At 40.4% G+C, this 127,100-nt stretch overlaps 4 protein-coding genes and 1 long non-coding RNA gene across 6 annotated transcripts; all 5 read right to left on the bottom strand.

The window, feature by feature from the left end:
• Positions 1-13,234: 13,234 nt before the first annotated feature.
• Positions 13,235-30,211, bottom strand: KNG1 (kininogen 1). Its single transcript, XM_071566664.1, has 11 exons — positions 29,884-30,211; positions 26,903-27,013; positions 25,886-25,970; positions 23,359-23,531; positions 21,562-21,669; positions 19,378-19,459; positions 18,656-18,822; positions 17,172-17,279; positions 16,168-16,257; positions 14,575-14,704; positions 13,235-14,237 (listed from the first exon to the last, which is right to left on the bottom strand). Exons 1-11 carry the CDS (start codon positions 30,076-30,078, stop codon positions 14,065-14,067), a joined length of 1,422 nt encoding a protein of 473 aa, XP_071422765.1. The 5' UTR covers positions 30,079-30,211; the 3' UTR covers positions 13,235-14,064.
• A 2,392-nt stretch (positions 30,212-32,603) lies between these two features.
• On the bottom strand, positions 32,604-42,962 carry HRG (histidine rich glycoprotein). 2 transcript variants are annotated; one of them, XM_071566853.1, is made up of 7 exons: positions 42,656-42,962; positions 39,408-39,515; positions 38,369-38,456; positions 37,682-37,848; positions 35,909-36,025; positions 34,545-34,631; positions 32,604-33,954 (listed from the first exon to the last, which is right to left on the bottom strand). In XM_071566853.1, exons 1-7 carry the CDS (start codon positions 42,851-42,853, stop codon positions 33,070-33,072), a joined length of 1,650 nt encoding a protein of 549 aa, XP_071422954.1. In that variant the 5' UTR covers positions 42,854-42,962; the 3' UTR covers positions 32,604-33,069. The 2 variants fall into 2 exon arrangements, with proteins under 2 accessions (XP_071422954.1, XP_071422953.1); XM_071566852.1 differs by having other exon boundaries at positions 32,604-33,957; positions 42,656-42,961.
• Positions 42,963-49,347: 6,385 nt separating this feature from the next.
• Positions 49,348-59,561, bottom strand: FETUB (fetuin B). The gene is made up of 7 exons (XM_071566318.1): positions 59,219-59,561; positions 54,813-54,923; positions 53,022-53,109; positions 52,333-52,499; positions 51,335-51,448; positions 50,349-50,432; positions 49,348-49,875 (listed from the first exon to the last, which is right to left on the bottom strand). Exons 1-7 carry the CDS (start codon positions 59,438-59,440, stop codon positions 49,459-49,461), a joined length of 1,203 nt encoding a protein of 400 aa, XP_071422419.1. The 5' UTR covers positions 59,441-59,561; the 3' UTR covers positions 49,348-49,458.
• A 3,588-nt stretch (positions 59,562-63,149) lies between these two features.
• Positions 63,150-70,156, bottom strand: AHSG (alpha 2-HS glycoprotein). The gene is made up of 7 exons (XM_071566677.1): positions 69,868-70,156; positions 68,422-68,532; positions 67,127-67,211; positions 66,115-66,278; positions 65,718-65,831; positions 64,635-64,715; positions 63,150-63,774 (listed from the first exon to the last, which is right to left on the bottom strand). The coding sequence occupies exons 1-7, from the start codon at positions 70,069-70,071 to the stop codon at positions 63,499-63,501; spliced, it is 1,035 nt and encodes a 344-aa protein (XP_071422778.1). The 5' UTR covers positions 70,072-70,156; the 3' UTR covers positions 63,150-63,498.
• Positions 70,157-76,258: 6,102 nt separating this feature from the next.
• Positions 76,259-96,895, bottom strand: LOC139677113 (uncharacterized). The gene is made up of 4 exons (XR_011698776.1): positions 96,504-96,895; positions 78,742-78,829; positions 77,125-77,251; positions 76,259-76,374 (listed from the first exon to the last, which is right to left on the bottom strand). It is a non-coding gene; the product is annotated as an uncharacterized lncRNA (long non-coding RNA).
• Between the last annotated feature and the right edge of the window lie 30,205 nt (positions 96,896-127,100).

Raw genomic sequence — 127,100 nt, 5'->3', positions numbered from 1 at the left:
ACAGTGTTTGAGAAATATCTCTTTGGTTACAGCAAGACAAACAGCCAGTTCATGTGATTTCATATCTGATTTGTGTATTTTTAGGCCGGTGTCCATACTCTGCCTGGAATTATTTTTTGTCTTCTGAACATGAAGCATCACAGGGAGAAGGTACCGAAAGGTCAGATTTTGTCACTAACAAAAATCTTGAAATGACACTGGGATTTCTCATGGTCCCCTGGCTTTAAATCTGATGAACCTTTCTAGAGCAGCCTCGACTGAAAACCTACTCCTCAAGGATTCATGTTATCATCAGGCAGAGGAGATACCAAGAAGACACTAAATAATGTCTGTGCTGCTAAAGATGGGATCCATGGCCATATATATATATATATATGTACCTAATATACTTCTGTAGATGTTTCCCAAAAAGACAATCCCAGTGAATCATGAGCTCTTTAGTGACAGTGAACATAATTATACATTTATTAACAGGGGTAACAGATGGACTATCTGGTTTAGCAGCTCGGTTTCCAGCCATTACTCATGCAGACTGAAGTAAGGAGTGATGTATCTAAAGAAAGCAGTAGGAGCTGACACCTCCTAACTGAGCTCTAGTTGAGTAATCCTTGTTCACCAATATCCTGGGAAAGGCTGTGGCACAGTTTGCATTAGGAAGTCTCAGAAATCTTTTAGAAATCTCACAGCATGATTTGAATTTGCTATGAAACTGTCACACAGTTCACCGGAAACCTGGAAGATCCCCGAGTTCCTCTCCTGCATTGGCAAGTCTGCAGCGAGAGTAGGGATTGTGGATTATTAGACTACCACAACTAGCAGGGCAAAGAAAGTGATGGTAAACAGAGTTTGCTCACAGTAGGTCAGGTCAAGGAACAAGATGATTTGTTAGGGTGTTGTTAGCAAGAACTGATGTTTTGCAGTTCATCAGTCCCAAAGGATCCTGCCTAAACAAAAGCACACTTCCTCAGAGGTAGGAGTGGATAGGAAAGATTCTGGAAAACCTCCAGAGGTGAAAGAAAGTCTAAATTCCAGGAGTCCCATGCTTGCTATTTAAATGCAGTCAGGGTTTCATTAATGCAAACTTATGCATTTTTGGTCATTCCACTGAAGTTACAATTTAAACAAGTGAAGCAATAAAACTTATAAGGTGCAGTGTTTTCAATGGACTGGCAAAGCTGGCTTTGTGTTCCGTGGTCTCTCAGTGTAATCTGAAATCCACATTATGATGACTTTAATACATTGGGCTGCTAAGCTTGTTTTGTCATCCTTTTTTAAAATTGTTTTATGGCTTTGTTACACTTTGAAAGATATTTCTGCTCTTTTTAACTGCAGTCAAACTTGTGATTTGAAATCTCAACGATGTCCTTGTAGAGAGAATTGAAAGCACATCCAGACACATGATTTCCTCTCCCAGCTGATGTTCTGTCTCACTGAATAGTTGTGCAGTAGGTCAATAAGGAACATTTTCAAGGATGCTTCAATTACTTAATTGCCAAGCCCTGTAGAAAGGCAGTGGTATTTAAGCTGCTTTAGTTGATTTGTCTCACATGCTCAGTCTATTCTTGATGTTCAGGCTTGTGCAGAGGATGTGGGGTGGACCAGACCTTTTGCTGCCCAGCTGACTCACTTGTCTGACATGTGTGCACGGTGGTTTGTGGCTGTTCTTCCTGGTTGCTTGGAGTCTCCAAGGAGTATTCCTGCTTCAGTTTTGCATAGTTTTGTTTCTTAACCTAAGTTCTCTCATTCCCAGTTAGATTTCTTTTCTTGATGATACTAATTTGTTAAACTGTTAAAGACTAATTTACTTATTGTTTTGTTTGGGGTTTTTTTGAGAAATAACAAAGTTGTATGAATTTAATATTTCTGGTTATTAGTCCATTAATTCATCTTCTCTTAGAGTTTGGAGATTAAATTCAGACTTCCAGTGACCTTCCCACGTTCAGAAATTTGAAATTATCTGTTACATATTTCTTATTCTGAAATAATAAAGTTCTCCCTGAATTTTTAAGATATTTCTGTTTTGTACAGTGAGAAAGTTTCAGTAAATTGCTGTGGCAGAAGTGTTGTGGGCCCTCAGAGGAGCCCTGGATTCTCAGCACTATCTCAGAGGGTCAAAAAATCCAGAGAAGTGAAGTGCTACTTATTTTTATAGTAGGTATGTATAATTTCATTCAGTGGCCTTTGAATTTGTGAAAAACCTCCCTTTTACTCAGTTAGCATTACACTGGGCTTCTACTAAAAAAACTAGGGTTAATTTTAGAAAATCAGTATTTCACTTCTTAGAGGAAGTATATAAATTACTGTTAATTCTTTAAAGGAGTATAAAGTAAAAAACGTATCATATGGGATCACTTATGGAGGTCTTGTAATTTTAGTAACAATTCTGGTAATAAGAATGTTGGCTCAATAAAATCTTAACCCAAATACTTGAAACAGAAATACACTTTCCTTTCTATGATTTTTCTAGTCATTCAGTCCTCTGCATGCTATAAAACTCAATGATTACAGTTTTATGTCTTGAATATTCTCCTTGATTGAGCAATTAGATCTTTTGTTGCAGTTTTCAAGGCTTGTAGTCAGGCCCAGAACATGCAGGCGACTTAGGTCTGTTCTTTGTTGTGTTAAGGACTCACAGTGTGACCACAGACATGTAATTTTAACACTAAAATTGAACAGATTATATTTATTAGAGACTTGCCATTGACTTTTATTTTAAGGAGAGCTCTTTTTGCTGTTCACTTTTCTCCTCTGTAAAGGGGGTGATGGTATTTGCCTCAGGGGCTGCTCGTGGGCAAATGATTGAAAAATGTGAGGGTCAGTAATGGTAGAAGACCTAGAAATCTTTTATAGAAGTTACATGTACCTTCAGGGTAGAGTTTGTTCTTTCTGTTACAAAAGTAAAGAAAGCTGAGAGATGAACCAGGTGGCAGCTGCTGATAACATTCTTACACAGTAGTGGTTACATTTATTTTTAAGTTGTTTGGAAGTCTTCTGCCCTACCATGAAATAGTGCAAGTCATATATTTCTGTGAGACATCTGCAAAGAATATTTCTTTCCAGTTCTGAGAGAAAGATGTTTTATTTTGAAGAAAACATTTTTCCTTCTACTATTGGTTAACCATCTGTGCACATTATTCATTCCCATGATTATTCAAATTTGGAATCCACTGGCATTCTGTGAGGTTTTAAATTGCTGATTTCAGTTGTTTAGTTTTTGGAACAGCCGCTACAGCCAGCCCTATACTCTTTTTAATTTGAGTACCTTTCCTCATTGATAAAAAAGTTAGTTATGTTCTTAGGAAGAAGAAGTGATGCACATGCAAGATGAAAACACTAAAAAGGCCAAGTAGGTCTTTGATTTTTACAAGAGTAAATTCACAGCACCAGTTTGTGGTAAAAAAGTAATAATCTCTAACACGTGCTGTGATATGCAAACCCTGATCATTGCTCTATGCCCTGACTGATGAGAGCAAGGCTGGGCTCTGTCCTTCCCCATCCAATCCACATTTCTAGACATCAAAGCAAACAGACTGTGCTTTTCAGAGTGTGTGTACAGTGCTGTGAGTTATTAGGGCCCACCTCAGATTAGTGACAACAGATGGCAAGGTTTATCAACTGATGGAGCACTGCACAGAGAACTGTGCCATGAGTGTCTTACAGGCCTTTATTGTCAGGATATATAAAATGTGTAGGTCCCTAAGGAGCTGAGTGAGATATCACAGAAATTACTTCATTGTTCTTTCACAGAAGCCCTTTCTGGTCTGAATTCTCTTGCTCCTTCTCTAGCAGAGCATTTTAACCCTCAAAACAGTATTTTGCAGTTTATAGTTTGTTACAGCATGTAAAAATTAGCAATAAATACTTTGTCATTAATAAAACTAGCTGTGTGTCAGAAGTATTGCCTCAGGATGAATCTTAATTTCTACAAACTGAAAATTCCTACTGAGCTTTATTTTTCATAAGAAAATTGAGACTATTCATTTCTGAATGTAACTATAGCTCAGAATCCTGATGTTTTATTTCTATTATTGATACTGGCTTAATGGGAAACTATTGATAGGTAGTTTCAGCTTTGTGCCCATCTTTCATCTATTTTTACAATGGAAATTGTCATCTGTCTTTGAAGAATCTCTTAGATTGTAAACTGTTTGAGGTTGGGACTTATTGTTTTGTGTGCTGTGCTTCAGCCTGTAAAGCAGTCAGCTCTGGGCAGGGAAAGTTTAGAAAATAATCAAGATAAACATTGTGACTTTTTAAATCACTTTGTTTTCTTAATTATTCTGAGACTGTTTTTTGGATGAAAAATGTAATTATTCCAAGGCTTTTCTCTTTAACAGTGTTATAGATTCATGCTCTTGTCATGGCTGGGTTTGCAATGCGTGCCAATGAAGCCGAAGTGCCAACTGAGCTGTTAATTGTGACTGTCGTGCTCTGTTCTTTGGGGCCCCTGTTTAGTGCCATGAATCTCTGTAGGCCAGTCTTTAGCCCCAGTTGTTTGTGCCTTAACCCATCCCAGAATGCTGTTACATATTGTTTTATGTGCTAACTGAATACCACTGAGACACAGAGGAACAGTGTGCCCAGGTGGTCAAGAAGGCCAGTGGGATCCTGTCCTGTATCAAAAACAGCGTGGCCAGCAGGCCCAGGGCAGTGACCCTTCCCCTGCACTCAGTGCTGGTGAGGCCACACCTTGAGTGTTGTGTTCAGTTCTGGGCCCCTCAGTTCAGGAAAGAGATTGAGGGGCTGGAGCGGGGCCAGAGAAGAGCAAGGAGGCTGGAGAAGGGACTGGAGCACAAGTGCTGTGGGGAGAGGCTGAGGGAGCTGGGGGTGTTTAGGCTGGAGAACAGGAGGCTCAGAGGTGACCTTAGCGCTGTCTAGAACTCCCTGAAGGGAAGTTCTGGCCAGGTGGGGGTTGGTCTCTTCTCCCAGGCACTCAGCAATAGGACAAGGGGGCACGGGCTCAAGCTCTGCCAGGGCAAATTTCAGTTGGATATCAGAAAAAAATTCTTTCCAGAGAGAGTGCTCAGGCATTGGAATGGGCTGCCCAGAGAGGGGGTGGATTCCCCATCCCTGGAGGTTTTTAAATTGAGATTGGCCATGGCACTGAGTGCCATGATCTGGTAAATGGACTGGAGCTGGACCACAGGTTGGACTTGATGATCTCAGAGGTCTTTTCCAACCCAATCGATTCTATCATTCTATGATATGAAGTGCTGGGTAGTATGGAAAGTCATTCTTTTCTTCTCAGGTTGCATCAAGGAAGAGCTGCCTGTGTTTTCCTGGGATCCACCAACACAAGCAAGCCTGGACAAGGCCTAATGCATGGACAGGACAGAATGCAGGTGATCCCGTTACTTTAGATAAGAGTAATTGTGACGTTGCTGGTGCTAATCCAGGACATGCACTTTAACACAGTCATGTCACAGCAATTGGCAATTGGCCAGAAACCTTTGTTCTTTACACAGACTGAAATGCGAGTTCATGCTGAATTGCAGGAATATATCAATTCATTTATTTCATGCATGTAATGAAAATTATAAGACTAGAATTTATTGACAGATTTTTCAATAAATAAATAAAATGTATGTGCCTCTGTTCAAAGTACTTTTATCTTGTGGTAGGTAGTTTAGTTCAGTTAAAGAGCTTCTGATAATACTTGTTTCTGGGTCTTAAGGAGCTGTTTATTTGCTGTCATATTCAACATTTATTTGTAGCTCATTCTTTGAATTGATTTAAAAGTAGAGAAGTCATGAAAATCCTAATTTCTCAATAGGGAGATATTTTAGTACTCAGTAACCACTCGATTACAGGTAGTATTTTCTTTGCTTGCTTTTTTCCCTTTGGAGCTTGTGTCACCATTTCTAAATGTATTCTGATATATACTTTTCCATGGATTACAAGACTGTGAATTCGTGTATGCCATTACTGCTTTGATTTTAGCAGGAGTTAAACAAACAAACCACTGATTTAATTTGTGTGTTAATAACAAATAAAGAAAGACTCGGTCAAACAATAACAAATACTTTTAGTTTCAAGACTTCATTTGGGTGTGATATTTTGTGTGTCTTAAGCTGAGAGTTCTCTTTCTTCACATTTGTGTCCGAGAAAGCTGAGCTATCACAAAGATGATTTTACAGTTAATTGCCCCCAAGGAGTTCTCTGATTTCCTTTACTATTATTCATTTGCATTGCTAACATTCAGTTCTTCTGGGAAAACAACTTTGTATCCTCAGGAGGACACTTCTTTTGTGAAATAATTTTGGAATTGTGTTTGTTAATTTCCATCACATCAGAATTGTCTTTGCTAATTTCCTGACCAAACAAATGGTGAATCGTTATGCAGAAGGAAAGAGAGAGAAGTGAGAACTGTAAAGGACTGGTGCCTCAGAGCTGCTGTTGCCATAGAGCTGCTAAAGAGGAAAAAAAACTGCAGCATGGATTTCTTGTGCTGTTGAAGGTAAGATGAGGGCACAGCAAAGACTGTAGGAGGGGGAGGGGAGGCGAGGCAGAGACAGGAGAAGAGGAAGAAAGTCTTCGTCCTTGCTGTCTAAAAAAGGAAATTCAGTGTCAGTGTACATGAGCAGAACTGCTGGTGCAGAAGGACAAAGCTATCTCAGTTGTTTAGGGTAGTAGGAGTGATGAGCAAGCAAGCACACTCCTGTGCTTTCAGGGGGAAATACTGCAAAGAAAGGAGGGAGAAGAAGAGTGACTTTTTCCTTTAGACAATACTACTGCTTCAAGGTAGCTGCTTTTTGATACTACTTTAGTATTAACATTATTACCCCAGGGAAAGACATCTGTGAAAAAATTCAGTAGAGAGATGAGAAGAAAAAGTGGTGGTAAAAAATTCAGCATAACATTGAGCCGAATGAATTCTGTTTGTATGTATTAAAATACGTCAGTCGTTGCATTCAGCTGTGCAGTGCTGTGAAACCTTTCAAAATGCAAGTGAAATTATGTTTTTGTGGTAAGATTGCTGTGATATATTGATGTGTTATCAACCTTTTATCAATGATCTTTCATCTTCTTTCTAAGCAGGTGTCTTTTGAGTGGAAATGTATAATTAATAAATTAAAAATAAATGTTAGGTACTCAAGAACACTGAGTGCAAAACTAACATCAGACATGCTTTCTGTGGGATCTCTTTAATGGGGTGAACTTTGTAGTCTAAGACTCTTCAAGATCGTTGCAGAATTATCTGCAAAACACATGTAAAAGCTGCAGCTGCTGTTTCTACATCTGTATAACATGTTACGTATTTTTGCTATCCTTCACCTGCTCCTTGTCTCAGTCTTTTGGCTCTTTCTGAGGCAACTGAACCCATGTGCCCTGCACTGCAAACCCGGCACGCCTGCCATGTTTGAATAGTGGGGCCTTGAAGAGAATAAAACAAACTGTGGAGGCAGCGATAGCTCTGTCTTAGCTGTGTTGATAGTGTTTAACCATCTGTTTGCTGTGTTATCGAGTGGGCTTGGATAGAACAGCCCTTTCTCACAATTTTTTGTTTTGCACTTTATCATCATTTATCGGATGGTGTTTGACTATTCTCCTGGAGGTTGAAATTTGGGGCAGACTGAATTTTTTTGCCTATAGCTGTCTGATAGTTTGATTGAGATTGAGAAATTCAGGCTGTAAATAGGGATTCATATATTAAGTATTACCGTCTCTCACTGTGAAGTTCTTTGAGATTATAGAGCTCAACTCATACACGCCATTTCCCAGTCATGAATGGCACTGGGCAAGGTGCACCAATCATGAATGTATCAATTGCCCTTTCCAAGGAATGTCTTCGGCAATTTGATGTTTAAGTGTATTTTTACTAGTCAGACTAATTTTGTGATCCAGACTAGTTTTCTCAGACTCTTTAGCAGCAGACAGTTCTTCTGCAGTCTTCAGAACCATGATTTTTATTTACTATGGTCCTGAGTGCACTCGGGGTTGATAACATCCTGTTTAAGGTTTGCATGGGTCCTTTGAGACAGAGATCAAGTCTTAATGTGTGACTGAGGCACCCGCTGGCAACACAAGTGATTGTGATTTAGTTCAGTGTCAGCAAAAGGGGTTTAGTCACCTTCTGCTCCGAGCAGTTGTTAGAGCCTTGCTGAGTGAGTAATAGTGTTAAGACTGAGTTCCACAGAGAATTAGGTGCTAAACTTCAGAAGAGGTCACTGAACTTCTAGGTCAGACTAGTTTGAGTTCTTCAGAGATTTGAGATGTTTATTGGGACAAGTGTCACTGTATAATAAACACCTCTTTGTACAGTAACTCTTAAACAAGGAATGAACGGGCTCTATGCAGACTAAAATTCAGTTGCCTTAAATAACTATTTAGTGGAAGGTTAGTGTTGCAGTCTAAGATCAATTTAATAGTTCTTCATTGACAAAACAGATGGCCATAAGCACTGTGTTGCTAAATGACAGGTTATTCTCATAAATTTGCACATAGTATGAATATTTATTTGTTCCAGTTGATGGGTTGATGGTGGCTAATACGTATTTACAGTGAAAAAGAGCAGAGCTACAGCAGTGCTGATGTGGAAATGGTTTGAGTGGAGTGCACTCGCCTTACAACCTTCATATTGACACTGTTCCTGTGCCAAACTGTTGGCTACAACCAACAGATCTGTCAATTGCAGTCAAAGTTTCAGAGGCATCTCAGTTCTCTGATGATAGAAAAGTAACTTAATCGGAAGCTAAATAATGCAGAGGAGTTGTTTGTAAATCTACTCTCTGTCCATACATTTGGACTGAACTCTGAAGAAGGAGGTGATCTTGCAGTTTATGCTTGGTTTGCTTTCTTCTTCCACCTTATTTATATTGTGGGAGTGACCAAGAGAATAAGGAAGTATGACAAAACATTACCCAGAACATTCTGGTCTCTGTATTTGGGCCATGAAAAAAAGCTGCTAAGCCACTCGTGCTGTTGTGGGTAATGCCAGGACCTGCACCAATTCCCAAAGCACTGTAAAGTGTAAGAGCTCCTTTGAAGGTTAATTCTGCCCATAATTACCTTCTTGAGGTGTTGCACTGCTCAGCGTCCATCTCAGCCACTTCCAGGTGATATCAGTTTTCTACACCACAGACCTTGGCTGAGTGCTCTGGAACCTGATTTTTGAAATGCTGAGTGCCTGTAATGGTATTTAAGGTTAATGGGAGCACAGACTTCTCAGCACAATTTAAAATCAGGCCTCTGCACTCAAACAGGAGATTTTAGTTTAGCAGTCACAAGACTGCTTAAATGATCAGTCTGAATTCTAGATTCCTTTTGGAATTGATTTTTTTGTTTTGCAAAGCCTGAATGTCCTATTATCCTCCTTTGTTTTAATTAACTTGTGAGCATTACTACTCTTTTCATTAATATACAGCTACTAGAATAGATGGCACATATAAATGAAGAGAATTCAGCTACATTTACTTTTTCATTATGTTTTATGACATTAATCTTTTTTATTTTGGACTGCATGTCAAGGAATTAACTTCTGCTGACATCCTTAAGGGTTAGAATAAGGAATAAAACAATGTTCCTTCACATATATATATCTGGTGGATTTTTCAAGGTACTAAACTATAGTGTTTTGGGCAGGTAAGTCAAAGACTTTCTTTAAACATGCTATAATTCCTGTTGATGTTCTGTTGATAAGCATCATGTTCCCCAACTTGAAATCAATGATCATCAATTTTTGTCTACCCCAACTGTTCGAGTTTTGTTATAGTAATCTAAATTTCAGTTAATAATATGTCCTATGTGAATGACAGGTACTTTCATGTTCATTCTCTGGTCTAGTCAAATTTGTTCCCTTGGTTTTTGCTCATATTATTATTTTTTGTTTCAAGCCAGCTGTTATGACTCCGGTGATAAGTGCATCCAGTGGAAGGTGGAGAGGCAATCACTGAATTCAGACAGTGCTTCTCATAAATATATTTAGGCTTTTTAGTTTTAAAGCAAATATAATTATTTGGATTCTGGAAGGAATTCTGATTCTCTGTGACTCAATTTGAACTGAAACAGTAAGGTAAGTAATTTAATGCCTGATCTTCAACCCACAGATCAGTGCTATCAGTATTCATGGCAGAAGAGAAAAGAGTCACTATCAGGTTTCTAATCCCTGTTGCTCCATATTGTAGAAGTTTCTCCTTTGTAGCTTATGGTTGAATTTTCCCTGAGCAGCGGATTGAAACCAGTGCAGGAACAACAGTACTACCAGTATTCCTTATAGAAAGATGTCTCACACAATTAGGAAAACCTTCCCTCTCTCCCCCTTGAAGCAGCCTTCCTCTTATTTTAGAATGCAGTAGAAACATTGTGTTATTAATTACCTTTTACCAAATGAACTTCACTTAAAGCTTAATCAAAACTGTGGAAGTTGAATTGTACTAATGTAGTCTTGTAAACACAGCAGCTTTGGGAGTTGTGTGTGAGTAGCTGGTTACAGTATTGAAAATATCTGTTGTCATTGTTATTTTTTAAGAATATTTGAGGAATTTGTACTTTGGATTTGGTACAGCTCTGTCTACATGAAAATGGCCATGTAGTAATGTCATTTCTAATTCTGTAGCCTCTGATTTTATTCTCAGAGCTGATATTCCTAGATTGGGAGCAATTATCTTGGTGACTGGGAGACCTGAGAGAACAAGGAAGGAAATGGGTTCTTACATCTTATCAAGCGCAAGTGTTCATCGTTAATGCTCCCCATATTCTGCTGTCAGGTGTTTGCAGAGTTCGCTTCCCATGGCTTACACTGTGTCAACACAGCACGAGAGGATAATTGGAACTGCTGAGTGTGATTTAAAGGTCATGTCTGAATTATGGCAAAAATCCAATAGGCCATCCATAGTAAAGCTGAGGAATTTTTCACATGGTCAGTTAAAATATATATTTTTTTCCCACAGTCACAGGTGGAATGAACAAGAGAGAGAGAACATTAAATTCAGACAACAGCAGAATGGCTATCATGTAGCTCTGGATGTCAGCAGTATCATGAATAGAGGTTTAATTCAGACATGTTTTCATACTCCAGACTCCTATTGCTGATTATCTGCATCAGTAAGAATGCGATTTTTCTGGTGCAAGAGTAGCCCTTATATTTTATGTTCATGAAATTACACTTAGAGCATTATTTATACACCTTGCTCACAGTAAGTAACTGGCAAACTTCGGAGCTCTGTTGCTAGAGCTTAATATTTAAAACAGATTGCACAGATGGAGTGTTCTTATCTACAGGGTTACTCACCCAGACGAAACGCTGAGTGTTAAGCCTTCTAAACCTTTCCTGTCAATCACAAAACTGACAGAATTTGGAGATAATAAACCCTGTGGCAAAAAATGGGCCATCTCCTGGCCGAGGAGGAAAGTACTCATTCGGCGCTGTGGTCCCTGCATGGCACACACCAGCGCGATTCCAGAAGCAGGAGAAGCTGGGAGTTTTGCAGAGCTCTCAGCAGCAGAGCTGAAACAGCGTTGGTCAGTAGTTTTCTGACAGCAGATTCTTCCATCCGAAAGTGCTGTTTTGTTATAATTGAGAACACGTCAATGAGAAATTGAAATGTTCCATTCCAAAAATATCTGAACATTCTGTTTCAAAATTTTTAGACTGGAACACTGATTTTTATTCCAGAATGATTTTTTTAAGAAGTAATTATTTTTGTAAATTATAAAAGCAAATTGAAATTGTCATCTTTTTATTAAACATTAATGAAACCTCACATCATCACTATAGCACTTGGTAAATGACTGCTCAGCCTGTGTCTCACTGCTCGTGATTGAGTACGTGTGACTCTGTGGGGAGAGTATGTCAAGGGTGTGACTGTCTTTTCGTTCAGATCAGGGACATTGGAAATGAGAAGAAAACTTTGTTTTTCTCATCTTTGCATTTTTATTTCTTTTACTCTAATTTTGCACTAATTACTTAAATTGCTATAGCGATTTAAAGAAAAACTGGCTTGAGCTTGTGCTCTTTTTCATAATTTGGCAGCATTATTGAAAGAGTTTCCAGATACAACCAAAATCATACCAGACAAAATGCAGAAAAAAAGAAAAGAAGCAGAGAACTAAAGTCTCAAGGTTTAACTTTGTCTGGCTTTGTAAGTTTAGTACTTGTTATGTGGTAAAATGAGAAGATAGACTTTGCATTTTATGCTACAAGGAAAGGAATTTAAAAAACCTCAGGATCTGACTAGTGATTGATCCAAGACTTATGTATCTTTCTTTAAAATAGGCTCCAGCTAAGTTGTCTGACTTCTGAAAGACTGGTAATTTAGTTTTCAGGAAGAAAAGAAGTAGGGTGGTTCTGACTGTTGTATCACCAGTCATGACAGATATGTCTAGGGCAGCCAATTACACTGTGTAAACAAAAAAAGTTTACATGCACATGACCAGGCTGAATTTATAGTCACAGGGACCATTTCTGATTTAGGACTTAATGACTTTTTCAGTAAATTTTAATGAAGCTTTTAATGCCATTAGAAAAAAGGAACCAGACACCAGGGAGGGCAGGTGTGCTTACGCTGCCAGGGAATGTTTAGATTCAGGCAGTAGGAGTTCAGTTCTCTGATGTGTTGGGGTCTGTCCCACCCCAGAGAGATCTTCCTGGTTAGGGTCTCTTGCTTTTTACTTTTGCTCCTCCCTCCCCTCTTCAGTTCCTGTCCTTTATAGTGGCTTGGCCATTGTGCCTTCACTCCTCCATCCCCTTCTCTCTGTTTAAATTTTTGCCACTAATTTGCTATTTTCTCTTGTTCTTTTCACCCTGTCCATATCATTCCACCCTGCCTCTGTCATTTCCACTTCTGTGCCTCCTGACCTTCCTTGTAGCTTTCTTCTCTTTCGAGGCATCCTGGACCTGCTGTGCCAAGACCTTTTGATCCTGTTCATCTATTCCTTTTGCATTCTCTGAGTGGACTTCACCTGTCTAGTTCTTCCTCACCAGGGCAGTGATGGCAATAGAAGGGCAGCACAAAACATTCCCAGCTGTTGAATATATAGTCTTGATGCTACAGGATCCCAGCAGCTGGGATGAGCAGCTTCAGGAAATTGCAGTTGTCTTGGAGGATACTTACACTGTGCTTTCAAGCAATGTTGTCATTTATAGCAATGTTACCACCTGTAGGACCTTACCCTGTCAATAACCTTTTACAGGACCAAGTAGTAGTTCAAACTGGTAAGCTGATCTGACATTAAAGTATTTATTTATTTCTCTGCATGATATTTTTTTTTAGCTGAATGAGTTTTTGGATCCACACAGAGGTAAAACATATTTTAATTTGCAAAAAATATTTTATGCTTTTTAGCTCATGTATCCCACCAAAAACTCCACCTTTAGAAGATACCCAGAATAGAAAATTCAGTCCAGTCTCAAAATTATGCACAACCTAATAATGGAAGAAGGAAAATAAATTTTAGGTGTCTCAACAGTTTTTAATTTTGGTATCTGATCTGTAATATTTCTGCACCTTTGCCACGTGAAAATCTGCCAATCAAAGTGCTTCTACTGTGTAGTTAATATGTATAGGGAATAATAAACCTGCTTTATTTAGGTTTCTCTCAGCTGTCCCTGTTATCCAACTGAACAAACTGCTAGTGATAGACTGGTGGCAATACTAATTTGTTTAAAGAAATTGACAGGTAAAACAGATTCCTTTGTTTTATTTTGTTCTTTATTTCACTCCAGTAAATCAGAGAAATACTATTTCGTATGTCTAAGAGGGGCTCCCTTGCTGTCTATTGTCTTGCTTTTGTCTTACCCATATTTGGTTGAGATTCCTCAAATAATCAGCAAAATTCTTTCTGCCATTGTTTTAAATATAATGCAATAAGATTTGATGCAATGATTCACTTTGTTCTAGAACATCTTGAGGCAGATGAGTTGCCCTGATTTACATATTTGCAAATATATGCAAATACACAGTATTGCCATATGGTCTTAGGTCCCCAGAAGTGTTGGTGACCTACTTGAGTATTTCAGTTAACAGAATAGGAGCTTTTGCCTCTTCACATTTTATACATTTCAAAAGGCACTGTTTTTCTTATTTTCTCTGTATCATTTCTGAAAAGACTCTTACAGTGTTTGAGTTATTGTAAAGCATCTGCAAGTTCAAAGCCTTCCACTGGATCAATGTTTTCTGCTGCAGAAGACAAAAGATCCTCATTTCTGAATTCTCTGGGAGAACTAGGAGGGGCTGGAAGGTCCAAAATTTGTTTCCATGGTTTTCCAGGACATCTGGGGTGAGGAGATTCTGGACGATCTGGCAACCCATTAAATAAAGAAGTATAAGGAAGAATTAGTGGCTCTGCAGGTGTACTGGTTTCCTTTCCTGCAACCCCTGGATTAACTAGCTCTTAGTGCTGTTTCAGCACTGGATGATTGGAAGGTTTTGATTTGATTAAAATCCCTTTCACTAGATTCCTCAGAAGTTTTGGGGTTTGGATGTTCATGTTTACCACTTTTACTGTGTTTTTTATGCCCACACCCATGGCCAGTTCTGCACCTGCAACCAATTTCATGTCTATGCCTTTTTTGAGACTCATTATCCTTTTTATATCCGTGCCTGTGCTTATGCCCATCTTTACACTCGGGTTCACCTTTGCCTTCCAGTTCCTGTCCACCATCTTTCCTCATTTCCTTGCCAGGGCTATGACTGTTTTCTGCAGCAGATGAAGCTAAAGCACTCCGGAAAGGTGTGAATCCAGGAGGTCTTCTTTGAAAGAATACCTGAAACACACAGCCATAATAGCCACATCTGTTACATGAAGAAGAGCAGTTGTTTCAGATCTGGGACATTCAGAAGCTGGCTCATTGCAGCACATGAATCATTTAGCAGATTTTTCAAGTAAATGAAATAATTCTCTCCTCTATCTGTGAAAAACATACAAAGAGAAACATCCTTCCAAATAAGTCTGGAGTATTTTAGCAACTATATGTGTAAAAGAAGAATGTCTATATTACTGAAATTCTGCCAGTTAGGGAGAGGAATGATACTACAGAAAGCAAAACACATGTACTTGTTTTAATTTATGAACAATACAGTTGATTTTTAGGACTAAATGTCCTCACAGTTGTTAGAATATTACACTTTGACGTATAAAACCTATTTATGCTAAAGGCTAACACATCTCTCAATAGTATCAATAGCAGAATACACAAATGCTCTGTGTTATTTTGTTATATAAAATGTAACTGTTCAATTTTTTCCTTCTGAATTTGACATATGCATTTCAGAATACTGCCTAGAAATAACACACATAGGTTAAAGCTGATAATATCAAACATTCAGTTGTTATTGAGTAATTTCTACTCTCACTGTTGGGCTGGAAGAAAAAGATTGAATACATGGTGTACAGTCACTGTGTCCAACATGATTTTAGTTTCTCTCAACAAAATGATCATTATCTAGCTGCAAATCAGAGTTATTTGGGACGGAGTTGAATCTGAAAGTTGAAGTGGATACAATATTGTGATGAAAGTAGAGAGAAGAGACATTAGTTGATACATAATGAATGAGTATGTAGTTATGAAAGTGCTGAGCACAGTGAAGTTATTAATTATGAGAGCAGGTTAATCTGTCCTTATTCAGTATACCATGGGAGTCAGCATTTGTTAAAAAACCTGCAATCATCAGTAGAAAATATCTATATTTCATTCCGAGACTGTCAAACTGACCCATGTTCAGGGCTAGTTAATTGTGGAACTGAGTAGGAAGGAATTGAAAGATCCTCCTCCAGAGATTGACAACTGTGGCAGGCGAGCTGCCTCTTGACTGATATGAAAGGGTTCACAGATGCTTTGGAAATCTGTGGGGTGTAATCATTGTGTTGCCAAATACATTTTTGTTTCAGTTTTTAAAACTAGTAGGAATAATAATTTAAAGGAGCTGATGGGGCTTGATACTTCAGAGCTTAGATCAACAGGCAGGACGTTCTCCCTGTGCTGTTACCTTTGTTGCTGCAATCACCTTGTTGGCCACTGTCTCACCTTGTGGTGAAGCTGACTTTGATGTCAGGTTGCTCAGGTTAAGGGGTGAGAGGGAAAAGTAGAATTACTGAGGCTGTTAAAAGAACTATGTGTTCCTTTATTTTTGGTACTAAATATGGCATAATTTGGAATAGATAAAGAATTTAATGACTGCCTTTTTTCTAAGCTCTACTTAAGTTGTGGGTAATGACAAGAAATCATACCAAAGATTGTTCTTCAGAGCAGTTAACCTTTGGAAGAATCTCATCCCCCCGTGGCTTCACATAAATTTTTGCTTCACATGACAATGTTGCCTGTTGACAAAACAAAACCAACACATTAAGGCAACAAAACATCAGACACATAGAAAGACAGTTGTGCCTGAAAAAAAAAAAGTTTTTTCTGATAATATTTAAAAATCCTTGGAACTTTACACAGATACTTATGAAATCTATCTTGAGGGTGGATATTTCTGTATTTTGTGGTCATAGTATGCCTGTGTGAACACTTTAATTCAACTTTGGATTTGAGACTGTGGTTTGAAAATTGGATTTTTCATCTCCAGCGCTTTTGGAGCACCATTTCACCTCATTATATTCCTAAGAAATATTGTTTGTTGATAGTAGTTCTCCTACTAAAAACTGGGAAATTGAAGTAGAGAGAAAGACCTTTTTTATTTTTGTACTGCTTGTTGCACCAACAAATTTTAAAATCTGACAGGTAAGCACTGTTCATATGGTGGGAAAAGAAAGGGGAGATAAAGCCCCCCTTCCCAAACTCCCTTGCCAGTGGCTTCTGGTCCCATCAGCATTACTTTCCAGTGTCTAGAACACATTTCCCTGGTATCAGCAGCTTGCACTCCAGGGACATCATTCCTTTGCACACAACTAACACTCCAATCTCATGTTTCCCTTAGCTGCAAGTCCCCAGAGTCAGGAGTATTGCAGCTATTTCATTTCCCTGCAGCCTGCTTCTTTCCTTTCTTGGGTTAATTATTATCAAAAGAAAGTTTCTTTGGCTTTGCAGTGAGCACTGATCCTGCAACGGGAGTTCAGGGTTTCCTAATATGTCACTGACTTGGGTTACAGAGAAAGGTGCTCTCCTTGAAACGTTTACTGAAAGAGGTAACAGAACTCAGGATGTGATTTTACTTAAGTGTTTACAATTGCTGGTGCAGATGAATTTGTCCATTAGGAACATTACAGTTGGCAATATCATCATTACTTACACTGTTTGATGTGGCTTCACAGTCTTCATTAAGTTCTTCAAACTCTTTCTTTGAACAGTTTGTCTTCCAGGCTTTAAATTCTACTTGATAATTTAGTCCTGCAACCACCTGGAAATGTAACAAGAAAGCTATACTAAAAGCATTTTATTGGAAAGGGTTCACAGGAAAGCTGGTTTCCTACGAGCTTATACTACTTATATTCTACAAGTCCTATCTGCTGGGGCAACATATGTTAAGAAGAACAATATTAAAATATTCGTCAGTAAACCTATCTGTTTCTAATCAACTAACTTATTTACTCCCATTCCCATTCTCAAAAATTCCAGCATTGAAGATGAAGGAAACAGAAAGTTCAGAATAATATTGGGCCCACAATTTTGAGTCTGTTTTTTTTTTATGCCTGTAGTAATTTCATTAGTAACAGATGAAATCATTGGCACTGCAGAGAGCCAAATATGATGTAAGAAAAGGGGAATGTGAGTAAAATGAAGTGCATGATGAACAGGCTCAGCTGAAAATGAACCTATTTGCCAAATGCAATAAAGAGAGAATCTGCAATGGTTCAAGAATGTGCTTTCAATGAGTTCTCTTAGTACTTTTCACAGAGTTTGAGATAATATATCTTGCTTCAGAGACAGCAGGCAAAACATGAAATTTTGTCTTTCTGAAGGCTATTTTAAAAATTTATGCATGCTAATATCAGTCATGATATGGAAAGTCAAAAAGAAAAAAAAACAGTTTGAAAGAAGAAAACCCACAGATGTTATTAGTAAGATAACATGAGCTATTCAGGTGTGAGCAAATATTTTCTGTACTTCTCTGTTTTATATTCAGTTCTGTCCTTAACTTCTCTTTTGATGTGTTGGAACAGTAAACAAGGCAGGTGCAAGTGCTGACCAATATTATCCTCCTGATTCCTTGTTCTTCTTTATCCAGCTCTATTTATCTGTTTATCTTATGTTACACACAGACATAATTTCTGAATCTAGCTGGAGTTTTATTAGCAATACAATCAGTATATAAAATAACAGATTTCTAAGGGAAATTGAGAAGCCTCATTTCTTGGACCATTCAGCTGCTGTAGGGTAGACACTGCATAAAAGAAGATAGAGTATCGATGGGGTGGATCAAGGGAGTAGTTCTGTCTAATAAATCTTTTGTACTTTAAAAGTCTCAGATATGTTACAAAGGCTGGTAAAAAGTGGGGTAGATACAAAGAAACCAAATCCTCTGAGTCAACTTTCTTCCCATGCTTTTAAAATCATTTTGTTCTAAGAAAAAATTAAAATTTCAAGATACGGGAGATCTTTAAATAATTTTTGAATGCAAGACAAGATGGATATAAATTGCTTGGATATTTCAGTTACCACATGTATCAACACTTAGAGAAAAACATTATTTCAAATCTAAATACAAACTTTAGCTAACATTCAGCTCAGACCAATGATAACATCCTGTCTGTTCCTCATGTTTTTGATCCCAACCTGAACTGTCGCTGATTGTATTTGGCCAGCTTTATAGTAGAAATCATCATTGCTCTCTGCATTATACTTCTCCATAGAAACCTTCAGTAGTTTCTTCAGTTCTGGGCTGGTGTTTGGGATAGCCTTTGGACAGCCTGGGCAAATGGCAGGAACTACTGGTTCTTCAGCTGAAAGAGACCAGCAGATTTAAGATCTAAGAAACAAAAGAGTCAGTGTAGGTAAAGGCTGGGGAAAACAGTTCGTTATGAACCCCTGCCATTTGGAATGCTTCGTATTTGGGTCTGTGAAGTGAACCCAAAATATCTTTGAGTTTTACATCATCAGCAATATCACATGTTGGTTATCTAAAAGAACACTGCATCAGCATCTACTGTCACACTGGACACTTAACAGCAGTTTTCTCATAGAAACAAGAATTGCCTGTGCCCGTTGTGAGTAGCCAACATACAGGGAGAGGGAACAGCTGTACGTGTGGGAAGACCTGATTTAGGTGAAGCAGGAGGTGCATGTAATCAGCAATGGATTCGTGTGTTGAAGAAAACCAAGGCTGAATGGGTGAGAATGCGGCACTTACTACATGGAGGAATACTGTACTCCCTGTTATAAAGCTCTGAAGCTGTGATAATCTGTCCAGATAGATGACTGGAGGAAAAAGTAAAAATAATAATAAAAAAACATTGAAAATTGCAGGACTTTTAAAACTGATAGTGCCTATGACATACCTGAAAAGCTGCATTCGCTTTGGATGTCTCCGATCTGTGCCTGAAGATTCAGATATGCTTTGGCCTCACATTTGCCTACACGCTGGAGTAAAAAATGCAAAACAGTTCCTTCTTATATGGAAATAATGAACAAACTGACATCCTAATATCTTCCTGCTAATAGAATAAGTCAAGCATGCTACTAATAATTCCTTCCTTCAATATACTGGGAGCCAGAAGCCTGACAGACAATCTGCAGAGCCAATAAATGATCAGGATTCAAAAGGACCACTTGGAGAAAATAAAATCATAAGAAAGAAGCCAAATGAATGTAGTCATTACAGCGCAAAAATGAGGAGGTTTACAAGCCAGAATCCTATTATATGGAGAACTCTGTGAAATTTCTGTCTTAAACTGCACAGCTCAAAAACAAAAATTACACAATTATTGAATTAAACATTACTGAATTTCTTGTATTTACTCAGGCCTACTAAAGGAATTGTGCTAAGTTACTTGCTTAAAATTTTCTTGATATCTTAGGGCTGAAAAAAAACTCCAGATATTCACCCTCTTTTTTTTTAAAGGTTATAGAGCCATTAAATTGATTTCACCATTCCAGTGATTAGAAATGATAATAAGGGTAGAACTAGAGGGAATTAATCCATCAAGGAGAGATTAGGGGGTTTGTGGTAAACAGAAGTCATATTTTGCAGATTTGTCAAAGTTTTTCAAAAGCACCAACAAAGATGGGTAAAGAGACCTGTTAATAAAATATACAGAGATTTTCCAAAAGGTTTTGGTGAATTCCTTTACCAAATTAACTGTAGAGTAAGAAAGAAGACTTAAAATTCAGGATCAAGATTTTAGGTCAATAACAGATACTTGAAAATGTAATCCATAAAAAAAATCTACTTAGTAGTGGTTTAGAAAAAAAAAATAATGTCAAGGCTTGTTATCCAGGTTAAAGAGATTTGCATTACATCCCACTATGGCTCACTGGTTCTCATGTGTGTTGAATACAGGGTGCAGTTCTGGTCCTCCCAGTTAAAAATGAACAGTACTAAGCTAAATAAAGGTACAAAACAACTTCTATTGAATTTGGTCATTACAAGACATGGAATATTCATGGAATATGGTAGTCTAATAATATCTGTCAATGATCTATTAGCAAGGCTCCTTAACAGTTCAGGGGATAAGTGCTAATGATCTAATCCCACCAGCCCTGGGTGACCAAGGCAGTACAGGAGTGAGGGAGCACTCCTGCAGTAGGTGAGGTGACTGAAGTCATCACCTTTAGGTGACAGCTGGGGAAACTCGGACTCAAGCAGATTAAGTAACTTGCTTAAGGTTTAAGGGCAAACACGGCTAACGCAGGGATTTGCTTCAGCTAGTCTTGTTCTCACGCTTCTGTTATTTACTACAGTGTTGTCATTCTTTCCTTTTTTGATCAATACTTCTGAAACACTCTTGAGATGTACAAGGAGTGATTGTCAAACAGGAGAAGCTCTTGAATGTGATGCTCTATAGTGCACTTCCACAACAGCTGAAACAGGTGCCAGTTCAGTCCCCTCCCATTCACCACCACTGCTCATGGTGACTCTGCATTCCTGCCTTGTGTTGGCAGAATTGTTCATCTGATGCCCTCATGAGCTGGTTCAGGGAGGTCAGTTGAGAGAGGAAGCCTCTATTTTTGGTACAGCTACTTCAGTTCCAGGTCAGAGAAGCTGAGAGAGGACTTGATTTTGCAACACTTTAGCTAGATTATGTATATTTGTTAATAAATTTGTTTTGAAATTCTCTTATTTGGACTGTGGTAGAGGATAAGTAATAATGGAGCTACTTATTTTCTTAGAAAATATGTCTTAAGCCAGAGAAATGATGCTAATTTTAATTATTGCTTATTGGGTTGTATATGAGTAACTCCATGGATATCTGGATAGGAACTTCTCAAAGTATTTATTATTTGGGTGAGACTGTTTAGATTCTGTACATTAATCTGTAAACATCTCAGCCGTCTCTTAGTCACTGACTCAGGAGAAAACATGGATATTCTAATTGCATAAATAGACAGTTATGTGTAAGACTGGATTTAAACTTCATTCACAAAGTGAAGTAAAACTTATAGCAAAATATTTTCTAGTCAGATACCAGTGATTTTTTTTAATATGATATTTTCTTGATAAATAGATTTTGAAGATGACTTACACCTCTAGAAGTAATTCTGCACTCTGGAGTTAAATCTGGAAATTGTTCTTTGGAGCAATTAGTCTCCTCAATTTCATATATAATTTTGTAAATCCATCCAGCTACCACCTGAAAGAGATATTTAGGTTACACATTATGTAAACCAATACAAAATTGCAAGTAAAACTACTAAATGTGATTAGCAAAAAAAGCAAAACTAATCTAGTGCTTTCCCATCAAATCACTTTGCAGTTGTTAACCAGAGTGTCCATGGATAGCAAAATAACTTTTTGTCCTTGCAATACGAAAAGTAAACCAAGTCCTGCATATGTTAGAAGTGCACGTTGTATTTGGTTCTATTTCTCCTGGCAAGCCTCATGCTCCTGACTTTCTTGTCCTCTCCTCCAAAGTACCTGTTACTTATTACTGACAATGACAGAAAACTGGTGGGGATGGATGACCATGCTAATACAGCCTAGCAAATCCTGCATTCCTGAGCGTGGGACACACTAAGACAGTATCTGAACAATGTAACTTTGGACTGCTGGCATCATTTGTTGCTGGGTGTCCTACATTTATCAGCTTCCTGTAACTGTGTCTATCCTAGGCTTTACCTTCTCCCACACACTTTGTCCAGATTTGTGACCCCTTTTTAAAAAAATTTTTCTCTAGGAAGTTGTTCCTTTTTCCTCACTGTGGCTACTGCTTCTCACTCATGAAATCTCTCTATATGATGGTGTTGAGCCAAGTAACACTGAATTAAGAAAGGAGAAATCATCAAATGTAGAAACTTTCCACCCCAGATGAGTTGAAGTAGAGGGCTCTGACCAGTCTGTGTTGGCCAGGGGTTGCATGATGGGTCTCTTTCCAGCTGCTGGATTGCAGCCTGTCTCTGACATTTTGTCATGTGGCTTAAATGTTGGGCAACTTCGTCTTTCAGCAAACAGGCTCAGTGCCATCAGTAAATATAAAGAGGACAGTCTGAATTAAATTATGGGTCAAACTGACATGAGACCAGAAGATGCTTTTTGACTAATACATACATATTCAAACAAAAGGGTCTGTATTTTGTGTCAGGTTATATACTATTTCAAAACCAAATATGAATCTTTACTTTGTAGTGACATCACACCAGAGCCTTTCACAGAGAAGGAGTTGTTGCATGGAATACCAGATGACACAGGATTTCTACAGTCTAAGCAGTCATTTCTTGCAAAACAGATATTTCTATATGAAGAAATCTTACAGTGAGTGGCATTCTGACTTTTTGTTTTTCTTACCCATCTTTCCTATGCAGGGTTTACCCGTGCTATATTGTATAACAGCTGCTGACATATGGGCCCTATTGCTTAGCAAAAACATAGATGCCTGCTGCTGTTTGAGAGGCTGTAGAGTATGTGAGACATCTGTGCAGGCTGGCAGCTTTGGCACAGACCCTAAGAGAGATCTGGTCCTCCTGGAGCCTCAGGGAGAGACCAAGTGAGGTACCCAGGAGAATCTGAGATGACACAAGGTGCATGTGTCAGCTCTGAGTGAAAATAATCTGGTGCTAAACACTGGTTAGATGCAACTGCAGATAAAGAAAAAAATCTGGGTATCAGCTATCAGTTGACAACTCTGAAAATCCAGTATGTAACTGTTAATGGTTCCTTATAAATGAAGATAATTATTCATAGAATCTACACTTTATATGCATTTTGTAGGCATTATGAACTATATGCCACCTTAATATCAGAAAAGTACACAAAACCAACAAGGTGCCTGCTTTGGTTGGGTTTTTTTTTTTTGGCAAAATTTAGAGAAAAGTAATGCACAAACCTGTCTTCTAGCTTCTTTTATTTCCACAAGCTTAAAAAGGATGGGCTCAGAACTGTGTTCGTTAAACTTTTGAATGGCTCTTTTCAGAATTTCTGACACTTGTGAACTGTCAGTTGATATAGGATGAAAGCATCCAAGACATGGAGCCTGAGTAACTCTTATCTTTGACACATCTGAAAAAGAAACGAATAAAAAAACATAGGGCTTCAAGTAAAACAGCCTTAGGATTTAATTTTTCCTACCTGGGAATGAGCAAGAACCCTTTCTGCTTCTAACTGGTGTGATGAGCAAACCCCACATTCCAGTTTCAAGGCTTGCAAAGACATTCGTTGTATTCAGAAACGTGCTCTGGTTTGTGGTGGCCAAGGCCATCCATTGCATTAGGATCCAGACACAGTTCCAGCAGTAAACTCCAAGTAATTACTGAATCTTTGACAAAACCTGGCATGTAGTTTTGACACCATTAAGGAAGGGTCATTTCCCATTCAGTCAGGGAAGAGCCAGTGGAGGCTACAACTTGAAGGGGATGTTCTTCAGATCCTTCAAAGCTCACCCATATGAGTGCAGTGGCAGCTGCTTGTTGTCCTCACAGTGTTGGAGATGGAGACTTCAGCAGGAGTTTTTTGGCTTACCCATATGAACTGTTCTGACTCCAGGTGCCCTCAGGACTGCAGTTGGACTGTTCTACTGCCCCTGCTAGTCACTGTGGCTGCCAGGTACTTCTTGGTGTTACCTTTGGGTTTAACCAGCTGGATTGGCTGTGGATACACAAGCTTGACAGGGATGCTCAAACTCCTGTTTCCTACTACTAATCCTATTAACTCTCTTTCCTTTCTAGTAATCATGGATTGGATTTTCATAAATTAATTTTATAGTTCAGTACATAAATTAATTTCACGATTCAGTGAGCTTGAGAATGAAAGTGGGACAATATGTGGTCTCTGTGGAATTGAAGTAAAATTTGTGTGCCTGATCTTCAGCTGACATAAACTGGCTGTGATGGAGTTATGCCAGCTTGCACCAGCCAGGAAACCAGTCCAGGGTCAGTTAGATCAAACTGCTCCACCAAAAAGGCTGAGCAGTGTGGTACGTAATATGGTGGAGAAATTCTCACCCATCAGGGTCTGTTGTTTTACTCTTTTTGTTTGAATTCTTTGGATCTGGTTTGGCTCCTCTGTACATCTGGACTATCTCAGTGCAAGTAGTAGTATTTAGCCTAACTCTGCAAGGAGTATGGTAACAAACTCTGGCTCTTAGTATTTCCAGCATCACTTAATTTTGACTCAATAATGACAAATATATACATGTTACAGAAAAGTGTGACCGTGTTTTAAGTAAGTAGCAACAAAGTAGAGAATAAACCAACAGCACACCCAGTTCTAGAGCAATGGTGGTCTCGGCACTTCCGTAAGTACGATGCTGAATAAATGTGTTCTCTTTTCAGAGTTGTTTTAGCTTGGTGAGAAGAAATGAGCTTCTTAGGCTGAATACATGACTCATTTAATTTGTGTATGGGATTTTTTGCTTTCTAAGCAAAGATTCAGATGCAAGTTTCCCATTCATTCTTTAAATGGCAACTAGATGTCACCATTGCCCTACGAATCCAGCAGAATGTGGCGTTTGTGTGCTGCAGTTCCTAGAAGGACACTGGCTGTAGGCAAGATAACTGGCTTTAAACAAGATAACTGGGAACAAAATACAAATATTGATTGCCAAACATCTCAAAAATCATGGTAAATATTTCTGTAGTTAATAGCTAGATGGGTGTTTTAATGCTAGCTTGAGTATGTCGTTCAAAACATTAGGCATACAGATCTCAGTTGCAAAGTTGTAAAAGTGTGATTTCTTTTTAATAAAGGAAATTACTAGGTGAATATAATCGTCATATATGAATGTCCTATGGGCGAGAAATACAGTACTTATTTTAAAGGTCTGAAAGATATCACAGTCTCATATAATTACATTGCTGCTAGATTTTTATTTTGTAAATGAATTTTTTTCTTAGTTGGGGTAAATACTTGTTTTGGTAACCTTTAACAGAAATAATTTACTCATTTTTAGTTTGGAGAAAGTTAAGCTGCAATTTTTTCATATAAAGTTGTTTTTTCTAATAATTCCTAGGCACAATTTTATATGTAAACAAGTAAGGGCAGAAAGTTGAAGTGTGACAAGTTGTATCTAGTCTCTTAAGTTACTGATGTGCTTTTTGTCTTAAGCAAAAGAAAATTCATTCATTTTAACTTGGTATAATTTCAGTGCTTGAAGAAATCTACTACACACACGTGCTCATTTTAATTACCCTGGGCAGAAACTGCTTGTACTTTACTGACTTAGTCTCTATGTGTGTAACAGTGAAGTGGAATTTTTTCCTTAATACATAGTTGCTTATGGAAGATTATTTATAAATGTCTAAATAGAATGATAAGGAGCTTCTACCTTTAAAATGACCTGAAAGTCTCAGCATTATATTTATTCCATTCTTATTTGTCAATGTATTTGTTGAATCCTGTCCCAAAGATTTACATACCTGAGGAAATTTTGCATTCTTGTGAAACGTTACTTGTTTTGTCAGCATCATTCATGTGGACTCGAGCTACGCATTCTCCTGTTTTCTGCAAAAACATATGGAAACAATTATCTTAAATTAGCTGAGGAAAAAGACAGTGCTATATATTCCTCTAGTTGTTGAACACAGCTGTCAGTTGCAACTGAGTTTGGGGAAGGGGTTCATATGTATATTTGCAGTAATGTCTAATTTGCTGTTTTCTTACTGGAAAAGGAGCAGTTTTGTTGATTATGAGGAAAGTAGGGGATGAGCCGAGCAGATAACTTGAAAGATTAGTTGATCAATACACATCATACAAATACAAAACAAAGAATTTACAGTCAGAATAATGGAAATGAACACATCCTCTTAAGTAAAGACTGGATAAACTGTCTATTTACCCAATTTCCTCTCTGCTAGTACAACGTGTGCAGCAATGACCGTGACATTTCATATAGGTTCAAAGTATATTATCATTCTGTGTACTGTGAGAAGTACCAGTGCCTTTCACTGGGAACATGCAGTGTTCCTGCAGTGTGTGTGCCCCCTCTGTACCTCCTCTGGGTGCTCTCTGGTAGCACAAGCCAGACCTGCTTTGCATGGCTGGGAGCCCTCTGCCAAATTTCCTGCCATAGTGGCCTCCATGTCAGCATTTGGTTGTGCAAGTTTCCATTATACTTAATTTACAGAAAGTTTTACAGCCTGTGCACTCTCACGTGTGCACGTACCTTATGTTGGGTTTATTGTCAACCTTCATATTGAAGGGCTGAAATGTTCCTTTCCGCATATATTCAGGATTGTAAAGGAAAAATCATGATTATAATGGTTAACTTTAGAATTGTAAACATTTCTGTACTGTACTTTAGTCATATAAGCTCTCAGAAGCACCACAGCTAAAAACGTTAATATTTCTACTGTATTTTTCTCCAGGCAATTACAGTCCTGGTCATTATGCTGGTGTTTCTGAACAGAGAACTTGTAAAAAGGACAGATACTTACAGCCTCTGCAGATGGTTTGTAGTGACAGTGTTGCCAGGGTATGTTCTCCTCAATGGCACAAGAGGTTTCAAATATTTGATATTTCACATAGAATTGTGCATCAGGACCTGCCTGGATTAAAACCATATACATGTCATCATTTGCATAGTAATAAATCAAGTGAAAAGATAAGAAGTCCAAAAAGCAAATACTATTTGTTGGTTACCTTGTATTTTATAGATGATTTCATATTGGCTGCTCGTCTACCAGATCATGGTAGTTCAAATATTAACTTACCGAATTATATTACTTAGCCCTTATCCACAATGACAATATGTTGATATAATAGATACAATATGCTCAACTTCATTTTAACTTGTAGTACCAAGGGTTTTAGAGCCAGGAAGAAGTGGTTAGGTTTTACACTCTCATTCAAATGTACTCAAAAAAAAGCCAATTTGTGTGGCTGTTTGGATAGTTAGCATAATCACCAGCTTGGACTGTGCTCCTGTCTGACTCCCTTGCTCTCACTCTTGGCCTCGTCCCAGATCTGTCTGCTTTCCTTCTGTGCAGCTCCACTGGCAGCCTGGGCACAGCAGCCAGCAGCCCTCAGGCAGCCTGGCAGTGCCCAGACAGCCTTTCCTCGGCGGTGCCAGGGAACTTCAGCTGCCCTGCCTGTGGGGAGGGGTGGGGAGGGCATGTGCTCTGGAGACAGCCCTTGGCAGTGCCTGCAGTTTTCTGTAGGCATTGAAGGCTGAGCTGCACTGGAGGGCAGCCTCAGGAATCCCATCAGATGAAATAAAAAGTATTGAGCAAAGTTTGGCCTGGCCAGTGGAAGTATTTCAGAAATTGGTAAATCAGTAGTGGACATTTTCTCCTTGCCATAAACCAAGTAGTGATACTATGCCTACGGGTAATAGTGACACACTCTGAGGTTTGTGGTTCATTCTTTAAAGAAGACATGAAGTCAAAAGTAACTAATCTCTTACAGCCACTAAAAATGCTCTGCCAATGTGATTTTTCAAATAAAAGCAAGCACTGGCTGTACTTTAGCACTGGTTATTCTCAAATAACCAGTTATTATTCTCTGTCTCTGCTGGGAGAATTAAATGGTAATTCTTGCCTTAGTGGCACCAAGAAAGTGAAGCTGAGCTGGCGTGGGTGGCATATACTGGATTTACACTGATATAGACACAGAATTATATTCTGCTTTCTCTCAGTTCCTGTTATGTATTGCTACAGCTACGAAGAAATGTACAAGTACCTGATATAATGGTTGCAGGTTGTAAGAAAGGATAAAAAGGGCTCTAAAAATATAATAGACTTAATCCTCAGCAGGAAGAAATTGACATTTATGGAGCTGCATCAGATTATGTTATCTGGGACTTAAAAAGAGCCAAATTCTGTTCTCTCTTACGGTGTTCTAAATCTGCAATAAATCAGCTCAGTGAGTAAACAAAATACATAAGAAAAGACATTGCTTCTGTATGTGATTTGCTTTTGGTTTATTTCATTATTATTATGAACAGCTATGCCTTTAACTGGGGCAGGTTTAGTCTTTCACTAGTCAGCTTTTATGTTTTATTACCCTATCAATAATGAATGTACATGAATATGTAATAACCAGCTATTTAATTAATGCATTCAACATTGTGAGACTAGCAAGGGGTAAAATTTATACTCTTTTTAGAAAAAGAATCTCAAATATGAAGAAATTTCAATTGCAGATTCCTTTTCTCTGTTTTTTACTTAACATCATAATCAGATCAATGATTCAAAGTAATAGTTGATTTCCACTTCAGATCTTTTAAGAAAAGGAAAGATATATATCTCGAGAAGGAAAGATGAATAATAATTGCAATAAATGGGTATTCTTAAAAACAGAACTGTTCAAGATAAAATACCACAACTCTATCTGTCCTTTGGGAACATCAGCAAAAGGAAGGTGATATTAAAGCTCTGATACAGAGATGTTTGCATTTGGCTATTGTTAAGGATGTGTGTAGTTCAATGAAAACAGTGAGGCTATTAATTTATTTAATATTAATTGTATAAAGGGTTTTCAGATTTTAGTTTTTGTCTCCACATGCTAAACTCTCCCCAGTGTGCAAACAGGAACACCAGAGGGCAGGTGTGGGACATGTGGGTAGTTTGCTGTAAGGCATTTCGTAACACGACCCTTTTCTGAGGTCAATTTCTATCTGGTTAAGAGCGTCTCGTGATTTTGGGCTGCACAGTATTCTCTCTGACACTGAATTTCTCGTGGTTTACATCTGAAAATCCAATCCAGTAGAAAAAAAATGCTAATGTTATTTTCAAGTAAAGTAGTGCTTGTCATTATTATGGTAATACCATCTTTGTATGCCTCTCAGAGGTAAATACTCCTTTTGTTAGATTAAGGCTATACAGAAGGACTACAGGCAAAGGATCATGTTGCATTCTTTCTTTCATCTGTAATTTTAGCTGTCACCCTCTTTGACTAAAATACCACCTAGTGCTGTTAGTTAGATCTTGGACTTTGGACAAGTGTCAATGAAATAATATTTGCAAACAATTCAGAGTATTGCAAAATTTATCAGGTCATTCTTTTTTGTGACAGAAGCTCTTGCTAAGTCAAGATTATAATAATGTTTTTAGTAAACGGGTTTTTGCCATTGATCTGAAAACCTTAGTGGTGATGAAAAGGGGTAGAATTCCCAGCAAAGAAAGGAGAAAACAGAGTGGATTAGTAAGATAAATTGTATTAGTGATAGAAATTTTGTATTCTTTAGTCCTTGTATTAGTAAGCAATTCACCAGCCCACATAGTTCTGTTGATAAGAACATAATTACGTCCTTGCTTGTCATGGGAATGAGTATCTTACTGTGCAAGTCACTTTGATTTTTTGAAATGTTTTTGCAAGAGACTGTGCTGTCATTCATGCCCCCTTATGAACAAGGTGGAGATAAGCTGATTCACACTGCATAAACAATTCCAGCCCTTTCTTTGCAAAGTCTACTTACAGTTCTCTGTGCTTCCGTCACCACGTATAGAGCAAATTGATTACCAGTTGCTCTTTCTCCATTGTATTTCTTCAGTGCAGCGTCAACAGCTTTAAAGACATCAGGGTCATCGCAGTCCGAAAATTCAGATGGAAGAGGGGTGGCTCTGCTACAGAAAAAACTACAGCAGAGTGCTAGTACAATAAAAGGTTTCATAATTGGATAAAAATGCCCCCTGAATTAGAAGGCTTTTTAAAAACCAAATGGAAAAGGAATGCCTGGTAAGGCTTTAGTCACTTCGTCTGTTTTTCAGGAGCAATAGCTGAGTAAACAAAATGAGTGGGTTGTTGGGGTTGGTTGGTTCTCATCACAGCCTGTTTATACTGCAAATAAACTTCTGAGTTTATCTAAATAAACTTTGTGTGGTCACCAGAATGACACTAAGGTTATCCACCTGCCATCAAGATAACAGGATGAATGGTTACAGCTGGGGTCAGGTTTAGACCAAGCAGGACAGCTCTTGAGCAAAAGAGAATGTTTGTAGCTTTCTGACTTTTTAACACCTAAACTGCTACTGAGAATAAATTTTATAAGGCTTAAATAAAACACCCAAGAAGGTCACAGTGGCAAGGATGTTCTGGACAACAACATCATAAATTTTATAGATATGTTTAGTGTTCAGACTGCAATAGTTCTGAGAACTATAGCTCTCAGTATGTGTTTGAAAAGTCTTTGGACAGATGCATGTGGTGGAATGTCACGTTAACTCTTCAATAACACTTGATAAACCTTGTCCTTCACAGTACTACTGGAAATGTCCATCTCTGCTGCCATGTGGATAATGCCTTTGGGCCATGGATTAGTCATTCTTCTTTGTTACCATTACAGATATGTGATGCCCAAGAACCAAGGATTAAACAATGTTTCCTGTGTCTGGCAGAGCCAGGATTAGAGTTGGCTGAGAACATCTGGTGTTTGCTTCAGGGTATGGCACTAAGTAGCTTTCCTTTGGATCTTCCTGTATTTGGTTTGTGTGGCAAGGTTTTGGTAGCAGGGGACTACCAGGGTGGCTTCTGTGAGAAGCTGCTGGAAACTTCTCTTACGTCTGACAGAGTCAATGCCAGCTGGCTCCAAGATGAATCCAGCTCTGGCCAAGACTGGGCCCATCAGCAGTGTTGGTGGTGCCTCTGGGATAACATAGTGGAGAAAGGGAAAAAAAAGAACTGGGGAAGAACAATAGCAGAGAAAGGAGTGAAAATATATGAGAAACAACTATGCAAACACCTTCAGTGAAGCTGGAGTGGGAGGAGGTGCTGCAGGTGCTGGAGCAGAGATTTCCCTGCAGCCTGTGGTGCAGACCATGGTAGGACAGGCTATCCCCATGCAGCTCATGGAGTAGTGGTGGAGCAGGACCCCACACCAGAGCAGGTGGATTCCCTGTGGAGGTCATGACCCCATGGGAAGCTTGTGCTGCAGCAGGTTTGCTGGCAGGACTTGTGACCCCACAGGGGACCCACACTGGAGCAGTTAATGGACAGCTGTCTCCAATGGGAGGGATTCCAGGATGGAGCAAGGGAAGAGTGTAAGGGGATCTCCTCCTGAGGAAGAAGGAGTGGCAAAAGTAACACATGGTGAGCTGATTGCAACTCCCATTCCCATCACACTGCACTGCTTGAGGAGAGAAGATAGAGAAAATTGTGAGTAAAGTTAAGCCTGGGAAAAAGGCAGAGGTGGGGGAAAGGTGTTTTAAAGATTTGACTTTATTTCTCATTATCTTACTCTGGTTTGATGGGTAATAAATTAAACCAATTTTCCCAAGTTCAGACTGTTTTCGCCCATGATAGTATTTGGTGAGTGATCTCGCTCTGTTGTTACCTTGACCCATAAGCCTTCTGTTATATTTTCTGTCCTGTGTCTGGCTGAGGAGACCAGTGATAGAGCAGGTTTGGTGTGCACCTGGCACCTAGCTAGGGTCAATCCACCACACTTGCTACAAGATTTGATTAAAGAAAATTAACTTTAGAGACTGTGGATAAACTATGCCAGAAATAAGGTTGTTTATTCATGTTAATGGACTTCTAAAAGTTAGTCAACGTTCACTCAGTTACACTGAGTCCCCATTTTGTTTCTTTTTCTTCAACGGAGTCCTCACACTGTATTTCACTTTACACCATTAAAACTATTTTGAGGATGAAATTACTCATTTTTCGAGATTAATCCCATGTTCTTGCTTATGAGATAGCTGTTCTGAACCAGCTCACTGAGGTCCCAGGGCTGTCTGAATAGACTCGACCTTGATGGGAGCTGGAGTAAAAAGAGGCACCACTATTCTTGCTTCCTGCTCCTCCCCACTCTGTTTCCATTGAGGAAGGTTTAGCGATAAAGAAAACATTTACATGAAAGAGTTATTACATGCATCTGCTTTTCTCTTCCCCGGAGAGCAATTATGAACTATTTGAAAAGGGCTGTCCTTGACTGCAGTATTTCTGGGTATCACCACCAGCAGCTGTAGCAATGGAAGCACCTGTGTGGGCCACCCTGTAGTGTGAGACTGCAAGTCATTAACTGTTCTCAGACCTTTTCTAAGTAAAGGTGGTAATCCAAACACCATTAGTCAATTTATGCTGGAGTTTTCCTCTTGGATGTTTAAATAGCTTAAGAGTTTAAAATAATTTATTAGTTTAATATTAATAGCTAAATATCCATAGTAACAAAAAAAAGACAAAACTTAGGCAACTGTGTAAAGAAAAAAAATGCTTGCATATTTTTATTTTCTTTGAATCTGTATAAAGCATAAATGTAGTGCCATGGAACATTTTTTTATGGAAGGCAGTCAAATTTCCTCTAGGTCAGGTTCCTCTTAGAAGTGCATTATAATTATAAATGATGGGAAAATAAAATTTTAGATGGTAGTTTTCACTATTAGGGAATTTTCCTTTTTTTTAGAACTGAAGGAGCATTGTTTGCTGGGGATTTTTACCCATTCACAATATCTGAGGGACTCAGAATTTTGAGCCTTTCAACCACAGTGGAGCCTGAGACAGCCAGGATGAAGAAACAGGTTGGAATACTTAATGATTATTTTTCAGCGCTTTTCCTCTCTAGAAACTGAATGCTGTTCCCCCCTTTTCCATGTACTGTTTTCATTCACTGAAGAGCTGTCACTGGCTCTGCAACTCTCAAGCCTTGAAATATCTTTCTCTGAGATCATATAGGAGAATTTTCTGCCATGGAGCTTTGCGGAAATAAAGGCAAAATTTTTGGAAGAACAAGTTTGGGTTTTCCTGGGCATGATTTTGATTGTGTAGGGTGATCTGGAAAACCTGGATCTTCTGGTATCTCTTTTGGACTTGAGCCAGTGAAGGAAATACCTTCACCAGTGCTGGAAGAGTGAGGGATGAATTGGGATAGCTCATAAAAGTTTGCACTGGGAGGTGTGAGAGTATCCTGCCGATTTAGAACTGGAATGTGATAGACAGTTCCTGTGATATGACATGGAAAATACTTTCCTGACATGCTTGTCTTGTTGCAGTGATGTCTGTAATGGTGATGACAGTGATGAGGATGGTGTCCAGGAGGGGGAGGGTGATGTGGTCCATGATGGTGAGGAGGGTGGTGGTGATCTGGTCCATGAGGAGGGGGAGGAGGAGGACAGTGTGGTCCATGACGGTGAGGAGTATGATGGTGATCTGGTCCATGAGGAGGGGGAGGAGGAGGAGGAGGAAAAGGAGGAGGACAGTGTGGTCCATGATGGTGAGGAGGATGGTGGTGATCTGGTCCATGAGGAGGAGGAGGACAGTGTGGTCCATGATGGTGAGGAGGAGGACAGTGTGGTCCATGGTGGTGAGGAGGATGGTGGTGATCTGGTTCATCATGGGATGGAGGGGGAATAGAAAGAGCAGGTACTTCATGGCTGTCTTGGTCTTCCTTGCTGAAGTTGTGGTTATGTTCAGGGTCTTCAGGTCTGGGTTGAGAAGAAGGTGGACATTCATGTCTGTGATGATGTCTATGATGATGTCTGTGACCAAAGTGATGATGAAAATGGGGATGTCTGTGTGGTTTTCCACATTTGCCTCTTCGCCCATAGCCATGCTGCTGTTTATAGAAAACACCAGGGAAGGAAGAAAGTGGTGAGAAAGAGAGAGGTGGGAGTTAGTAGGTCTGCATTTATAACTCCGAGATCTTTAAGGAAAAAAATCCTACAATTATTTCAAAATAGAAGTAGATAAAAAAAGCCAAATTACTGGAAATCTTCTGGAAATACTACACCATATCAAAATGATATAACCAGCTGAGAAACATTTGTGATGAGTCAAAACAAAATAAAACCCACATTAAAGTAGGTATTGTAATATAAACTGGAATACCAAATATGATAAAGATCATCTCCCCTCCTCTTGCATTGTAAAATTACTTAGAACTTGTTTGCCAGTCTTTACTTGCTTAGACTAAGTCAAGTGATTGAACTGAGAGAAGAGATGAAGAGAGTAGTAGTGACAGCTCAATTCTAATTCATCTTCTGATTGACCTCGGAGGTCAGTCTGTCCTGCTGCATCACACCCAGCCAATAATAAATTGACATAAACAACTCTGTTACAATCATCTGCCAGTCTGAACTAAGTGAGGTTGCTGTAACCTGTATGAGGATACAGCCAGAGACGTGTCCATAAGGGAGTACTCACCCAAGGGTGGTAGATTTCACAGCTTATATCTGTTCCATCAGCTTCATCTGCATCACTGATAATTCTTGCCTTGCAAAATCCCATGTGCTAAATAAAAGAAAAGGAAAAAGAACTACAATGCACATCTGGGTTGAAAGTTCCATGTTTTACAAGTGAGGCTGGTTCCTTCAAAACCTGAGTGTGTTCACATATCTTAGCTAGGTCCTAAGCTTTCTGACCAATGCTCACCAGCAATTAATAATGGTTAAAATATGTGCCACTTTTAAGGGTTGTTGACTGTGAAAACCATTGCACTGTTTGCATCTTGTCAAACATATGTTCATATTGGGCTATCCTGAAAATTTGCTCAAAGTTCTCAGAACGTGGCACTGTGTAGCTATGCTGTTTCAGACAAAGCTCAAGGCAGAACTTTCTTCCTTTTCTTAAAAAATCATTAGTTGTAATTTTCTGGCATTACTTCCCTTAACATCCTGTTTGCTGTGACTTTCTTCTGCTTCCAGTCGTTGTGGGTGGAATTGCTCATGTGAAAGAGCACAAAACTGGTGTGAGGGGTTCTGTGTGTGCTGGTGGATGCTTCATCTTGATGTATGTTTGGGCCATTAGTAGCTCATTATGATCAATGATTGCAAATATTACTGGCATTTTACACACACAGCAGCGGTGGCAGCACTGAGAATTCAAACCTTCTATAGCCATCTCATTGTGAACTTGTGACTCACAACCTTTTTCAGTCGTCCGGGTATAAAAAGCCAGAGAAGAAGATGGATATAAATAAAACAAAAGTTTCAAATGTTTTATTTTTTCCATGTTTTTATTTCATTCCTTCAATTTATTTTCTGGGAAATAATTTATTCTGAAATTATGAGACCTTTCCCAGCTGTTTCTTTGTGTAGACTATTATGGTATTGGGAAAGTGGAGTGAGGAGAATGCTTTGATAGTAACCTGCAGATAAGCTTAAATTTTTCCACTCTCCATTCCTCTGCAGCAGAACCCTGAGCTCACTGGGATGACATAAGACGTGTTTTTTTCAGGATCTTGACTCATATTAGTGTAAAAGTTTTTATGAACATTGCATGAATGATTTACTAGGATTGGCCACAATTTGAATGCAAAAGCCAGGTAAAACTTGAAAAGCCCTAGGCCTCTAATATGCCAGACTCAGGGTACATTTTGATTTGAGAGTTCAAACTGTCTCCTTATAAAATAAAAAGGAGCAGCTGTAAAATCAGGATCTGGGCTTGGACATGCTGGATTTTTAATTTTGAGTTTGGTTGTATTCTTAGAAGAAACACTTGGAAATATATTGCTAAAATCTTCCTGGTGCCATTCATTGTATCAGTTCTTATTCTAAGACCTTACTTACAGTGTGCCAGTCATGGAGGAAATCACATTCCAATGCCTGATCTTCTTGCTGCATGGATTTGGAACAGTTGGTCTCTTTGATAGAGAATCCTAAGATGTGACCTTCTCGGGAGGCAGTCTGAAAGCAAGAAGTCAAACAAGTGGTAACGAGGTGTATTTAAAGTCCTGTGATTTTCAAAGCAACCATATTTCATCTTGTCAAAATTCTGTCTGCCTCATGCCTTCCTTACCTGTCCTGTTCAAATGTTCATACATATGCATATATTCACTGAGGAAAACAGGTGAGATAATTTATACCTTACTTGCCTCATACCCTTACAAGTTCCAGGAATGCTTGCTTTAATTCTTTGTCTGTTATGTGTGTATTGTAAAACCTGTTACTTTTACAGCCTGTGTTTGTAGGCAGTAATGTCCATAGAGTCCTCCCAAAACTGAGCTGCTGCTCCTGTGAAGATAGACAGATCTTCTGGATGGCAACCACCCTTTCCAGTGATGGGAGTGCAGAATATTACAGTGCTGATGTTAATTTGGGGTGAAATTCTGCCAGTTACCTGTGGGATTGTTGCTTTCTCTCGTGGCAGGGTCATTGTTCATAGAGAAGGCATTACTCCCTATGAATATGGGAGAAGGCCTTTGTGATCCTATTAAAATCCATAAAGAGGTGTTTCATTTTAATTTCCAACTGTAGTAGTATTTTATTTCAAGTCTGTGTCGAAGGTGTCTGCAGCATGTGTGTGCACACAAGTTTCACCAGTTTAACTAAACTGGTTAAAAGTGGATGCACATCCTTTATGGTATTAGTTTTTAATTGTAATTAGTAGTTTCTGAGTGTTATGCAGTCTGTCAAAATCCAGGGGTACAATCTAAAGTGTCAGTGTAGCTGAAGACAAAGTTTTTGGAGAGAAATACATGAATCCAGGCAATCTGGAAACAGCCTCTTGCTAAATGGGAGTAGGGATATATCCTGCATGAGGGTACAGTGTGGAACACTGTCAGGTTTCTGAGCAATATTAGAAGCTGCAGGGAGGTGGGGTTGGCACGCCGTAATTCAGGCAGTTTCCAAGATCAACATGTGTTATGGTAGGGGCTGTGGGGCCTCATTACAGAGGTGTCCTGAGCTGACACATGTTGGCAGAATGACCCTGTGCTGTCTCCAGTGTCTACCAACCAAAAACTCACCCAAAGGATAAGTCTTCATGTCAACATCACTCAGATAAGGAGTTTTTTACCAGAGCCAGAAGTTCTTCAAGAGGTACAGTGCAGATATAAATTTACCTCCCATCCTTCAGAGCTCTGAGAATGCTGCTTTGTTCTGCAGCAGAGAGTCAAAATTACTTTTGACTTTCCACTGTTGTACCCATGTGCTAAATATTTGAAGAGTAAAAATTTTTCTGTCTTCATTTGACAAAATGTGTGACTATGATAATACACAGTTGTCCATCCAGAACTCTGGTCAGTAGTAAATAAACTTGTGTGTGTTAGGATGAGATAGGTAAATAGGCATTCAAAATTAAACTATGCACATAAAGAAAGCCTTGAATTTTGAATGCCATCACACTGCTATAGTTTTTAGCTAATGAGAAACCCTTTTGCTTTCACATGCCTAAATTGAAGTTGATAACAAGTCTTTGCAGAAGTAGGACCTTCAATTTTAAGCAGATGATTTATGCTGGTAGGTCTGTTGCCAGGAGGATTGAGTTCTGGTCCCATGGTTTTGGAATTGCTCACAAAATTTTGTCATTTATAAGTAATTCTAGGACAAAATGCCACTTACCATCTTTAAAACCCTTTCAACTTTGACCACAGCAAAGTAGTTTGTGTGGTTACCCTCACTGTTGAATTTCTTCAGGGCCTTTGTAGCAATATCTTTATGTTGCTCAGTGACTTCTAGGACTTCAATTTTCACAGGACAATCTTTGCACTCTAATAAATCAGGTGGAACTGTAAAAACAGAGAATTCACTAATATTGTAGTGGATATTAATATTCTTGGGAGTGTGCCTGTGCCTTTAATGTGAACTCATATAACAAGAAACTGAAATGCAGCATTTCTTTGGCAGTGAAATACCTGTCCCTCACTTCACAAATATGGGTTTGTCATGTAACAGGAAAAAAACCCAAACCCATGAAAATGAATATTCTTATAAATCTTTTAGCTCTGCCTTAGAATCTTACCACCCCAGATGGGGATTCTTTCCAGGTTTACATTTGTTCTGATATTCATTATCATGTTTTGATGGACTGGAATAGTGATATCATCTGACATCAATAATGTCTGGTTTAGAAGAGTAGGGTAACCTTAATTCTATTACTCATTCTTAACATTCCATTTGAATTATCTAAAATATGAATTGCAAGCAGATGAATGAATCTGTTACGGTTACCAAACACTGGCAGTGCACAGGCTTTGGTGCTAGGGGCTGTTTGAGGTATGCATTGGCTTACATCAGTGGTTATTTTACCTGGGCTTAATGTACAATTAAATCCATATAGTTGAGGTTTCTTCAGCAGATGGTTTGTATATGTGATAATCTTACATTGCCCAAAGTCCTGAGAGGAAAAAGAATACATGATTATGATGTTATATTCACTGGATTTAATTGTATGTAGGCGATCATAGAAATGATACCTCCTTTTAATGTGCAGTACCTCCAAGAATAACAGATGTGGTCATTAGTGGAATGTTTGATCTGGTACCACTCAAAATTTGTCTTCAGATAAAATGGGATCTCCCTTTACAAGAGCCTTTATTTTAATTCTCAGAGTGCACAATTGAGTAGACAATGGAAAACTGAACCAGCCTTCTCAGGCATCCTAACACTGACTTACAGTAAGATACTACTGGCTAGCAGGGCAAATTAGGATGCTGTGTTCACAAATCTTCATCAAAAAGTGGATGGACCTTTTCTTTCATTCCTTTTCCCCGTCTTAAGAAAAAGTAAATGCCTTCTCTTGTCTCCTCATGCCCTTCCTGCTTTGTCCTTTGTTGCAGTATAACTCTCATATTTAAATAAAGTTTTGGACTGGGAGTTCTCATCCCAGACTGCATCATTGGACTGCAAAAGGAAAGGGCAAATATTGCTCTATATCATTTGTGTACTGACACTACCAGTATTTCACACTGTCATACCACAAATGCTGTGACAGAAAACTGACAAAATACACCACTGGTATTTCTGGCTCATATACTAGGAACATGCTTAAAAAATAATTTCTAGTGCCCTTTAGTTGTCAGCAAATTACCCTTAAAGCATAAGTTATGCTACAAGCAGTGGAATGTGGAGAATAGTTCCTTTGAGACTACTGGTTAAATAAAGCTATACTTATTTGAAGAGTCAACCCTTTTCCAAGCCTTTAGTTTATGCTTAACAACTCTAGAATTAAATAGGTTTTATTTTAGAATAAACCGTATTAAGGCCTAGTCTTCACTCAGAGATTTTGTGACACAAGTTTGTGGGCAGTTAATGCATTATTGGTGCATTACTTGGTGTGGGTACTTGCCATGGGATAGGTGTCACTGTATTCACAGGACTCCCAGTGTTTTCTGGACAAGACGGGGCATTCAGTTTCCAGCACATCCAAAGTTAAGTAGAGGACTGATGAATTTCCCTGGAAAAGAAGTACAAGTAAAAGAGAATTTATAGAGAAGAAGTTGGATCTGAAAGAAACTTTTTTAAAGGTTGATATGTTTAAACTTTAATGATGCTTCTCCACTTCTCTATTAAGTTTTTCTGAGCTAACAAGCGTAGAAAGGATTCAGGCTGGGAGGGAGCTTTGGAGGTCATCTTGCCCAGCCACTTGCTCTGGGCAAAGCTAAAACTTCAAAGTTTCAGCTGCATTCTGTATATCACCAAGACAGACATTCCACAACCTCTCTGAGCCATTCCAATACTTAATCACTTTCTTCATGATTTTTTTTAAGTCTTATATCTATTCAGAATTTCCCTTCCTGCAACTACAGCTGTTGCCTCTCGTCCTTTTGTTGAGAACCTCTGAGAAGGCTCTGTTTTAACCTGGCATTCATCAAGTAGGGAAAATGCCAGTGTTGAAAAGTTGCCATTTCCTCTTTCTGATTTTCACATAGAACATACTGATCTATTAGGACATCAGTTGTCTAGGCAGCCAGTTATGTAGCTACATCCATTTCAAATTACTTTGTGATCAGATACTCTTTCAGAACTTTGCTTCCTGCTCAGTGTATTCAGGGAGTGATGCCACAAAGTTGTAATAATCCTACAAAGTCAGAAGCCTTAGCTCTGAAATTCTTCTAGTATATTCTATCTCCTGGGCAAATAGGAAGGAGAATTAAAACTTGAGTTTAGCTGCCAGTGTAATGGGATGTGGATTTTCTGCGGCCCGCAGAAACAATTTTTTATTTTTCTGCAGGGGAATAAATCTCAATTCACATTTGGAATTAATCATTTAAACTTCATTCAGCCCTTTTATGGACATTCCGAACAAACACATACATGTTTTATTTTGTCATTTTGATAAAATCATGCAAAGCCCTTCACTGTGAATAAATGTCCTCAGGTTTTATGAAGTTTCAGCCGTGAAGTTTCACCCATTCAGATTCCTTTTTCAGAGTTTTGGGGTTTTTTGGTTTTTTGTGTAGACAAGACCTTGAGAAAGAATTGCTGCAGTCTAGTGTAATATTTTTATTAGTGAGAGTCCACCAGTCTCATGTTAAATACTAGTTTTGCAGTATGTGCATATCTTAGCATTGTCTCTAATTTTAAAATAGGGATTAGGTGGCTTTCACAGAGACACAGGTTGTTCAGTGGCAGAATTGGAAAAAAAATGTAATTGTCCTGGACACATGTCCTGCCCACTAGCCACATGCTTATTCTCTACTAAGGAGTAATTAGTATTTCTATTCTATTTTATACATCACAATAATTTCAAGCTGCTTGTCAACATATTATTAAAATTGCAACAGAGAACAGAGACAGTGAGACTATTTTCTGATTTGTATTTATGGAACTGCACTGAATGGAAAGGTAGGATAGGTAAGACAGTGCTTTGTAAAATTCAGTAGGAACCCTCTAAAACTGAAATGACTAATTATGTGATGCACTTTGTCATCGAAACTTGGGAAATACTGAAAAAGCCAATTCATCCCTGGCAAATACTTATTTTCTTCAGCAGAATGCATTTGGATTCATTAAAGTCTAAAGCAGATCTTGGGTTACATTAAGTGTCTACATCCAAATATGCAGTAGAAAATTCCTCTGTTATCTGCTGGGTAGCTCTTGGGGGAAAAAAATGGCCTTACATGGTGCCTTCTTGGTTGTTTTAAAATGATCTCGAGCACTACAGTTTTGCACCATACAAGCCCAGAACTGTTCTGTTGTGGATACTTGGGTATCTCGGGCTTCTAGAACACCCATGTAAACCCAGCAGAGATCTCTGCTTAGGTTCCTGATCTGATAGAGCTGATGCACACTATTGCATAGAGATAAGAAAAATAATGTTTTGGCCTTCTATCTATCTATCTATCTATCTATCTATCTATCTATCTATCTATCTATCTATCTATCTATTTATTATCTATCTATCTATCTATCTATCTATCTATCTATCTATCTATCTATCTATCGTCACTGGTGGTCCCTATTCCTAGTTATGGTTCTATACTTCCTATAGTCAGTAATTGCTTAAAACGTATACATGATGAGGTTTTTCTTTTTAGAAGAAACTATGTTTTTTGTCCAGTAGCTCCAATTCACAGCAGTGACACACAGTGCTGTGTGGCAGCAGCATTCTTCAAGGACAGGAGACTTGAGGGTTTAAATCTCTTAATGCACAAGACCACTGATTCCTTCCTAGATGAGCTCTTTAACTGCTTGGCTACTGCAAAAAACTCAATGGTACCACTTGCCACATCCTTGTCTTTGAAAAGCAAAATAGTCCATGAGGTTTTTTTGAAAGTATACCTGAAGACCTGTGGTAACCTGAGCTTTGGGTCACTTTCTGAGCTTCTACTTGTCCTAACAGGCAGTATTGAGCAGTTTCATCACAAACCAGCCTCTTTTTCCATTTGCCATTCTGAGATGTGTAATACATTTCTGAGACAGTGCATGCGTGTCTGGGTACAACTTTCACAGCCAAGCAGCTAAAGGGTACCAGGTGCATTAGTAAATCTGCAGGTCCTTGGTCTCTGTTACCTACTTGTTAAAGAAATTTTGTATTCTATTGCTTTTTCCACTATCGATTTGTTTTGGCATTTAGGCAATCACTGAGGAAAGCTTATGTATCCTCTCTAGGAAACAGAAATAGAAGTAAGAAGAAAAAAGGAAACAACTGCAATGAGTTCTCTATCCAGCCCCTCCCATTTTGCAGAGTGGCAACTCCTTTGGCTTTCTCTGCCTTTTTCCCTTCCTGCCAGTTAACCCATTATCTCCAAAATTACAATAGTAACAAAATGCCAGCCTTGCAGGATACAGTGGTCTAATTAATTTTAGATATTCACAGACAACAGACAGGACAGGTTAATTTTTGGTGTTGTATAAAGCTGTTCAGAGCATCTCTTACCCCAGCATTCTGCAGGCCAAGAGAATAGAGGGCAATCAGGAGCATTTGAAATCAAGGTTATGTGCAATAAATCATGCACAAATGAGTACTTAGGTAGTGTAAATCACATCTGATTCATTGAATTACATCAACATTAAAAGCAATAAACATAATGACCTGGCTCATTATTTAAAAATCACAAGGTTGTGTAAACCAGCCTTTAAATGGATACTTACTGTATGTAGTTCATGTGCATCAGCAACACGGAATAAACCAAAAACATAACCATCTCTGCGATGTTTGTTGACCAAATCCAGGGCCACTCCTGCATCTGTTTCAATGGTGTTACAGTCTGCAGGTGTAATGCTTGCTTTGTTTTGGGCATTAGAGCACTGCAGTAGTGTTAGAAAAAAAGCTGAAACTAGAAGTAGCATTTTGTTTGCAGTGTTAGGTCACTTCTGCCCATGCCCTGATAAAGCCAACAGTCTGCTTTTAAATCAGAACAGCCCACCAAAGTTATAGATGAATGCTAAGAGGGCATGGTTTTATATAAATTTAAGTGTCATGTCAGACAGTCATTGCCTTGACCCTGGATTAACTTTTGCAAACAGCAAGTAAATGATTATATAGTGATTTAGCAGATTTTGAGGAAAGTGAGCCTTATAATACTCTCTGAACTACCCATCAAAGGGCCTGTTTGTGATTCTTTATGCAGGCATTGTGCAAGAGTGCTTTACTAAGAACAGGACTTACTTCTAACAGCGTGCTGCTGAGCCTGGCAGTAGGAAGGTCCAATTTATGTGTGCAGGTATTACATAATCTTGGTCTTGTGTTTACTATTAAAACAGTTGAACTGAAAATATGCTGAAATATTTGTGGTCAAATTGTGGTTATATCCATATTCCTGTTTTTACACATCCTTACCTAGGAGGGAACTAGTGAAAGGCAAACAAGGAAATCACCCAGAGCTGGAAAAGGGATATAGCTCGAGGTGGTCTGTAGCTTCTGTGTGAGTACCTGCTGCTCTTCCAGCTCAAGAAAATTTAGAGCAGAGTTCTATCAGATTTAGGTGATTTCAGATTGGTGCACAGAAAGGGACTGACTGGCTTAATACCCATGTAATTGAGGCATGGCATGATGTGACATAAAGCTGCCTTTGCATTCTCAGTCAGAGCAGTTTTGTGTGCTCTTTGGCTGTAGTACCTTCATAGATTTCTTTAGAGAATCGCTGGTATTTTTTTTTGTATTTATTAAAGTAATGCAGTATAATATTAAGATTCATACCTTTCACAGGATACACCAATATCCTCTACCATGCAGAAAGCAGGAGATGCTGTCTCATTGTATTCAAAATCTTTTATTCAGGATAGTTTAAGGCAACAGTAATTGCTTGTCAGGGAGTGGCTGAAGATGGAATACAAAATTCAAACACTGAATAAGAAAACACAAAAATTCAATGTGAGTCAAAAATTACAAGGTCAGACTCAGAAGAGGAATTTTCCAAATCCTGGTTGATGTGAAGCTTGGATTAGCTTCTCACATTAAAAAGTGCTAGCTGTATAATTGACTCAGGAGCTGGATGATGGATGATCCTTAAGGTTCCTTCCAAGTCAAACCATTCTATGATTCTATGACTTGGGTTTATATGTTTGACCTTAAAGGGGGTTTTTTTACTTACTTTTTGAGAAATATTCAGAAATATAATGGATAATCATCTTTAACCATTACCTCATTTTATTAATCCTTATTTTTTAAAAAATCTACCTTTTAGCATGTCTGGTGTGTAAGAAATCATACCTTAAAATGCATTGAGCTGAAGCAATGGGTTTCTTTTATGGTTAGTTCAGGACACACTTAACAGTTCTCTGTTAGTAGATAAGCTAAATGAAGCATCTTAAAATATTAGAACCAGAGACACTCAAAACTTGCTTGAGTCAGCTTAAAATGAATAAAAATAGTCCCCCCACAACGGGTAGTGAACTTGTGGAACTTGTTGTCGCAGAAGGATATGGAGGCAGACACTATCAGCAGAGGCAGAAATTGCTTAGAAAAGTCCATGGACAGCCAGTCATTCCATGGATATTAGAAGGACTAAGCAGAAGAGTACTCTTTAAAGTTCCTGGCACAATGATTCAGGGTACTGGAAAAGTACAAGTGGAATGACTTACAAAAAGGGGCAGGTTGTGTGTTTCCTAACTACAATTGTCTTTTGCCACTGTGAGAGATGAATACTGGGGTGAATGTTACACTGTTCTGATGAAATAGGGCTTGTCTTTTGGTTTTGTTTTTATGATGTTTCATTATAACAACTCAGAATCTCTTCTGGAAGATGGCAGAAAAGCAGTGAAATAAATGTTGCCTAAATAATCAAAGCCATTTGAAATACATCTCAGCAGTTAAAATAATATTCACATCACTGCTGTGTTCCAAATTACACCCCAATTAATTTATTACAATACTGGTTAATTTTTTCAAATGGGCAGTCATACTGAAGAAAGGCATCGAATTAGGTAGTTTATAACATAATTCCCTTAACTGTCTGTTGTTTACAGATTGTTTGTTCTTTTTTTCTCTTCTATTCTGAGCTGCTCATTGTGACACTGATCATTTTATTGGCAGTAGCTTATGAATGTTTTAAGTATGAAATAGAAACCATCTGAATAAACAGTGGAAAATACACAATTCCTGCAAAATTGACTGTAGAAGTAAAGTAAGATTCTATTCCTGCTCTAGATGGTTTTGTCCTTGATTTCCTTTGAAAAGAAAGACTGGACTCTATTGTTAAAGTCCAACATGGACAAGCACTCTAGGCACAGTAAGAGCAGTTAATTAAATATTGGTTGTATTTAAGTTAGTATAATGTATTTTTATCGATTCTCATCCAATTTGGTATCTTTTTAAAAACTTATTTTATTTTTATATATATTACTTGTAAGTTTTGTGTGTTGCTTTAATGATGCCATCTCTGTAAACAGATTGCTGGAAGGAAGTTTTATTCAAATATGGCATTTCTCTTGAGTAGCTTATCAAAACCTTGTTTATGATTTTTACCAAGGCTTGACTTCCAACAGTAAGAGGTGATCCACATTCAAACCTTAAGGGTATGGTAGTAAACATCCATCCTAAACATCTCCGGAGATCTGTGAGAATACATCAAAAAGAGGCTTATCTTCCCCACTTGAAAAACAGCATATGAAATGTTTAATAAATAGAACTTTATTCTAGAGGCATAGAAAAGGAGAGCTGACACATAAAGGAGATAATATGCAATAACTAATTACTCTTTACCTAAAGTACAGCCATAACTATTTACAGGTATCCCTGACTTCTTGGGAGGACAGCTGCCTGCCATGAGCAGACTGTTCTCTGCTTTCTGTAGGAACGCTGCTTTTTTGTTGGCCAAGGATGACTAGACAAGGCATCTAAACAAGTGCATAAATAAGCCAGCCATTCTTCTGTACCCTTTATATCACTGCCTTTTTTTTCTTTGCATTCATAATGCCTCACCTGTATTCTAAGATAAAGGTTTGAAAAAATCTGATAAAAATATCAGCAGCCCTGGAGGTCACTGACCATTGGTTATCTGTGCCTCAATAAAAAGCACTGTCCATGTGAAACTGGAATGTTTGCTCAAAGAAACATCAGACCAGATTTTAGCTGGACATTGCCCAAATAGCAAGATATTAATGCATGATATAATATTGTAAGATCACTAAGTGTTGAAAAACTGTGAAACAGAATTGAAAAGTGAATACAGAATTGTCTGCAAAATCCACCCACTTCTCATCTCCAGTGGCTTGATGGAGGGCTTCCTGGTGTTGCCTGCCTGTTCTCTGCTCGACAGGGAGAAACAGTTCAGTCCTGGGAGAGGAAGAGAGCACTTGGAGTGGGGCTGGATGGACACAGGTGTTATTGCCACCTGCTTTGCTCAGATTGGATTGAAGCTGAGACCAGACCAGAAGATGAAGAGGTTTGGCACTACCTGGACATGTTTTTGAGAGGACTTGCTGTAGTCCTGTCTCATGAAGTCAATGTGTGGAGACACTGTGCCCTTATCTGCCCATGTGGGTGTGCTGGAGGGAGGACACTGCATTGCTGCCCTGCTCACAGACTGGCATAAATCTGCTGAATCACCAGCAGGATTTGAAGTCACAATGACTAAACATTACCAGCTGTTAATAATATCAGTGCCATATGGGAGTGCCGCAGTATCCAGGTGTATGTCCTGAGGACAAAGGAAACACAGAAACTATAAAACTTCAGTCTTCTACTTCATGAATTTAATCTTGGACATCAGTACTAGGACACAATTATGGTAAACATTGGCAGTGGCCTCAGTGACACTGAAACTTGGTAGGGGACTCTGTGGTGGACAGGCCACAGCAAATAAAGGCCGAATAAAGCTCATGTCTCTGCACTGACTGATGCTTTGCTGATCTGTGCTGATCAGATAAACACCCCTTCTGGTGTTTGTTTTTAAATCAGAGAAGTCTTTGAACACAAATCCTAGATCTAAGCTAGAGAAAATATTGATTCAAATGTCATTTCTCAGCCTGTCTGCAGAACAGGCTGCACAGTATCCAAATGAAATGCTGAAAACTGTGGATCCAGATTTTCCAACATTCCCTGTAGCTTCCCTTACTTATGTTTACACCAACTCTACTCCATTTATCTTTACTCACTGTGGCTGTTCAATTTACTATTGTAAGGAGCTGTAGTCAAGAAAAAGAATGAAGTGAAATGGGATAGTCTTGGCTGTGACTAGCAGTTAATGAAGCTGATTTCTTCCCCAGTGCTCCAGTTGTGTATGTTGATAGAAATCTCAGTAGTGTCATTAAACTGATGGAGCCTCAGTGAGATTAGAATCAACATGTAAACAGTTAATAGAAAGGACTGTGTTCTAAAACAGCAGAAATGGGAAGTGTAGTGATTAACTGAAAAGAGGGGCAAACCCAGATTTTTGAAAATCCCTGAAGTGAGACAGGGAGTTGCCCCAGTGCTGCCCTCTGGCACAGTAAAGCCACCAGTGGGTGCTCTGTGTGAGGACATGGAGCAATGCTTGGTGCCCCCAATTCTGGCATGTGGCAAATCAGTGGGTCCTGTGCAGGAAGGTAGAACAACTCTGGTCATGTTAAAAAAACTTGAGCTGGAAAAGGTGAAACTTCCCAAGGGAAAAACAAGGTGCTGTAATCTGACAACTTCATAAAAAGTGGAATGTTTTTCCCCTAGAGCTCCTATTGCAATAAGAATTGGATAGAATTTGGATTTTTTGAGAACTACCTGATTTTGAATGGTTTTTTTATTCCAAAAAGAATGAAATAAAAATGTATTGAAATTTCTCATGATGTGGGATTGAAATGGAATCATTTTTGGCTCAGTTGATGTGTTCCACACATCGCTTTTTTGCTTATTTTAATCCTTGAAGCAATAAGATTACTCCTTTATATGAAATTTATAAGAGTTTTGCAAACTGAAAACCAAATATAATTGCTGTGAATATAACTCCATACAATATTTCAATATTTTTTCCTCATTCAAGGTAATACTTTTCTTTATATCTTATTTATAGTAATAAAATAATACATTTTAATCAAATTCCATAATGCCAGGCTACTTTGACAAAACCATAATTTTTTTGTTGAAAGGCTCTTTAAATGGAGAAATTATACAGGATCTCTAGGGATGATACAGTATCATAAAAGCTTCAGAAACAATAATATTTTATTGATTTTGTTTTGAAAAAAATGGTTTTACATATCTGGTGGCAACTAGAGAAAGGCTCTATGATCTCATACAAGCCCCATAATTATTGCCAATATCAGTGTACTCGTGGCCACAAATGACATTTCTTTCCTTTGTTCATTCTTTTGCTTCTCCTTGTCTTCTCATTTATTTATATTTGTTGTTGTCAGTACAGTTATTATGTCTGACTTTAGTGAAATTGATTTTTCCTAGCTACAGGCTGTGGAGTGTCCTTGTGGTTTTTATTATGAAGCTGTTAATATGACCTATCTCGAGTAAGAATTAGGCTGATTTTGTAAATCATCTTTTTTGCTGCACAACAGGGTCAGTAAAGCATAAGAATCTGAGTAGCCTGGGCTTGATTCTCCAACAGCCAGAATTATGTGCAGAGCTTTCCCATGTGAGTAGCCTTCTCCTTGTGCTTTAAGTGAGGGCATAAAGCATTAGGAGTAAAGTAATCTTTCCTGAGATCTTCCACAGGAAATAAAAAAACAGGCTAAGCTCATCACATTATAGCTAAGAAGTTAACCCACAGCATAACAAAACCTCACTAGCTTTTGATGCTGACCAGAGTTGAAATCCTGTTTATCTCCACCACACTGGTGTGACTCTCTAAGGGCCCTGAGAGCATCCCAGCTCTGGCAGGGTTGGCTGCTGGGGCTCAGCACAGGCTGTTCCCCTGGGGACCCTGGGGACAGGTGCTGCAGGAGGCCACGGCCAGGGCTGACCCCACCCTACTTCCCTCAGAAGCTGCTTGGAGCTGAGGCTGCAGCATTTGGGCCCATCCCTGAGCTCCAGCTCCCATGGTATTGCTGCTGTGCCTGTGCCTGGCCATGGACCCTGTTGGTCCAGACCTGCTGCTGGTCTTCCTCAGACCTGTCCTGCTACTGTGGACTTGCCTGGAGGTTGGTGGGCTGTGCCTGACTCCGGCTACGGTAATCAGAGCAGCCCCTGATCATGCCTTGCTATCTCATGTTCCTGACTTAAATTCAGACCTGTCTCATCACCTGAATTTATATAGTGATTTGCCTTCTGTCCATAACCTGAATTCGATCCCTGGGTATGCCCAGCTCACCTCACTCAGGCACCACAGGACAGGTCCCTGCCCTGCCAGCCTGGTTGTCACCAGCTAAATTCCTTCTTCTAATCTATTCTTATGCTTTCTTAAAACTGAGAACTCTGAAGATCAAGACTGTGATAGCAATTTATTTACTTGACAATGTTACACAAATTGAAAGACTTGGTTGCCATCATGGCTGTTATTTTGTTGCAGATCATCGAGATGGTTGGATGCTGGCTAGACTGTGGTAGGCTTCCTAGTTATCAAAGGATGAAGGATGGCATCCATCTGCTTTGCCTCTCCTGGGCATGAGTCTGATAGAGAAGGTTCTTCAGGAAAAGGGAGAATAACTGGTTCAGTGACTGGTTTGGTCAAGTCTGGTTTGTTTACTTGAGTCATTTTTCCATCAACACTGGGTGTAGATCCTACAGCCTTAGGTGGAACTGGCTTTCCATCCTTGTGTTCATTTTGACTTTCTCGTAGGCTGTGGAAACTGATGTCCTCATTTGAAGGGGGTAGAATTCTGACCCAGCCCACTGTTTTTTCTAGGTGTGGGGAGAAAGAATTGGCTTCTGAAGGAGAAGCTTGTTGATTCTGGCTGGATTCTCCAGGTGTCTGGTTAGCTTCCTGTTTCTCCTCTTCAGTGGTAGAATCCTAAATAACAAGGAATAAGCATTATCTATGTTGAAGCTATTCCAAATTCTTTCAGATACAATCACCCTTCACACTAAAGATCTGCTGCAATTCCAGTCTGCCAAGACCAGCTGCAGAATAGAAGCTCAAAGGATAGACACATGTTACTACTTCTTGTGCCAGGGAAGATGGGTGCATGAAACTTGGGTAACTACATTTATTGCCCCTTGCATTCCCTTTGTGATTTACAATTTCTTTGTGGAGCATTCTGAACACAGTCTGTATGATTGTCTCTATACTTACTCTATTGCCTTTTTATCCACTAACAGCAGTTCATTATCACAAGATTCCTTCCTGATCTGGACTTTTAACTTTCTTAAAGCACATCTCTTTGTGAATAAGCAGGCTTTAAAATGGCTGGGCTTTCTCAAGTTCAGTACATGTTTTGTAAAGGAGTATTACTCTTGCAATATTAAGATTACATTAAGAAATACCTGCCGGCTGTAGATTTCACAGGATATTGTGACAAACTTTTCCTTGTGACTGTTTACTACAGAGCCTTTGCAGAATCCGATTTGCTGGAAGAAGAAAATAGAAGCATTTTTTCACATTGTAGCATTGATACTAAGCTCCTATCTTGTAAAGTAAGTGATTATGAAAGGCTGAATAGCTATAGCTTCTAAGTGTATTTGTAGGGATAAACAGCTTGGGCAAACTTTTATTTTGGAATTGGCACACTTTCAAAGGCAGGCAGCGTTTTGGAAAGGGCTTTGTGTTTGCAAAGGAGGGTTAGGTAACACAATAAAAATAAGCTGGCCATTTAAGGCCAAACTACAACAGCTTGCTTAAGTTCTGCTGCAGCAGAATATCCCTATGCAGGCAAGTTGTGTATGGAACATAATATAATTTTCCACACAAAACCAATTTCACACCATACTAGTGAAAGAAACCATGAAAAAAATGTTGTTTCTAGTACTTGTGTTTGTGCTGGGCTGTACATGGCTTGGATCTCAGTTAAGATGGAGGTTGAAATGTTATCTCTTGACAACATGCCCATTTAGTCTTCCAGATTATCTTACAATTTTTCCCTTAGTTCCTAAATGCTTTCCGTAGCTGACCTAATTGCAGTATAAATGTACTCCTTATAAATTGTTTGTGATTTATTGTCTGTTTCCTTGGAAAAAATCCTTAAGAGTCATTCAGTTTTGTAAGGTGATGGGTGCCTCACCTTTCTCTGGGTGGTATTTTTGCTTTTCTTTGTTCATGGATTTCTTGGTAAGAATTCAGAACTTTTACTGAAATGTTTGCTCTATTCTAAAGCCATCTGTAAGCTGCAAGGCAGTATAGAGCAAAAATCTATAATAAGATGCCTGTAGGTTTTGGTTCTTCTCTGCAAAGAGCCAAGGAGATATATACTAAGTATTCACTGAGGAATCATAGGATCTGAAAAACAGGTGTTTATACAAGGAAAGGTACTTACAGCTACTTCTGATGGAAGTGGCTCACACATGGAAATGTCAGCAACTGTGTCATTTTTGGAGCAGGATGTCTCTTGAATTAAAAACTCTACAAAATATGCAGGACCAATCACCCACTGTAAATGAGAGACCAGTGGCGATTAGACCTTGTGCATGTGTCAGGAAGAATGAAGAATTCTACTGACCTTGAAATAGATGTGGAACTCCTGCTAAGTCTGGAAGGAGCAAGTTATAAGTGAGGCATTACTGTTAGTTGTGTGACAGGAGAATATTTATTTTGCCAGTGCTGCTTTATTGCCTGGTCATTTTTGACTTCTTATATATGCACAATCTTAGTAACTCATGGATTAGCTACAGTTGAAATGAGTTTGGTTGTTTTTGTAAGTTTAGCATCCATATAGTACTACATATCCACATACTCTCTTCAGTGCCTTGTTGATAATTTCTGGTTGTTTTAACGAACAGGATCAATTTACTATTTCTGAAATCAGGGTTGGAAAATGGAAGCAATTAACAAATATATTTAATATCTGACAGTTTGAGACAAAGAAGAAAACCCACTTTGTTATCTATACGTAATGAATTTTAGAGAGACCAGATAATACTGTGGTAAACCAACAGGACTTAGCCATGAGATCATTAGTCTGTTAGTCTAAAATTAGTTTTAAACCATGTTTAAACTCATTCAGTGAATGTGCTTGGAAGGGATGACTGTGCTTCCTTGAATAATTTCTCTTAGGGAGTTTAATTTATGGTGGTGGAAGAAGGGCTCACAATGAAGCTTTCCTGAACTTTGGAAACAAATTCTGTGTGTTGAGTTTTGCATAAAGCCTTTTTTTCTGCAATAAACGGAATAAAATCCTTGGATCAAGAAGATCAGGAGAATTGTCTGTATTATACAGATACAAAATCAAAACTCTCTGTGAGACATAACAAATCATAGAAGAGGAGGATACATACTTTGTGAGTGCTAAAACAAGTCAGATGGGCCTGGGCTTACCTGCATTGAAGCTCTTGTGACATTGAGGACAGAGAAATAATGAGTTTGTTCACTCTCTTCATTGAACTTGGCAAGACTTTGAAGTGCAGTGTCCAAATATTCAGGCCTAGTTGGATCACCATCAACTGGGCAGTCAGGACATATTGACCCAATATATCTGGGTGGAACTTTTTATTCATACAAAAAGATGTCATTAGAGAAGGCAGAACCATAAAAGCATGTTGATAGTGTAGGTCACTGTAAATGCATCTACGCCCCCAGCCCTACCCAATCCCCTGGACTAAGAATATGTAGTTTGAGTCCCTCAACAATTTTGAATCTTTATGTATTTGCAGACCCATAAAAATGTTGCAGTGGAGGCAGAGACACTGAAGGAATAAGTTCAACCCACTGGCATTGGGCTTGCTGGTTTTACTTGCCTTTCATAAACCCATAAATATGTTGTATGGTTTAGAGCATAAAAGCCCATATAAAGGCTCTGCTGGGTGTCCCAGAGGTTAAAATAGTTATTATTGAACTGCTTTTTGCTGCAGGACCCCACTGGCTTTATGATCACTGACTTGAGAAAATCAGGGCAGCTGAAGTTAATGGAGATAGTGCGGGGTTATAATTACAATTAAAATTTAAAGTAATGCTATTTGGCAGAGTGTTTTTCCAGTCCTTTTATAAAATGTATGTTAAAGACATACCTGGTTGTAAAGTGCATTCATAACTAGTCAGATGAGCAATATTTCTTGCCTGATTAATGTAGATAATTGCTTTGCATTGACCATAAACCTAAAACAATATAAACATTTAAAAACAGTTAATATTGCACCCTTTGCTCTGATCATGTAGCACCTAGACAGTGAGTGGTTCATTTTCTTCTTGCAATCATGAAATTCTTTTTTTGTTAATATTCAAATGGCAATAAAGCCCATTTCTAAGCATCTCCTTTAGAAATTAAAGGACAGATCATTCCCTGGTGTAATTCTGAGCTGTTCAGGTGCAGTGCTTGTCTGCAGGGTGGCCTACACATAAAGTAAATAATTGTGGAGGACCAAAGGACATCACACGACCAACCATTGTGGTTTAGGTAGAATGCCATTTATTAATACACTGCAAGCGGCTTATATAGGGTCAAAGCTACGTGCTAATTGGCTATTTTAATTGTCACACCATGAAGCAACATTTTTTATTGGTTATACTCCATAGCCCACGAGTGCAATGTTTGTCAAACCCCCCTTCAGAAGTTGTTTATTTTAACACTGTACTTTCCTATCGCAAATTGCAGGTGTCCTGCTTCAGTTTATCTCTCCACCAGCTTCAGAGAATGCAAACAGTCAGGATTGCTCACATTTCCATTCTCTGTAAGAAATTCTTCCCTACATACACAGGCCCCTCTTCTGGCAGCTGGGAAGTGCCCAAGTGTCCCAGAGTGCTTTTCCTGGCCAGGCCCCGCCCCGGGAGCTGAACCCAAAGAGCTTAAAGCTGGAGATCAGCCCAAGGTGTCCAGATCCAGTCACCTGTCTTCCACCTTCCCCCTTTTCCATATAACCATAAGAAAGTGGAAGGACCCAAAATCAGTTTTGTGGCACAATAGCGTTACCCTTAAAACGTCTAATTTTATGGCACAAAAAGATACTGACCTATTAATGTCCATTGTGCCTTTACATTTAAGAGTTGAAAGTATATTCTCTGAGAGCTTCTTAAATATTGCTCCATGTGTGATCAAGGGCCCTGGACAAACATTTCTTGGCTTCACTGAAGCCATATCGACCACATTTTTTTGCTGAAAATGCTGTAATGAGAAGTGAGCAGAATTCTCCCCCCTTCCCTCCCCCCTCCCCCCCAGTTTTTCATTTAAAAGTTAAAACTGATTGACCTTAGAAGCAGTCTGGGATAATTTAATCATAACTTGGGTTTTTTTTCACATGAAACTTCTTTCTTGTCATTCTTCATTTGATAATTTTTTTTCAGTTGTTCAGGATCATTTTGGTCACCTGTAGCAACGGTCTTAGACCACTTTCTGTCTTTGCAGCTTATCTTGCTGAGCTTTCCTTTTTTTCCTTTTTCAGTGCAATTTTTGCAAAGATGTCAGAATAAAAGTGGCATTAAACTAAACCAAAAATCACATGTTATATAAAAGTGAGTTTCTTTTATTCCCTTCTTGACAGGCTGTCTTTAAAATCAACTCTTACAGAGTTGCTATAAAAAGTAAACCATTATTCTAAATAGTGTCCTAGCATGGCTATTTAGTTCAGTCTGCTTATTAGCTCTGGTTGAAAACTTTCTTTTAATTTTAATTTTTAAAAATAAATCTTACCAGTTCATAAACTGATTAAAGGTACAGAGTAAAACTGTGGACCTTAAAAAACAGGGTTTGCTTTCTTCTAAGCTCTGTTGCCCACTAAAAATACGTGTGTAGGGATTTTGCTGTCATCAGTTGTACCTGAGTAACGTACCACATCTGAGATTAAATAGAAAAATAAAATTCTTACAGTTGAATGAGAAGGTCTGTTTTTACAGTTCTTCCACAACTTTTTGCTGAGTACATGGCATTCAGTATCTACTACATCCAAGATGAGATAGAAGACAGAACCAGTGATCTCCTGAAAACAAGAAACAAAAAAGTCACATCCCAGTTTTGTATCAAGCAAAGCAGGGGCACATAAAAGGGAGAGATGGAGAAACAGAAAGCACAGAAATTGAGTGCATAGATATCCTAGAAACTGAACATCCTGTGGGACAAAAGTGGCGATTTGGGTGAGATTGAGGCCCTGTTAGGACAGGTTTGGTCATGCATCTACCAACTTTAATTGAAGAACAGCCATTTAGAGTCAGTTTTATCCTTCTGATTCTGGTACCAACCAGGACACAAGAATAAGGACTAAACATGGTGATGTTTTCATTGTCAACTGCATTTTCTTATCAGATTTGAAAGGTGGGTTATTTTGCCTGCAATAAGAATGAGATGATAAATACCACAACTAATAAAAAACTGCTAACCCTGAACATTTCCACTAGGCATTAGAAAGAAAAATACTTGCTCTTAAAGCAGTGTCATTTTCAAGTATGGATGCTCTGCACTTGCTGTAAAGAGGTGATGGACTGTGTTATGCCAACAGCTTCAATACTCTCCCAGCTCTCAGAGAGTGCTCTGAGAGACTTTGCCTATCCACATGGATGCCTCTGACTCACTTAAAGCTTCAGTCCTGCGCTTGAGTTCTGAGCCTGTACTAAAGTTTAGAAACCTTTTTTCAGTTCACTGCAGCACAGGGTGCACAAAGCAGCTCAGGCTCAACTTTTGGGTAAACATCTTTCCATGCAAGAGGAAGGAAGGACTAAAAGTACAGCTTTATATCCAGTGATGACATCATGTGGTGCAAAAGGATGAAATGTTACATGGTGCAGCTCCTTGTTCTGCTTCCACTGTAGATATGAGTAAGCACCTTCCCAGCATATTTATCAGGGATACAGCTTAGTAGGATCATGTTTTATTTATATCTCCAGTGGAAAGCTGGAAAAGAGGGCAGCTGTCATTTACACATCCTAAAGAACTTAGAAGTGAGTGTTAGCTGCGTGTTTAGACTGAGATGGTGTCTTTGCTGAAAGGGAAGAAAAACCAAAACTGAATGAGAACAATATTCATTCATCCCTGGCTGATTTCACTGGTTTATGGAGAAAAATTCAAGGGGGCAAGAGTCTTGTAGAAGTCTGGGCCAGTATCTGCAGGATATTGGCTTTAGTTTTGGTTTCTGTTTAACAGGGACTAAAGGCAAGACAATAGGGCATCTAAATGCTGGAGTACTGATGGCTTTTTTGTTTTTATACTGCTTAGGAAACTGCTAACTTCTCTTCTGAAGTTCTAAGGAGATTGAGGAATACAAACTATTCTGATCACACACTGTAGAAATCTATGGGATGGTGATTTTAGGTGCACTCTACCAGGTATACTAGTAATACTAAGCCTTTAAATATAGGAGAGCAAAACATAGAAAATAAATATAAAGAATGATTAAATTTTTTCATTAGCTTTATATTCAACTTCTCATGTTTTCTATGATTTTTTTGAATTTTCATATCCTCTTTTTTTTCCTCTACATGTTCTATGAAGTAATCTGGTAATGTCTTGCACTGAGCTCTCAGGGTTTGCCTACATTAATCCTGAGGTTTAATTGTGTCATTTTGAAGGCTGTGAAAAGATCAAAAGCTGTTTTGACAGAGAGTGATGCTGAGGTTCAGCAGCGCTGTGCACAGTGGCATGGCAGTATCCCCACACCTGGCTGCACAGACCCTTTCTGTGAAGGAACTAATCATAATTCTCTGTTTACATACAAGGTATCTAAATACCATGATGATATGTCTCCTTAACAGAATAGCTAATGTAGCTTAAATCAGTAAACAGAAAGTAAGACCTGTCAAAGAGTAATTCCTGTTTGCTGAAAATGTGTTTTTGAGTAATGCAGCATTTGGTATAAGCTTGTAACTTTAAATATATCCTCTAGGAGAAAAAAAAACATCGCTAAGACTATCCTGCATGAAGCCAAGAAAAATACGTATCTTTAAGGAGTCCAACAGTTGGAACTGGTGGCTTGAGCTTTAAAGATGATTGTTAAGGTATGTGGAGGCAAAAGGACACACATACCTCATTAAAGAAATGTTATCATCATATGTGTTTGGTGTTGGATGAGTTTCCTGAATCACGAATACTTATTGTAAAGCTTGGTGATCTTGGAAACACAAAGTGCAATCAGGGCAGACCAAACTATTTCTTATTGCCTGTAGCTCTCTTTATAATATCAGCTCTATATAAGCAGATGAGGTTATTAAAAAATCTACACATCTTTTGGTCTACCTGCTTCTGTATGTATGACACTCCACTGGGGAAAGGATAATTTGGGGCTTATTTAGAGCTCAGCACATCACTGAAGGTTTAATCATCCTTATTTTAATTTTCATTAGAAGACCATTATGCAAAGGACTTTTGATATCTGCTTAGTATTTAATAAAATCTTCTATATCTTTTCTGCATTGCCAAAAAGATCCCTTCCTCAGCAGTGCTGGTGCCAGGCTGCAGTGTGTGCTGGGCAGCCTTGGGAGCCAGAGGAGATGTGGCAGCAGGGTGACCTAGTGCAAGGGAAAGAAATGAAATATTTTGGCATGTTTTGTAATTTTGGTTAAGCGCCTGTCAGTGGAGTTAATCATTAGTATCTTGTATGAAAGCAAGCTCTGTCCTACTTGCATATAAGTTAATAGCAGATGGCTCATTAGTTTCAATTAGAGCAAAACTGAACCACAGGTTGCTTAAGGGCAGATTTGAATTTGAAGTAACTTTGGAAATGTTTTTATCCTCGGTACTAGTTAAGAAGTGTGAGGAAGGACCACTAACTGGTGAAAATCCCAAGGATTTCTTTAATTTTTTGAGAGAAGTAGGAGGTGGCATAAGGCCGTTACTGTCCATGAACCCCCTGACATGGGTGGCTGCTCCTTATGCACTCAGTCACAGCAGCAGCAAAAATGGGACAAAGTGCTGAGATTGTTTGGTTTGTTATTGCAATGCCTTGAAACACCTTATTTACAGAATAAGCATATTAGATGGGAAAAAAAAGGAAGAATAAAAGTAAATTAAGCCTTCAAATGAACAAAGTGTGCTTGCTCTAAAACAGTAAGTTAAGTCTCTAGGGAATTAAGTGATAGACTAAATCACAAGAAAGGATCAAAATTCCCCTGTGCTGAGAAATGCTTGGCATAAGTGAAGGAAGAAGCAGGAAGATGAAGGGTTAACAACACATCTGCATCCACCATGCTGCACCCTGGGGTGGTCATGGCAGGGGCTCTAATTATTATTGGCAGGCCCCAGGAGAGGGGTCTGAGTACCCAAACCCCATGACTGGTGATGTGGGTTCTGGGCCAGCTCAGAGGCAGCACGTGTGGAAATATTCCGAAGAGATGCAATCCAGTTGCTTACTGGGCAAATCTGTCACCTGAGCAAAGCAATATGGAGAACACAGTGCAAAGCACAGCAGAGTGGGCATCTTTAGCTGTGAGGTCTCAGGTTGCTGGAGGCCACACAGTGTCTGCAGAAACCATGTCCTTGTGGGAGCAGCGGGAAGGAGTGTCATATCCTTGCCAGTACAGACCTTTCAACATCTGGCAACGAGACTGATTTTCATTAAGAGTTCAGAACTCAGCCTTTCTGGTGAGCTTATGGGAAGTGGGTAGGCACTGCAGGGAATGTTAGCAGCACTGCTTCCACAGTGCTTTATCTGCTGTGGGCCTTGTGAACTCCTTTCAGGCTGTCCCTAGTTAAGAGCCAGTAGATTCAGATATTTTAACACAAACTAGTGATGAATTGAGCATGCAAAAAGAAATAAGGTACTTGAGGAAATGTGAGTGATATTCCATAGTATTTGCAGTGTATTTTTTGCACTTGAACTAGTTTCAGGTTTCTTCTGGAGAATGAGTCATCTTTTAGAGGTCTGTAAAGGAATTCCCTGGTCCCAGGCGGGATGTGTTTACACCTGTTAGTGCTTACATCTTTTGTGCAAAACACACTATGACTTAACAGCCTTTGCACTCCAACTGCTCAAGGCAGTGGGAGGAAGGTGTAAAATCAAATTAAGTTGGAGTAGTGGTGTTTCATATCAAATTTGAACTGATGCCTGGAGGTGTTCCAGGGGCAGGCTGCAGAGAGTTGTGACTGAGATTTGCTCGCTAATTGCCCACAGTGGTGATGAAACTGTTTCTAGTCATATGTGCATAAAGTTGACATGGCCTCTGGAGTCCTGTGAATGAAACTTTACATTTGCCTTTTGAAATAGTTCTAATAGATATTTCTAAGGAATAGGGATAGACACGGGGCTCTTCATGGGAGAAACAGATACAGAACAAGAGGGTAGCTTACCTGGGGTTGTTCTCGGACACTGGAAATTCGGTAGAGACTGAGTATGTAGCCCTCTTCTCGGTCAGCATTGATCTGGCGAAGAGCCAGGTCTGCAGCCTCCTCTACCGCGGGGTCATCGCAGCGCGGGGAGAGCAGCGCGGCCGCTGCGCCGCCGGCAGGAGGGGCGGCAGTGCAGGAGCAAAGCGCCTGCATGCCAAAGAGCATCGCAACGAGCCAAACCATTCTGCTTAGAGAATGTGCAGCAGATCAGAATGGTGAGTGAGGATGGAGGGGCTGAGACCTGAGGGAAATCACAGACTTCTGTGGTGGAGCTGTGTCTTTTTGTGAACTCGTGCCCCCTTTTGATTACACAGTGACCATCACCTTTAAACCTACAGCTGCAACAGCAAACACTAAGTCAATGATTACAAGGTTTTGCTCTATCTGAGACCAAGACAGCACTTTCTCCTTCTGGCTTTTCATCTCCAACTCAGACTTCAGTGAGCAGATTGTGCAACTTTGACCTTGTGTTGAGGAGCAAGGATACACACACACAAAGCTGCTTCCTTAAGAAAACAGATTTGCTTAAATAAGTCTGTATGCAGGACAGGTCTGGCTCCACCTCTGTTCTGTCAGTGATCCAGTTCTTCTCCCAAATAAAACAATGACAAAGGTCTCAGTAATTTGAATGGGAAATGGATAAGCCTCCCAATGTTGACTGATTCTGCACCTTGTGTTTGTTAAATGTCAGTTGTAAACAAATATATTGACTCTATTTTATGCAGTCAATTTGTGTGATATAAAGCTTGGATTTATTCTTTGAACATTTCTACTCAGCTGGATGCCTACAGTTGAATGGTACCCCTTAGAGGTATTCGGACCCCTCAAGGGTCATGAAAAAGTCTGTCTGGGGAAACTGTGGTTTGGAATGACACCAGTGCACCTTGTGAGTATCCTGTCAGGAACTCCATGCTGGACACTAGAGAGAATAACTTTACAAGTTGCTGCTGTCTTGCAGATCTGGAGAAGTGACAACAACCATTACTCAGGGAGGATCCCAGTGAATGCCACTGGTTTTCTACTAAGGGGCAATTCTGCAGTATTTCACGTTGAAGGATACCAGAAGCTGGGTTACCATTTCCCTGGCCCTCATTTTCTGTCATATGACTCTGTGATCACAGCCATCTGCTACCTTTAAGTTTGTTGGTTGTGTTGAGTGAGGAAAGAAAAGTGCAAGTAAAGGGCATAACTGTCTCTAATCCTACTGTAAAGTTTGGGGTGGTAAAAATGTGTATAGCATCACTTTTTTTTTACTAGTCCCACAGTGTTCAAATCATGCCCCCTGGCAGACAGCAGAACCTGTTCCAGAGAATGTCCATAGAAACCTGGGAAGGATTACATATATCAGAAGACCTACAAAAGCACTGGGACTGGAACTCTACTTAGAAGGCTTTGTTTGGTGGCAAAGGTGCAAAGCACAGATAGCAGGACAGAAGGGGCCCATGGCAGCCAGAAGGAGCCCCCTCCTATGTTGCCAGTTGCTTTGCAAACTCAGGATGAGGGATAATGTCTGAACTGTGTCGTGGAGGGAAGGGATACAAGGGGTGAATATTGAGAAACGCTGCTGTAGCCATAGTACAGGAACAGCAGAAGCAGCAATGCAGACTTGCTCACATTGTTCCTTGTGCCTGGGGATGCTTCCCCTGCGGCTAAAGGATAATGACTCATTTTCTTTATCCTTACAGTGCGTGGCATTTCTATGGAGATGGGTGCCAGTTAGCACTGGCTGTGTCGATGCTTCTTATAATAGGGAATTGTTATATCCCTGACTCTGTTCTTTGTATTCTTCCTCTGACTGGAAAGGAAAAAATTTCTCTGTTGAAGTAGCTGACCTCAAAACATGGACACAGCTGGGAAATCTGAGCATGTCAAGCCAAAGCAGCACATGAAGTACATAGGCTTTTGCGAAACAGGGTTTGAAAAAGCTGAAAAACATTGTCAGCTGGCAGTGCAGACCTGGCAAAACTGTTCATGCTGCATTTCAAGGGAGGAGGCATTTGTATTTTATGTATCACCATTTCATAGTTCTCATTGCCTAGAGAATCTATGATTAAATGTGAATCTGTTGCTAAGGCCCAGGTGCATGAATATGGGGCCATACTGGGGGAAAACAAAGTGGTTGCTTCAAAGCAGTCATGGAAAACAGATCTGTAAGAGGGCACAGTGTGTCCTTATGAGAGCAAGTGTTAAGGAGAAAGAAGATGAAGTGTAGCTACCAACTGGAACACACAGAGAAATTCAACTTCTTTTTCCTTCCTGTTTTAGGAAACAATGGAGTAGTTACACCAGGTGTAGGAGAACATCTGTGAAGTATGGAGGCCACAGATGTTTCTGCTACATTTCTTTGCTTTGTGTCAGTGGCAAACAAGAAAATGCAGCATTTCTGGAGTTCAGAGATCCCCATGGGAAGGGTTCCCTTTTAGAAACATACTGTTTTTCCTGTCAGATAATTTTCCAAGCCTGGAAAACACTGCCTTCTCTATAACTTAGTGCTTACTTCATTATATACATGACAATTTTTATGATTTAGCTAAGGTGATGCCTAGTTTTGAAAGGTCTCATGCATCTGGTGTTACAGTAATGCAGATCATAATAGTTGCTGTTTCATTAAATCCTGTACTATATCTCATGCAGTGAGATGGGAGGACAACCTATCTTACCTAGATTAAAAAATTTCTACAGCTTAGTACTAGCACTTGTTGAGGGAATGGCAGAATATACTGGAGTCACTGCTTTATAGAGAAGCAAAAAATCCCTAAGCCATTGACTGGCAATGACTGGTGCAATTGCCTGCCACATGCTTCCTGCAAAACTCAGCGTTTGCTCTGCTGCCTTCATGGGCAGAGCTTGTCCTCAGCTTGCTGTCATCACATTAGACTATGGTTTATAGAGTCTGGGCTGATATCCCTTTTTCTTCCCTCTCCACACACCCAGCTGTAGTGCTGGTGCGAGTGCCTGTGGCTTTTCCTTTCCCCAGTGACACAGCAGAGCAGAACCTTTCTGTGTCATGACCTGTTGCACTATCACCAAGAGCTAATGTTAGTTGTGTTGCTTACTAATACTGGAAAGGAGTAACTAGGAGAACAGGAGAGGTTATTTGAAACAGTTCAGAAATGACATGTGTTCTGCGATTTTTGCTGCCTGCATGATAATTATCTTGTAGCAAGTGCTGTTCCTGGTTAAAGATTCATGACTGTCTTTGAGACTGCTCCCCAGGGCCTGCAGAATTCTAGTCTGGTTGGCAGTAAAGATCCTTCTGGCCCCAGCCTCTTATTAATTCTCTACCTAGAATAGATTTTGCCTCAAACATTTGCCAGAAATTCAGGGAAGATTTTACTGCTAGGACAACGGTAAATTGCCATCACTGTCTGGGTCCTGTTATATGAGATGTGTATCTTTAGAATACTTTTTATTTCCTTGAATTGGTATTTCCTCATATGCACACAGCCCATACAGGACCCCATGATCATACTGCACCTGCCTGTCTGCTGGAAGACAGACAATGCACATGTAATTGGCTGCAAGGATTGATGCTTTCAGCCTGCCAGCAATGAATGTGTCCTGATTCTCTGTTTTTTCACAGACATGGATGCTCTTATACCATGTCCAAAAGTTTTGAGGTACTTCTGGTGGGTATTAAAAGTAGGTACATGCTAGGAAACATTACAGGTGGAAGGGAAAAGTACATTTTCTCCCTGCCACTTCTTTAGTGCTATTGGTGTGTGATCAAAAGAAAGGACTGACCTGATTTTCCACAGTGCTCAGCACCCACACATCCCAGTGAAGCTGATGAGAAGTGCAGGAGCTTACTGTTTTTGAAATCAAGCCCAGAATATGACTCATAATGCTGTGAAGGAGACACTTCACAACTAAATGAAAATATATACAGATAGAAGGTACCAAAGCATTGAACATTTTATTGTGAAGCACTAACCTTTTGGGGTAGTGTTTCTATCACAAAGCTACAACTGTTGTATAGTTCTTCCAACAGTTTCATTGAATAATATTTTCTGTATTTTAACTAGAGAATCCCTGTATGTAGAGAAAACTACTGCTATATATTGAAATCACCTATATTTTGGAGCAGTTCTTTGCAAGATCCTGGCCAGGCTCTGCTTTCTGGAGGGTAAAGCTCACTTGGGCTGAGTCAAGTGTTCTCACCTATTGTTGTAGTCTGTGTGTTGATGTTGCTGCTGCTCAGCAATCCTTCAATAAGCTGTATTTCATGTCTGTAGCACAGCCTAGATATCAAAATGGCGAATCTTCCCAGGGCATGGAGGAGGAGGAGGCACAAAGCCAACTGGGCGAGCTACTTTGTCATGCTGAGCAGCCTCTGCAACTGCTCTCTTTGCTACAGGTTTTGCTGATAGCTTGGAACGAAGAATTTCTGAAGAGCTGGATTCAGATGCAAGAGGGTTATGGTGGGAAAACCCGAGATTATGGTTTGTGAAGCCTACAGCACTGGGTGGCAGTCCTGCTGATGTATCTTGACCTGGGTGAGCATAGGTGACTCCAGGCTGGAAAAGAAAAGCAGTTTGTGTTTCTTTTCAGTGACTTGGGGTTTATGACATACAGGTCATTGATATCTTACTAAGTAACCTGTTCCTAACTAGCTGTAGGCTTCCAACCCAGGTACAAATGTTCCTGATCACCACAGAGGTCTGATTTGCATTTGAACATATACACAGAAGCCCATGAACACATTTTTTATAACCAGTGGATCATTAGCACCAAATTCTGTGCTATATGAACTTTCAGGGCCACCTGCACAGCTGGAGAAACTTCAAGACCAGCTGTCTCATTCTTTCTTTCATTTACCTCCTAGATAGCTAATTACTATTGAGTTACCCAGAGCTCTGGTTTGTAGGAAGCATTCAACCACCACCTAGTCGTTCTCAGACCAAATGTAGGCTAAAATACCTGCAGAGCAGTCAGGCCAAGTGCAAATGTTTCCTTCCCCTTGCCATAGCAGTGCAGGTCAGTGTCCCTGAATTCAGTCATGTCTGAGGACTACTAAGAGCCCCCAGTTGATTTCATCTACCACAATACTCATTTCTGTTTCACATTTATCTGCCCCATCCCTCTAGCTGAGCGGAGTTTGGTTCCCTTTACCCTACTAGACATGTGAATCTCCCAGATGGTCAGAAGGACAAACTGTCAAACATGGATGGCAGAGGGAACATTATTCTCAGCACAGAAATCCACAGGACAGTCAGGAGTTACCTTACCTTGGTTTTTAGGATACAAAGTTAAACTCAAATTATCATAGATAGCTAATGCAGTCTCCAGTGAAAGAAGTAAACTGAGGGTGATGGGTAGTAACAGTACTAGTAGGCTGGAATACTCTGGAAAGCAAGAAAGTATCTGGAGTTGGTACCTGATGTCCGTACAACTGGCAGTCCACATTAAGGTCCTGTTTGGGAAGTTTTACCATTGTTCCTGTGCAGAAACCAAAATTCTGGCAAAGCAGAACATAGTCAAGAGAAAATAGTTAGAAAATAGACAGGGCCTGCATTGAAATTTTTAATTTCAGTGCATTTAGAAATGGCTCCATGTTCCCACATCTTATCTGAGTAGTAAAGTGCTTGCTTTTTAGCCTATTGGGCTCAAAAGTCAAGCTCTTTAAATGCATAAATAAGCAGCAAATAAGTGAAACTCCTGTATTCTTCTAGAGTATGCTCCTTTGTATCTCTGGATATGTGTGTGTGTGTGTGTGTGGCTCAGCTTTGCGAACGAAGATTTGGGAAGGGCTGTCCCCACGTGGGTGTGCCCTTCCAGCCTGCCTGGCATTTCCCAGGAGGTCTCCCATCCAAATACTAATCCGAGTCTGACCCTGCTTAGCTTCCGAGATCTGACAGGATCAGATGTCAGGGAGGCATTTAACTGCCCTCTGGATATGAGGGAGGGAAAGAGTATGTAATAATCTAGATAAAAATCTCCCACCCACTAAAACTGCCTAGGACTCAATTACATCAGAAACACAAGAATTTTAACATTATAAATATACACTAGATTTCTCAAGAGTCTATATATCTGAACAAAGCCCATTGACAGCACTGGAACTGTAGGCAGGGCAAACAGTCTGCCTTTTTTTTTTATGTGTTTGTGTGCTGTTCAGTATGAACAGCCTAATTTTCTCAGGTGCTCATGTGAAGAAGAGGAAACAAAAATATATATTCTGTTGATTAAAATCATTCTGTCTTAAGGACACTTTGGTCCTCAAGCCTTTTTCAAATATATCCAAATCCATCAGGATTCAGTCCAGGTACCTCAGAAAAGAGAAAGTTGGGATACAGCTTTAGGATTGATATATTGAAAAGCATATCATGATGGTATGCATCTCTAGCACTTTGATCCCCACAGGGGTCTATTCCTGCTGAAGTGCAAGCTCATCCCAGCGTGATGCTGCTTTTCTGCCTCTGAGCTGTGGAGAGGGGGCCTGATGTGCTGGCATACTCACAGACTGATCCTCAGGCAGCAGCTGACAAGCCCCCACATCGACTTTCGCTTCTTCTGCAGAGCAGTTCGTGGCACCGACAGCAAACTCAACAGCAACAATATGCGCAGGGTGATACTGATAAAACAGGAAAATTGTTTAACTGGCTTTGCACTGTGAAACTGCAGAGCTGCCAAGGAAAGATAAAAGGCAAATACTGTGTCTTCATCTCCCGCTGGAGCAAAAGGGAATCCTGTGGCTAAAATGACACAAAATACTTGGAAAATTAAAAGCAAATCAGTAGGAAAATTAGAGCAAGCAAACTGAATCTGTTTGCAAACCTAACTAGTTATCAGTGCATAGTTGCTACAGATGAAATATTCTGTTTACATGGCAGGCCAGACATAGTTCTAGCAATTACCTGTATTCTCCCTCTTCCGATCTCAAGGAGTCTGAGGTAAGGACCAGTGGTTTTGCTGTTGAAGTCATTGAGTGCAGCTGACACTGTTTCTAACACCTCAGTGTTGTTCAAACTTGCCAGCAGTGGACAGTCAGGGCAGATTCGGTGAATGTCTTCACTTGAGTCTGCAGGAGGAACCCAACAGATTATGTTTTGATCAGATTGTAAATTGTTTTGAAAGGCATTATAGACCTATTCAGTCACATGAAACACTGTTTCATGGTCTGTCCCAAATTACAGTGGCAGGAATTTTTGCAGTGCAGGCTGTAGATGGCAGTGTGTCACACGACTTGACTGTTCAAATCTTTCTGCAAGGAAAAGTGATATGGACTTCAATAGCACATTTTGGATGTTTTTAGTAAATTCTCTTTCTGGAAAGCTGCCTATGACACCAATGAAAAGGTGCTTCAGCTCACACTAGGAATGGTGGAAAAAGTTTAGTATATTGGAGTTGTGTTTGTATGAGTGTGTTATTTCTTTCAGTCACCAGTTTCGAAAGTAGTACACAAGATATTTCAGACAGAGCAAAGAGATCTCATACTGAGCATGCAGAATAGACGTTCTGCTTTCCCATGGCAGTATTGAAAATGCTGGGTTTAGTAAATAAGCTGCACCTGCCAGAGGGGTTCCAATGATCAACAAGCTCAAATAAACTCAGACCAACAAGGAATCATATTCTTAAGGTTAAACTTCTGAGTGAAAAGACTCAGGACAAGCAATCTCTAGGTCAACTCCAGGACCCACTGCACAGTTAGTCTTACAGTATCTTAATTGTTATAGTAAAGAGAAGCAAAGACAGTGGGTTTGTAGCTGAATGAAATCAGAAAAGAGGGGGAAATTATGTTCAAAACATCTGCATTTAAAAAAAACCATTAACTGTCATCCTTTGTGCCATTTTTGTGCCATATTTATAACCAGCCTCTGGATTTATACTCCAGCCTCTGGATTTAAACCTACAGAGCAAAGCCTTTACCTGCATGTGAGTGACATTTGCTAGCAAGTACAGATATTGTCCCATCCAGCTTCTGCAATTTGACATCACAATCACCCTCAACTGCCTAGAGAGAGACAAAAATCAAAGGGTTACATCGTTCAAATAAATCAGATTTTCTGAAAAGAGCAACTGAATTCAAAAGAACAGATCCTGGCCGAGCATTCCTGGCAACATTGGTCTGATTGCAAAGGCACTGCTAGGCATGTCCTTATGTCTGTGATTTTGTAAAAGGCAGATCAGATCTACAAAATTCAGATCTAAATTTGGGTCTCAAAAGTATCAGAAGTGCCAGGGTAGGCAGTTTATGGGCCTTTAGTACAGGCTCCTTTCTCATAAAGAGCAAAGAATATGAATAGTTATGAATTAAGACCTTCTGCAGAGCTGTTTGATAACATTCTCACTAATCTCTGCTGGTCAGTGGCCATGGTAACAGCAGAGTGTGCTGCCTTGTGCGAGCTGGCTCACACGCTACATGATCCAGCAGGGAGGAGATGTCAAAGGCAAAGCTGGAGTCACTGGGAAAAGGGAACAGTTAGAGTTACCTCCCCCCAGATGGAAAATAGGATCCAAACCCTGATGAATACAGGGGTGGATCATGATTCATATTTAGTGAGCTCTGTGAATTGGGCCCCTTTCTAGAAACAGCAGGCTTAAATTGTCACTTGCTTGGAAATCAGAGCTGCCTGTGCTCAGACAACACTTCCGCTGCTGTGGTCAGGGAAAGCTTCTCAAAGCTGTGTCACACTCACATAAGAACAAAGTATTTGAGGCCAGTAAATTCCACCTAAGCATTACTTTGAAGGCAGAGCCCTATCTGAAGGGAATAGCTCTTCTGCAGTCTCAGCTAGGACTAGATGGCCAGAATTGGTGGAGTTTCACTAGGTAACACCCCCCATGTAGGCAAGAGAAGGTTATTTTTTGCACAGATTCACAATGGTTTACAGTTTGCAAGGAGGCACTGACATCTGGGCTGACAATGGGGAACTGAATCTGGAGCCCCTCAGAACCCCATGGCATTCATGGACTGTATAGGGGATGTTATGTTGATAGTGATCTGTCCTCTTCACATAACAGGACATCAAAGAAATCCAGGAGCAAAATCCTTCATGACACGAAAGCAACGAAATCAGCAAGGAGGTTACAAGGAGGTTATAACTGTTCCAGTGACAAAACATTTGCCTGGGAATCTGATTAGTGATAGTCTGGCCTCTGGCATCAACATACTGAACATGCACCTTCGGGACCCAGCTAGGAATGAGTGTTTGGGTACTCACATGTTCCATGAAGCTCCTCACTGTGCAATTTGCAACAGGTGTAGGGCTGAGAATAGGGCACGTGGTCTCTAATAAATCAAGTTCCATAAACATGATGTCATTATTCGGCCCCTGGAAGAAAAAACAAAACCAAACCCAGGAATTGTTGTAATTACTTCACAAAACATCACCACATTTCTTCCCTGGGGCTGTGCTGAGGTCTCTGTTGCTGGCTGTCATGGGTAGCTCAAGGCATACACTGGAGTTACGGAAGAGGTCCTTACTATTTAAGTTCATAAAAAAAACAGGACTCCATATCTGGAGTAAGTCAAGATAATCACACTTATTTTTTTCTATCTAATACAGAACAGGCCCATAAATTTTGAAAGTCCAGCCTGTGTATAGTGGGCCAGTTCTCTTAAGTTAACTTATTTTGTTGGTTAGTTTAAAAAAATTAACAGCTGTCTTTTTGACGAAAAAACTTCATGTTTCTATAACGGGATACCAAATAAACACTGGTGCACATTGACCTGTCTCATTTGGTCTATTGGGATTACACTGAACTGCATCAGCTAAGTTCCAATATTCCTTTTGTTTTATGGGCTGCAGGATCTTTTATGGCTTTTTCTGAACCTTTGCAACTATGACATAAGACATGGTTCCCTGTGTTCCCTAGCTCTGAGTTTGATTCTGTGATTTGATTCATAAGTGATTCCGTTTAAACCAATGAAATTACTTTAGTGTAAAAGTATTAATATAAGCAAAGCAGTGTCACCAGTGTTTCTGTGTGGGTAACTGGGCACACTTCTAAGCTCATTTATGTCTGTTTTCGTCTTTTCTAAATGACTTTGGTATTTTCTCTCACGTAACAAGTAGAAAACAGCTGTGGAGTTTCATTCATGTTAATATTTGGGACCATTTTCAAAATTTTGAAGAAGCAAATGTTCTGAATCAGTGCATACATTGTACTCATGACCATTGTTTCTAGATGCCTACAATGATGGCAATAGATCCTAGTGAAAATAAGCCGCAGTTATTTCCATTAGATAAAATTAATGCCCACTACAAAATCATTAATAGCACTGAGTTATGACAGGTATGAATTTATCCAGTAAATAATTGCCTGCATCTCAAAGATTATCCTCAGTTTTTCTCCAGATTAGCTACTGGGCTCATGAATCAGCACTTGGGAATGATCTGCCCTAGCAAACGTGCTGCATTTGTAAACCGACCCCATTGCACAAAAACATCTGAACATTTCTCTCTCCCTCTCTGTTCTGCTCTTTGAGATATACATTCTGGTGACCTGGATTCTCCACTGCTACCCGGTGGCCTTGCCCCATTTAAATCAACAAAGCCGTGCTGATTTCCCCACGTGAGGATACAGCCCTTGGCAAATCCCTGTACTGGTCATTTCCGAGCGTCCCCTGGTTAACGCAGCGCTCTGCCTGCAAGCTCCTCACTTACCTGCGGTACCACACGGACATCCTCGATTCTGTTTAAGGCAAACTTGTATCCATGATGACTGTGGCCGTTAATATAATTCACAGCAACTTCAGCCGCTGCTTCAGATTCTGGGTCATCACAGCCCAAGGGAGCAGGGGGAGCTGCTGGTACAGCTTTGTGAATTGGAAGCTGAACAAGCAGTATTAAAGCTATTAGTGCCTTCATGGCACCCGAGGAAAACTGATCCCTTTCAGAAGTAAAGATCTAAGAATACTGTTCAGGTGGTAGCTAGGTAGTGAGAACTGTGGCCTCGTTTATATAGTACATACCACAGACTTTACATGAGCACATGGCTGATATTTGTCCCAGTTCCAAGAAGCATTGCAAACAACAAAAGAGAAAAGTAAATGTTAGGACATCCAGCTGACTGATTAATATTGGCCAAAGTAAATTTTATCAGGTAGGATATTGCGAAGTCTGCTAAAAATGCTTAAGAGGAAGGATCAGCAAAAATGTAACACAATTTTTAGGCACTCTTCTACCAACCAAATAATGTCCATGTAAGAGGAGTATGATCCCTCCTGTTAAATGTGTAGAGATGCTAGCACTAATTAAGCTTTCTTGTAAGCAAGGACACATTCTGTTGGGGCCCAAATCTCACCAGACACCAGAGTAAATTGTGAAATCAGTAACGTGATAAATTAGAAAATGGAATTTGAAATAGTTCTGAGGACCAGTTATTCTACAGTAACTGTAATTGTATAGCAACTTTTGCTACTGAATTTACTTGGAATAGGAAATGAGATGTAGTTTGTAAAGCCATTATGGACAGCCCTTCCCAAATCTTCGTTCGCGAAGCCGAGGCACACACACACACACACACCAGCTCTTTCTTTCTCGGAATAATCTGAATATGTCCAGTAGTTCTTGAAGTTTTATTTTGCAAAGCAGGCATCTTGTAGAAATGTTTCTGGAATATGTTGTACAGATTTGAGGATTTGTCAGAAGATCCTAAAGAGCACAAAAGTGTTTTAAGGAGAATGTAGATGAAAATTACCTGCTTAAAGGCTCAGGAATGCTGGATCCTCACTTATATTTACATTCACAGTGTACATGTTTGCAAAACAGTGACTGCATAAGAAAAATGTTCTATGTAGCAGAATATAGTTTCTATGATGTGTCCAGCATTCAAAATCTTTCATTTAAGCTGAGATGACTTTGGCTAGATAGATTCTAGTGAGACAGACTCTATGTCAACCAGCAGAAATATTTTTCCTGCAGGGATTTCAGAGTAGATTTCTGTGATCCATTTTATGGCAGTGATCAGGCTGCAGAATAGTAAAGGTTCCTTCTGGCTCTAAAATATCTGAACCTCTGTTGCAATTTTTAAAGAACTGAGGACCTAGCTGCAGATTTGAGATGAATAGAAGGACTTTGACATAGAAGTTTTCACTTAAGGTAAGTATTTCTTAGCTTGCACAACACTGTGAGAGAAGCTAAAAGTTTTGGGAAAAGAAGCAGTCCTGAGTCATGCCTCTCTTTTCTAAAATCTGGAAATACAGAAAACAGTATAAATAGAAATGGTTCAGTTGGACAGATTAAGTGATGAAGAAAGAGAATTGGAAAAGACTAAAAAGATTGAATTATTTGCTTCAGTTATGTGGGATGAGGTGCTTTTTGGATGCTACAATTTTCATTTTGAAGAGATTCCTGGGAAAATGAAAGGCTTTTCCTCTCTTGTGTTAAAAAATTGGCCTGAGCATGATTTGTTTCTTCCCCTCACTTGAAGCAGGTGTTGTTTGGCATTTGTTCTGTTCTGTGGATGATCATTTGTCTTCCTGACTTTGGCCTAGAACACTTAAAAGATGAAGGCTTGGTGTCCCAAACACACACTCTGAGTGTTTCTTGTGGGTATCTTTTGAATCACAAATTTATTTAGAAAGAGTATTTTACTCTCTATTTATAATCCACAGTTCAGTTTCTAACCTGTAAATCTTTTCATTTCCTTTTTTCTCTTTTGGTATGAAACATTGAGGTAAACTTCCAACAGGTGTAGATTGAAATTGTTTTTCACTTGAGTTACATAAAATTATCTCAGTGAAGGACTTGGACCATTATTTATAAATTTAGTGTGGTCATTACTCAGTTTTCTAGGCTGCATATTCTCTACTTCAGAGTTGCAAATACTGTAGAATGTATAACATCTCTGCATTCAAGCTCTACATATGCCTAAATATAATATATAACCCAGTTCAGTCAACTTCAGTTTCCATTTTCAAAGAACAACTTAAAACCTCAAATAGCAAATGGGATTTATTATCTTCTTTCTTCCCTCTTCATTGTCACTCACATTCAGTATTCCATTTACCAAGCAGGACAAAAAGGAAATACTTTGAAGCCTGCTGTAGCTCTTGGTTTCTCTATAGGCTTACTCAAGCCCTTCCCCTCTTAGTGACCGTATGAACTTTCTTTGCTGGCATGCAGAGATCAGAAATGTGCCCACATGATTATTAATGCTCATGGAATGTTTGCATCTGGCAGGTTTTGGGTGACCTGCAATATTAAGAGGAAATTTGTATTTGAGTTTTATGTTTGGGAAGGGAGTTTGAAAGTGCAGTCAGGTAGTTTGGCTACAGGTAATATTGCAACGGAACCTTTCATCTTTTGTGTACAGATTGACAGAGATCTGCCTGATTATTCCCTCTGAGATTGCTGAAGTCAGTTTCCTCTAGGCCTGTGTCTCAACACAACTGGCCTTTTTTATGCACCCTCAATCAAAAGGCAATAATTGCAAGGATAACTTCTCATTGAACTCAGTGCAGATCTATTCTCTCTCTTTTATGTCCAAGGCACAGTAAAAAGTTGTCCTTTAGTAATGTCTGCAAATAGTTGTTACAGCACAAGAAATTCAATTGAATTTCATGGGTCCCAGGATAGAATGTGCCATCTCAACCCCAGTGAAGTTACCAAGTGTTTCACAGAATCACAATGTCACAGAATGGTTGACTTTGGAAGAGACATCTGGGAGTCACCTTGTGCAACCCCACTGCACAAGCAGAGCCACATTGAGACATGCCCCAAATCATGTCCTGGTGGTTTTTTCATATATCCAAGTAAGGTGACTCCACAACCTCCCTGGGCAACCTGTGCCCATGCTTGGTCACCCTCACAGTAAGGTTTGTTTCTTGATGTTCAGACAGAACCTTCTATTTCAGTTTGTGTTCATTGCTCCCTGTCTTGTCACAGGGTATCACCATCCTCTTTCCACCCTCCCTTCAAGGATTTATTTTGATTAAGATCCCCTAAACTCTTTTCTTCTCTGCACTAAATAGTCCCAGCTGTCTCAGCCTTCCCACTTAGGAGGGATGCTCCAGGATTTCAGACTTCTTTTCGAACTTCATGAGGTTCCTGTCAGCCCAGTTCTCCAGCCTGTCATGGTCCCTCTGCAAGGCAGCACAACCCTCTGGCATACCAGTCACTTCTCCCAGTTTTGTGTCATCTACAAACTTGCTCAACATCCAGATCATGAATGAAGATGTTAAACAGGACTGGATCCCAGTATTGCCTGCTGGGGTGCACCACTAATTACTGGCCTCCAACTACACTTTGTGGCACTGATCAGCACCCTCTGGGCCCAGCCTTTAGCCAGTTTTCAATCCACCTTAATCCACCTTTCACATCAGTGGTGTTAGACTTTGGTCCCAGTGAATTAGGTTGCCTGAGAGACTTGACAAGGCTTCACTGTGATGGAAGCAGAACAAGCTGGGTTTACTGCCCTTGTTATATAAAATACAATATTGATTCTATGCTCAAGAATTGAGGCTCCACTGAATCTCAGTTCTTAATAATTTATATAAACCACAATGGAAAGGTGAGTTGATGGGGATTCTTTTTTTACTTTCTCTCTCTTTTTTTGGTTGGATGCTTAGAATGAGTAGTGATGATTGGAAACTTGCTGCCCCTGCTCAACCTCATCTGGTAGAAAAGCAAAGAACTACTTCCATAGATGTCAAATTGACACTACCTGAGCTTAAAATTCAAACAAATTAACCAAGCAAACAGATAAATACCATCTTTTTAAAGCTTCAGATCAAAGTTAAACACTTGTGGGAATTTCTGAGGCTCTCCTTTCAGATTACTAAAATGTCATTTTTTGGTAAAGCAGACAGAACTGGTCCAATTCTCTGCACCACATCAAAAGATGCATTTCAGAGCAGTCAGGCATTGTACAGTACTGCAAAACTTAATCACCTTTTGCTTTACACTTGATTAAGTACATTACTTTTGGATCATAGAGTTCACAAGATATTGGAACATCAGGTCTGTCTTCTATATAGCCATCACCTACTCAGAAACCTGCACGTGAAGGCAAGAAAATGTCTGCAGGGAAAATGTCAGGTAGTTAAAGTCACCAGTCTTGTCAAGGCAGCATATTGCTTCCTTAAATGACAGTATAATCAGCATTTAAAAATAAAGTGTGTGAAAACCCACAGAGGTCTGAGAAAAATCTCAAGACAAATTAGACTAATTGATATGCATAGTCTTATTGGCCCCTTTCCACTACAAGGGCAAATCTTCAGCAGATGTAAGTTGGCTTAGAATCACTTCATCCAGGTCCCCCAGTGTCCCTATACCAGGAATTTCAGGCTGCACAAAAACTGTGAGGTCTGAACAGTTTTACCAGATTGTAACAGTAGAACATTACATGTTAATTTATTTCCTTTTATTAAATATGAGAGTCTTTAAGAGAAGAAAGGCTGACCATATGCACTGCTTTGCTGTAGTATTTGCAGCTGGGAAAGATTAGCTCAGTTGGTTAGAGTGTGCTGCTAATAAAGCCAAGGCTGTGGATTTGATCTCTGTATGGGCCATTCGCTTAAGAGCTTAACTTGATGATCCTTGTTAGTCCCTTCCAACTCAGAATATTCTGTGATTCTGTGAATTTCTTACTGTGAGAAATAAAGTGTGCAGACATAGCATCCAATTTGGGAGCCTCTAGTTTTGAGTGCACAGCTAGAGATTCCTTTTCACTCAACTTTGCTGATCTCAATCTCTTAATCTCTATTTTCTTTAAACTGTAAAATGGAAATACCTATTTTCTATTTTAGTTCTGTGGTCTGAAATAACTCACTGAATTTTGTTAAAAGTTTTGATATCACTGGATAGAAGGACCTATCCAAACATTAGAGGAATCTAAGAGTCAGGCAAACCAGATGCCTGTCCATAAAACTTCAGGGATTCCTGGACATGCCAGAAATGTCACAGGATTGAGAGGGTTGAAATGTGGTCTCCCAGATTTAGTATTGATTATTTCAGTGAAACTTCCTATTTGCTAGAGTTTCTTTTCCAAAACTGCACTGCTTTTATTTTTCTTTTCCTTTGAAAGAGCATAAAAAGTTGTCAAGAATTTTGATATTTTTACTAAAATGGAAAATTTAATTTTTGACCAGCTCTCACAGACAAAGCCAAGCAAGTTATTTCTGTTCTGTTCTCTCTTGTTCTATTTTGCTCTTCTATTGTCTATGCCACTGAAATACTTGAGTGCCTTCCAGAAGTACATCAACTGACAAAACTTAGCATTTGTTACATGAAAGTCTATTCTCCTTCTCTTCCCAGTGGGAAGATTATATAAGATGTTTTGTCTTAGTGAAGTTTTTGATTGATTTAAATTTTCTTCCCCATTTCCGCATTTTCCCTGCTCTGTGTTTTGATGTTGCAATCAGTAACAAGAGCAGTTTTATGAGTTGAGGTTTTCAAGCCCTTGATTGACTTACTCTGTGTTATTCTGACCTGGTATGGGAGACCCCCCCCTTCCTAAATTTGTTATAGTTTTTCACCCTTTTATCGAGGTCAAAGTTATTTATGTTGCCATGCAACTCTTAACAGTGGGATATTTTTGCTTCAGCCCTGCAGGGATGTCATGGTTCTCTCCGTGTCATGCCTGTGCAATTTGATGGGTGTGGGAAAGCTGTGTTGGAGATGGATAGGTGGCAACTGTGAAATCAGAGATTAGCAGCTACGGAAGTGGGTTTTTGGCTTTATGTCCTTATGGTACGGTTTGGTGTTCCAGCTTATGTGGGTGCTCCCTGTGATCGTTGCTTCATATCGTAACCTAGAACAAATAAAGCAAGATACCTGGGAAGAGACTGCAGAGCTGAGCAGCAGGAGCAAGCAGTGCATCAGAGAGCAGAAACCAAGTATTTCACATTGAGTAAACAGACACCCTGCAGTCAGACTGACCTCTCCTCATCTTCATGAACAGCATGTCAAGCTAAGTGAATTAAAACTCCACTCACTATGAGAACCAGTGACTGTCCTGGCATTACCAGGGTATCCACAGACACATGGCTCCAGTTTAAAAACACAAATTGAAACATGCCACATTAATTCCTTCTACTTACAGGAGTGTTTGAAGATGTAAATGCACAATTTGTCTGAATGCTGTCATGTTCTATGATGCTGTTGTCTCTTTGATGGAGAACTCCACATGATAACTCCACATGTTATCTTCCCTTGCTGAGTTAAATCCTGAAATTTAGTAGCAAGTGTTAGGGAAGCCTGCTGTGCTCTCTGGATTCCCACATGCTCGTATTTTTGATGTGAGAAACAAAGTTCACTCTTGGAACTGTAGGTAAGTGCTTTTTCCACTGAGTTTTGTAGAAAAAACCGCACATTCATTCTTATGCTGTGGCAGTCTGAGAACACGAAATTGTTCCCTACTTATACTGGGTTGCTGTTTTGAAAAAGGTGCATGTGTTTCCATGTGGAGACTCATTGGCATGAGTGACAGGAGGGTCCACACTGTTCCAGGCAGGGCTAGGAATGCCAGGTGGGAGGATAGCAAACTGATATCCTTTCTCACCTTGGAGCAGTCCTGCAGGGGCATGACAAACTCAATCAATATCCCAGTGAGATTTACATAATTCTGACAAGCAAGAGAGTTTTTAAAAAATTAAAGTTAGTTATTTTTAGTGAGGCAGATGATCAAGATATCTTTTTTTACTGCTACATGTCCCTAAATCACCCATTTATTCAACTCTTTCTGCTGCCTTCCAGCCACATGGCTAAAAATCTGGAAGTAGGATCGGAAACATGAGAGGGATATTTTAATTTAATAGCATGGAGGCGATATATTAATAACACATTTGGAAGTGGGTCTTTCCAAGTTAGTGCAGTTTGAAAGAATTTATATAGACATTCCTGCTTAAGGAGCTGAAATTCTGCATGTAAGACATGAAGTACAGATGACTTTTATGACAACAAAACAGCCACACTTACAGCTTTCCCTGCTTAATTTACACAGCATGGGATTCACAGCAGACAGGAACTCCAGGCTGTCAAGAGCAATAAACACAAGGCACTCTGAACAGACACATGGGTGCCCAGGTGACCTTCTCCTTAGTGTCTGAAAGAAAGGGAGAGGGAATATGAGCATAGTGGGCTGATTAAAAACAACATCCAGTGTCACATTCATATAAAGTGGTGCGCATCAACATTTTTTCCTGATTTGTTTGTGAATTTGTTACATTTTGTGATGACAGAGGAAAGAAAGTTGTAGCTTTGTTTACATTCAGCCCAGAAATTCTGACCCAACCAGTGATGTTAAATTCTGTCAGTTAGAAATTGTACATGTAACTGGTTAGCGCAGAACATTGTTTTTGTGCTTTTGTGGATTTACTAATCAAACAGGTAAAGATAACTCACAGAATTGCTTTGGTGAGGCTGCAAGGTTTTGTAGTGGGCATCTCAGTCTTTGCCTCTGGCGTATTCCCTCTGCTGTTCAGTTCAGCATCATTGATCACATTGAGCTTCTAATTTTCCCATTAGTTATTTCCATTCTTCATTGCTGGTAGCAGCACCCTTTCCCTGACACCCAGATCTGTCTCTTGAAGTGCATTCTTAAGTCCTTTTGTCTTAACAAAACCAGTTTGGGTCCACATCATAATTTTCTTGCCATCAGTTATATCTGAAATCCCTATTTTATTGGTCACTGTAGTTCAGCATATTCATATACCTCAATCTCCATATGATGACCTCCTCTACCACTGGTCCTACTCCCTATGCAAGACTGACAAGTATGTCATCATTTCTCCAAGTGGTTCCCCATTCACAGGAACATCAAGCTCCATTTTCTCCTCTCATCATCAGGGCCCTGGCCAGATCAGACCTTGTTGTTCAACTTTCACCTGAATCTCACCTTGTCCCTTCGGCCATCACCATCTCTTTGAGCCATTCAGCCATGTCACTGACAGATATGTCTCTTTCACTCTCTTCAGAAGAAATCCCACTTCTGAGCTTGTGCTTGAGGCCATCACCTCTCTGAATTGTCACAGGGCCTGAAGAGCTGCCCCTTGTCACATTATCGGTAGTGATGTGTTTCATGACTTTTAAACCCATGGCTACTATACAGGCAGCTACACTTAACTGAAAACTTTTTAGGACTTCACGGGATAAAATATTTGAAAACCTCCTGAACTGGAGTTTATCTGCTGTACTTCTGTTTTGTCACATACTTTCCCAATCTGCCTTTCAGAGCACATGTGGCAATGCCACTCTTGGGACAGTCTTATCTTCTTTGTTTACCAAGACCAGTTTAGTAAGAAATGTTCCTTTGAAAATGGTCTTATCTGGCCCCTTCCTAACTCTTGCCTGCATGTTGGCATATGTGAGGAGGGAGGAAACCACCCTGCAGTTCACACACAAGTCTTGCCAATGAGACTGTCCTTGGAGTAGCTGGATGAAAGTCTTTCACTGACTAAAGAGAACATACAATATTTACTTAAATGGAAGAGGAAGTGAGGTCTAGTTCATACATTTGGAAACCTCTGAGTTCCTAACAGAGAGGTTGCTAATACTGGTGTCAAACATTGCTATTTGTTTTGTTATATAACTCACCTGGAGCTCAACTGCAGGTTTAAGTAGGCATTGACATGGGAGCATAAGACTTGGCTAGGATTATGGTGTTGCAACTCTCAGGTACTTTCTGAAAGGAAATAAGATCTTTTGTAAACTTTGCACCAATAAAAATATAGTAGTTGCCATTTGTTTTAAGTTTCTTGACAATTTATTTGCTTCATTTTTACGAAGCTTCCATCTCATGACACAAGTTAAAGATTCAGGTTTTGAAATAACTTGTGGGTGTTGGTCAGAAAGTTTGCAATGTGAAATCTCATTCAGTAGGTATTTCCAGAAAAAGTAATTTTCCGAGTGCAGCTGAAGCTGTTAAAAATAATTGTGCAATGTTATGTGTGTGTTATAGGAACAGGTAGAGACAGAGCACTAAAAGGATATTTCTTTGCTTGAAATTTTCACCTATTGTCAGTGTTCATCTCTTTCTGGGCTTTTGATATAGCCCTGCAAGTTTTTGTGAATCAGATACTTGGGGCACGCTCATGGAAATGCCAGGACAGATGGGCAGATACGTCACATGTGCTTTGGAGAGCTAAAGGACTGTTGCAAAGAACTTTTAGAGACTATTTGTGCACAGAGAAACAAATAACTCATGTTCCCTGCTCTGTAATCAAAAGCCATTCTTGGCTGGGGGAGATCACTGCAACAACATTCTTGCCTCCCCTTGAGAGAAGGAAGCCAAAGATTATTCTGTTACCCTTCATTATCATTCAGTGTGGTACAAACTGCCCAGGAGTTGAACTCTCAAGTGCCCAGGAGGGCCAGTACATGAATATACCTTGTGTCAGCAGAGGCCATTTCAAATAATACAGATGATGACAGATTGATGTTGGTAGCTCATTAGGCAAAGCACTGACCGAGACATCAAATTCCTTTCAGCAAGAATATGGCTGGACTGTTTGCTGTTGTGCATTAAAGGAGAGACAGATTTTTCTTCTTTGATTTCTCTTGCTTCCTGCTTCCCATGTTTGCATCAGACAGTGCCAGCTATCGGATCTGTCATCATGTTTGACTTTCCTAATGTGAACAGCTGTGCCAGAAGAATCAAGGTGTAAAGCTAAACCCAATCTGCACATATAGTACATTTCAACAAAAGACCTGTGTTCACAAGCCTCCTGTGGCATACAGATTTTAATATAACACTTGGCTTTTAGCTCATCCAGATCCAAAAGTACAATCTTCCCACCCATGCCTGAAAAGATAGAGAACAGATTTCTGAAACAGTGTAAGGTGTATTCAGATTGCTGTCTCCTTGATATGCTAACTCTTGCTCTTGTGGATTATGCTTTCACACTTTTGGGGCATGCCCTAACCCATGTGGTTAAGGTGGCAGCCTTCTGCCTCTTCCAGAAGAAGATGGGGACAAGTTTTCCAAGCAGCAAATGCTGCCACAACTCTCTATCTTCTTGTTACAATCAAACAGAGGAAGCCAGGTGACTTCAGCTGCCATCACATTCCTCCCCAGGGATCTGTCCAGGGAGGAAGACAGAGTGCACTGTGCAACATGCTGCAGAGAAAAGAGAGATGCAGGATTTAGTGGGGAAAGGAATCCCTAGTCCATATTTGGTCCTTGTGCCAAGCAAGGATAAAATACTTAGTCTGGAGGCTGAGTAAGAGCAAGCACATCTGAGGACAGTTGGCCACTATGACTGCCCCAGAAGAAGGACTGGGGCTGGTGCCAGAAAAGAGGAGTCCACAGCTGCTGAGAGGAACCACAGAGATAAGATGGACACCCAAAGGAAGAGATCAAAGCAAGGAAAGGAGGAGGGGAGTATCCAGCAATGGAACAGACCCCAGTGTGAGGATGAGCACTGAAATGCCTCGGGCTCCGATGGCTGCCTGCTGCACACAGCGCATCATCCACTGCGCACACCAGACACAGATCCAGCCTCACTGCACAGCCTTCCTTGCAGGAGCACAGTTCGGAGGCTCTGTGATTCACTAAGTAATCTTACAGTACAATGGGTACTTTATCCTCACAGACAATATTATGCTCAGCGCTTTTCATATCAAAAATGGCATTACAAACTATATGGGTAATTATCCCTTGGAGGTAGAAAGAGATAAACATTGCATTTATACAAAATACAATATTGGAATAAACATCACTGCCACTCTAGTACAGCAATGCCACAAAGGGACCTGATTGCCATGGTACAAAAATGATCTTTTAAAGTGAATATGCGTTTTTCCCTGTTTAGTGTAGTTTGCTGTGCTCTTAGGTCCTTGTCTTTCAGATGTGGTCTAAGCTCTACCCACAGAGTAAATTGCGAGACTCGTGATGAACTGTTTTAAATAGAACTGTATTTAAATAAAGTGAATGAGAAATGACAATATGGGGCAGGAATAGCCTGTCAGACATTTCCCACATCTCAGTGTTGTGCTAGACCAAAATGAAGATTAGCATTAAAATTATGTCTAATGTTACTAGTCTGATGATTCACATACCTTTTATTGATTTTGTTTGGATTGAGTTTGTAACTGTTGGTTTGGTCTTAATTTATATAACCAGTGGCCAAATGCACTGTTTTCTTAGTAATTCTTGCATTACAGAGAGCTAGATGCAATGACAGTAACTGCGCCTGGCAGTCTACCATCTGGGTACATGCTAATAAAATAATAATCTGCATAATTTTGGAAGTCATTGCAGATACTGGGGGCAAAATATATTGGGTTTGAGCTGAAAATTGCAGGCAGCCTGGTAGAATAATAATGATACAAATAATTTCCCCTAAAATCCTGGAATGGTCTCTGGTGGGATTTGTTTTACATGCATCATGAAGCTGACTATGTTAACTTTGCTTTGATATCAAAGGTAAATAGAGGATGAATGATTAAATAATTTCTATTCAGTTTTGCTGAAAAGAAAATGTAAGTCAATTTGAAATGAACAATTTTTGCTCTGTATTATGACAGTAATGAAAGAGGAAAACCCTTTTTCCTTGCATTGCTAAATAATAAACTATTAAGGATTACAGATCTCGGTCACAGTTGGGTCTCACTGCTAGGATCAATATGTGTTTGTCAGGAAAAGACAGTTTGCTCTGCAAGGAGTATATGTGCTGCTTCTGCATTCTGAAACCAACTGTAACTCACCCCAAAGCTGACCCCTAATAAATCCAGAAAAAGTAGTAATTCCATACGAAGTATGTCTCTGAGAAGAAACATGTGGCTGCAATACATTAGCACTGTATTCAGGAGTATCTTTCCCCATTCCAGTCCACACGCCCTTTCTGCAGCTGGAGCTGAACACAAAGCATCTCATCTGGGGGCAGGAGTTACTTCTGAAATAGCTGTTTCCATCTCTAGTTCCCACTCTGTCTCCATCTAGTTTATCTTTCCCAGAAACACTAGAGAAGGTGCAGTGGTGCCTGTGGAAAAACATTGGAGCAATGAGGCAGACTGGTTGGTATCTTGGGTAGAGCAGAGAGGTGAGGAGTGAAGATCTTTGTATGTTTATGGTCTTGGATGCCAGAAATTGAAACCTCTCAGCAACTGAAGCCTGTGAAAGGAATTGTGGGGAGGGGAAAGTAGAAAAGCCCAAAAAATTCCACTGAAACTAATCAGGTTAGAAGAGCCAATGTGGAAAGTTTTGTAGGCATTTTAAAAAATATTTCTCACTTACTGGCCTGTCCCCTCAGACTAGGGACAATGGGGTATAGTTGTACTCAGACTTTTGGGTGATCAATATTTAAATGAAAAGCTTGAGCTGGAAAATCAGTTTATCCAAGTAAGTTTGAAGAGACTACAGAATGGAAAATTACCAAGAGCAAAAGAGATATCAAAATGGTGTTGAACAGACTTGCAGAGTACTACACGATGTTTGTGGTAGGAGAGAAGAAGAGATGAACAGGCTTTCCTAGAGCTGAAGTTCAAGCTTGCTGTGTAACAAAGGTCAAAGAAATCGAATCTGAATTAAGAGCAGAAAGGTACGCATGTTTTTGAAGAGATGCTATTAGGGCAGACGAACCTGAGCTTACAAACAAAAATTGCTTCAGGAACTAGAGGAGGTGCTGTGCATGGGGTTAAGAACATTTTACCTGCAGCCAAACTTTTAAATTCTTAAAAATTTTAGTGTTCAGAAAACTGTGGAAAACCGGCACAAGTGACATGCCCCAGAGAGGGATATTCTGGATGCAGGGGTTTGTACCTTCAGTGAGATGGTGAAAACACTGGCAAAAATTTAAGAAGTGGTGCTACTAACAGGTATTAAGCACTGGGCTCAGGGACTGCCACTGCCAACTGTTTTCCAGCCACGGCTCTGTGCCTGCAGTCCAAATGCCAGGATCGGTGCCTAATGCTTCCCAATCGCAGCAGCCTCGGGGCAGTCTGGCAGATGTCCATCAGAGGTGCTCAACCACATCTGTGACGCTGTGACAGGTCGGGGGAACGGGCAGGCGTGGAGAATGGAGCGGGTTCAATTCCCAAGGCGTGGGTTGGTGCTCGGGTCGGCTGATGTGCCCACTCACTGCCCTGGAAAGGGGAGGTCCCACACCCTGTTCCCAGGCACAGGCTCTCACCCTTCTCTGGCATTGCTCCTTCATTCATCCGATCATGCGGTGAGGGGATGCAGGGAGTTATGCCATCGGAAAATGAATCATTCATTATGGCAAGGTTGGCACTTTGGCAGATTAACTCCAGGAGTCGGGTTAACAGAGATCCAGCAAGTGGCTGTGCAGGCACATGGGAAACAACAGCCGCCAGCGGGGAACCTGGACAACCTAACCAGTCAAGTCACTGAATCATAAAAATTTGTTTAGAAGGTATCTCTGAAGACCATTTGGGCAAACTGCCGACACAAAGCAAGACTATCACTGGCATTACAGTTGTGGCTGGAAGCACTGGCTGTTTCAGCTTCAGTTTCTCTGCATGTGAAAAATGGGTAACCCCACACTGGTGAAGCAGAAATCCTGTTTGGCGAACCATCTGGAGACCTCCAGGGGACAAGTACTGCCTTAGCATGAAGGATGTACAAGACCATGCAATGCTGCTGTGTGTCAAGAATAGGAATTCTGCTTTTTCTGGCCTTTGTATAAGGCTTGTGATATGGATTAATGTTTTAGGTACAAGGTTGAATTTCTTCAAATATTAAAACTTCTAAGTACAGCTTACGGAAAAAAATACAGCCATGTGTCATTGAAGAGAGGATGATACACAGTCCTAAATATTCATCTGTCTCTCAGGAGATTTAAAACCAGTGATTGCCTGGAAGCTATTCCTGATGTGATAATGGCTGTCATACTTGTTTACCTAAACTGAATGATGTCAGAATAGAAAGACCTTCTTTCTTCTTCATAGTAGGTCCCATGTTTCAAACTGGATCAGGTATAACCTGTTTCTTTAAAGAAAATATTTACTTTTCATCAGAAGTTTACATAACATGTTCTCCAAAGGAACAAATACTGTGTTTCAGCATAGTTTGAAACATGGGAGACAGAAAAGAAGTTAATGAACAACATTTAAGTCAACATCAAAGCACTTTCTTTCTTTAGTAAATACTCAGACCATCAGGCTATGATGCAACAAGAAGTTCACGGTCAGTCTCTTCTGACTTGCTCTTTATAATATTTTTGAGACCTCATGCAAAAATTCTGCACTGGCCTTGAAAGAGTTAACTGCAGGAAGGGAGAATTAATGCATATATATCTTAAGTTCAGCCTAATCTTATTGGAGAAGTCTGAGATAGAATTATATTATTATAAATAAATGAAAACAAGTGGAGAAAGCCACAAAGTCCTCTCTAGAGGAAGGAAGGGCCTGTTGACAGGTACTGTGGGGTTCTTGGAAAAAAACAACTGCCAGGCTGGCAAAAGATAAAAAGGGGTGGAAGTAAGAAATACCAGAGGTTTGTGACCTCAGCCCAAGGCAGAGAGCTTGCCCGCAAGTCCTATGCTGGGGAAGCAACAGAGTTTGGTTTCCTTTCTGGGGATGAGGATCTCCCCAAAACAAGCCCACACTATTTGGATTCAGAACTGGAGACTGCTGTCCATTTAAGCCTGATGATGATGGGACATAAACCTTTTGCTGCATCTTTTCGTTACATTACGATCTGTAGCCATACTCCAACCGCAACAGGAATTAGCAGCAAACCTTCCATTTCCCTAAAAAATAGAAAAGTCATTGGCAAAGGTGGAAGAGAGAAAATGTCACAGCAAAATCTGTATTTGCCCAGCAAAATCTTGTACACTTTCACAGAGGGAAGTGGGCACTGGGGACAAGGCACTTTTTGTCATAGAACCCTTTCAGACTGGGCACATGAAATGAGCAAATAGAATCACAGAGTCAGGGAATATTCTGAGTTGGAAGGGAACTACAAAGATCATCAAGTCCAGCTCTCAGTGGCCAATACCAGGATCAAACCCATGACCTTGGAATTATTAGCAACATGCTCTAACCAACTGAACTAATCTCATGGATTCTTGGGCTTGTGATAGAAGAACAGTAAATAAAAAATCTCCTGTATTTACAAGCAGTAACAACTGGGTTGCTAGACTTTTAACAGTGGCATGAAAGACTTATGAATAGACTTTGAAGGGAAGAAAAATATGAGAGGGAGAATAGAAGGGACAGAGAGAGAAAAGTGGAATAAAATGTAACAAGCTTTCACCAGTGTTGGGTCATGTCACTATTTTTAAGATAATCAGTTTTCATAGTCAGGAAAAATTTGGTGGATCTCCTAAGCTTTAGGAAGTATCTGATAGCTGCCATATGAGGAATTACTAAAGAATGTTACTTACATGTTACAATTCTGCTGGCTAAAGGAGTGACATGAAAATATGTACTATAAATAGGAAAAGTATCATCTCAGAGGAAAACTGATAGTGATGTTTCCCAGATAGGTTAGTCTTAAAACTGATTGTGCCTTAATATATTCATTAATATCCCCAGCACACATTTATTCAAGTTGCTGGTAGCATTTAGAGGGCACCATTAGTAAAGGAGGATCAGGATATGCTACACCAAGGGGCAGGTGACCTTGAGAAGTGGAGTAACAGAAGTGGCATGAAACATAATAAAGGCAAGAAGAGAAAAGCAGAGCCACATGGCTGGGAATGTAGTGCTGTAAACCCACCAGTAGTATATATAAGGGGAGAGGAAAATATGGGCATTTATCCTGATGTCAGGATGATTGGACTGTTAACATGAAGAATCTGGAAAAGTCAGTGTCTGATGGTGTCTTGAGGAGCAGAAGGATAGGAAGGTGTCAATGCCTTTGCCCAGGGAACTGGTATGACATCGGCAGTGCCATACCCCTGCCTGGCACCAGCCTCAGGAGCGAGCTTCCATGGAGATGGATGCAGGAAAAGGCTTCTAAGGTGAGCAGAGAGTCCTTTATACAGGGGCAGACTAGGGGAGAGTATCTCTTTTATTCTTGGAAATTCAAGACTAAGGCAAAGTAACAGCCAAGAAGGCCTTTTGTTTTTAACAGTACAGCCTGTCAGACGTTATCAGCCACTAAACCCTGGACAGATTGAACAGTCTGTCTGACTCAAACAGAGCGGTCCACCCAAGCTTCCACAGCCTGTGTTCACACTGTGCAGTGATCTGGAAGCTCCAGGCACACATCAGTCCCTGGCAGACCCAACAATGCCCTTTGTTAAAGCAAAGACAGCCCTAATCAGGCCCATCTCAAAAAAGGAAGAAACTGCAGAGGAACAGTAATGTGGAGATAATTCCATCTCCCCTGTGTGGGAGGCCAATGTGCACTGACTGCAGAGCTATTAGGTATTTGTCTATGTAGCCTTTAAAAAGGAGAGTTGGAGAATGCTGATAAAATAGCTCAGTCTTAAGATCTACTGCAAAGGCTTGTTCAAGATTTTCCATGACAGGTGGACAAAACAAATGGATGTGAAGTCACGTGAATTTATACTGAATGCAGACCCTATAGCAAAGCAGTTTTACTTAGGAGTGCCCATTAGGACGCATGCCTGAGTGAAATGGCTTGGAGTCGCAAAGGGGAAATTGGGTTGCAGTTTCCATTATGCAGACCTGAATCTGGAGTGACTCTGCCCGAGCTGCTGAGGTTATTCCAGTTGGCTTTCAGCCGAGTTTGGTTCACTTGACCAACTGTCTTTTCACCTTTGCTCACAAACAGCAGCAGATAAAATTTGGCCTTGTCTGTGCTCTTTTTGGTGACTTAATCCCCAGCACAGGCTTACTTATCAGACCTCTGTACATAAGGCAGAGTTAATTGGCTCCAATCCACCCGAGCAGTAGTCCCTGGAGCTATGATGATTTTTGCCAGAAAATGTTCTGACTTAGCCACTCGATTTCCTTATGTAAAAGAGCTAGTCGGATTTTTTCAGTGAGCTTAAATTAGTGATAGAAGATAAATCTTTCCTCATTTCGTGAGTTGGAAACATATTTATTGTGTGAGTACTTGCTGGGGAGGTGAGAAAGTTGTTCCCAAGCCATGGGGATGTATTTATTCCATCTCTCATGCTCTCTAACACCAGACTGGGGGTTGGCTGCAGCAATGTGTGTCCACCTGTGAGTTCCTGAGTGTTGATGTCACAACTCCTGCCTAAGTGGCCTCGGTTTTTATTAATCTTACCTTACAAGATAAATAAAGAATCTCGAAGGATGAATAAGCAGAAACACTTCTAAGAAGCACGAGACGGCTGTGGCTGAAGGTGCAGTACGCGTGTATGAACAGTAGATGTTGCTGGTGCATCTCTGTAACATCTTCCAGAGGGATGGGAAAGACCGAAAGAGGCTTAGATCTGAATCCGCTAAAAAATCATACAAGCCAAAGGCTGTAGAATATCATCTCCTCAACATCAGAGGGTGTTTAGCAGCCCAGTCACGGCCGTATGTCAGGCTGTTGAGCTTTGCTGAGATCTCAGCTGAAAAACGACCATGGAGGAGAGTGGCAGGAAGCATAGCAGTTGTTATGAGACTTTGTGAATTTTAAATCTATTTTCAGGAGTTCATAAAAAATTCTCTCTGGCTTGTACTGGGAAAGCATTCTGAAAATTATTGCAAAGATATGAAAGGCCAAGGTGCAAGACTTGAGATACAGCAGCACAGATTTTTACTCTTTATTTTAACTGGTTTTTTTTTTACCCTACTGAGGTCTCTGTTCCATATCTTAATTATCTCTGAAGGAAAGTCTATTCTTTCCTCCCTTTCTGTATAGGATCCTGCAAATGTCATTAAGTCACATTGTTTCATTGCACTGGGGAGCCCAGGGAGCATTTCTATCATCCTTATGCATGTGATTAACACAGATTTTTGTAATGGAAAGGAGTTCACCTGGACCAGTTTCCATGGTGCCGTTAAGCTGGAAGCATGGGATCTGGCATTCATTTGCTAAAAGCTGATGAGGAATTGAAAGGGAATTTTCCCTTTGACCTTTTTTGTCAAAGGTCACTAGTGCTAATCAATATCCTTATTGGATTTCAAGCATTCAGGTACTCTTCTTAGACATACCCTCTGAAATTGCCATGAGGACTGACTGCAGGGAGACAATCAGATTTGCAATATGGCAATTCCTTTCAGCAACCACTGACAGGTCAATGACATACTTGCAAACCAGCATGAACCACTGGACTTCTCTGCTTCTTTAAGTGATAAGGTGAGCAGTGTTTTGGTTTGAAGGTTGTATTGCTGCCAGTTAGTGCAGTTCATGTACAGCATAAATAGAGAGAGATGAAGATCTTAAAGAACAGGTTTTGTTTTGACCAGGGATGATCTGACTGTTACTGTCCCTGCCTTTCAGGAATGGCTTTATATAAGATGTATTCTATTATCCTGATTTACAAGTTTTGTAGTAACCTTCCACTATTCATTAAAATGGCTGAGAAATTAAAAAATCTAATTCTCTTTGTTGTGGCAGCAAAAGCAACAGAAAGCATATTTTTTTACCTGTTTACCACTGTGGTCTAATACAGCTTTGCACAGTGCACCCCAACTTATGTGCACAACAATTGGCAAAGACTTAGTAAAAGTCCATTTACCAATGCCTGTTAACTGAGATTTTCCTCATGTTTTTGTGTTGCCCTTGAAGCTGAAGTTACTGAGCACAGGTAATGTTAATTCCTAGTCAATACTTACATCCAGGTACCAGTTCCTAAGAATTTTAGTGATTAAAATCAAAGCTAGCATTCGATCCAGATCCCAGTGAAATCAGTGCAAGCTTCCTGTAGATTGCATGAGCAAACATGATGGTATAGTCTGACCAAATACCACTGAAATCAGTGCCAGGATGCTTGTCCACTTTAGTGGATCAACACAGTTACAGCATCTCTTCTCTCTGTACACACCCCTCCTCACCTTTACACCCACAGCATGTCTGTGCACACATAGAGCTATAGAAGACAGATCCCTGAAACCTGTTCAAAAACATTTTTGAGGTTAGGCTTGTCTTCAAGGAGGTTTGCTTCATCCTAGAACAGTCAAAATTAATAAACCTTTTGTGTAAGAACATATACCAGATTTCAGTTTGGAAATACTGGTCAGAAACAAATGCACTTCATTAGGAATTTAGAGGATTTTTTTCCCAGATAGCTGTGAAATAAATAATGTAAATAGTCTCACTTCCAGACAGGCAAAATGTATTTAAGAAATGGGTAAAAATACCCGTGAGAGAGCTAGCAATCAACACTCTTTTTACTAGTTTTGTTTTGTATTCTTTTCTGACTATATGTTCATGACCAGCTGTTTTTAGAGCTAGTAAAAATTCTCAAGCTCACATTAGGAAGGTTTTCAGTTACATGATCTGTAGATACAGTTGTTAGAACACTTGGCATGGCCTTTAAAAATGAGAAAATTGTTTTTGTTGAGCAAAGCACCAAAGCCCTGAAATAATATTTCACTGGACTTAGAGAAAATGTGTTTGAACTTTCCTTTTAATGCCCAAGTGACAGGCAATTTGGTAGGGAGGGAGTTTCCATGTGTGACTTAAAGTGATGTCCATTTAATCTGTGTGAACATAAGAAATTTCTGTGCACTTGTAAGGGAAGAACTTATACAAAATCAACCTTGAACAGTATTTCTTTACCCACACTAGTGCGCCAGCTCATCTCACCCCAGAGTTGCCTCTGCATTGATGGTGAAGTGCACATGCAACAGCAGCATCCCTTGTCTTTGCTGGTCACCTTAAATGGGGAAAGTAGCCAAGTTTGGTCAAATCCTAGCAAGTTTTATTCTTAACTGTGTGCTGCCTAATAATGTTTCTTGTTTTCTGTGCAGAAAATTCCAATCTTTTGTACTATCAGTCTCTGCCTGGCAGTTTGTACAAACCTCTATTACAGAAGTGAGCACAATAAGAAGCATGTTTGGACTATGCTGATAGAGAAACTGGGGCTTATAATAGTGCAGTGGCTTGTTGCTCTCTCAGATTACTTCAGACTCCAGAGGGAAAATAAATGCTGAGAGTTAAAGGAATGTGTGAAATTCAGAAGGGTTACAGGAAAAACTAGCCTGCCACTCTCAGAGCAGCAAAACTAATGAAATAAGGCTGGATGATTGGATTTACCACTAAGGTTTATTGGGCAGGATCATTTCAAGATTCCTGAAACAAGGTGAAGGGCCCAAATGCCAATACTGCCCATAACTGAGCTTCCCCAGGTGCCCATGGAGAAGGAAGGCCTTGTGAGAGTAAAGAGATGGGCTAGCCTGCTTTCTCCCTTCCATATGGCTGTTTTGGCCAAACAGGGGACCAGCTCTGTCCTTCCTCTAGCCCTTGTGACATGGCAGGGAATGGGGAACAGCTAATGGCCCAACTGTGGCCAGGTCAGGAAAGAAACTCAGACCCTGGCTCTGGTCTGTGCTAGCTGAGTGACACTGCCAGCATGGCAAGGGGACAGCTCTGCAGAGAAGGAGAACTTACTGGCCCTTTCCAAGTGCCCTGTGATTAATTCCCAGCCCTACTTTTTACTCCATGAAAATCATTCCTGGCTCTTGCTACAGTCACTTTCTCCATATAAAATTTCAGGAAAATAAAGTTACAGTGCTAAAACAGCATCAAAGAATCTGAATGGTGGTTTTATTCTTAGGGTAGAAGTGCCCATTTCTTTGAATATGAATAGACAGAGGATGTAAAATCCATAGGGAAACCAAACATTCGGTTTCACATTCAGGACATCACTCTGTGACTCCTCTCAACCAATATTATAACTAAAAGGATCAAGGAAGTGAAATATCAGTGGAGCTGGTTGAGATTTTGTTGTGGTTGTAATGAGAATTATGGCATATTCCTCCTTTTTTTTGCACTGAGAGTCAGATGGAGTGTAACTAACATTGGTCATGGTACCACTAGTCAAGTTAAATATGCTGGAGTGGAACTGGGGTTGAATCAGGAGGAATAATTTGGTCCCTCAGCCATGACTTATGGGCTGGAAGCAGGACAGTATGGAGATGTGACAGTTCCCTGACAGTTACTTTTGTCCTGCCGTTGACAGTTGTAACAATTACACTTACACATAATTACTGCACTTAGACTGTGGTAGGCTAAAGCACTCCATAGGATAGGAGGTGTTAAGAGGCAGAATGCATTTTAAATTTAGAAAATCCCCTTGAGAAATATCCTTATTTCACACTTATTATTAGCAAAGCCAGCTTTGCAGGGGAAATTTTTGCTTCCATGGCTGGAACCAGTGTCTTCAGCAAGAAGCAGGTGTATAGAAATCTCTCATATGGGGACACTGACATTCCATCTGCTCTGAAAATCTAGATGCTGCTGAGTCATCTCCCAGGCCATGTGTATTTGACATCATTTTTAAAGGTTATCAATACTTGGGCACTGCATGCTTAATGAATAGGGGGTTTTATCTTATTTCATTTTCCTCTGAGCCTGAAAGTAAAGACCTGCCTGATCCTGCTACTGTTAAATTCAATGACTAAAGTCCTTGTTTGTTCCAATGGTAGAGGATTTAATGTTGCAAACTTAAATAATTGAAATAAGTGACCCATAGCCATAGGAGGCAAACATCCAACAGGCAGAAGGTCATTTTCTTCTTAAGTTGTTTATAGGTGTGAATTAAGATGCCTATGAAAAATGCTTTACCATTTCTTCCAGATTCACCCATGTAGCAAAATACATGCAGAGCAAGCAGAGTTTTTAGGTGGAGGACTGGAGCAAAAAATTACAAATAGCATTTGTAGCCCACAGTCTGGCTGAGAGTGTCAGCACTCAGCAGCTCCTGTTGTGCTGCCTGTGGGCTCAGATTTTTGGTATCCTGTGCTCTCTGCACACCTTGTGTGTTGGGTTCCTTTGAAAATTTAGGTACTTGTTTTCCTGCCTAATTGGAAGCAGAACTCATTTGAAAATGTATTCGCTTTCCCTCCAGGGATGCTGCTATACCAAAATACAGTGTATGCTTTGGCTTAATTTAATAAGTCATAATCTCTTCTCATATTTTATTACATTTTAGTGTGAGGTGATTTTTTCCAGAGATGACTCAAAATAATACAAAAGAAAAAGCTTGTCCTGTGAACAAAACATGAATTATAGCTGATAAAATCAAGATAGTTTGAAGGGCTGCCAGCACAAAGAATGAACTCCCTCAGATTCTTGACTTACAGAGTAATGTTAGCAACACTAAATTTCCCTAGAAATTTTGAAGTCTACAAGAATCTTAAGGACAGTTTAAGGAAATCAATAGAAAGAAAAAATTTCCTGTTAATGCAGAAAATCACTGCAAAAATGAGGAAAAGAACAAGGTAATTTCTGCTGTTCTGATGAAGACTCACAGCTCACGGTGCTCTTGGACACACTTAACCCGTGCCTTATGGCTGTGGATGTTGTTATGCTCATTGGGAGCTGCCATCTCTGAGAGTATAACATGTGGAAATGTCAGCGTGAGCGGAACGAGGTGTTCACTTGGTTTTCTGAGCTGCCTGCGTGGGGATATTGTGCTGGGCTCTGTACCCTGCACTATCTCACAGCTCCTTGCCAGGTGCTTGTTCAAGATGTGAGCTTTGCTCCTAAAGCCATTTATGGGTGGAACACAGCTCACTGCTGGCTGGGACTGTGAGCTCCCAGTGGGTGTAAACCCAGCAGCACAGCATATCTGAGCAGTCAGAGGTTTACACTGTGAGGACCATGTGATTGGTAGTCTGGTGGGGCTGTTTATTTTAATCGTGAGGAACATCTTTCAGTCAGGCCTTTCCACAAAAGGAAGTGGAACTATCTCAAAGAAATAATATATTGAATTTTTTAATATATTGAACTTACATTTAAGAAAACTCATAAAAATACATTCTATAAAAATGTGTAGAAGAGCCTCTCTTTGTCCTCATTATTTTCTCAGTTGCAGAATGCATGAAGTGAGCTGATTTCAGTGGAAACTCTATCTCTGAGCTGAAATGAGCCCTGGTTCAGTAAAGAATAAAAGAATGTATGTGAACACTTTTACATTAAGGCTTTGGATATAGGTAGAGTTGTGCCTAAAGTGAAGCTCATTTTTTTAAACAGGTTTAGGTGTGAAAGAGGCGATCACACAAAGTGTGTGAAGCTCTTGTCTCTTCAGGATGTCTCACACGGAAACTTCTCTCAGTGCACGTGACATCCAGGCTTGGTATTTTTAGAATGACAAAAGGCTGTTCTTCCCCATCAGATCGTTCATTTTTCTCGATGCCTTACACCAGAGTTTTCAGAAGGTATCCACTGACTCCGAACCTCAGTGTTCTCTGCACAGTTTGAGAGATTTATAATCACTGTGCTGCTCTGCTCTTGCTTTAGAGATATGTTCTTGAATGTTCCCCACAGTTGGATCTCTGTTGGTGTTTTGGGCCTCTCCAACATCATAATTCTCAGAAATTAAACACCTTAAGCCACTGGCAATATTTTTAAATGTCTGAAGATCATATTCCAGACTTCTTTTGTAACTTTGGGCAAGTTGTATAACCTCTGTGTAGGTTCAGTTTCTTCACCTGAAAAGGAGGGAGAATATCTGTGCCCTGAGTGTGCTGTGCCACTTAATTTAGGAACATGAGCAGGAGGTGCTCTGAACTCCTGGGGGCAGAATGCAATTAAGTCACAAAATATTATTAGTAATAGTATTAGGATTAAATAACAATACATATTTATTCTAAATATACCCTTGTCCTACTTCATGCAGTGCTATCTAAAAGACCATTCATGCTACAGAGAGACAGGCTCTGTGTGCCATGGCTCACATCTGAGCCTCAGGAATGTTTTGCCATTGGCTTGTGTGGGGCCAGAATGTCACTTCATGGTCAATGTTAAACCTGTAAAACTTCCATATTGTGAAGATGTGAGTGGTCCTTCATTATTATAAACTCTGAAGAACCATTTTTTTTGCATAAAATACATTTAAAAGAAGAAAACCCATAACTATTCATTTCAAATCAGTTAAATATTACTGGTATTAAGCATACTTTAGTCTTATGAATAATCTGGAAAGATTGTTTCAGAGGAAAGATTAATCTATTTTCAGAAATATTCCAGAATCAATGATACTCATTGCAACTGCTGTCTGAAATCAGTGTGGACTTTCTGAACTGCTCAGAGGACTAGTCCCAACCCCAAAGAATTTAAAGCATAAGATGGGAAAGAGAAATCCCTGAAACAAACAAATAGCCTTTCTGTGTTTTTCAGATAGTGAGATTGGAATTGGTCAAGGTTGATGGCAGTCTACTAATGACTCTCTTATTCTTCAGGATTTTTTTGAAAATGAAGACTGCAACACAAATGAGATTGAGAGTGTACAAAATATGATATGAGGAATCAGTTCCCCATTGCCACATTTTTTGCCTGGGAAGTACATAGCCTCAATTTGAGTCAGACTTTTCAGTTCTTGTATAAGTGTAATAGTGGTTATTTTAAATGCATGCATCATACTGAAAGGATAGTGGAATGGATGCTTTCTAGTTCAAGGTCTGCTGCTGAAAACATTTTCTGCTTTATTAGCTATTTGCACGCTGTGATGTCTCATAGTGCTCAGTCAGAGTACGCTTGGGTGCCAAGATTTGCAGGGTTCAGGCCAGAACAGAATGTAAGATTAGGCTCTGAACTGGTACAAGGGGACAAACTGCAGGGGTGTAGATTGTAGCAAAACTACACTAGTAGTGTACTTACCACCTCCTGATGTCTCTTGGAGTTTTCTCCTTCAGTCTGTTGCTGCAACATGTAGGTCTAATAAATCACTTGTTTGACACCATATGCACTATGTGGATTTCTGCTGTATTTAGCTCACTAACAGTTAGTAACCATGAGCCATTTTCTCCTACAAAGAGAGCCACACTTTCATGGAGAAACTCTTTATCAGCCTGGCAACTTGTGAACTCCTTAGCATTTGATCTGATGCAGACAGTGCTTCTGATGAAATCAATAGCTGCATTGATTGAGTAACAACCTGAGGGACTGGGCCCTGGACTGGGCCAACACAGCCAAGTGATGAATTCAGTGCTGGAAATGCTTTCAGTAGAGTTAAGAGCTGTCCCCTAAGACGGGAGATTTTCTGCAGACTAGATTTTAGATGTCATTGTATGAACTCTGATATATGGACAACACACCCTTAAATCAATTTTTTCATGCTATAAATGTGGCTCTCAAAGTTCTCACTGTGACTGAACTCCCAAGAAGGACCTGAAGGTGCTGCCTTTCGTGCTTCCACAGCTGTGTCCTCCGTTAGGTGAGACATTGGCTCCTTCAGCACAGAGCAGAGCAGCTCACTGGCTCCTTGGACAGAGTGAGTCTCCTTGGAGAGAGCCTGGGAACAGCAGGACCTCAGAGCTACCCTGAGCTGTGCTACCAGAGCCATTCCAATCCTTTGCTCTCCCAGCCATAAGGAAAGGCAGCTCTAATTGCTGCAGCTCTGCAAATCTTTTCAGTGCCTGCATGACACTTTCACCTTCTAGTTTTTCAGAAGTAGCCCTGAAAATGAGCACTGTCAACCGAGAAAAAACAATGTGTAAATCTCCATGGTCATCCAAGGGGTAAGTCAGACTTAGAGCACTTCAGTAGCTGAGCTTCATAACCTCTCTGCTTTGTGCCAATGTGACCAACCTCTGAGGACCTCACAGATTCATTCCTCGCTTTGGTTAACCAGCTTATCCAGCAGCATGACTGGGGTCACTTACACTCTCTAAACTCCTGACCTTGGATAATGCCTCACTGATCCCCTCAGCAGGACAACATCCTTTTGGAACACTCATAAAAGACCTGGTTCTGTGCACCTTTACAAAGTTTTTCACTAAGTTATTCTTGCTAACACCAGTGTTAGGAAAACACAGCAGAGATTTCTGAAATGTTTACATGGATTATTATTTTGGTTTTTGTTGTTTGGTGGTTGTTTTTTTTTTGATTGATATTAATTGTTCAATACTTTTTCCATGGCACTGTGAGGATCAAAACTAGAAATGTGTCTGCACCTACTTATCAGTGCTGCTTTTATAGTGGAAGACCGTATCATTTGTTGCAAAATCTGCAAGATATCTATCTATAGGATAACTAAAGCTTTGCTTGTGTGGGAAAATTACAGTGGATTAAATGGATGCATAAATTTAAGGTTGGGTGAAAATTATTCTTCTGATGTATGAGTTTAGCTTAAAATGAAGCTCAAAGAGACAGCATCTCTGGGTATTTTTCTACCCTGAAAAAGCCCCCAAAACTAAAAACACAGCAACAACCAAAAACAAAACAACAACAACAACAAAAAAGCATAAACAAAAACCAAAACCCAAACCAAACCACAACACCACCACCAAAAAAAAACAATCAAAAACAACCATAACCTAATTAACTGTGTTTTCTCTGTTTAGTGTGCCACAATATTTACCTGGTGTGTGGCCCACAGGAGGTGTTCTCTAGGTAAGTGACCAAAGAAGCTTTCTTTTCCTCTGTGGAACCTTTCTTGCCTGGTGATTCGTGATAACCCAGAATCAGATATCCATCTCTGAATCCAATTGTGCTAAAAAAGGGTTATTGTCTCCCAGTCTTTTCTTTTCTCCCAGCTATTTGTCGGTGTCTCCCTGCCAGATGTTATCACATCTTCAGATTGTTTGTGGAGATGTTCAGAAGAGGGTCCTTAAGTTACTTATGACAAGATCCTCTCAGTTAGCAAAGAGCTATTACTTAAGCCATTTTAAATAAACCTGTCTCGTTTTGATTGATAGGCTTGTGAATGCTTAAAAGATCATCCTTTAAGAGGTTGTGTCCTGTCTGCCTGCTGATCTGGTGGCAGGGCAGTGGCAGGTTGGCTGGAGACAGTAACCACTCATGAATTTTCAGAGAGCGCATCTGCCCAACATCCCAGGGTAACTCCTCCGCCTGTGGCGGTGGGCCGGGACCCCTGGGATCTGTTCCTGGTTTTGCTGCTGACCCAGTACATAGTCTTGAGTACATCAACCCTCTGTGTCGCGGTTTCTGAATCAAGGCATAATCATCCTCACAGCAGGAGCACTGTGAGAGTTAATTGCACAGTGATTTGATCCCCTCGGTGCCGAGTTACAGGTGACTGCTGCTGCTTCTGCCTTTCGTAAGAATTAACTTTTTTATTTTTCTTTCTGGTATCTTGAGTAAATTAAAAGCTAAATTTGTGTTCACAATGGGAAACTATGCTCCACTTTGAAGAATGTTGTTTATTCTGGTGACTCACTGCCAGGAATGTTGTTAAGTGTTCCAGCAAGGAATCCTCCTTCTCAGCCTTCATCACAACAAACACATAATTCCCAGAAACAACGTATCAAACTATTCAGCTGTCTACGAGAAGGGCTAAAATGTGTTCTCTGGGTGCTAGAATAATCAACAGCACATCCTACATGTCAGTGAGAAGAGCAGAAGGGAAAAGTTCCCTTCAAACATTAACGTAAGTTGGCAACATCTTTTCTCCTCCTGAAGACAGGCACATAAAGCCATTCCCATCTTGAGGAGTTCCCATCCCTGGCTCACTCCTGTGACAGAGCACGGTCCCTCAAAGGATCATCTTTGTTGGCAGCACATTCCAGTGCACAGGTGAGGTCAGGGGTAATGTCACTCTCGAAGAGAACAGAGCATGTTACTGACAGGACCTGCTGGGTTGCTCCTCAGTTCAGCTGATGTTTTTCCTTACACCACCCGGGCTTTGTAGAGCAGTATTGCATATATGTGGATATATATATTTACTCTCTAATATGGTCTGAGTATCTCTTCCAGTGGAATATCTGGGGTAAGGAGCACTGCTTATGTGGCTGGAAGAATCTGAAATTGAGCCCTTAAAATGAAAATTAACAACTATTCCTTGGTGACGGCAAAGGGTCAGTGTGCAAAGCGAGTGGTTTTGTAATACTGCTATTGCTATTGCCCAGGAGTCAAAAAGCTATTTTCAAGCAAGTATCTTTCCAGAAAATTCTCACTCTTCAAATTATTATAAGATGCTTTCAGCTCTCCCAAGATGATGTGATGGATGGTGAGAAAAGCAAATGAAACATACTGAGTTTAAGCTGGTTTACTGAGTTTAAGCTGGTTTACTGCTTAGCTATATCCTCTACTGGGTTTACTGTTTTTTTATTTTAAGCTGCAAAAGGGTTATTACCATCTTAAAGCTGGGAGCTCCAGTCTCCAAATCCTTACAACATCATGCAAAAGTAAGTGGGACAGTTAACTGACAGACACTGTCATAACTTACCCGCTGGAAGCTCATGCACACTTCTGACACTAAAATCTTGCCTGTGAAGGCACAGAACAAAATCCCATCATCACCTGAGGCAAACACAGTGTGACCACAGCAGCTTTGGGTGGAGCTATGTCCTCACCGCCAGATACAGTTAAGGGCCAGCTCCTATCTTCTCTTCTCTGTATTCAAAGGCCATCTCAGCCTCCTGTGTCTGCCTGAGCAGTCACCATGTGACAGCACCTGTCATGACTGAAATCTTTAAGAGGAAATATGGAAATACTGGGGGAAAGATGGGTGACTGGATTTCACAGAGAAGTCTGACCCAATTCATTCCCCCAGTGATTACAGGATTGGGACTGCAGGAATATCTCCTGTCAGCCTCCTGCAAAGAGGGGCCATCCACTCTGGTCCTTGGAGTCTCTCTCCCTCCCCCATCCTTGTCTCCACCATGCCAAGGCTCCCTTGGAGCAGAATTGCCAGACATTTGTTAGCTGCTCGTAGCTCTGATCACTTCTCTGCTTGCCAAACAGTGAACCCTCAGAGCAGCTCACACTATCCCAAGTGACATTCATTAACTGCTCTTTCTTCGCCCCACCATGGCTGTCTCCATAGCCACTGTCACCTCTGCATGTGTTTGCAGTGGCACCAGGGTTCCTCCTTCCCCAGCAGGATGGAGCCAGGGGACAGAACCTGGGGCAGGGAGGACAGCATGAGAAGCCTTTCTTACTCCTGCTCTGGTTCCAATCTATAGTCCAGGCTGCTCGCCTGTTTTTCTGACACATTTCTCCTCGCTCCCTACAAAGGCTCATTTTCTCTGGCTGATTTCAGAAGCAGTGGGAGATGCTGATGCTAAGCCAGCATTGTAAAAGCACACTGAAACCTAGCTTAGACTTGGAGCCTGGCCTAGCCAGATCAGCAATAAAATTTTCAAAAGGAAGGAGGAAGAAAGCTATTTCCCATCACAGGAGCAGTGGGGTGTTTTCCATGGGAACAATGATGTTCTGGTTAAGTTCTAAGAACTTTTCTAATTATTAGGCCAAACCAATGAGAAAGCTGATGTCAGCAGGAAGAGCTGATGGGGAGGAATTATAATTGTGTCTGGGGCCATATGAAAGCATTATACCATGTCTTGCTCCAGACTTTGCATGAGTCATTTTCCTCCTGGTCAGGATTTTGTATTGAAGTGCAGACTGGCAGTTGTCTGGATCTTTCCCTGTGCCAAAACTGCTGTGAAGTTGGTTTTGTTTGTTGTTCTTTTTTTTTCCAGTGCCACTGTGAGAAGTATCATCAATAGAATTTCTTTGCTGTGGAGGGAGCATCAAGCAAGGCATCACACTGTGTGGGGCTGTAATTGCAACACTTGCTGCTGATTTATTGTCAGCAAGTTCTCTTGTGGAAAGAGTGCTTCCTCAGTTCCATCCATAAAACTCCAGTGGTTTCAGGAGGAATTATGGCTGCCTGCCACTTCTGAGTATCTCTGAGGGCCTAGGTCATTAATTGTATGTAGATTTTCTGTAGAGCCCTATTTGCTGCAGAGACCTACTTTCAGACACCACAGTGCAGGGCTCTTCCCAAATTATATTGTTGTTTTCATCTGTAAAGCTGAGATAACAGTTTTCCTTCTCCATTGAGTAGAAGGCATTTTTAAAAGTTGATCCACCAAGCGATCTACCTATTTCCTCCCCTTTTAGCTCATCACAGCTCCTCTTAGTGTCACTGGAGAAATACCCATTGTTTTCAGATAGAGCTGGACTGGACTCCAGGATACTCTGAAGAGACAGAGTCATCAATTTATTGCACTCACAGCTGTGAGGGACTTGCTGAATCCTCGTGCAGTCTTTCCAGTGCATTATCCTGAAGGCTTGGTTCTATGTCGAGCCTGCTAAAGTGTTCATGCACTTAAAATATTTAAAGGCTTCTGTCACACTCGCAAAGCACTGGCAGAGCTCCCCTTCCTTAAACCTGCTTGGGGAGAGGCCTGACCTTTTAGCCATGGTGGGTTGCAAGCGTGTGCAGGTGTGAGGTCTCTATTCACACGTGAGCACAGATTTTCCCAGACTCAGACATGTGGATACTTGGAATTTTTCAGTTTATGCACACAAGGATATGTTCTTGCACAGAATGCACCAGCTTTGCACAACATTTTAAAGCCCAATTTCTTTAGCAGCACAAAAATCGATGAACCTACAAAATAGAAAAAAGCGACGAACAGAAGATGTCTACTTCCCACCTCTGCTTCCTCACCACCAAGGGCACTACTCAGAGTCCTGTAAGTTGATCAGTTTTTCTTTGCACTTCATCTTAGGACTTGTGAGCCCTGCAGTCTGCCTCAGCTCTGCCTTTTGACTCGTACCTCATCTAAATCAGGACATGCCTGCTGAAAAAAAACATTTCCTTCTGTCCCATCTTGTGCTACAAACCTTGCTTATTTTGCTCCAAGTATGTTTCTATATCCCAAAGACTGATACACCTTGATTTATGTGTTTGTTTTTGATACATTTTCCTGCTGCAAATAGCAGTCCTGTGCACAAGAGCTGGAAGAAGTGACTTTTCCTGCCTGATCTTATCTTCTTCCTCCAGATAAGCCTCCTTCCATCAGTCTTCATTGTTTTCTGATGCAAATTCATAAAACTGGAATTAAAATTCATCCTGCTGCAGTATGTGGTGGTTTCCCTCTCGACAGTTTTCCAAGTGAGAGCAGCAAGTGTGAAGGTGTTGAAAAGCAGCCTGCAGTGCTGCATGTCAGCTGTAGCTTCTCGCAGGAAATGCTGCTGTACCGAGATCAAAAACTGATATTAGCACAGTGTCCAGGGCAATGCTGCCTGTTCTTTTTGTTCTGTTACAGCACATGCTATTTTCTTGCTTCATTGCTCCATCTTTAACACACTGAAGCAATGATTGTCATTATTGTTATTAAGGGAGAGTCTATCATGCTTTTCAGTGGAAAATTGGATTCTTGGCAAGATCGTTTTGCTTAAAGTTTTGTCTTTGGTGAGAAATTTTCACCTTTTTTATTAAAAATCATTCAAGGAATATATTTGTTGCCCAAACTTTCAGAAAGTATTCCTTCAGTGCAATGTTGTTAATTTTTATGGGACATGGGACAGATGTGTTTATGTTTTCTGTCTGTTTTTATGACTCACTGTTATAGCACTGACTCTTGTGGTTCCTCAGAATACCATTCAAATGCCAAAGAATGAACAGAGGGCCAGTATCTATTTCACAGTTTTATCAGGATAAACCCAGGCTAGCACCACTGAAAGCAAGGCAGTTTCTTTGTATATCTATCAGTCTATCCACAGGGCTGCTTGACTGGTTGAGCACTGGGGGCAGAGCTCCCCAGTGCAGACATGGCTTATATTGGCAGAGTAACAGTAATCTTCTGCCAGTTTACTTCAAACTAGCTTCCCATATTGCATAAACTCTTTCTGGAACAAAACTTGTTTCTGCTGACACTGCTTTTGTCAGAAGAAGGAAAATATCCAGCCTCTGATCAAGACAGTCGTTTGACCAGATACATGATGTGCAGGAAAGGACTCAGATGCTGTACCTGGTCCTGCCTCAGCAGGGGACTTTCTGCTCTTGTTTCTCCCCTGTAGTACAACTAAATAACAGCACTTCCCACCCCTTAGGATACTTGGGTCAAAACTATTAAGGTTTTTTACCTACCAGATTTGGTAGCTAAAGCAAGTCTCCCTCCTAGTCAGTGACTTTCACGTGCAGGGGTCGTGGCTGTGACCTGTCTGCTTGGTGACACACCACAAAGCCCTGGAGGCTCTCCTGGCACCTCCTGAAGTGCAATCTAAGGTGTGTGTCAGCACTGATTAAATGAAAGCTTTATAGAAGGCAGTTTGGACCTTGATTATTTCAGAAGCACCAGCAGTCAGGGAACTGGATCACTTGAGCTGTCAGCTGGGTGATTTAGTGCAAGTCCTAGAGGGAATAATGAAGGTTGTGATAAACTGCAGTGTAAGAAGCCGGTAAATAACTTTTATGGAAGAACTGTATTTGGAAACACTGAATAATAGCAACTAATGTCACTGATCTTATGGAAAGGTGCTTTCCAGAATTATATATTTAAATGGACATAGAGGCTCTAAGCTGGTCTTTGGGAACTCAGTGGAAATCAATAGAATTACTTCAGAGTTGATTTAAGAAAAGAAAACACCATCAATAATGTTACATATTTATTGATAACATGAAGCAATTAACTGCTTTGGAGAGGAGGAGTAAATGTGATTATGTTAATGCTGATTTATTACTTTATTACTGCTATAACACAGAACAAGACTTCCAAACCATAGCATCCATTTGATTTTTTTATCTTGACCTATTTATCTATTCTTTTTATCATGAAGCCCACACAAATGAGGAAAGACATTCATTATGTTCTTTTTATTTCAAATGCATAATTCAAATGTGGAAATACTGCTTTCTGGCAGAAATACACATTTATTTTTAACGCTTTCATGTAATTTCATTTTCTATAGATTATTTTATTAACTGGTCACATTTGGGTCTTAATCTCCATTGTTTTTAAATTCAGAAAATTCTCTAAATTAATGTCCAGTGGAAAATGTTTTGGTTGCAGACAGAATTAAATCAATAGATTCTTACTAAAAATTATACATGAGATTCCTTTTTGCTTTCATGCTACTCTAGCAAAATTTGCAGAGTAAATAACTAAAGTCACTCTGAAATGCTATTTGCTTTCAGAGCCCTATACCAGGGGTGCTGTACACTGGACAGGTGCTTGTGTTGACTGTAATTAGATTTTGGCTTGATGACACCTGAGGCATCCATAGACATGGAGAGAACTTCTCAAAAATCTCTCTGCACAAGTCACAGAGCTCTTTTCTCCATTACCCACAGAGGTAATGTGGGGTGAGTGGTGGGGTTTTTTTCAAGGTTGAAATGAATCTGCAATATAAATGCTGAAATGCCTTCACTGTTCTCCCTGCAAAGGAGAACTTTTAAGACCAGAATTATTAGAAAAGTGTCAGAAAACATGAAGAACAGCAGGGAGCTGCTATGGCTTGTAAAGTGGCATAAGGAGAATCTGAGGGATGCCAGGAGGGTGGAAAAAACAGCACAATGCTTGTTCTCTGCTTTTTGAAATTCTGGAAGGCAGCTGAAATTTGGGAACATGATGGTCAGCTCTGTGACCGCCTCACTACAGCTTTGTGGGTTTGATTTTCAAGTCCTGGGCAGCTTCTGACTGGGTATAGTCAGTTACTGAAACTACAACAATGATAAAAATGTTATTTTCTGCAAATAGACAGTATCATTAAATGACAGCCTTGGTGAACTTTTGTTTAGAACCTATCAGGGATTCTTTTATGTTTTTTTTTTGTTTGGTTTGGTTTTTTTGTTTTAGTTTGGGTTTTTTTTGTTTTGCTATTTTTCCCCTCAGAAAAATCCCATTTTTCCAAATTGAAATGATTCATAAACCAAGATCCTTTTCTAACTTTTCTACCTCAGCCAAAGCATGGAACTGCTTTTTCAGAATGTGTATGACAGTATTTTTTGACATTTTTAACCTGAAATCTTAATATTTTTATTTCAGTTGAAGTCACTTTTTACTTTGACGTTCTAAGGAAATTAGATCAGCAAAATTACATGAAAAAAATTACATGAAAAAAATAGAAACAAAATGTTTAAAAATTACAACAGAACATCCTGAGTGACCTAACCTGAATATTTTGTTCAGCTTTCAGTTTGCAAAATTCCCAAGTTTACCTGATTTCACTGCACCACAGGAGCAAAGCATTGACAAAGCAGGATTCTTTGACTAGCACAGAGGTTCCTCCTGCCCTGCAACAAGCAAGTAAAGTCATGACATAGCAAAGTCCTCCCTGAGCAATAGGACTTTGGGTGGGGTCCATGGTGTACTCTGACTTTCCAACAATTTTGTGAAGCAGCGAGTTTTTCCCCTCTCTCTCTATTCCTGCCTTCCTTGAACTATTGGAGATAATTTGTTTGGATGAAATTAGCAAAAGAGTTTTCTTAACTTCATGAATGGATTCAGGTAGTAGCATATGTAATGTATATAAAAAGAGAAGAGAATAAGAGCAGACCAGAAAATTAGCAATTGCAGTCCTTTCATTCATTTGGTTTAGTTGTTCCTTTCTAGAAACTGGCTGTTTCTAGTTCCCCCTGCCTTGCCTTTCTGTAATGCTGCACCTGCATGTTGAGCCAACCCCATCCCTGAGCAGCCATGAGTTCCTGAGATCCCATCTCACCACTAAGCTGGGGCACTGCCCCTCATGGGGCGAGCTGGCAGGTTCTGCTTCTGCCTGGGTATGGTGCTGCAAATGTGAGTACAATGCCCTGACAAAAAGAGGTGCTGCTCAAACCAGTGTGGGTCTATGTGCCAGCCCCAGAAAACCTGTACACAGGTAAGGTAATGTAGTTATCCACTGCTCTGGGTTATACTGTCATTCTGTATCAAGACAAATTAGTGTACTCGGAAGCAATCAGAAGTAATTACTCTTTAAGAAACAATAGGCATCACTCTGTGGCTTCTATCTGACAGCTAAAGAACTTGGCTTCCTGTGAAAAACCCATACAGCTTAATCTTCTTGTGTCAGATCATATTTCCCTGTCTTCTCTTGGTAAATGTTTACATTGCTGCAGTAAAAGGGGCACTGCGTGATCTCAGCTAACAGGGGACTGTGTGTTTAGAGATAGTAACGGGATCCTGCATCTTTCACCATCGCTCTCGAGAGGAGCGCAAAGGTTTGCAGGTACAAACAGCACCTCTGCGGGGGCTTGAGTGGTCCCATTCTCAGGGGTAAATTCTAGTTTCGTGAGGTCAATATCTACTGTTAGATGAGCTGATTCTGTGGCACAACAATGATAGGGAATTAAATGATAGGAAGTGAGCATGGAGACCTGGCTGTTCTTTTGCTCTTCAGGTAAGACACTCAATGACATTCTGACTGATTCCTTTTAGGAGTGTAAATATAAGCTCTGAACTCTGCTTTTGCCACCCCTACTGCTGCATTCCCACCACCACTTGTCATTTTAAGGTGTTTCCTTACAGATTGAACCCTTCTTAAAGGCTCCAGCGTCATCTTTGAAATCTTACAGAAATCTAAAGTCAGCGTATGTGTCAGTCAGTGCCTGGGATTTACATACTCTAGAGGAACTGCAGGATTCATCTCAGTGAAGGTGAAGTCAAGGAGTGGCAGACTGAGATCCTGGAGAACCCCATACTTATAAGGATTATGCAAAGTGACTCTTAGGTAGTAAAGAAGACAAATTCTAAATTTCAGATCCCAGCAAACGCTGCATCACTCATGCTGCCTTTAGAGGATTGTTTCAACCTTTTGCAACTTATCTTTGTGGTAGCTTGTGGGAAAGGAAGACTAAGTAACAGTAAAGTGATCTTGTGGTTAACTCAGTTAAGCAGTGCATAGGAAATCTGGATTCAGTTCCTGGTTTTGTTTTGGATGTCCTGTGTAACTGAATACACAGTGTCCATCCATCTTGATTCTCCTTCCATCAGATAAAACTAAGAACATTTCCATACCATGAGAAGGTGATTTTGAGGATATATTCACTGGTTAGAGATCAAAATATTCCATGTTACTGGGTACCTGGAGGTAAAATAGAGATAGGCTAGTTAAATACTACTTTTTAATTGGGTTTTATCTTATCTGTGAGAATTAACAATGAGACAACACTTTTAGGGATGGATTGTGTCTTTCTCAAAGCCAGACTTTAGATGATCTTCATTAGTCTTTTACAAGATACTACAACTTTCAGTAGACTTTTTCATGCTTGATTTCTTCATCAGGAGGGTGGTGTAGAACTGGAACAGGTCACTGAAAGTGGTTGTGAAATTTCCGTCTTTGTATATTTTTAAGATGGGCCAAGCTGTGGTTGACCTGATCTGGTGTTGGCAGTAATTCTGCTTTGAGTGGGAGGTTGGACTGGGGATCTCCAGAGGTCCCCTCCAACCAGCATTTCTGTGATTCTAATTAGCTCCGTCCTACATGGAAATATCAAAGTTATTTTAGGAAATATCTGTATCTTTGTGCAGTGGAAGCAAAGAAGATAAGTGTTTATTATCCTTTACTGCTAGGATTAAGTAAGTATTCTACCAAAGGCAAACTCCTGAATAGCCCTGCTTTCTGGCTTTCTCACAGCAAGATTAAGGACAGATATTAGATTAGATATGTTATCCATTTTTCAAATTAATTTTGATGTTATATCCATTGGTTATGTGCCCTTACATAATAATTTATTTGATAACACCATACTGGTTTCACTTCCATATAATAATATTAAAGCAAAAAATTGTCAAGCATTAACTCTACAAACATACTGCAAACTACAGCTTAAGTATGTCAGTGTCTTATGAGGATACTTGAGACTGAAATATCTTCCCTACCTACAGACTTTTCAAACTAATACATATATGCTTTATGGAGTTAACAGCTGTTGCTATTCTGCTAATGGAAAGTATTTTCTCTCTCATGTTCAAAATAAATCATTATTCACTTCTTTCTGTCTTATGTTCAAGGTCCAAATAGTCCCATCTCTGTAATAGAAACCAGCAGAACTTAATGACTTTTCTCAAAACTCACAGTGACTTGTGTGTACACTCTTCTAGCTATTAATGCTAAAAGCTCTCACATAAAGAACTGTAGTGCAGTAACAACATGAGTTTCTCATTTTATGTTTTTATGTTTACTCCTTATTGCTATTTCATGTATATGAACTGATATAAAAAGAGTGTGCATGCATATTTACAAGGATGCACAATGCAGTGAATTCTGCATCGTTCTATTAATGGGCTTTTGAATCCTGGTTTTGTTTGTGGAGGAAAATTGTTGCATTTGCATCTTTCATTTGGTCCTGGTGCATATGTGAAAAAGGTATGAATGACATATGCAAGGAATTAAGGAAATGAAAGATACAAAAAGTCAAGGCACTAGTGGATGTTTGTCTTGACTTCCTCCTGTCATCTTACAAGTGCTATCTTACATCCATACTGAATACCTAAAATCTCCATTCCTACAGTTTTTGACCTGAAAAAAAATGCAATAATTGTACTAAACAATAATTGTTTTCCTTTGATGTTTGTTTAATAATTTAAATGTTCCTTTTAAACAACAAGGTTTGGCTTGTTACTCTGCATGTGTATGCTGGCAGAAACTGGGAGGAAGGGAAGCAATGCAGCATCACTTCGGTTGATGCTTTGGGATCTCCAAAGATGACTGTGTTAGCTGCCATGGCAGGAGATCCAGCATCATGGCTCCCAAGGGGAACTGGAGTTCATTCATTTCATCCATCCTTCAGCCTGGTAATGCACTGCCCTTGGGACCTCACTATCTCCTTTTCCCTCAGTTCCAAGAACCCATGGAATGCAGGGAAAGGTGCACACTCTGCTGTCCTGTGAAGTGTGTAAAGCAGGGTGGTTTTCCAGAGGATGTAGGTTCCCTAGGAGGGAGACCTGGCCATGAGAAAGGTCTGTTACAAGGCTGACCCTGCAGCCAGGTGCAGAGGCACACGTGGGTAGTGCCCCAAGTCAGGAAGAGAGCACGCTGTGGCTGTACTGTGAGCAGTGTGGTTTCCATCTCCTACAGCCAACCAGCATTGTGGCACGGGGAGGACATAATTTCTCTAAAAGGCAGAAGACCAAGCAGATGGTACCAAATCAGAAAGGGCTGTTCTTCTGGCTTAGATTTTTATTACTTTTGTTAAGGTGAATCAATAGACTGATTGTAGCTTCAAGAAGTAAACAGCAGTGAAGGATGCTGTGTCTGCTGGAGCTGTCTGGACTGGCTTTGGAATGATATCTGAACACAGGCACTCTTCCTTAGGGGTTCTTGCGCTGTGCCTTTTTTTCTTGCCGTTATATCCAGGGCGTGTGGATACAGCGATGTAGCTACAGCTGTCTCGTGTCACTCGCGGTCCTGTTCTCTGCCTGGGCAGGGAGCAGTGCAGCATGTTTCAGTGGGGAATGTCTGTCTAAATCTGTACTCTGCTCTGTGTTTATGTTGGAAAAGGAAAGATCAAAGCATGTGCTTAGAGCTAAAAATGGAGTCTGTGTAATTAGGGACCTCATCTTGTTCCCAGTCACATGTGTATGTACACGTACTTATACCTCATCACCGCCGGATCCTGGGGCAGGAGGCAGCTCTCTGAACCGAGCTGTTCCTTGCGATGGCCATCAGAGGTCAGGGCTGCCTTTGAAGGGAAGTGGCTTAACCTTATCTGCGACTAATATGCTGTCTGCAGTGAGGAGAAACCTCAGATCAGGTGATGAGAGTGGCTCTGTTGAGTCAGAACAACGCCCTGCCCAGCCTGGTGTCCTGTCTCAGACTGCAGTGCTGGAAGGATAAGAAAAGAGCATAAAAGGGGGTACTGAGACAGAAGTCCTTCTTCTGATATGACTTTCCAGCTTCTGGGGCTCTGTATGGAGGCCCTTCCTGAGCTCCAGGATGTATCTGAACTGCTGTATGTAGTGGCTTTTAGTGGATTCTGATTAATTTATCTAATTTTTTTGAGCCCACTTACTCCTTTGGACTCTACATCAGTGACTTCCACATTCACCGGGTGACTGTCTAAAATGTGATTCCTTTTCATTACAAGATGCAGAGAGTAATCACTCCCTGTTTGCTTTCTCCATCTCACTCCATGCTAAATACCTCAATCACATCCAAGTTCAGCTCTTGTTTGATAAGCAAATGAGTCCTCATGTATGAAGTCTCTTCAGTTACTGAAGCCATTTGGTACCTTTGATGTTCTTGCTGCTTCTCTTCACTCTAATATACCTTTTTGAGATTGCACAAACAGAATTGCATGCAGTGCTCAAGACGGGCACACCAAGGAATTGACAAAATTGCAGAATAATGTTTTCCATTTTGTTGTCTCTTCCTTTCCCATTTGTCCTTAGCATTCTGTGAGTTATCAAGTTGCTCTGCTGTTAGAAAAGCCTACAGGGAGAGCCTCACAAGGTCCTTCTGGAGGAAGGATGCGGATAACAGGACATGATTTATCTGTTTAATTTATGTTGGACTGTTTGATTTTGCAAAATTAACTTCCTCCCTGAAGAAAGATGTCAGATGAAATTTTCAGTTGAAAGGTGCAAGGGGAGAGTGAGAGATTAGTGTTCAGAGCAGGGCAAAGCTGTGTGCTTTGATCCTTCTGCACGCTTGTTGCTCTGCTCCACCGTGTGTCTTGCCTACGGGACACAGTCTGGGGGCAGCACTGGGAGACTGCCTTATCCACAAACTGCCAACCAGATTGTTTCTCTTGGATCAGGCCCTATCGCAGCAGTTATGTCCTTGGCTTTTCACATGCAAAAGAAGCACTTTATTAAAAGAAACAAGATACTTCCCAGAGTCTGACAGCTTGCATTTTAACTATCACCCCTAACAAGAGACCTTAAAACTGACCTCAAGACTTAATTTAACCATTACAATTCCATTAGTCTAATTTGTCATGAAACGTCTTTAACTAATTACCTGCATTTGTAAGTTAGTCCACATGTCATGAGATAAGAAGTCAAGCATAGTCATAGGTCACTGCTCTGGGCTGCCATCACATAACACAGACCCCAGATGAAAGGGAATTCAGAGTTGATAGGAAGAATCCAAATGACAGCTACTCAGCCAGTACAAGGCAGCCATGTCTGTAATGTAAAAATTGGACCATTGTCTTAGAAGTGGTGTGTTGGAAAAAATGGGGCATGCCCTCATTAGCAGAGTAAGGTCTAGGCAGACTGAGCATTCCTCATAAGCACTTGTCTTGAAGGTGGTAATTTGATAAATTCAGGTCCCCACTAAAACCATTTCCTAAATTTGGCAGACAACAGTATCAAACATTTATGACTTAATTTAGAACTGTCCCTTTTCAAAGAGACCTGATTATGTCCTGAATGTTACCTTTAAAAGCTCATTTGGGAACTTTTGCTGGTTTCCTCAAACAACAAATGTTGAAACAGAGGAAAAGACCAATTAGGAGCCTGATTAAAGGTTGCTCAAGCCTTTCACTTAATAGTCTGGATTTGGCTCCCTATTACTTGTTGGAAATCTGCCCATGAAATTTATAGTGGGAGCTACAAAGTGCTGTGTGCCACAAACACCTCTCTCTCTTAGATTTAGGCAACTGTAAACTTCCCTTCATTTCTCTTGTTCCAGTGCCTCTGACATTCCCCTGGAGACTAGATGAGGAGAAGGATATGGTACGTGATTAATGCAGGATGAAGCATTCAGAAAATTTACTCATTCCTTTTTCTGTTTCCTTCCTCACTGAGCGGAGGTGCAGAGGGAGGTCGAGGAGAGTGACTTGCCCCCATCAATACACAGTGTCATCATCACACATGCTGGTGCTGGGTGTGAGGGGTAATAAAATACCTGCCTCCACCCCAGCCCCCTGTCCCTTTGCTGATCCTTACAGGCAGCAAATGCCATTGAATTCTTCATTTCCATCACTCATTTGATCAATACAAAGGGCCGGACACGACACAGCTATACTGGCCAGGCCAGCCCTACCTTTGTAGTCCCTAAGTACAGGCTCTGTCCAAGCCATAAATCACAGCTACTCTAAATTACAGAGGCTGCCAACACATCAGAGGCCTGGAGTGGGAGCTCCCTGTGATCACAGCAGGGAGGGAAGGATAAGGCAGGCCATATTCAGACAGCAAGGAAAAGAGTGCCTGGGAGCCTCTATGCTGCTCTTGCAGGCATAAGCCTGCCGCAGTGGCTCAGCAGTGCTGTGGGGTTACCTGCTGTCCTCAGGAAAAATCGAAATCCTCTTTCTACAGGCCATAAGGCAGTCACTGAGATTAGGAGGAAACTTCCTTTGGTGGTGTATTACTGCAGGCTTTATACCTGCAGATATCCTTTTTTGGTATCCCTGTAGGGAGAGGACTGACTCATTGATTTGCATCTTCCCCTTATCATCAGCCAGCACTGGGAGTGCTCAGTCCTCTGTGAGGAGGAGGACTGGCATGGCCCTACTGTCCCAGCTCCTGCCACACAGCAGCAACAGCCCTGCACTGTCACATGGCTCGCTGCTGTGAACACCACGGCACTTCTTTCTTTCCTGGTGTAAGTTCACCTATTATTTTCTACCAATATTCCTCTAAATCTTTAAAGAGTAATGAATCTTCAGATCTCCAAATCTTTAGCTTGTCTGAAACCGGCATAAAGTATCTACCAGTCTGCACTGAGGAATCACAGACAATCCATCCTTTCGATCTCTTGCTTTTATCCTAAGCTGATAAGGGAGGCCCTCCTGTGCTTGTCAGCTTTGCATTCTTGGTGTGTGCAGCATAGCTGAGTATTGCAGATTAAAGGTGAAGAGTTGAACAGGGAAAAAAATGCAGGACTGAAGCAGCTGTTTAATGAGACAGAGGGGCTTTCCTCTTGAAAACTGCTTATCTGTATCCTGTCTCTTGGTAATTGGAGGGTGTTTTCTTTACAGGGCATGCTAGCACTGTTTTCCCAGTTTTATAAATTTACCTATTTGCAGGACCACCTTTTCACTTTGGTAGGTGAAATCATTCTTTATGAAATTGTGAGTATCCCACAGCATAATTTTTTTAAAGCTGCTTAGTTCTGTCCTGTCTTACAGTTAGAACAAAGTTCAAGTGTGCTCATGAGTTAAAGCTCAGTCTCAGTCTGTACATAAGTTTGAGCCCTTGCAGTTCCAGATATGGAAACTCCTTTCCAACCAAGCCTGTCTCAATCTCTAACAGAACTTCTGAAGTTACTAATCCAGATATTGTTGAACCAACTCTCAGTGGCAGGATGCTGACAGTTAGAACCAAACTTTGGAAAGACAAGCTCTTGGCAGCTGTTTTAGCCTGCTAGTCTGTCTGTCTGTCTTTCAGCTAGACTTATTTCCATTTTTGAAAACTCCTCCCTGTGCCTTGCTCTGTTTTTCAGGTAGAACCTTCACCTCCTGGTGCCCTTAAGAATCTCAGGTGGGACAGTTTCACCTCTCATCCTTGTTCCTCCACCAGTGCTCTCATTTTCTGGGATTCACCTCCAGAAAGAAACCTTGAATCCATCATTACAAAATCTTCATAAGCTTATAGGGGCCAGAGCAGCTAATAAAGATCACTGGAAAATGGCTAATGCACATGTGCTGCCATTGTACCTACCACTGCCTTTGCTGGCCTCTGGAGAGGTGCTGGGAGAGCACAACTGCTGGTGGAGAAAAGCAAGAGAAGAGAAAGGATACATCTGCCAGGAGGAGATGCAGACATGACTCTGCCTTGCTGTAATAAACAGTGTGTGCTGCTCAGAGATCTGGTTGTGACAGGCCATATTCCCCCCATCTCTCTCCAACTTGGAGATCCTTCTGCTGCGGTTGATGTGAACAAATCTCATTATTTATATCCCCTCCATGCAACTGTGGTCTACTGGATTGCAAATGAGGCTAGAAACAGAAACATCTCAGGGTTGGAAGGAGTGATCTGGGATTTTTTCACATACCAGAAGTTCCTGATCTCTTTTGTATAGATAATGTCAATGTGTATATATGTATAAGTGATAACAGGGAGGTTGGAGAAATGGTGGGATTCTGAGTTGGGATAGGAGGGATTTGCTGTGAGGTGGGGGCTTCTGAAATGGCAGAGACTTGGGGTCATAGTCTGGAGAAGATGGATCTCCTGGCTTGAAGAGTATTGCCACCATCTGGAGCAGGAAATCATACTGGGTTTGAGATGTGGAACAGAAAAGAGAAAATGTGCCTCGCAAGGGATTGAAGGAATTTATTTTAGGGACTTGAAGGATTGAAGTATCTTATTTCACATGACTGTCCCTCCCCCATCCTGTGCTCATGACTGCATGTAACAGTCATTTTTGCTGATGGAAAAGTGGCCGCTCCATTTTCTGTCCCACTGTCATCTCCTTGTCTTTTTACTTGTCCATACACTACCACATACCCTATGGCATCATATAATTAAAATAGATGATTATGCAGATGCAAATGGATCCCTAAGGAAACTTAGCACATGGACGTAACACCACAGGCAAATTTTAACTGATTATGCAGCTATAAAGAAGTTTCTTCTTTTGAAAATTAGAAACATTTTAATTTTTTTCTTCTTTTTAATGCAAACAGCTTAACATTTTCCTCTCCAGGTAAACTCTGAAATGGAAGAGAAGGAGTTCAGACTTAACAAAAAGTACCTTATGGAAGTGAAAGCTGAAGTTTTCTGAGTTTAGAACCTCTGGAAAGCACAAAACCTTTTCTCCCATTTGCAACACCCCTCCCCCTGCATGCAGAGTGCAATCCCTGTATGCACTTGCCTTCCAGATCTGTGATTCCCACCCTCCCTTATATAAGCTGTGAATTTTCTCTTTCAAAACACAGATTTTACCCCCTTCCCATTCCCCCAGAAAAGTTTTTGTCCCATTAGTGCCCTGGGTTTTTAAATAATATGGAAACTCCTTGGTTTATTTTCTTTCTGTGCTGCTACAGTTCAGAATTCCTGTTCCTCTGTGGCCTCTGCTAATGCAGAGTGTATCCCAAATGGGATGGTTTTCTCTGCAGTTCCTGTGAAACACAGCTGTGTGCAGGGACCTCAGCCTCTCACTAGCACTGTTGCTTGTTACGTAGTAGAGAAGAGGTGCCACCTTTTCCCCTCTCTCCATCATCAGCCTGATTTTATTATAATCACATAATGCCAAGGTGTTCATGTTTCCTTGTCCCAAGACTTGCTGGATCCATTCGAACACCGTGTTAATCCCTCTCTATTCTCAGTCAGACTTTATGATGGTATTGCCTTTCCAAGCCACACTTGATCTTGCAAGCTTCACACCAGCTAATCCAACCTCTTTTGGCTTCTTTCCCAAAGGTGTATAGTTCTAAGGGGAACACTCAGCAAGGATATTTTCACCCTATATCAGCAGATCCAGAATTTCTTCTTTTCTTATCCACAGGGCTGCTCCTTCCTGTTCATTGCTAGCAGCAATGAGGGGTAGATGCTACTTTTAGAGTAGAATATTTTTTAAGGGAAATAAGAAAAAGAATCTAAACCAAAGCTGTCTGCATTTTCTATCTGTAGGTACAAATCAGGTAGGGCTGCCCTGACATTTGTGCTGCTGATTAAGGAATAGCATGTTATGTAAAAAGCAATACATAATGTTCTCTAGGAGTGATCTTGCCGTGGAGCAGGAGATACCACATGTGTAGAGGGATCAAGGCACAGTGGTGCCTGAAGCAGAGACTGTATGGACTGCATCTGCAAGAGCATTCCTGGGAGCAGCTTCAAGAACGCCACAGATCATAGCAGAACTTTTCTATTCATTATGTGCTGAAAAGCAACTGGTTTCTACACATCAGACACTAATCAAGGTCACCCCTTCACTGCTGAATGCTCTGTTCACTACGCTGTTGGCAGGAGAGCATGCTCTGCTCCTGTGTGTCCAGAAAAAAACCCAAAGTAAAATAAAAGGAGAAGAAATCCTTGGGCCAACCATCTGTTGGAACACAGGCCGTGGACACGATGCAGATAGAAATGTCTGGATGCATTTTGCAGGTGTGCCCTGTGACCCATCTTTCCGTGGAAAAATTCACTGAGAAAATAGATTGCAGTGGACTGTTCCTGCAACTGCAGTTAATCGTGCCTTTTCTATATTACTGCTAGAGGATTAACACAAACGTTGCTTCTATTTTCAGGCTTATCAAAGGCAGCAGCACATCTCTCTAATCTCCTATTTCCCTGCTCTCTTTAAAGTGTTTAAATGAATGGAGCACTGATGAGCAGGGATGTGGTGCCAGCAGGGATGGTGTCATTTAATGCCTCGCTATTTATGCTATTTAATGCCTGTGTGGCTTTATGTGTCCTGGGTGACTTGCTAACCATCTGGCACCCTCCACCCTTTCACAGGACAGACGGAGGTGTAGACAGCACCTTCATTTGTCTCCAGTTCAGAGAGTGACCAGCAGCAATAAAACATTGCAGTTCTGATGTGCCTGCTCCTACACAGCCTGCACCTGCTGTCACTGAAGGATGAAGCTTGGAGGCCATGGATTGCTGACCCTTGATACCAGGCAGTTTGGATCTCAATGATCTGTGGGCACTTACCTACACTTCTGTTGGAATGGTTGGCACACACAACCTAGATTTTTCTTCCATCTGTAAAAAGCATAATGATATCTGATCTGTCTCAGCACCTGTTTGTGCACAGTTAACTTGTCAAAAGGTTTCAGACAAGCTGGAATCAGCAGAATTGTGTATGGCATATCAGCTCCTTGTCCTAAGAGTCCTACAGCTGGATTTACAGTATCATTGAATCACAGCCTGAATTTTTAGCTGTATTACTTTCACAAATCACAAATACTTGGGTTGTGTCCTCCAATCTGCTTGGAAGTGGGCTGAGATCCACCCTGCAGCTTTCACACCATTGTCAGCTGGCATTAACTTTCAGTCATTTTTTCCTTTGAGGCCAGATTGAAATCAGTGACCTAGAAGTAAAATACTCTGTATTTTGTTAGCAAGCAGTCCCTGGAGTTCTGCAGTCTAAATTGGGATGTTTTCTCTCTGAGCTCTTTTGTATATCTTCTGTGGCAATTGTACTGTAATTACCACAATCCTCTTTTTGGTAGCAGAATTTATTAATTGCTTTCCACTTCTCCTATATATTTCTGCTCAGATCACAGTGAAATAAAGACTTTCTTTAGTGTGTTGAAAGGTTATGAAACTCTACTGTAAAATATTCGTTTTCTATGATGGCATACTCAGATGGATTCACTGATATTCCTGCAAGAAGGACACACTGGAATCTGTGTTGGACACTTACTGCACTGCCTGTTAGCAATACTTCTGTGGGATCTGAACCTGAAAATGCTCATGCCTGTGAGAATATTTGCAGAAGTAAGGACTAGTCATGTGTAGAAGCATTTTCACAATCACCCTTCATGTTTATGGGATCACTTGTGGACAGTGCTGAGTCTGCTGGGAGGTGCTGCCTGCCCTTGGCAGTGCCATGGCCAAAGGTTCATTTTATTCAGCATTTTAAGGAAGGGCCCAGCTCATGTCGTAACTTTACTGCAGTCTGTTAATATGAATATGTTATATCTCCACTTTTTCTGTGTGTGTTCATTTCCAAGGTCAGATCCAGTTGGTCACTCTGTGGCAGTAGCTAATGAATTGTCAGCATCCCAGAACATACAGTTGGAGATTAGAAGCAGCTCCACATTATTACCATGATAGTCAATTGCAAGTGGAAGTGCAGTGGATGAAAGGGCAAGGTAATGTAACATGTGAGTGGAATAGCACTCAATCTGTGTATTGTGAAATTGTCATTCTGTGCCACTGTTCAGCATAAATGGACTAATCTTCAGTTTGAAAATGAGGAGAGCTTGACTGTTAAAGAATAGGTCATTTGGCTTCTGGCAGCAGCTGAAGATGCTGTAATATTAGCTGTAAGAACTTGTGCATTCTTGGTAAGGAGATAAAAATGATTAAATTGCACTGCTTGCTTCTCTATCTTCTCAAGTAATTCATATTTGGACCAGGATTCATCTAAGCATTTGCATAATTCCTCAGGCCATTCCTATTCAGCCATGCATTTCAGCTTGTGCTTAAGCTAAGCAAGTGCTGAAGTTCTTTTCAAATCCTGGGGCTTCAGCCTTGCAGAACAAGGTCTGGGCCATTACTTTATAATGTTTCAGAAGCTTCTGATCTTGCTGTGCTGTAGCAAATGGAAGTTTGCTGTATTTGTTGTATTATGGGCTGAATACTCTTAATGACTTAAAAAGGTTAAGGGTGAAGATTTTGGGACCCTGGAGAGGATCATTTTTTAATAGAATCCTATGTTGGAAATCCAAGAGCCAGAACTGGGGTCATGTCTCCGAAGAGTTTCATGAACTCTGCAAAGCTGGCAGTCACACTGACTGCCTCCCTTCCGCTGTGTTCTTCCTGAAAAGGAATGAGCAGAGCCAAGGGGAAGGTTTTGTTGAGCTCTTTGGGACATGGAGCTCTTCAGGCTGAGTTCTGTTCCAAATCTTGCTCTTTTATTCCAGAGTAACTTCCTAACTTCAGTAGGGTTGTGCCAGGTGGTAGCCATTGCTGATGTGAATTGCAGTTTTAAAAAAATCTTTGAAAAAATTGCAGTATTACCATATGTATTTCTATGCAAACTTGTGAGGGAGGGTTGGAGAAGAACCTTGATATGCTATTTTTTTCTCTTTCAGGGTTGGAAAGTTCAAAACATTTTGCCTGGCATTACCAAGCCCTTGTGTGTCAGTTCAGTTTAGCAACAGAACATGTCAGCCAATAGAGTTTCACTGCTTTAAGAAGACATGTGTGGGAACTGGAAATTTTTTAGTTGGGATTGACCCCAATTTAAAATGAACTGTTTGGTTATGGTTTTTTACAGAAAATACAAAGAAACATTTTTTTTTCTCTTTGGAAAAAATAATTTTCAAACATTTGGTAGGAAACGCTTTACAGAACAGATTTATGGCCTGAAGTCTTGTTCACAGTGAAACTGGTGGGAATTTTGCTGTTGACTTTCATGTAGCCATTTTACTGAGGTTTCCTTTGCAGCAGGAGGGATTGTGTGGCTCTTTATCTGTAACTTCAAAGCTTCTTGGCCCATTTTAGAAATGAGAAGTGTTCTTATATATTCCATGGATTTGCTGGAGGTCTTGTTTCATTGAAGGTTACGTGATTTTTGTCTCTGTCCCAGAGAACCACAGGGGACTCAATCTATATTTGTTAAAATGAAGACCCATAACATGTTCTTCTAACACAGCAGTAGCAGGAGAAGGGCCAAATGTCCAGATCAGTCCTCTGCTTTGCTGGGCTGTCTCATTGTCTCATTTGCTGGGCTGATCATTGCTCAAGAATGTTTGTTCTATGGAGGAGAATCACTGCAAATTCCAGTTGTAGGTGTTTACAGTGGAATTATACTCCTGTTTTAATGTAGTGCTGTGAATCCTGCCATCTCTGCCTGCCTGCTCCCAGCACATGAGAGGATTCACCTGCTCCTGGATTTTCCTTTCTGTATAGCAGATTTTATTGACTCACAGACAGGTCAATTTGGAAGCTGTTTTTCCACCCCAAATTCAGGTCCCACTATTAACAATCTTTTATGAGCATGGAGCAGCTCATTCCTTTGCCGGTGACTGAAGTCCTTTGTTACCTCTTTTTAACCTGGGAAAAGGTGTCAACAATAGTGAGAGAAGGAAGAGAAAGGACTGGAAGAATCAGAGAAGGGGGGAAATAAATCATTCTAAAGAAAAAGGAGTATTCTGTGATCAGTTTTCATGAGATACACACATTTGGAAATTTGCTAAAATATGTTTGTAATGTTTTTATAAGCAACATAAGCAACATAAAATGAAAGTAGAGTTAGTTCTGGACCTAATCTACCCATTTATCCTTTAGGGATGGCTCAGTTCTGTGCTTCAAGCACATCTTTACTTGTTTTACTGGCAGGTCACACTGTGCTAAGGACAGCTCTGGTAGAAACAAAAAGAGCAGGACCTTCCATGGAAGAGGTGGTTCCTAGGAGGGGCCTGAGAGCAGAGTTTCAAAAGCACAATGTTCCCAGATAAAGGCCAAATTTTTCAGAAGGGCTGAACAACAAGCACTCCTGCTGTGACAGATGGCTCAGTATTTCAAAAGATCTTGCTATTAAAGCTGGCTGGAGATTGCCTATTCTCTCATTTTTGACAGGATCTTGGGTATTCTGTTAAACATAATAATAGTGCAGAATGGACAGATTTCCTTTCAGTATTCTGTTTTGTGTGGGAGTTTTAACTGTTTTGGTTGGGGAAACTTTCACTCCCATAATACATTGATTTACAATTGCTGTGCTGGAGAGACATGTGATAGACACTTCCCAAAGACTGATTCCTGTTTCTGATCTCCCAATGGCATGAAGCGATTCTGAAGATCTGGCTGAACACAAGTGTGGGCAGACTGTGTTGCTTCCAGTCAGGTTTTCTTGGGTAAGTTTTCATTTATGCTTCCTAGAGAGAGTCAAGCTTTGTTCATCCTGAACACGTGATCTTCTGTTGGTGAATGCCTTCACTTGTGGCTGCTCACATGTAGGACTGGGAATGAAAGTCAAGCTGTGCTTGTATGTAGCTGGACATGCAGAAAGTGGGATCTTGGAACTGGAGGCTGTTTCCCAAAATGTGTGCTTTAACATTTCCATGGTTTAAGTTTCCCATCCATAAACAGAAAGTAAATCATTAGCAGCAGTGAAGGACTTACAAAGTTCAGTATTTATCTACACAACTTTGGAGAAGCAGAAATACAAAACAATCCTTCTCTTCCATCTGAATGTCTCAGAGTTCTTTTAAGCTGTTAATTAATTGAGCAATCATAATGATGCGCCTGTGGGGATGAAGGAGGAGGAATAATTTACAGGTGGGAGAAATGAGGCATGAATGACTTCCTAGCCTTACCTGTGGCATGCTGTTAGTCTGTGTCAGATCCAGACAGATACCTTCTGTCCTGTCTCCTTTTGCATCTGTGATGGGTGGATGGGAACATCAGCTTTCTTCCCTTCTCTCCTTCCTCCCCTTCTTCTGTAGGGAGCCCATTTCCTTATCCACAGGTTTTTGTTTCAGGGAAGTACAACGAGTCCACACAGTCCACCTCTTTGAAGGAGCAGGCCTGGAAGCTGGGACATTTGTTTCAACTTCCAAGTGTCACCCACTGAACAGGATATGGCCAGAGAGCCAACTCCACTGGAAGGGAGAAAGGGAGTAAGGAAATGAAACTTCTGGGTGCTCTGCCCTGCCTTCCTCCTCCTGACCTTTTGCACAGATGGTGTGCTGTCCTCTCCACACCTCCCACAGGAATTCAGGTTATGTCTCTGCTGCACTGAGCAGAGTGGCTCAGGAATATCTGACCTGGCTCTGAAATAGCAGTTCACCTCTGAAGAGCACCATGACCCACTTTGTCACACTGTTTCCCGTCTGAACCCCCAAATCTGGGATCAGTACACTTTTGTATAGAAAACACTGAATCTTTTGGCAGATGTAGAATAAATGAGCAGCACAAGGTTAATTCAAATTGTTTAAAACTTGTGGGATAGACAGGGTAAAAATACTGCTTAGGAAAATGTTCAATGCACAATTTCATCTACAGTTTGGCTGGGAATCCTGTTTAAACTTAGTTCTTAAACACAGCTGTGAAACTCATGAAGATGTCACACTGGTTGCTCACCCAGCAACCTTCAGAGTCTCCTGGGAAGGTAATCAAAACACCAATACTGGGCAGTAATTCTAAAAGGCTGTTTTGCTTCATTCCTCTGCCTGCTCCTTGTCGAGCTCCTGCAACTCAAGACATGAAGTTTTTCTTTTACCCAACGTGGTTCCTACTGCTTCTCCATATCAGTTGTTCATATCTGACATGGAAAGAGGAAATACTGACATAATGTGCTGGTGCCTGGAACACCATTTTTAAAAATTTAACTGACAGTGCTTATGGTTACCTTCAGAAACAGCTTTTCAAGGAGTTTTTAGCTGGATGGCAGAGATAAGCCCTCTAGGAAAAAGCAGTGGTAAAGTGGTGGATCATGAGAAGTATTTTGTACTGTCTGTGGCCCTGTTGTCCATTCTTTTTCAGTTTATGTTTCTCGGAAAAAATTTCTGGTAAATCTGCTACCTTCTGTGTGGTAAATTTAAGCCTATTGATTTCTAGCCTTCCTGATTGCATTTTACAGAACCCCTGCTGCCTCTGGGACAAGAGCTTGAAACGTCCTGTTTAGTGAAATGTATTGTCTTCCACAGGTCATTGACACCCTATATTCTGCATTATCTAAATTAGTCAGTCTCCAGCATTCTCTGATCTAATCCCAAAAGCAACAGGGATGTGTTATGTGCAGATATAATGCTTACACATAAATTTCTATTGAGCAGTTATTGGAAAGGGAGATGAAAGCAGGTAGAGCTTGACCTGGCAGCTCAGTGCAGGGGCTGCCAGGACGCGGTGCCTGCAAACAGCTGGCTCCTCCGTGGCTCGGCAGGGGATGGAGTTCCCACCAGTTCAGGAGCCCGCTGCCAATGGTTAGCACATGCTGTTGTGAGGAATCTCATCAGTCAAAAATGTCTCATAAATAATTTAGAGGAAAGCAATTAGCACACACAGCTGTAGCTGTTTGCAAAGTCACAGTTATACCTGCCAGGGCAATCTGGAAATGGGAATTTCAAAACCATTTCTTGAAGGAGCCAGAACAGTCTAGCTTGGAGCTAGGGCTGATGGGTATTTGTTGATGAGTAAGGAGTAAATTGTACTTTCATGTCTTTTTATGTGTAATGAAATCCAGGAGAGAATTTTAGTATTTTGTGCATATTGGGAAAGGGATCAAAGGGATGCATAGTTGTAAAAACTCCAGCAGTCAAGGCCTTATCCTTCCGAGGCTCTGCAACTCATTCAGCTTCAGAGTGGAGGAGACAAGCCTTACCAGAGATTTGGACACACATTTTGAAGGCATCAGCTAGTTAAAGCTTGTCTGTATGTACAGACTGCTCAGAGAAGATAGGCAGGAGGAAAAGCAAGAAGATATCGCTTGCAATATCTCATCTGAGTGTGCTTGTCTTGACAGATAGAAGGAAGTAAATTGTTTGAAAACTTCTGGAAATTATAAAAGGGAGATGAACTTGCCCTTTAAGAATCTCAAGCAGTTACAGGGAAGGTGTGGAGAACAGAGATTTGTTGTGCAGGTGAGTCCTGAAATGACAACAGGCTATGTAAATAGGGCACATGTAAATATTTCAGGATAGGGTTAGAAGTCACCTGCCATGATGCTACCCTGGGACAGGGGGATGGACTACAAAACATTGCAAGATCCTCTCCAGCTCTTCCAATAGCTGTGCATTGTCATGACATCTCTGCCAGCTGAATGCCCAGAGCATGATCATCTTTACAGGAACCCCCTTTGGCTAGGGAATTGTGACTCCTATGTTACCAGCTGGAAACTCATTCACAATATGTTGCCAAATGAGGCTATCACAGTCCTAAACTCTGAGATTCTTTCTTCTTTCTGAGAGGAAGTCCCACACTGAATTGTGAAAAAGGCATTCAAATGTGGGTTGTTCATATTATTAATGCTACAAAGCATTTCAGCCTATGCTTAAAGACCAGATGAATTAGAAAATGTTACAATTTGTAGCAGTATCATTATTTCATTCTATGATTCTCCTCAACAAAAACGTCACAGTTGCCGCTGTTGTCTGCACCCTGTGACCTGTTCTTCTAAATCCCACTGCCAACACCTGGCCAAGAATGTAGCAGAGAAGCTGAAGAAACTGCCTTCCACTTTCTGGTGGCCAAGGCCTCCATCCAAGGAAAATCCCACTACTGAGGCTTAGACAGTAACTGAAAGCAGCAGCTACTCATTGACTGTGAGCTGAATGAAAATCCCTGCAGTCAACAGGCTGCCCTAGATGGTCTGGCCCCATGGAGACCAGTCAGACATCCTGTAAATGATATTAATTGGAGCCTATCTAGAAATCTCTTAAAACAGATTTTGTTTGACTGCACTTGGAACTTTCTCTACTATATTACTGAATATGTTATGGCAGTGCAGCTTGTTGGACTGCACAATGATTAGCCATTAATGTGTTTTGCTAAAATGTTCCAGTCTTTAATGTGCTGGTTTCTTACATTTATTTGTGCTTGCTAGGTTTTAGTAGAAGTTGGGGAATGTGAAGAATGTCCTCTAGAACTGCAGATGAATAATTGTTCAACAGCCAGAACTTTAGTAACTTTAAAAATCTTTCCGGAACAAATATTCAGCCTTCAGGTCTCTGCGGTGATCTGGAGTAGTTTGTGGTTTGTCTTCTGGTAGGTTAATCCAACTTTATTCCAATTCAACATGTTAGCCAGATGAAATCTGTGCATGGCTTAAACTAACTTAACACATTTTGCAAAATTCTAGATCACGTTATCTTCTAGATCACAAATAAATGTTCAAGAAATGTAAGTTAAAATAATTATGTAACATATTTTAAATGAACAACTTTCCCTCCTATCCAGAGAAAAGTAGTGAGTGCAGAATTTCAATCACTGTCCATAGAAGTCTCTAGAAATATATACAGGCACCCTTCTTGAAGCAAGTTGAGTCCCTGATCTTTATAACATTATTTCAGGCATGTATTGACAGCATTGTAATGCAGAAATGTGAGAAACTACTAAGAATCTCAGCTAGATCAGATAAAGATGTCAGGATTTTGTTCAAAACAATAGACATTATGTTTTCATAATTCAAGAAAATATTCATTGTATAAGACAGAGAGATGACTTCTGTTTTTAAAAAAGGGATTATTTGGCTACAGGGTTTAGCTGGGCTTTTCCAGTGACTGCTCTGTACATAAGAGTAAACACTTGCCTTAGGTGGCATCTTCTGGATCAAGAGGTTACCACCTGCAGTCTCCTATCACATCCCCATCCTGGGAGCTGTTGCATCTGGATTGTGATATCTCTCCATTGTCTTTGATGACAGATGAGGGAAGAAACTGTTCTTCACTAAAGGTAGGATCCATCTCCCTCACCTTTAACTCGTAGGAACTCTGAGTCTGTCCATGATGAATGAAGAGGGAATGGCTTCTTCACCTGAAGATTCCTCTTCTAATCTATATGGGATAACTTGCCACCGCAGGAGCATGTACTTTGCTATTTGTTTTCAAAAGTCCCAGCAGCAAGGTCAGACTGGATGTCTCCTTTTGATATAGTCAATTTTGGTTATACCACAATGAATTTCAGCACAGTAGGATCCCTGGTGTTCCTGTGCTAGCACAGCTCCAGGAACATTGCACAGGTTTTGCTTGGTTAAGTTTTTGTTGGTTTGGGGTTTTTTTGTATACTGAAAGATCATATGGAATCCATTAATGAACACTGTTTTCTCTTTTTAGTCTCAGCCATTAGCAATAATTTATATGCTTAAACTGTCAATATTTATCAGTTTGAAGTTCAAGTGCTTACAGTCACCAGTCATGGGCCAGCCACACTGAATACCTTTCAAACCCAAGCAACTGATGCTTCAAGCTATTAAGGTTGTTTGTTCACCTGGGGCTCAGACCTGAACAGGAATCTTTCATTTGAATTCTAATGTGGAAGTTTACTTTGCTTTAAAGACACTCATACAAAAGACATTAAAGAGGTTTAGCTCTTTTGGTAGTGGCATGTGGCTTTTTCTGGAGGTGTTCCAGGGACCCCAAGGAATCAGGGGTTGTGCCTGAACACTTTCAGATCCCTCTCTGTGGTCAGGATGTCAGAATGCTATCTGCTTAGCTTTTAAAAATTTCAAGGACACAGAATTAACTGATGTCTCTGAAACAAAGGCTGACAGTAAGTGCTGGTCTTCTGTTGCATCTCTTGCAATACCTAAATCAGACCATGTCCATCTCTCTAAGATGATAGTTCCTGACCTGGAGTGGTCCTTAGCTTGGGTTAGGGCATTCCACTTTCACTTGTAACTTCAAGTTGGAAAATGGGCACAGGTCTGAATAACAAACTTGTCAAATACTTTCTCTAAGTGCCTAGGCTCCAACTAACCTACCTGGACTTTCTTCCCTTTTTTTGAGTAGACATGAATAAGATGTTTTATTTGTCAGTTCTAATTTGAAAAGCAAAGTTCATTGTGTTTCAAAAGCCTTAGGTATGGCAGACCAGCTCCAGAAGATATTGCACAAATGTCTTGATAGGACACTGGGAAAGGCTGACATCCTTCCCTACATCATTTTGAACTCCCCATTTGACCTAACTTTCTTATGGTTAATTCTCCCAGGCTAAGAAAAGTGCATAAACACAATTGCCTTTCATTTCTCTGAAAATATGTGGGAAGGCCCATCCAGCACTGTCATTTCTCTCTGAGAATGATCTCAGCTTCTCCAGCCTCTCCCGATACTGAAGATTTTCACTGACTAACATCCTCATCTCTGTCCTACAGTGCATATTCTGCATTCTTCCCCATGTACAGTTCTGGTGGTGCAATGACTGTAGCTGTATCCTGCTTTAGAAGGAGTTTGGTAATTACAATAATAGTATCATTTCGAGATGATAATCAAATCTCTGCTGTTTTTTGTCTTTTTCCTTCAAGCTTTAAGAATTGCAACAACATCTTGGTCCTGCTTCTAATTTATTCCTTATTCCATTTTACCCTTTTGTTTCTGATGAAACAACTGCTCCCAATCTGATATGAGTGAAAGGCAGCACAGTGTCAAAAGCAAGTCCCACGTCTGACTGCAAGTGAAGGACAAAATGTACCAGTAGGATGCTGTGCAGCAGCCGTGCTTCCAGGAGGCAGCCTTCTTCCACATCTTGTCCCTGGTGTGTCATTGCTAGCAGAACACGACCAACATGTTTTAACAAAGAATATTGGCAGTCAGCTGGAAAATAAGAAACTCTATTTATTATATCTGTAACACCATTTAGACTGAAATCATTTATACATGTTTAAGGGGGATTCCCACCTACCCTTCCAGCTTCGACCACTTCAGCCCCTCACTTCAGTGGTCCCTATGCAATTCCAGAGAAAAATTGTTGGGTATTTTTTATCCTTTTTTTTGTTGTTGTTCTTGGTTTTTTCCGCCCATGTGGATAAATTGAAGCATTCAGTTTCAAGTCTCATGGATAGTAGTAGTGGCACAACGGGAGAGACAGTGGAAGGGAACAGAGATGCAGGAGTGGAAAAAAGTGACTGGAGGCAAGAACTTCCCCTACTGGTTTCATTCCCTAAATAAACATGTGGAACTGTACCTGGAACTAGCTTTATATTACCTGCTGAGCAGCTGGTGAGCTACAGAGCACAGCAGTGGCTACCTGCATATTTTCTGGATTTCACAAGTGAGCTCCAAAGCCCGCACTGTGTTGGTACCATGATGACTCTGCCTGTGGTACCTGGAATAGCTTGCCTAAATATAGCCTGTACATGGTCTCAGTGAGCTCTGGTCTGCGCAGACATACAGCAAGATATAATTATGGATTACTCAAGTCCAAAGCTAAACACTGTTAGGGGTGCCTTTCTTTCACTTCCTCAGTCCCTTTTAGTTGTATCTGGGGCCTGTTGACTTCAATCTGCTTGTTTTCAAAACACACCTGTGTCCTAGTTACAGAGGCCAGGACTAGTTTATACCCATGCAAGTATAACCAAAACTGTGTATTCTACACTCTCTCTGTCATTTCTGATGGACTGTTAATGGATCGTTTGCAGCAGCTGCCCATGGCACACCTGACACCTCAGGCTACAAGCTGAGTGTTGAAGAACCCTGCAAGGCAGGAGAGTGTTTCTGTCTTCACACTAATGACTCAGCTGTGATAACTCCCCTCCTCAGCAGGCTTAGCATCTCCACACCCAGACTGAGGGGTCATCTCTGCTAATGGGCCATTAGGGACTGGCATAATAGGCAGATGCAACAATATCCCATGACTCATAGAGTTAAATCACCCACTCTGAAACTCCCGCCCTGGGGGAGCTACTGGGCATTCCCACCTCAATTTCAGCATTTATAATCTTTGTGTTTGGGACTTCTGGTACCACCCATGGGATCCAGAGAAGGACCAGAACCTCAGTGGGATTGTGACTGCCACTCTCAACAAGATTGCAATCATTACTTTGACAGAACTGTGACCATCATTCTCATCAACAGGTTTCTTTCCTTTTTACTTTGTACTCAGGGGGACCACATGTTGCTCAGCACAGGGGCTCACAAACACTGTTCTGTTCGTGCCCCAGGGTGCTGGGTTATACATCAGTTTTTAGGTGTTAAAATCAGTTTTTCTCTGTATCACTGTACTTACTGTAACCTTTTTAGTAAACTGTAACTCTGACTTGTAATCTCTCT

The sequence above is a fragment of the Pithys albifrons genome, chromosome 11 (genome assembly GCF_047495875.1).
Source record: "Pithys albifrons albifrons isolate INPA30051 chromosome 11, PitAlb_v1, whole genome shotgun sequence".
Classification (NCBI taxonomy): Eukaryota; Metazoa; Chordata; class Aves; order Passeriformes; family Thamnophilidae; genus Pithys; species Pithys albifrons.
The sequence above is the reverse complement of the archived record's forward strand: the minus strand, read 5'-3'. Positions and strand labels throughout refer to the sequence as shown.

Excerpts from the sequence above, each read along its gene's own strand:
- KNG1 (XM_071566664.1), bottom strand. The coding sequence starts at position 30,078 with ATGAAACCTTTTATTGTACTAGCACTCTGCTGTAGTTTTTTCTGTAGC. Across the intron at positions 23,532-25,885 it reads AGAATGCAAAATTTCCTCAG|ATGTGTCAAAGATAAGAGTT; the intron begins GTATGTAAATCT and ends TTTCTTTTTCAG. Across the intron at positions 14,238-14,574 it reads ACAGGAACTGGAAGGCAAAG|ATCGTCCAGAATCTCCTCAC; the intron begins GTGAACCCGAGT and ends ATGGGTTGCCAG.
- HRG (XM_071566852.1), bottom strand. The coding sequence starts at position 42,853 with ATGCTACTTCTAGTTTCAGCTTTTTTTCTAACACTACTGCAGTGCTCT. Across the intron at positions 39,516-42,655 it reads ATGCACATGAACTACATACA|GGAAATTCATCAGTCCTCTA; the intron begins GTAAGTATCCAT and ends CTTCTTTTCCAG. Across the intron at positions 33,958-34,544 it reads GTGAAATCTACCACCCTTGG|CAGCATGGCTATGGGCGAAG; the intron begins GTGAGTACTCCC and ends TTCTATAAACAG.
- FETUB (XM_071566318.1), bottom strand. The coding sequence starts at position 59,440 with ATGGTTTGGCTCGTTGCGATGCTCTTTGGCATGCAGGCGCTTTGCTCC. Across the intron at positions 54,924-59,218 it reads GTGTCCGAGAACAACCCCAG|GAGATCACTGGTTCTGTCTT; the intron begins GTAAGCTACCCT and ends TCTTGTTTTCAG. Across the intron at positions 50,433-51,334 it reads CACTTCCATCAGAAGTAGCT|CAAATCGGATTCTGCAAAGG; the intron begins GTAAGTACCTTT and ends TTCTTCTTCCAG.
- AHSG (XM_071566677.1), bottom strand. The coding sequence starts at position 70,071 with ATGAAGGCACTAATAGCTTTAATACTGCTTGTTCAGCTTCCAATTCAC. Across the intron at positions 66,279-67,126 it reads CAAATGTCACTCACATGCAG|ACTCAAGTGAAGACATTCAC; the intron begins GTAAAGGCTTTG and ends TTCCTCCTGCAG. Across the intron at positions 63,775-64,634 it reads GCCAGTTGTACGGACATCAG|CCTGGAGTCACCTATGCTCA; the intron begins GTACCAACTCCA and ends TTTCTTTTCCAG.